A 144179-nucleotide genomic window follows, 5' to 3' on the forward strand; every position below is an offset into this window, starting at 1 on the left:
CCAGAGAGGTGAGAACAAAGGAACAGGAGGAGGCCATTTAGCCTCTCAATCTGTTCAGCCATTCAGTGAGATCACGTGAGGGGCGGGTGGGGTGAGATGCAGTCAGACCTGCCAACCCCAGTAAGCCAAGGGTGGGGGAGTGTGGTGGGGCTGGGACAGCAGGGAGGCAAGCTGGTTAAAAGACTTTGGCCCAGTTGTTATAGAAACTGTTAGGCGCACTAACCCTCAGCACTCACACTCCCTCACCCCACCAGCATACGCCACATGGTGCCTCATACCCTCCATGCCAAGCCAATGTCAACTAATGCACTCCACCCATCTTCCATGATCTCACATACCCTTCATGCCATCTCCATAGCCACTCACCCAGTATCCACCATTGGCAGACCTCAGGAGCCATGTGGAGATTAGACAGGCTTCTAAAAATCTAGTGTAGCTCTCATTATATACATTTGATGCTGACTCATTAACATTCATTCCCTCCACCACTGATGCACAGTGGCAGCAGCGTGTGCCATCTGTAAGGTGTACTGCAGGAACTCACCAAGGCTAATGAGACAACACCTTCTAAACCTGAAGCCTCTACCACTTACAAGGACAAGGGCAGCAGACACATGGGGACATCACCACCTGTAAACTCCCCTCCAAGCCACTCACCATCCTGGCTTCGAACTATATCACCATTCCTTCACTGTCGCTGGGTCAAAATCCTGCAATTCCTTCCCTAACAGCACTGTGGATGTACCTACACCACAGGGACTGCAGCGGTTCAAGAAGGCAGTTCACCACCACCTTCTCAAGGGTAACTAGGGATGGATGACAAATGCTGGCCCAGCTAGCGCCACCCACATCCCATGAAAGAATAAAAGAAATCACCCCTTATAATTTTAAATTCAATGAAGTAGATACCTAGGATGTTTAATCTCTCCTCATAGTTTAACCTTCAGAGTTCATGTATTATTTTAGTAGACCTACTCTGGACTGGTCAATATAGGTGTGGAGCCCACATCTGCTCACAGTAACTCTGGATGTGGGCCGACCAGGACTATTACAACTGAAGCATGACTTCTACCTTCTTTTAATTTAATTCTCTAGATATAAATCATTCCATTATTCTTTTTGATTGTTTCCTGTACATGGTCTTGTTGTCCGCTATTTCGGCGAGCTTTTTGAAAGTACTCTGTTCTATCCATTTTGATCCAAAGTGTATGACCTCATATTTGCCCATGTCACAATCCACTTGCCACAGTTTGGCTCATTCGCTTCATTTATCAATAGCTTTGTTATTTTAAGCTTCCAGCAGCACTGCTTACGATGCTGCCTATCTTTGGATATATGGCTCTCTCTATGCCTTCAGGTCATACAGTGAACAGTTGAGGCCCCAGGACAGATCTTTAAAGAAGATGACTAGACACAACCTGCCAGTTATAATAGCTGCCCATCACCCTGATTTGCTGTCTCCTTCACTCATCCAATTTCCTAACCAGGTTAATAATTTGACTTCAATTCCTTGAGATTCATGTTTTAGGAGGGACTTTATCAAATGCCGACTGGAAGTCCACATAAATACCATTCTTCAATCCACTGCTTTAGTCACCTCTTCAAAAAAATTCAATTAGGTTCATCAGGCAGGAAGTACTCCTTATAAATCCATGCTGACTCACTCTGATCATTGGTTACAATGATGTTTCAGTCACTCTATTCTTAATAATAGACTAGAAACTCACTGGGTGGAATTTTCTGTGCCCGCTGGCAGCGGGTGTGATAGGTGGCACGTGTGGACAATATGGTGCGATATGGTTCATGACGGCGGGAAGGCAGGTCGCGATCATCCGCTTGGCCTGCCGATAGCGGGCCGCGTTTCCCGCCAACGCTTGGTAGGGAGCTCATTATAATACATCGGCATCTCATTGAAGGGCCATCCCGCCAGGGTCTTAGACCCCACTGGATCGCCCGTCCACATCAGCGGGAAAGCACGCCGCCGTGTTTCACAACAGCACCCAGGCGATGTGCACTTGGCGGCCTTCACTTTGGGGGAACTGAGGGGAGTGAGCAGCAGCGTTCTCCACAGCTCACCAGGGTCACCTGTTACTCTGCAGGCCTCAGGGGAGCTGGGGGGCCCGGGGTGATGTGCCACCCAGGCCCACAGGCGACTGCTGCCCTGGCACTGCATTCCATACACAAGCAATCGAGGTGGGAGACAGGGTAGGCGAGGGAAGTGGCCATGCAGTACGGACACCTGTATAAACTGAGCACCCCTCTGCAACTGAGACAGTTCAGGCGCAGCCACAGTGATATGATTGGGGTCGGGCTCCTAGCCTGCCCACCCACGCGAGCAATGTGGAGGCAGTGTGAGACTGGACCATCACTGTGGTCTGAAGCTGCACAGAGCACAGGGAAGAGGCCCTGGACTGAGACACCTGCCTTTTATCTTGTGCAGAAAGGTTTCACATCTGAGTGACAAGGACACTGCTCATCGGAACAAGCAGCCACAGGCAGGGAGACATTCTTAGGAGTTTATTGACAATAGTGAACAGTATGTACAATGATCAACACATGCCCAAGCTGTGCAACTATTTTTCCTTAACTGCCCTAACCCTGTCTTGGGGCTCCCCGGACATCCACAGCAGAGGTGGAGGCGGCCTGCTGACTGTGAGTGTCCTCTGAAGGGCCAAGACTTGGAGGGCCCCAGCCTGCTTTCGGAGGTCCTGCTGTGAGGCAGTGGCACCCTCCCCGGCCTGTGAAGTTGGATCTGCAGAGGTCACATTTAGATGGGCCGGACACTCCCGGAATCACCTGGGTGGATGGCCCCGGAGCGTGCACCTGCTGATGCTGCTCCCTATGGGTGTCCGAGGGCCCCAGGCTGACTCCTTGAGGAGCAGGGACAGCTGGAGTGAGATCGAGCTGCCCGGCACCCCTCTCACATACACACTTTAGAGGCCAACTATGGCATCAGCGATGGAGTTCAGCCCGCGCAGAAGTGCAGGAGCGACGTCCTGGACCAAGGTCTCCATGGCGGCCGCCATCCTGCCAGTGTTGCCCTCGGTGCATTGCAATGCCAGCGCTATCATCTCAGCCTGAAGGCGGATGGACTCCTCCGTCGTGCCTTGCAACCTGAGGAGTGCAGCTGACATCCCTTCCTGATGTTCCCGAGTTTGCCTTTGAAGCTCCAGCAACTGTGACACAGCCGAGTCCAGAGGCTCATCATCTGACTCGAACTCAACAGGTTCCTGGCCTCCAGCAGCCCTCCGAATGCTGGGGACCTGGGAATTCCCCGCCGTGGCCTGCTGTGGATCAGACTGTGCACTGTGCTCACCAGTATGTGATCCCGCGCATATTCTAAAGCCAGGTCCCACTGAAGTGTGTGTCCACGCACTGGTGGAGAGTGTGGGTGAGCGCTGTGATGGAACTTGTAGGGGGACTTTGGATGTGCCTTCCGAACTGGCTCAGAGGCCCTGGTTCATGGGCTCCAGCAGCTCTTGGAGTGATGTGCCTGCGGATGCAAGGGGAGATAACTAGTGCATGGCAGTGGCCTGTGAAAGGGGACACATCACTGAAGGCATGTTTGTCTGATGGATGTGGCACTGCTGGATCCTCACTGACCTCGAAATGTAATAAATTCTCCAGATATAGGCAGTGCTGTCATTTATTACCCGTCCCTAGTTGCCCTGAGAAGATGGTAATGGGCTGTCTTCCTGAACTATTACAGAGGCTAGTTGGGAGTTAACCAGGTTGGAGTAGGTTGGAGTAACAGGACAGTAATGAACTAACTGGCTTTTATGTGACAACCCAATAGTCACATGGCCACTTTTACTGGTACCAGTCCTTTTATTTCCAGAGTTTTGTTCAACTGGACTCAAATAGACTAGAGTGTTGGCTTTGACTCTGTGATGCTCCATTGCTTTGCTAATCTGATTCCTATCATGCTTCAAAGATCAAAGTCCAGGCCTCCCTGTCGCTTGCCATTTTAACACACCACCCTGCTCTCATGCCTACATGTCTGTCCTTGGCCTGCTGCATTGTTCCAGTGAAGCCCAGCGCAAATGGGAGGAACAGCAACTCATCTTCCGACTAGGCACTTTACAGCCTTCCGGACTGAATATTGAGTTCAACGCCTTCAGACCATGAACTCTCTCCTCCATCCCCACCCCTTTTTAAATCCCTTTCTTCAAAATTTATTTTTATTTTTTATCCACTCATTTCTATTTTTATTTATTTTTACTTTTATTGAATAATTCATCGTTTTATCCTCTTTTTTAATCCCCCCTTTTTCTATCCTTTTCTCCCCACCACTAACCCCTCCTCTACCCCACCCCCACTAGGGCCATCTGTCACTTGTTACATGTTGTTCTTTCCAGAGTGCTTACCCTTGTCCTGCTATTATCACATTCTGCTTTCTTACCTTAATGCCACCATCAGCACTTCCTTTAGCCAGTATCACTACCATTAACATTCCCTTTATCCTTTTGTTCATGATATCTCTGGCAATCTCTCCTTTGCCCCCACCTATCACTGGCCTTCTATCCAGCTTCACCTGCTCCACTCCCTTAAACAGTATAAATTTCATTACATAGATAAAAACAAAAAACTGCGGATGCTGGAAATCCAAAACAAAAACAGATACATTTGAAGGGACATGAGGACTTGAAACGTCAACTGTACTCTTCTCCGCCGATGCTGCCAGACCTGCTGAGTTTTTCCAGGTATTTCTGTTTTTGTTTTAAATTCCATTACATTTCTACTGCTCTGTAGCTCTGAAGAAGGGTCGTACGGACTAGAAACGTTAAGTCTGTTTCTCTCTCCACAGTTGCAGTCAGACCTGCTGAGGGTTTCCAGCATTTTCTGTTGGTGTTTCAGATTTCCAGCATCTGCAGTATTTTGCTTTTATCTTGGAAATGGCTGGCACGGCTTCGCACCGGATTTCTGTTTTAAGGAGGTACACAAGACCAGTTCGGAGAAGTACCTGTCATTTCCAAGTTCGTCGGATTTTTCCTTCTGGGAACTGGCCCGAGCTGCCCCTCCCGAATTGCACTGTGCTGATGACATGCAAACCTGGTATTTGTTTTGCAGTTTGTACAGAATGACTAACAGGGCAATTTATAGTCGGTTAATGAAAACTCCTTTCACTTTCATTTTGAGTACATTTAATACTTCTTCCCACTCAGCCTATCGGGAACAGCAGACAGTTCCTCGGTGGTAGTCGGATTGAAAGCAACTTCTCTTTTCAGCTCCAGCAGGCAGGTAATGTGTGAATTTAATAAAAGGGGTGATCGAGAATGTTTCAGTTGTTGGTGCTGTTTACCTTCATGCACCAAGACTGGGCATGGGCTGAAACAATGAAAATTAGTTTTACTAACTGGATTATAAATTGCTCCCACTTTACAGAAAAATAATTAACTATTTCTATAGCTTTTTTTATACACAGTCAAAAGGGCTTTTACAGCCAGTGAAGTCATTTTAACATGTAGGCAGCTGGAGCAGTGGGGGGATGGTGGTGCAGTGTTAACACCATTGGCCTAGTAATCAAGCATCCTGGGTGAATACCCTGTAGGGCGTGGGCCCAAATCCCACCACAGCAACTAGTGGAATTTCAAATCTGGAATATAAAATTAGTCTCAGTAAAATGAAATCATTGTGGATTGTTGCAAAAGCTCATCTTGTTTACTAAGATAAAAGCAAAAAACTGCAGATGCTGGAAATCAAAAACAAAAACAAAAGTACCTGGAAAAACTCAGCAGGTCTGGCAGCATCTGTGAAAGGGAGCACAGTTAACGTTTCGAGTCATGAACTCTCTCCTCCATCCCCACGCCCTTTCCGTTTCTTCCCCCTCCTTTTTGTTTTTTTCCAATAATTTATATAGATTTTTCTTTTCCCACCTATTTCCATTATTTTTAAATGTATTTCCATCCATTGTTTTATGTCTACCTTTTAGCCTTTTTCGATTCCTTCACCCCACCCCACCCCCACTAGGGCTGTTCTGCCGAAGGGTCATGAAGACTCGAAAGGTTAACTGATTTCTTCTCCACCGATGCTGCCAGACCTGCTGAGTTTTTCCAGGTAATTCTGTTTTTGTTTTGGATTTCCAGCATCCGCAGTAGCTTTTAGCTTTTTGTTTCTATCTGTACCTTGCTTGTCCTGCTTTCTACCCTTAATTAGCACATTCCTTAGATAATATCACCACCTTCAACACCTCTTTGTCCTTTTGTCTGTGACATCTTTTGGTTATCTCCACCTATCGCTGGCCCTCTATCCAGCTCTACTTGTCCCAGCCCCCCCTTAAACCAGCTTATATTTCACCTCTCTTCTATTTTTACTTAGTTCTGTTGAAGGGTCATTCGGACTCGAAACGTTAACTGTGTTCCTCTCCGCAGATGCTGCCAGACTTGCTGAGTTTTTCCAGGTATTTTTGTTTTTGTCAAGAGTAAGGACCCTGGCTAATTTCATTACCTCTTCCTCCCAAAGTGTGCTGAAGGTTTGCCGTGGACAGAGGATCTGTAGGGAGCTAAGACTTTGTGTGTGGGAACAATGTAAGCTGCTTATCTTTAGATTAGGCACAGAATATATTGGGTAGAGTTTGAGAGATCAGCAAGCAGAGCACTGGAGCTAATGAAGCCTTAGGCTGTGTGAATTGGACATTGAATCTGTTTAAACACAGCCTGGAGAATAAGCCAAGCCCCCATCGCTGCTTTGGTTGAGACTAGCTGTCTCAGTACTGAGTGGGGATTGAAACTGGGATCTTCCTGTTCTGATTTGTGTCAGTGTGACACTGTCTTGGAGGTGAGAACAATTAGGGCAGCTTTTTAGAAACTTCTTTATCGGTCGATATGTTCGATGAAGAGCGCCAAGTAACTGCAGCATTTTTATTATTTCAGGTTGTTAAAATGAATTCTGACACCTACATGCAGTGTCTGATTGAAAACACCCAGAAGGGGAAACTGGTGATCAATGAGGAAGCCCTGCAACTTCTCTCCAATATTAATGAGACGGTGGTGGTTGTATCTGTCGTGGGATTTTACAGGACTGGGAAGTCCTACTTGATGAACAGATTGGCAGGAAAGACTGACGGTGAGATTCATGGCCTGTTACTCGATGAGCTTTTGGTGACAATCTGAGAGGCGACTGTTGTGAGGGAGAGGGTACAGTGAGTTAGTGAACTGCTCAATGGATACTAGATAAACATGGGATCTTCCACTTCAGTCTTGATGGGCAAAATTGATCCCCTAGGCATGTGGTGAGGCTGTTGACCAATCACGTATGGTTACAGCATCCAAAAATTCTTCAGTTCCCATTCTATCACCAGAATTGTAACAGTATGACATCTCTCGTTTGCTATGATCCCTGTGATTGTGATGGGGGGAGCCATTTGCAGTTTGACTGGGCAATCTGATCCTGCTGGCAGTGTTGATGGGGGAGGAGTGGGGGTTCTGGAGTTTCACCTTGCCACAGTGTAAAGGTCATGGCTGCTCCAGCCGAAGATGTGGTGAAGTGGTCTACATATTAGTAGACTAGTAATCCAGCAGCCCAGGCTAATGCTCTGGGGGTGTGGGTTTGAATGCCACCACAGCATCTGGTAGAATTTAAATTCAATTACTTAAATCTGGAATTGAAAACGAGCCTCAGTAATGGTGACCATGAAACTATTGTCGATTGTTGTAAAAACCCATCTGGTTCACTAATGTCCTTTAGGGAAGGAAATCTGCCGTCCTTACCTGGTCTGGCCTACATGTGACTCCATCCCCACAGCAATGTGGTTGATTCTGAAGTGGCTGAGCAAGTCACTCAGTTCAAGGGCAATTAGGGATGGGCAACAAATGCTGGCCTTGCCAGTGATGCCCACATCCCATGAAAGAATACATTTTTAAAAAAATCAACGAATGGATAGATTTTGTGGGATTCAAGGTGATGTTTCCCTGAATGTAATTGATTCCCACTTGGAAGCTGATATTTCAGCATTTGTGGGCCTCATTTCCACCAAATGTTGCCTGTATCTTAAATGTAGTTAGAATTCTGGATAATAGAGGTGGAACTGCTGGGATTTTTTGCACTGATCCCGGTGATTTACTTTTCATCCTGCAACGGTTTCCTGGTGTTCACTGCTCTTGGTCCTCAGGCCTTAGCTCTCTGTCAATATGCCAAATCCACTGGAGCACAATATTAACCTGAGGCACCTCCAGAGGACTCCTTGATCAAACCTCGGCCGTCTCTGCTCCTCCATTTCTACTTGACCCTCTGATTTCACTGGACAATCTCCGGCTGTCAGATTATCGTAAAATCCCAATTGGATCAGCAATGTCCTTCAGGAACTCTTCTGCCCTTACACTATCTGATGTCCACATGACTCCAGTACCTCGCCAATGTAGCTGCTTCTTAGCTACCCTCTGAAGTGGCCTAGCCAACCGCTGAGGCGCAATAAATGCCAGACTTGCCAGCGATTCTCACATCCCCATAATGAATTGTCTCTGTGGTTTCTTCCTCTGCTCCTCTTGCATCCTCTGCTTTTGAGGAGCTCAGCTTGTTACACCTCTCTAGCCTCTTCTTCAATGCCCTGGATCTCTACAAGAGTGCAGGTGGTGGCATAGTGGTACTCCAGAGACCCAGGGTAATGCTCTGGGAATCCGGTTTCGAATCTACTCAGTAGTTAAGAAACAGCTACATTGACGAGGTACTGGAGTTCGATGGAGGAATTTGAATTCAATGAAAATCTGCAATTCAAAGTCTGATGATGACTACGAAACCATTGCTGATTGTTGTATAATCCCATCTGGTTCACTAAATCTGCTGTCCTTACCTGGTCTGATCTGACCCACAGCAGTGTGGTTGACTCTTAAAATGCCCCTGAACAAGGGTAATTAGGGACGGGCAATTAATGCTGGTCTAGCCAGTGATGCCCATATCCCATGAACGAATAAAAAAAAGTACCAAGATTCCTACTGAGATCATCATCACTGCTTTCCCCCCTCAGCCTCTGCACTGAGTGACTTCTCACCCTCGATGGTTTTAACCTCCATGTCAACTCACCTTTCCTCCTGTCCTGTGAGTTCAATACGAAATAGGAGCAGAAGTAGACCATTCGGCCCCTCAAGCCTGCTCCACCATTCAATAAGATCATGACTGAAGTTCCACATTCCCATCTACCTCTGATAACTTTTGATTCCCTTGCCTAACAAGAATCTGTCTGCCTCTGCCTTAAAAATATTCAATGACCCCGCCTCCACTGCCTTCTGAGGCAGAGAGTTCCAAAGTCGCACAACCCTCTGAGAGAAAAAAAATTCTCCTCATCTCTGTCCTAAAAGGGCAATCCCTAAATTTAAAACAATGCCTCCTAGTCCTGGACTTATCCACAATATGATACATCCTTTCCACGTTCACCTTGTCAAGGCTTTTCAGGATCTTGTATGCTTCAATCAAATCACTCCTCCCTCTTCTAAACATGGTTTTTTATTCATTCATGGGATGTGGGCGTTGCCGGCTGGGCCAACATTTATTGCTCATCCCTAGTTGCCCTTGAGAAGATGGTGGTGAGCTGCCTTCTTGAAATGGTGAGTGACTTGGAGGTGTTCCCATCTATCTGCTGCCCTTGACTGTCTAGGTGGTAGTGGTCGTGGGTTTGGAAGGTGCAGTCGAAGGAGGCTTGGTGAATTCCTGCAGTACATCTTGTAGATGGTGCACACTGCTGCTACTGTGCGTTGGTGGTGGAGGGAGTGAATGTTTGTGGAAGTGGTGCCAATCAAGTGGGCTGCTTTGTCCTGGATGGTGTCAAGCTCCCTGAGTGCTGTGGGAGCTGCACTCATCCAGGCAAGTGGGGAGTATTCCATCACACTCCTGGCTTGTGCCTTGTAGATGGTGGACAGGCTTTGGGGAGTCAGGAGGTGAGTTACTCGTTGCATGATTCCTAGCCTCTGACCTGCTCTTGTAGCCACAGTATTTATATGGCTAGTCCAGTTCAGTTTCTGGCCAATGGTAACCCCCAGGATGTTGATAGTGGGGGATTCAGTGATGGTAATGCCATTAAACATCAAGGGGCGATGGTTGGATTCTTTCTTGTTGGAGATGGTCATTGCCTGACACTTGAGCGGCGCAAATGTTACTTGCCACGTTTCAGCCCAAACTTGGATATTGTCCATGTCTTGCTTCATTTGGAAATGGACTGCTTTAGTATCTGGGGAGTCGCGAATGGTGTTGAACATTGTGCAATCATCAGCGAACATCCCCACTTCTGACCTTATGATGGAAGGAAGGTCATCAACGAAGCAGCTGAAGATGGTTGGGCCGAGGACACCATCCTGAGGAACTCCTGCAGTGATGTCCTGGAGCTGAGATGACTGACCTCCAAAACCACAACCATCTTCCTTTGTGCTCGGTATGAATCCAACCAGCGGAGAGTTTTTCCCTGATTCCCATTGAGTCCAGTTTTGCTAGGGCTCCTTGATGCCACACTCAGTCAAATGCTGCCTTGATGTCAAGGACAGTCACCCTCACCTCACCTCGGGAGTTCAGCTCTTTTGTTCATGTTTGAACCAAGGCTGTAATGAGGTCAGGAGCTGAGTGGCCCTGGTGGAACCCAGTGAACAGATTATTGCTAAGCAAGTGTCGCTTGATAGCTCTGTTGATGACCCCTTCCATTACTTTACTAATGATCAAGCCTAAACGGATGGGGCAGTAACTGGCCGCAGCAAAAGCTGGCCATGAAGTTCCCATAATGCATAGAGGAGTTTAACCCAAATACATTAACGAATCCAACACTAATGATGCATCCATGAAAAAGTTGCTAGCCAATATAGGAGAGAATCTCTCTCTTATCATTGTCACATCACAGTAGGACTAATGAAACCATTCACCTCACCACACGGTGTGTTTGCAAATCTGGTTCAATAACAACTCTTTTTCATGAACACCACGGTCCCTTTAACACTTTCTCCTTCCCATGCCCCTGCCATTACGCCCCCCTCTACCCACCCCCCAGCCCCCACCCCCAACCCCCCCACCCCCACCCCAACCCACCCTGCTTCTGTGGTGTGCTGTGATGATAAATAAATTTAGGAGTAAAGAAGCTGCAGTTGTATAGAGCCTTGGTGAGACCTCACCTGGAGTGTTGTGTACAGTTTTGGTCCCTTTATCTAAGGAGGGATATACTTGCCATAGAGGGAGTGCAAGGGGTTTCACCAGATTAATCCCTGGGATGGCAGGATTATTTTATGAGGAGAGATTGGGGTCTGTATTCCCTAGAGTTTCCAAGAATGAGAGGTGACCTCATTGAAATGTACAAAATTCTTACAGGACGTGACAGGGTGGATGTAAATAAGAAGTTTCCCCTGGCTGGTGAGTCTAAAACCAGGGGACATCATCTCAGAATAAGGGGCAGGCCATTTAGGACTGAGATGAGGAGGAATTTCTTCACTCAGAGGATGGTGAATCTTTGGAATTCTTTATCCCAGAGGATTGTGGAAGCTCAGTCATTGAGTATGTTCAAGACAGAAACCCATAGATTTCTGGATACTAATGACATCGAGGGATATGGAGATAGTGAGGGGAAGTGATGTTGAGGTAGATGATCAGCCATGATCTGTTAAAATAGCAGAGCAGGCTCGATGGGCTGAATGGCCTTCTCCTGTTCCTATGATGTGTGAGGTGGCTGAGTCTGGTTTAACATGACATTCATTTTCCGATGTGGAGAAAAATAAATGTTGGCAGCAAGTGAGACAGGTAGTTTGTAGTTAGTGACACTGTACAGGACCATTCATTCTAAATGGTTGAGAATCTCCCAACCTGTCAATTAATCTTTGTGATTGTAATTGTGGTACCAGGTTTCTCTCTCGGATCTACTGTCCAATCCCACACCAAAGGGATCTGGATGTGGTGTATGCCTCATCCTAAGAAGCACAATCACTGCTTGGTGCTCCTGGATACAGAAGATCTGGGTGATATTGAGAAAGTAAGGAGATTTCATCATTTCCATTCAAAAGCTTTTAACTGGTGAACTAAGTGAGGTGATGAGGTAACTATATCTACACATCCACCTGACACAGGTGTCAGTCTTGGCTCAGTGAGTAACACTCTTTTTGTTGTGATATGTGCCTGCATGCATTGTAATGTAAAGGTGCTCAAGGATATAATTGTGGTAATCTGATGTGTATTATACCTTTAAGAAGAATGTTATAATAGAAGATCGCATGATCTTATTATCCAATGACAGAGTAGCGTGGGCTACCTCAGTGGTCTGTAGCCTGGAGTTAGTAGTCTAGAGTAAGATTCTGTAATGTAGAGACAGGGTTTGAGTTGAAAGCACACAAGTGTAGCTGCTGAGTTCCTTTGTAAAGAAATAGAATGTGTGCTACATAAGAATTGTCTACTGATCTGCTCTGTCTATGGTACCAACTTGCTCATCCCGAAACAAGCGTGTAACCTGGATCCATCAGTCTAACTGAACTCGTGACAAGGGTCCAACAAACTGGCGACAAGGTGAGAAAGCAAGAAAAAAACAAGGAAAGATGAGAAAAAAAAGCAAGAAAAAGTGAGGAAGGAAATCGAGTGAACCGAAATCGGGCCGTACCTCACACGATAATTGTAAATAGATTTTCTGTCCTAATCGTCGACACAGTCCCCTCAAAGTATGCCGCAGTTTGGAAGAGTTGATCCTTTTGACCCAATGGTGGACAATTGGTTTCATTACGTTGAACGCCTCACGTTCTTTTTCCAAGTTAATGACATTGTAGGGGAGGAGGAGAGGCTCGCGATTCTCTTATCTGCGTGTGGGAGTAAGGTTTATGGATTGATCCAAAGTTTAATGGCACCCCGTGCCCCGGATTGGAAAAGTTTTGATGATTTAGTGAACCTTGTGAAGAATCATTACCAGCCCAAACCCTCGGTACTGATGCAACTGTTCAATTTTAATTCAAGAACGAGAGCCCCATGGGAGACAGATGCTTATTATGTGGCAAGTCTGAAACAGTTAACAGGGTATTGTGAGTCTGGTACATCTATAAATGAAATGCTTAGAGAGCGTTTGGTGTGCGGTGTAAATAAAGATTCGATTCAGAAGAGATTACTCTCTGAAACAAGTTTGGATTTCGGAAGGCACCTGGAAATATTACTGGCCATGGAAAGCACAGTGAGGAACTCTAAAGCCATACAGGAAGCGCAAAATGGCGCCGTAAGACCATAAGACATAGGAGCAGAAATTAGGCCATTCGGCCCATCGAGTCTGCTCTGCCATTCAATCATGGCTGATAAGTTTCTCAACCCCATTCTCCCGCCTTCTCCCTGTAACCTTTGATCCCCTTACCAATCAAGAACCTATCTATCTCGGTCCTCCACGTTGGGTGGGGAACCCCTGCTAAAAAGGGCGTGAAATTGCACAGCTCTGACGAGAAGCAGGAAACAGCCACAGCTTTCAGACAAATAAAAAGAAATGACTGAGCAGCAAAAACATGGAATAATGTTAACAGGTGGAAGCAGATAACCTTGTACTGAATGGAAGGTTAAAAAAAATTGAATGTGTTTACTGTAATCGAAACGGACACCTCTTGAGACATTGTGAGGATAGAATCAGGCAGACTTTCAATCAAAAGAAAAAACCCCATGAGATTCATAACATAGGAGAGCCTAAAGTAACGGATTCAGATATTTATTCATTGCATAATTTAAAGGTAGGAAGAACAGAACCAATCTATGTAACAGTGAGGGTGAATGATAGAGCTATCAGAATGGAGGTGGATACAGCAGCTTCCACTATGGTGATAGATGAGTATACCTTCAAATAGCTGAATCATGGGGAATGTAAATTAAATTTGAAAGAAATAGATGTCAAATTGAAAACTTACGCAGGAGAAGACACCAAGATTAAAGGCAAAAACAGGGTTACTGTGCAGTACGGAAGTCAATCAGTAAAATTACCCTTGATGGTGGTAGCAGGAGAGGGGCCAAACCTCCTTGGATGAAACTGGCTGAAAGAAATTAAATTGGATTGGGCTAAGACCTTCCAACTGGGAGCCAGTGGCTACCTGAGCTCTTATAAAAATACACCTCAGTTTTCCAAGATGAACTCAGGAAGATCCATGGGCTACAAGCAAACATTCATGTTGTTCCATACTCTACCCCCTCCGATTTATGAAGGCAAGACCAATGTCTTATGCTATGTGGGAAAAGGTAGATGCCGAATTGGATAGATTTGGGAAACTTGGAATATTACAACGTGTGCAGTTCTCGGAATGGGCAGCACCAGTAGTCCCCATACTTAAGTCTGACAAAAGTGTTAGAATTTGTGGAGACTACAAATTGACTGTCAATAAAGTGACGAAGTTGGACAGACATCCTATACCAAAAATTGAAGAACCTGTTTGCTAAGCTGGCAGGTGGAACCGCCTACACGATGCTTGATATGAGCCATGCTTATCAACAATTGGAATTAGAGAAGGCCTCCCAGAAGTTTGTCACAATCAGTACACACACAGGGTTGTACCAATACACCCATTTGCCTTTTGGTGTAATGTCTGCATGTGCCATATTCCAGAGAACAATGGAAAGTTTACTGCAGGGACTGTCTCATGTTGTAGATTATTTAGATGACGTTCTAGTGACAGGACTCACCGAAAAGGAGCATTTGGCAAACTCGGACAGTTTTGAAGCGTTTTTCACAGGTGGGAGTGTGCTTAAAGAAACAAAAATGCACCTTCCAAGCGAAAGAGGTAACCTATTTAGGTCACAGGGTAGATTCACAGGGCCTAGCCTGGCTGAAGAAAAAGTGAGAGCCGTTAGAGAGACCCCAGCGCCAAGGAACACCCCTTTGAGCTCATACCTGGGGATGATCAATTACTATGGACGCTTTTTGCCTAATTTGTCGACAGAACTGGCATCGCTGTATTACCTACTCAAGAAAAACCATTGTTAGTCTTGGCAAACACCACAGAAAGACGCTTTCACAAAGGTGAGACAACTGTTACACTCATCCACCCTATGAGTACATTTTGACCAAAGAAACGAGTTAGTTTTGACATGTGAGACATCTCCTTATGGAGTGGGAGCAGTACTCTCCCATCGAATGGATGATGGCTCAGAAAGGCCTATTGGATAAGTATCAAGAACACTCAACACAATGGAAAAGGGAGACTCATAGATAGAAAAAGAAGGCTTGAGAATCATCTTTGGTGTCAAGAAATGTCACCAGTGTGTACGCGGTCGTCATTTTACTATTGTTTTGGACCACAAAGCCTTTGCTAGGATTGTTCAGCAAGGACAAGGCTATACCACCCATAGACTCAGCAAGAATACAGAGATGGGCATTGATCCTGGCAGTGTATGAGTACACTTTCATCCACAGGCTCAGGATTGCAAACACTGGTGCACTTAGTCATTTGCCTTTAAAGAAAATGATGAGGATGTTCCAGCTGCTCAAGAACTTGTTTTATTATTGATTTTCTTGGATTCATCACCGGTATGTGACAGATTAGAGACCGGACAAGTCGAGACCCAACCTTATCCAAAGTTTGAGAACAAGGTCTTCACGGTTGGTCACAAGAACAGGAATCTGACAAAATGAAACGGTATTTTCACAGAAGATATGAGATAACCAGCCAGGATGATATCTTATTGTGGGGGGCTCGAGTGATTGTTTCTCCAAAAGGGCAAAAGCCTTTGTTAACTGAATTGCAGAGTGCACATCCAGGTATTTCCCGAATGAAGACCATAGCACACAGCTATCTATGGTGGCTTGGGATGGATGGAGAAATCGGGAGTTTAATGAAAAGTTGCATGCAGTGTCAGCAAGTGCAAAAGTTACCTCCAACAGCTCCGTTACACCTATGGTAGTGGCCAGGAAGGCCATGGGTGCAATTGCATATTGACTATATGGGACCTTATATGGGAACAATGTTTCTCCTTATTGTTGATGCTCACTCAAAATGGATGGACAGATATGAGGTAAAGTCACCAACATCTTTGGCTACAATAGCCAAGCCATGCCAAAGTTTCGCCATCAACGGACTACCAGAAGTGGTCGTACCAGATAACGGCACGGCATTTACGAGTTCTGAGTTTCAATGGTTTATCAGCCTCAACGGTATCACTCATGTAAAAACTTCACCATACCACCCTCCTTTGAATGGACTGGCTGAGCGAGCAGCTCAAATATTCAAAACTGATATGAAGAAATTAACTGGAGACTCCAGAGTGACCAAGTTAGCACATTTCCTTTTCCACTTTAGAACCACCCCTCATACGACAGCAGGTGCCACACTTGCAGAATTGTCAATGAATCGCCATCTCAGAATGAGATTGAGCTTAGTAACGCCAAATTTAGTTGGAAAGGAGCCAGGGAAGTCAGAAAATTGTACATGATTGGCATTGTCCTGACAGAAAGTTCACCGTAGGAGAGGTGTTATATGTGAAACATTTGGTGAAGGACCTACGTAGTTATCAGGTGAAATATGTGCAGAGACTGGACCTCTTTCTTACCATGTGAAAGTAGAAGACCGAGTCATATAAGGAGGAGAGAAACAAAGTATCAGGAAATGATTCCTCCAATGTTTATGACTGTGTCAACGTCTCCTATAAAAAGAACTCAACTAAGTACAGATGTGTTTGAAGGATCGGCTGTATCTGCAAGAATTGAGGAAACAGATTTGCAGGTGCCCACCAAAGAACCTGATGTTCGGACAACACCAAGAAAGGAAGTTCCTGACAGAACATCTGAAGCTGTAGAGCTGAGGAGTTCTATACGCATAAGAAAAGCCCCAGAAAGACTGAATTTGTAAATTACTTATCTGTGTAGATAATTTGATATTTTGAGAAGAATTGTAATTGTAATTGTAATTGTAAAATGTATTTCTGAGTAAAGGGGAAGGAATGTGGTAATCTAATGTGTAATATACCTTTAAGGAGAATGTTATAATAGAAGATCGCATGATCTTATTATCCAATGACAGAGTAGCGCGGGCTACCTCAGTAGTCTGTAGTCTGTAGTTAGTAGCCTAGAGTAAGAATCTGTAATGTGGAGACAGGCACACAAGTGTAGCTGCTGAGTTCCTTTGTAAGTAAATAGAATGTGTTCTACATAAGAACTGTCTACTGACCTGCTCTGTCTATGATACCAGCTCGAGCATCCCGAAGCAAGCATGCTACCCGGATCCATGAGTCCAACTAAACTAATGACAAGGAACCAACAGTAATCCAGGCTGACACTCCAGTGCCGTACTGAGGGAGTGCTGCACTGTCGCACATGCTATCTTTCGGATGCGATCTTAAACTGAGGCTGCACCTGCCCTCTCAGGTAGACTTAAAGGATCCTGTGGCCACTATTTCCCTGGTGACCTAGGCCAAAATTTCTCCCTTAACCAATATCAATAATGCAGATTATCTAGTCATCTCCAACATTGCTGCCTGTGAGATCTTGCTGTGCACAATTTAGCCACCATGTTTCCCACATTACAACAGTGACTACATTTAGCTGTAAGGTGCGTTTGGGACACCCTGAGGTTGTGAAAGGTGCTATAGAAATGCATGTTTTTCATTCCTGTTTGTACAGTTCTTCATGTTATTGACAGTGAGATGAATGGTGTGTTTCTCATTATGTTCGTGTCCAACAGGGTGATCAGAAGAACGACTGCTGGATCTTCTCTCTGGCCGTGCTCCTGAGCAGCACGTTTGTGTACAACAGCATGGGAACCATTGACCAGTATGCGGTGGAGAAACTCCAGTATCTTTTTATCTTGTTCTAACTTTCAGGAGAAACGTCATCATTCAGAAAGTGGCGAGAATGAGAAACTCACTAACATGTGGAGCGGTAGAGATAAAAAGTGTCAATGCATTTAAGGGAGAAACAAGATAAGAAGATGAGTGGGAAAGGCAAAGCTTAAAGCTCCACAGTGTGGGAGGCAATCTGAACTGTGGGTTACTCCTCAACTTTCGGACTGACCGACTCCCTGTGGATCAGGTCAGTAACATTCCTCCCCAGTGATGGAGTTAGGAGAGAGACTTAATAAATTTGGGCCAGCTAGTGGCTTGTGCCTATAACTGCATGACAACAATCGATGGCAAAAGTTAAAGGGAAATGTCAACCTCGTAATTTACAGTAAATGTCAAAGAGTGTCCTGACCTTGGGGCATTTGGAAGTTGGATTTGTGAATGAGAAGTATGCTACTTCACACAACTGCTACAGCACTGAAGGAGGCCATTCGTGGTTCTCCAAAGGAGCAAATCACCCAGTTCCACTCCCCACCTTCTCCACATAATCCTGCACATTCTTCCTTTTCAGATAACAGTATAATTGCCTTTTGAACCCTGGGCAATTGACCCTGCCTCCACCACACTCTCAGACAGTGCATTCCAGACCCTAACCACTCGATTGACCTTGTCTCCACCACACTCTCAGACAGTGCATTCCAGATCCTAACCACTCGATTGACCCTGTCTCCACCACACTCTCAGACAGTGCATTCCAGACCCGAACCACTCGATTGACCCTGTCTCCACCACACTCTCAGACAGTGCATTCCAGATCCTAACCACTCGATTGACCCAGTCTCCACCACACTCTCAGGCAGTGCATTCCAGATCCTAACCACTCTATTGACCCTGTCTCCCCCACACTCTCAGGCAGTGCATTCCAGATCCTAACCACTCGATTGACCCTGTCTCCACCACACTCTCAGACGTGCATTACAGATCCTAACCACTCGATTGGCCCTGTCTCCACCACACTCTCAGACAGTGCACTCCAGATCCTAACCACTCGATTGACCCTGTCTCCACCACACTCTCAGGCAGTGCATTCCAGACCCTAACTACTCGATTGACCCTGTCTCCACCACACTCTCAGACAGTGAGTTCCAGATCCTAACCACTCGATTGACCCTGTCTCCACCACACTCTCAGACAGTGAGTTCCAGATCCTAACCACTAGATTGGCCCTGTCTTCACCACACTCTCAGACAGTGCATTCCAGACCCTAACCACTCGATTGACCCTGTCTCCACCACACTCTCAGACAGTGCATTCCAGACCCTAACCACTCGATTGACCCTGTCTCCACCACACTCTCAGACAGTGCATTCCAGAACCTAACCACTCGATTGATCCTGTCTCCACCACACTCTCAGACAGTGAGTTCCAGATACTAACCACTCGATTGACCCTGTCTCCACCACACTCTCAGACGTGCATTACAGATCCTAACCACTCGATTGGCCCTGTCTCCACCACACTCTCAGACAGTGCATTCCAGATCCTAACCACTCGATTGACCCTGTCTCCACCACACTCTCAGGCAGTGCATTCCAGACCCTAACCACTCGATTGACCCTGTCTCCACCACACTCTCAGACAGTGCATTCCAGACCCGAACCACTCAATTGACCCTGTCTCCACCACACTCTCAGACAGTGCATTCCAGATCCTAACCACTCGATTGACCCTGCCTCCACCACACTCAGACAGTGCATTCCAGATCCTAACCACTCAATTGATCCTGTCTCCACCACACCCTCGGACAGTGCATTCCAGATCCTAACCTCTTGATTGACCCTGTCTCCACCACACTCTCAGGCAGTGCATTCCAGACCCTAACTACTCGATTGACCCTGTCTCCACCACACTCTCAGACAGTGCATTCCAGATCCTAACCTCTTGATTGACCCTGTCTCCACCACACTCTCAGGCAGTGCATTCCAGACCCTAACTACTCAATTGACCCTGTCTCCACCACACTCTTGGACAGTGAGTTCCAGATCCTAACCACTCGATTGACCTTGTCTCCACCACACTCTCAGACAGTGCATTCCAGATCCTAACCACTCGATTGACCCTGTCTCCACCACACTCTCAGACAGTGCATTCCAGACCCGAACCACTCGATTGACCCTGTCTCCACCACACTCTCAGGCAGTGCATTCCAGATCCTAACCACTCAATTGACCCTGTCTCGACCACACTCTCAGACGTGCATTACAGATCCTAACCACTCGATTGGCCCTGTCTCCACCACACTCTCAGACAGTGGACTCCAGATCCTAACCACTCGATTGACCCTGTCTCCACCACACTCTCAGACAGTGCATTCCAGACCCGAACCACTCGATTGACCCTGTCTCCACCACACTCTCAGACAGTGAGTTCCAGATCCTAACCACTCGATTGACCCTGTCTCCACCACACTCTCAGACGTGCATTACAGATCCTAACCACCCGATTGGCCCTGTCTCCACCACACTCTCAGACAGTGCATTCCAGATCCTATCCACTCGATTGACCCTGTCTCCACCACACTCTCAGACAGTGCATTCCAGACCCTAACCACTCGATTGACCCTGTCTCCACCACACTCTCAGACAGTGCATTCCAGACCCTAACCACTTGATTGACCCTGTCTCCACCACACTCTCAGACAGTGCATTCCAGACCCGAACCACTCGATTGACCCTGTCTCCACCACACTCTCAGACAGTGCATTCCAGATCCTAACCACTCGATTGACCCTGCCTCCACCACACTCAGACAGTGCATTCCAGATCCTAACCAATCGATTGATCCTGTCTCCACCACACCCTCGGACAGTGCATTCCAGATCCTAACCTCTTGATTGACCCTGTCTCCACCACACTCTCAGGCAGTGCATTCCAGACCCTAACTACTCGATTGACCCTGTCTCCACCACACTCTCAGACAGTGAGTTCCAGATCCTGACCACTCAATTGACCCTGTCTCCACCACACTCTTGGACAGTGAGTTCCAGATCCTAACCACTCGATTGACCCTGTCTCCACCACACTCTCAGGCAGTGCATTCCAGACCCTAACCACTCGATTGACCCTGTCTCCACCACACTCTCAGACAGTGAGTTCCAGATCCTAACCACTCGATTGGCCCTGTCTTCACCACACTCTCAGACAGTGCATTCCAGACCCTAATCACTCGATTGACCCTGTCTCCACCACACTCTCAGACAGTGCATTCTAGATCCTAACCACTCGATTGACCCTGTCTCCACCACACTCTCAGACAGTGCATTCCAGATCCTAACCACTCGACTGACCCTGTCTCCACCACACTCTCAGACAGTGCATTCCAGAACCTAACCACTCGATTGATCCTGTCTCCCCCACACTCCCAGACAGTGCATTCCAGATCCTAACTACTTGCTGCATGGAGAGGGTTTTTCTCATATCACTTTTTCTCCTTGCCCTAAAATTTTAATAATCCAATAGATGATGTAGTTTGTGGTTACAATCATGCAGTTCACCCCTTTTGATCATCTGGAATCTTTGTAGGTTCCTCCTTCGTGTTTGGTGTTTGTATATTTTGTTGCTCTAAGTTGACAGACATGGTGGTTCCTTTCTTTCCTCTTGATTTGTTTCTATGTTTCAGTATTTGGATCTCCCTTTAGCTCTACCTTGTGTCTGGTCAGTTTCTCCTGTTAGGCTGTAACTTCTGGGCTCCCCAGCATCAGATTGCGGGGGGTGTAGGAAAGATGCACTGGGGAATCCCTCTCGGAACTGCACTGGTAAGGGTTTGCACGGCAGTTGCCCAGAAGTGCAAACTTCCTCTGGGCAATTGCCCTACTCCTGGAACCATCCGAAAATGCGGTTTCAATCGCAAACCTTGGATGATTCCCAATAACCATAGTTACCCAAAAAAAAGTTAGAATTAAATCCTTTTCTAACATCAGGGTAGCTGTTGTAAAGACCCAGACTCCCCACCTGCTCCTTAATGTCCGACCCCCCTCAACCCCCTCTTGAATGTTGGACCCTGCCCCATTCCCTCCCGAATGTCCAGCCACCGCATCCCCTCCTGAATATCTGATCCCTCCCTAGCCCCCAGTCCTGCACAGGACTCGCCATAAGCCCCCAATCCCCCCAGGGGCTTCCCCCAACCCTGACTAACCACCCCCCATCATGGTATGCCCCCAGCCCCAAAACCCCCACGGGACTCCGCCCACAGAACCCCTCACCCAAGCCCCCAAGCTTCCCTGGGGGCCCGACTCTCACCCCCTACCCCTGAGGCACCGAGCTCCCCAACCCACAGGCCCAACCCGAAACCCCTACCCCCCACCCCTGAGGCACAACTAGACACTCACCCATTCCAAGTCCAACCCCACCCAAACCCCCATGCCTGACCCCCCCCCCTCAACCCCCAGAATGTCCGACCCTCCACCTCATCCTGATGTTTGACACCCCCAGCCTCCCCTGATGTCCGACCAGCTCAACCCCCTCCCGATGTCTGAAACCCCCCACCGAATTTCCCATGCCCCCAGCCCCCCCTCGAAGTTCGACATCTCCCAGCCCCCCCAACGCCCCGAACGTCCAACCCCCACCCCCTCCCAAGTGTCTGACTCCCCCACCCCCTCCTGATGTATGACACCCCCCCCAGAATGACCAACCATTCCCGATGTCCGAAAACGCACCCCACACAAATCCTATCCACTTACCTTGGCGGCTAGTGCTGTAAAAAAGAGGTCATGTCCTCCTTCAATTCAACGGTGCTGGGTTGCGATGCTGGACTTCAGAGACAGGCGCACTGCCTGGATCTTGCCCACCCAAAGTCGGAAGGTCAGGTGAGACAGGCGCCGAACCAATTTGGCGTAGGTAAGTGGGCACGGGGTGGCAATCTTTGTCTCTCAGCTGCTCTGTCGGCTCCACCTCCTCTTCAGTCAGTTCACCTGAATCTTCCCTTTCCCAACTGCAGACCTTTCACCCCCTGAAGCTCCACCAAGTTCCTCCCGATCAGATTTGTTCCACTTTCTGGAATTTGCTCCCTTGGAATAACAGGCGCCCGATCTCTGAGCCGACTTGTTATTTCAACAACAACTATTTGTCGGCAACCATCACCTACAGTGTTTTAAAGTAATTGTCTGGTGCAAAAGACTGTAGTCAGTCATTTCCTTAACAGAATGTAGTTTTATTTCCAATCTGACGGAGCTCATCAAGGTGAAGTCCAATGGAGGAGATGATGATGATGATGAAGAGCTAGACTTATTGAAGATCTCTCCGGCCTTTGTTTGGGCAGTGCGGGATTTCACCCTGGAACTGAAAATCGATGGTCAGGATGTCACGGCAGATGACTATTTAAACTATGGGCTTCAACTCAAAAAAGGTAATTGCACAACTACAAATATCCAATATCTTTCACCCATGTGAGACCATGTGTTAGACTTTATGCTATTGTGTTATCACCAGTACTTTCCACTCTGGGCCAAAACACTTCTAGAATGACACAGCTCAGGAAGAGACCAATCAGCCCATCATGCCTATGCTGCTTCTGTGACTGAGCTCTCCAACTAAGTTCCACTTCCTCTTTCCTATTTCCAGAGACCTGAAAATATCTCCACTTCAAATAGTTATCCAATTCCCTTTTGATCGAATCTGCATCCCTCAACCTTTTAGACACTGCATTCCAAAACATAAAAACTCATGGTGTAAAGAATATTCTCCTCATCTCCCCTCCAGTTCTGTTACTAATTACCCTAAGTCCGACCCATCTCCTGCACCTCTGCCCTCACACCTTTCTCTCCCTCCCAGAACCATGATAGGGTCCTCGTGGCCCTCACTTTTCACCCCACCAGCCTCCGACATTTCTGCCAACTCCAGCATGACGCCACCACCAAACACATCTTCCCTTCACCCCGCCTCCCCTCTGTCGGCATTCCGTAGGGACCGTTCCCTCCAGTACACCCATGTCCACTCCACCATCAGCTCAAATAACTCACCTCCCTCCCACGGCACCTTCCCATGCAATCGCAGAAGGTGCAACACCTGCCCCTTTACCACCTCCTTCCTCACCCTCCAAGGGCCCAAACACTCCTTTCAGGTGAAGCAGTGCTTCACTTGCACTTCCTTCAATTTAGTCTACTGCATTCGCTGCTCCCAATGCGGTTTCCTCTACATTGGAGAGACCAATCGCAGTCTGGGTGACCACTTTGCGGAACACCTTCCGTCTGTCCACAAGCATGACCCAGACCTCCCTGTCGCTTGCCATTTCAATACACCACCCTGCTCTCATGCCCACATGTCCGTCCTTGGCCTGCTGCAATGTCCCAGTGAAGCTCAACGCAAACTGGAGGAATCGCACCTCATCTTTTGCTTCGGCACTTTACAGCCTTCCGGACTTAACATTGAGTTCAACACCTTCAGACCATGAACTCTCTCCTCCATCCTCACCCCCTTTATATCCCCTTTTTTCAATATTCATTCTCAGTTCATAATTTTTAAATTTTTATTTTTATCCACATTTTTATTTCTATTTTTATTTAAATTCATTTTTATTCATTGTTTTATCCTATTTTCTATCATTTTCCCACCACCGTCCCCTCCCCCCACCCCACCCCCACTAGGGCCATCTGTCACTGGTTACATGTTGTTCTTTCCACAGTGCTTACCCTTGTCCTGCTATTATCACATTCTGCTTTCTTACCTTAATGCCACTATCAGCACCTCCTTTAGCCAGTATCGTTAATCATTAACACCCCTTTGCCCTTTTGTCCATGACATCTCTGGCAATTTCTCCTTTGCCCCCACCTATCACTGGCCTTCTGTCCAGCTTCACCTGCTCCTCCCACTTAAACAGTAAAAATGTCATTACATTTTACTTCTCTTTAGCTCTGAAGTGGAGTCATAAGGACTCGAAACGCTAACTCTGTTTTTTTTCTCCACAGATGCTGTTGGACCTGCTGAGTTTTTCTCGCATTTTCTGTTTTTGTTTCAGATTTCCAGCATCCGCAGCATTTTGCTTTTGCCTTATATTTGTGTTCTCTGGTCACTGAGCCTCTTGCCAGTGTCTCTTTACTCGATCAAAATCCCCTCATTGTTTTATTAAATTTCCCCATTGCTTTATGTGCTCTAAGGAGATCAATTCCAGCTTCTCCAGTCTCTCCAGGTAACTGAAGTCCCACATCTCTGGTACCATTCTAGTAAATCTACTCAGCATCCTCTCTAACTCTCGACTGCCTAACAGGACTCCTATTGGACTTGGAGCGGGTGCAGCTCAGATTCACCGGAATGATACCAGGGCTAAAAGGGCTGAATATTGAGGACAGGTCACATAAACTTGCCCCGTATTCCTGTGCATTTAGAAAGTTGAGTGGAGATCTAGCTGAGGTCTTCAAAGTGATAAAGGGATTCAGTCGGATATATAGAGAGAAACTATTTCCTCTGCTGGAGGAATCCAGAGCAGAGATTATCAACAATCTTAAAGTGAGAGTCAGTTATTCAGGAGTGAGCTCAGAAGGCAGTTTTTTATACAAAGGGTGGTGAAAATGACTAACTCTCCTCAAAAATTAAGGGTAAATTTAAATTTTCCAAGATTGAGACGGATGGAATGTTGTTGGTATCAAGGGATTTTTAAAAAAAAATTCATTCATGGAATGTGAGTGTCACTGGCTAGGCCAACATTTATTACCCATCCCTTGTTCATAAGGGCATTTCAGAGTCAACCACATTGCTGTGGGTCTGGAGCCACATGTAGGCCAGACCGGGTAATGACAGCAGATTTCCTTCCCTAAAGGACATTAGTGACCTTAGTGGGTTTTTAAAATAACAAAAAAGACAATGGTTTTACACTCATCATCAGACTTTTATCAAATTCACATTTCACCACCTGTCATGAGATTTGAACTCCTGTCTCTGAAGTATTACCCTGGGTCTCTGGAATATTACTGCAGTGACACCACTCTGCCACCCTCTCCCCTTAGATGTGGCTATGAAATAAAGAGGAGGAAATAGATTTAAAGTACTCCAGGGCTTTTAATTCATGTTATTCTGAACTCTCGTACTGGCAGCCAAAGTGGATTTGGTTTTGTTTTCTCTTTCTACCGAATTCAGGTATCTCGAGAAAAGTGATGGAATACAACCAGCCCCGTGAGTGCATCAGGAACTATTTCAGGTCTCGCAAATGTTTTGTTTTTGTTCAGCCAACGGCCAGTTCGAATCTAAACCAGATGGAAAAGCTCCCGGAAAGTCAGCTTAACCCCAAATTTGTTGACATGTGCCATGAGTTCTGCCAGTACATCCACCTTGAATCGCAGCCTAAGACAATCAAAGGTGGTCACAGGATCAATGGTAGAAGTAAGTGCATCACAATTGGACAAGTATGTGTGTCAGCTCATTGAAGTGTTGATGGCTGTTGTTATATACAACAAACTCTGTAATGGCTCTGACGCTGAAGTGCTGAATCTAACCAGGTCTCTCTTTTCTCCTGTCTATGTTTGCTGCTCATCGAGATGAGGGATGTTAGTAGTGAGAAAAGAGACACTTTCCAATTCAGGCACTCAGTTTCCCACCTGAGTGTTCACATCGAACACTTCCAGGTCACCAATAAATGAACTGAGGCTCCTTCATTGATGTGTTTCAGTCCAAACCTCATAATGTTGACTCTTATTACACACTGTGGCAATTTCCAGTTTTACATCCTGAGTCTAGCTTTAGTCTCTGAATAACATTAGCAATTTAATGGCAGTCAGTGCTGGATTGGAGTTGGTGTTCTTGAGAGTGCCAACCTCACTAAGAGGATTTGATCCTCCATATTTACAAATGTTCTGTAATGAACTGTTTGTCCTGTCCTTTGTTGCAGAGTTGGCAATCTTAGCTAAAACCTACGTTGAAACTATTGCCAGTGGGATGGTACCTTGCATAGAGGATGCTGTTAGCAGCATGGCTAAGATTGAAAATACAGCTGCCCTCAAAGATGGCCTCGCTCACTACAAACAACAGATGGACCTGATGGTGAAGATACCAACTGAAACTGAAGAGCTGGCAAAGATGCACACACAGTGTCAGAAAGAGGCCTTTGACCTCTTCATGAGGAGGTCCTTCAATGACCAAGATCAGGCTTATTACAAGCAGATGGTGGTGAGGGTCTAAACCACGTTTCAAAAATAAAATGAGGACATTAAAATAAGCATGGAATTGGAATGGCCATTTTAAAGACCTGGCCTCTTCCACAGACCTTGTGCAAACAACTTCAGCATGGACTCTTACGTTGACCTTTTCATCTCACGATCAAAACGCTCCCTGATTCCCTAAAGTTGATCAAATAGTCATTCATCCTTACATTTTGCACTGCTCAGGCCTGACTTGTTGTTTTTCTAGACAATCTTTACCCCGACTGACATTCCCCTCACACCACACCCCACCCCCACCACCCCCCTGCCGAAATGCCCTCCCCTCCCCATTGCCCCAACACCATCCCCACACACAAACAGCACACGATTGTCTATCCTTGGGGTTAGGGTGCAGTCACATAATGATTATGGCCGGGATGTTCCACCCTATCGAAAGTCAATGGGCTTTTGCCTGGCCTGCCACACCCCCCACGGAGATTCCTGCTCTGGCAGGGCCAGGAAATCCTGCCCCATGTTACTGGACTAGTAAATCATAAATCAAAGTATTGAGTATAGGAGTTGGGATGTTATGGTGAGGTTGCATAGGACATTGGTGAGGCCAACTTTGGAGTATTGTGTGTAGTTCTGGTCGTCTAACTACAGGAAGGATATCAGTAAGATTGAGAGAGTGCAGAGAAGATTTACTAGGATGTTGCCGGGTCTTAAGGAGTTGAGTTACAGGGAACGATTAAACAGGTTAAGACTACCTTGGAGCGTAGAAGAATGAGGGGAGATTTGATAGAAGTTTACAAAATTATGAGGGGTATAGACAGAGTAAATGCAAGTAGGCTCTTTCCACTTAGAATAGGAGAGATAAACACGAGAGGACATGGCTTTAGGGTGAAAGGGGAAAGGTTTAGGGGGAACATTAGGGGGAACTTCTTCACTCAGAGAGTGGTGAGAGTGTGGAACGAGCTACCATCTGACGTGGTAAATGCAGGCTCACTCTTAAGTTTTAAGAATAAATTGGATAGATACATGGATGGGAGAGGTCTGTAAGATTATGGACGAGCTGCAGGTCAATGAGACTAATGGAATAATATTTTGGCACAGACTAGAAGGGCCGAATTGCCTGTTTTCTGTGCTGTAGTGTTCTATGGTTCTATGGTTCTAGTAATCCAGAGGCCTGTGGTAATGATCTGGAGAGTTAAGTTCAAATCGCACCATGGCAGCGGGCGGGGGGGGGGGGATTTAAATTCAATTCACTGGAGAAATCTGACATTTTTCTCTTAAAAAATAACTAGTATCAGTAATGGTGACCATGTCGCAAGGGGGGTGCAAATGGCACAACTAAAGAAATAAAAGATGTGTCGGAGGAGGTGTTCATCTCGCGCCCCCGTCTCCCCAACACCATTTTCCCCTGGCTCTGCACTTAGTTAACCTGCCATTTGTCTAACTTCTTCCAGTTCTGATGAAAGTTCATTAACCTGACATATTTACATCATGTAACCAGCCATCCTATTCCTAACCCAAAATTAATCCACCTTGTCAGCTTCCACCAAATTTAATTCCAGACCTGCATTTACAATTGGTTTCTGCTTTGCAAATTTCCACCTGTTTTTCCACGGGTTTATCTATCACCAACGTAGTGATTTGTACATTATATTTTGTAAACTAGCACGGCCAACAGCTGAGATGATTCCATAGCTGGCCTAACTACCTCCTGCTTTCCTTTCAAACAGGTTACAGAGTATCACCTTCTCCATTTGTAATTGGTCTATTCGTTGATTGCACTTGCCTCTCTCCTCTCCTTCCCCCCCAACCCACCCATGACCAATATATGCTTATTTTGTTCATGTTGAATATGTTTAATGTCTGATTATGCTATATTGTTCTCGCTAGAGATGTTTACTGCCCTGCAATGTATTTCTCAGCATCCACTGTTTTTAACAATGTTCTGAGTATTTTCAGGCTAACTTGACACAGCCAATCAGATACTTGCTCCAATGTTGTCACCAGGCCTGGTTACACGATCTGGATTTTCTGTCATTGTCAGGCCGATGTGCAAACACATTATTTGGAGCTTTGTGGCAAGAATGAAGCTGCTTCCATGGAGGCGTGCACCAACCTGCTGGAGATCCTGTCCTCCAAGATAGAGGAGAAAATGCGAGAGGGACTTTATGCTCAGTCCGGTGGCTATCGACTGTATGAAGAGGATCGCCAGAAGATGATTCTGAAATTCCACTCCACCCCTGGAAAGGGGAATAAGGTAAATATTTCTCACCCATTTGGCCAAGCTTTCAGCAGGGAATCGATTGCAATTTTACGCGAAACGAAACCCTCCCCAAATTACCTTCATCGTGTCTCCATCGTGCCTCTCCTCAGCAATAAACCAGTGAGCACTCCTGCCCCAACATGTAGATCAGATTTAATTCTCAGTAATAAGTCAGTGAGCACTCCTGCGCCAACATGTCTTTTTGTCAGTGTTAAAGCAGTGTGAAGTCCTGCCTAAATGTATTTGCCTTCTCGCTATTTCTTTAATTGTATTTTAAATCCCCCACTCCCACAGGCCGAAGACGCCTTGAACAAGTTCATAAAACGCAAAACTCCGGAAGCTGACTCCGTGCTACAGGCTGACAAGAAGCTGACAGACAAGGATAGGGAACTGGCAGGTAAGCTAGTTCCAGTAACTTTGTTGGTGGAAGGAAGAAAAGGCTTAAGTGGAAAGGCTTAAGTGGAAAGGAATTTAATGCGCAGGAGCTGCAGCTGTACAAGAGAGAGTTGGAAAGGCAGTAGAGTTAATGACAATGTGAAGATTAGCAATGCTTGAAGTGCACAACAGCTTAACACAGAATGAGAAGGTAAAAAATGTAGGTACATAAGAAATAGGAGCAGGAGTAGGCCATTCAGCCCCTCGACTCTGCTCCACCATTCAATAGGATCACAGCTGATCTGATTGTGGCCTTAACACCACTTTCCTCCCTGTCCTCCAAAACCCTTGACTATCTTGTCAGTCAAAAATTTGTCTGACTCAGCCTTGAATATATTCAGTGATGCAGCCCCCACTGCTTTCTGGGGAAGAGAATTCCTAAGATTAATGAACATCAGAGTGAAGAAATTCCTTCTCTTCTCTACCTTAAATGGGATTAAAAACTGTGTCCCCTAGTTTTAGATTCCTGCATGAGGGGAAACATCTTCTCAGCATCTACCCTACCAATCTCCCCCCTCAGAAACATTTTATTTCAATAAGATCACTTCTCATGCTTCTTAACTGCAATGCGTATAGACCCAACCTGGTCTACCTTTCCTCATAAGACAACTCCTTTGTCCCAGGAATCAGTCTAGTGGACCTTCTCTGAACTGCTTCCATTGCAAGTATATCTCTTTTTAAGTAAGGAGAACAAAACTGTACACAGTACTCTAGATGCAGTTGCACCAATACCCTGTACAGTTATAGCAAAACTTCCCTACATTTGCCTTCCTAATTACTTGCTGGACCTGCATGTTAAATTTTTGTGATTCATACACAAGGACACCCAGATCCCTCTGTACTGCAGCATTCTGCAGTCTCTCTCCATTCAAATAATATTCTGTTTTCCTATTCTTCCTGCCAAAGCAGATAGTCTCACATTTTCCACATTATACTCCATCGGCCAAGTTTTTGCCCATTGACTGAACTTACCTATATCCCAGACTCTTTGTGTCCTCCTCACAACTTGCTTTTGAATCTACAAAACAGTTAGTCCCTTTATCCAAGTTATTAATGTAGATTGTACATAGTAACTGGGTTAATATTTCAGTTATGAACCCTTCATCAGAATCATCTTAACCGTAGAGAGTATCAGAGCTGAACCCAGTCATGTTCACCTTCATCATTTACACACATGCACTTTACAGGAGGGAGCATTAGACAGTGATGTGGAAGTTATCTCCTTCTTTGGTTCATTGTCCAGGTTATTTATTCTTTAAACAGCCTGGGACATTGTTAAAGACACTACATAAATGTGTGCAGTACTCGTAATAATACGAGTAGCATTGCATTAGTTACATCTAGTACCAGCAGCATCAGTAGTAGCAGCCATAGCAGCAATGCAGTAGTAGTTGTAGCATTCACAATAATCAGTAGCTTTAGCAGTAGCAATACCAGCAGTAACAGTAATGGCGGGGTCTATCCCAATGGTAGGAGCAACAGCAGGAGCAGCAGTAATAGCAGTAGGATCATAGGATCATAGAGCCCAGGGATGAGAGGATTGTCCAATGATGAGAGGTTGAATAGAGTGAGCCTATATTCTGGAGTTTAGAAGAATGAGAGGCAATCTCATTGAAACACGTAAGATTCTGAAGAAGGGTAGATTCTGAGAGGCTGTTTCACCTGGTGGGAGAATCTCAAATGAGGGAGCAACTAAAGGATTGATAATTTAAGACTGAAATGAGGAGAAAGTTCTTTATTCGGAGCATTATGAATCTCTGAGGCTATGGATGCTCAGTCATTGAGTATCTTCAAGGCTGAGATGGACTCTAGGGATATCAAGGAATATGGGGCTTGGGCAGGAAAGTATAACTGAGATCACCAATCAGCCATTGCAGGCTCAGGGGGCCTAATGGGGGCTACCCCAGCTCCTATTGCTTATGTGTTTGTTTCTCCGTGTGTACATGTATCTGTGTGTGTGTTTGTATTGTGTGTGTCTGTGTGTGTGTCTGTGCATGTGCATTTTTCAAAATTCATTCATGGGATGTGGGCTTCGCTACCTGGGCCAGCATTTATTGCCCATCCCTTACTGCCCTTGAGAAGGTGGTGGTGAGCTGCCTTCTTGAACCGCTGTAGTCCATGCAGTGCAGGTACACCCACAGTGCTGTTAGTAAGGGAGTTCCAGGATTTTGACCCAATGACAGTGAAGGAATGGCGATATATTTCCAAGTCAGGTTGGTGAGTAGCTTAGAGGGGAATTTCCAGGTGGTGGAGTTCCCATCTATCTGTTGCCTTTGTCCTTATAGATGGTAGTGGTTGTAGGTTCAGAAGGTGCTGTCTAAGAAGCCTTGGTGAACTCCTGCAGTGTATCTTGTGGATAGTACACACTGATGCTACTGTGCGTTGGTGGTGGAGGGAGTGAATGTGGATGTGGTGTCAGTCAAGCGAGCTTCTTTGTCCTGGATGATGTTGAGCTTCTTGAGTGTTGTGGGAGCTGCACTCATCCAGGCAAGTGGGGAGTATTCCATCATATTCCTGACTTGTACCTTGTAGATGTCTGTATATTACCAAAAAATGTCAATCTGGCTTCACAATTCCTTGGTGGGGTCTTGTTTGCTTTGGCATTGTTTATGGTGGTATAGTGGTATTGTCACTGGACTGGTAAGGTAATCCGGAGAACCAGGGTAATGCTCTGGGGACCTGGATTTGAATCCCACCACAGCAGAAGGTGCAGTTTGAATTCATCTGGAATTAAAAGTCTAATGATGACTGTGAAACCTTTGTCGATGGTCACAAAAACCCATCTGGTTCACTAATGTCCTTTAGGGAAGGAGATCTGCCATCCCCACCCGGTCTGGTCTACATGTGACTCCAGACCCACAGCAATGTGGTTGACTCTTAAAAATGCCCTCTGTATAAGGGCAATAAACGCTGGCCTAGCCAACAAAGTTCACACCCCACAAATGAATTTTTAAAAAACCTTGGAAGGTGTCCTTGCACTTTAAAACAGTTTTCTCTATCTCATTTCCAATTTCAGACATCAGATGACCTATGGTGGCCATCATTATTGTCTTTTAAAAAGGATCCCCTTTAAACAGTCCAGTATGTTTTTGGTTAGCTGGTGATATTACCGGCTGATATCACTCAAGTGATATCGAGTGACTTTACATTAGTCACAATTTTCCAACATTGTGGCACCGTGTAAGTGTGCGTGTGTGTATGTTTGTGTGCCCTGTGTATGTATGAATGTATGTATTTGTATGTGTGTGTGTACGTGCATCTGTGCGTGTGTGTATACCTGTGTGTGTGTACCTATGTGTATATATGTGTGTGTGTATATTTGTGTATGTGTGTGTGTACATATGTGTTTGTGTCTGCGTATGTGTGTGTCTGTATCTGTGTGTGTGCGTATCTATGTGTTTGTGTGTGTGTGTGTGTGTTTATGTGTGTGTGTTTGTGTGTGTGTGTGTCTATGTGTGTGTGTGTGTGTGTGTGTGTGTTTATGTGTGTGTGTTTGTGTGTGTGTGTGTCTGTGTGTGTCTATGTGTGTGTGTGTATCTGTGTGTGTGTATATGTGTGTGCGTATCTGTGTATGTGTGTATCTGTGTGTGTGTGTATCTGTGTGTTTGTGTGCGTGTGTGCAAAAGCAGGACAATGGCACGAGATGATAATGCTCAGTTGGAGAGCCGGTGCAGACACGATGGACTGAATGGCCTCATTCTGTGCCATTAAGATTCAGTGATTCTGCAGGTTCTGGTGGGAAAAGGAACTTTTTATTAGCCGGCTGCAATGGCAGCTTCTCATGCCATATCATCCCAATCCTGCCTAATTATTCATGCATTCCCGGGAAACATGCCGTTTCGATGCTGAGCAGGCTCCGATTTGCTGCCATGCCACCACCTCGCCACTTCGTCACGCCGGACGCCACATTTAAAGTTCAGTCGCGCGCACACCTCTCAGTGCTTCCAGCCCAGGACTGCTGCACAGAAGACATGGCCCCGAAAGGCAAGAATACTGCTGTCCCCAGGTTTAGTGACGCGCCCCTCGAGCACCTTTTGTACACTATGGAGGCTCACTGTGATGTCCTCTAACCCCACTCTGGCCACAGGAGGGGCAGCAACATTACCACTCAGGCTTGGGAGGCGATAGCAGTGATGGTCAGTGCCAATGATGCACAGAAGAGGTTGGCTATCCAATGCAGATAGAGGGTGAATGGTCTCATCCTTGCCGCCAGGATATGGCAACCATCTCATCACTCTAAACTCACAAACTCAAGCCCTTCACATTCACTGGCATCTCACTCACTGCCAGCTCAAGGGACATCACTGCTCAGTCTCTCACAAACACCCTCACATGTCCATTTGGCCTCCTCTGCTCTGGAGACTGCCTCCTCAGCCCTCATCATCTTGAGGCCACTTTCAATCAACAAGATCAAGTTGTGCCCCCCACACACCCTGGGATACTCCCTTCCCCAGTGCCCTCGCCCTGCAGCCTCTTCCCTTGCCTGAGCCCACTTCTCCCCCTTCCCCAAACAAGCCCTAGCCCTGCAGCCATTGAAAAGTCATCCACATATGGCTGATGTGGTTAGTCGAGACCTGCCTGTGAGCCCCCTAAAAGTGATGTGGCTCTGTCTGTGAAGCCTGGCACTGATGACTGCCCGTGCTGCCCGAAACAAGATAGGCAAACAAAGCTTGAAGTCGCGAGTGAAGTGCAGCCCCCAGGTGCCCGTCGCTTATGTACAGTTGTGAAACACATCGGCGTGATGTGCTTGGCTGATCCAGCGTGGTGTGGGGTTGGGGGTGATTCCGGCGAGCTGGGCTTATAACAATATACAGATATCTTACAATGCAGTTCCCGACATCCGACAGCGGGAAACATGGCCCACCATTGACGGGTGGAGCGGTGGGTTGCAAACTGGTTTCACAATGGCGGGAAACTGATTTTTGACCTTCTCGCCGTCTTGTCCACTCACGCTGCCAAACCCGCCCGTTGCCAATGGGCACAGAAAATTCCGCCCATCATCTTTACATCTACCCTCCCCTTTCATAACATTAAAGGCCTTGATCAGGTCTCCCTCTCTGTCATCTCTTTCCCAGAGAAATGAGCCCCAGCCTTGTTACTCTCCAGTGAGGACACAACTGAGCTCAGCTCTGCTGTTCCCGAGTCGCCAGTTGCTGCCTTCAGAAGAAGAGATGAGGAAATTGAGGCTGAGGGACGTCTGAAAGAAAGTCACATTATGAGTGTGTTTGACTGTGTTGCTGCTCTGCTTACTGTGCCAGAGTGTACACTGCATCAACACACGGGAATCTCCCAGTCTGAGCTGTGCTGCCTTAGGAGCTGGAGTGAAATCTCCTTTACAATTCTTAATGCATTGAGAACTGTTGTACTTTCCAGATTATTTATTCATGAGGAAACTCTGGCACCAGAGTGTGGAATATTTAATTTCCTTTTTTTCCTCCATCCCCTCCCGTGTCACACATCAGTTCCTAGTCGATGGGACTCATTGGGGAATTGTTCCTACCAGGCAAAGAAAGTGAAAATTCTGGCAATGTCTGGAAGTCCATTCAGTATGTGTGATGGGGAAAGACAAGTGAATGATGTTTTAAATGTGTATCCGTTGATCAGAACCCACGAGGGGGTTTCTGGACCTGAAACACCTTTTCCATTTCAGATTTATTTCATTGTTGGTTTTATTTTTATAATCTCATTCTCGTCAGGTCTCTGCTGAGACACCAATGAATTCTGAAATGCAGCCTAGAAATGCAAGGAATGAAGCTCAGAACTGAGATGAAGCTGTCGTGTTCAAATAAGCGACCAGCAGCAAACTATCTCCTAAACTCCTCACTACTCACATTGACAATGTTGCTGACCCTTTTTACCCCACCCTTGGAAGGGGTTTTGCAAATTGTGGGCTGCCCGCCTGCCTGTTTTGCCAGTGCGACGAGGACGAAATCGCACGGGCGGCAAATGTAAAATCGGGTTCCATTGGGTTTTGAATGGCCTTAAGTGGCCTTTTAATTGATGGCGGGCGCAGCTCCGACAGCTGCGCGTGCCCGCCGACCTGGAGATTGCGCGTGTGCAGGATGACATCGGGACGCGTGGCGTAAAATTCTGCCCCTGATAAACAACGTGGTGGGTGTTTGAATCCCAGATATTGTAAAACCCTTTTGTGATGCATTAAACTGGGAACAGGATTTATTTTTACATTGAGGCTCCAGTTCCAGCTTTTGCTCATTTTCTTATTTCTATCCCCACACAATCCCACAGAGCTGAGGAGGGTGGGTGTAATGTTTGATATTTCCAGAAGCTGTGACCTCCCTCTGTGGAAGTCCCAGTGTTTTCTGCTGTTGTCAGATTCTCATTTCCTCCCCTCAGGGCGGCCCTTTTTCATGTTGGAAAACAAATCAAAAACGGTCAAATTGAGGAGAGAATTTTCACCGATCCCCAGTGAGTCTATCCCCTGATCCCCAGTGAGTCTCTCCCCCCCGATCCCCTGTGAGTCTCTCCCCCGACCCCCAGCGAGTCTCTCCCCCGATCCCCAGCGAGTCTCTCCCCCGATCCCCAGCGAGTCTCTCCCCCGATCCCCAGCGAGTCTCTCCCCCGATCCCCAGCGAGTCTCTCCCCCGATCCCCAGCGAGTCTCTCCCCCGATCCCCAGCGAGTCTCTCCCCCGATCCCCAGCGAGTCTCTCCCCCGATCCCCAGCGAGTCTCTCCCCCGATCCCCAGCGAGTCTCTCCCCCGATCCCCAGCGAGTCTCTCCCCCGATCCCCAGCGAGTCTCTCCCCCGATCCCCAGCGAGTCTCTCCCCCGATACCCAGCGAGTCACTCCCCCGATCCCCAGCGAGTCTCTCCCCCGATCCCCAGCGAGTCTCTCCCCCGCTCCCCAGCGAGTCTCTCCCCCGATCCCCAGCGAGTCTCTCCCCCGATCCCCAGCGAGTCTCTCCCCTGCTCCCCAGCGAGTCTCTCCCCCGATCCCCAGCGAGTCTCTCCCCCGATCCCGTCAGTTGCTCCCCCGATCCCCAGTGAGTCTCCTCCCTGATCCCCAGTGAGTCTCATCCCCAAAAATGCGGGCGGAGTGAGAGGGGCAGAGTGGGAAAGGGGAGGAGAGAGAGAGAGAGAGTGGGAAAGGGGAGTGTGGGAGAGAGAGAGTGGGAAAGGGCGACAGAGTGTGGGAGCCAGAGTGGGAAAGGGGGGAGATTGAAAGAGAGTGGGAAAGCGGGGAGAGTGAGAGAGACAGGGTGGGAAAGGGGGAGAGGGAGAGCGACAGAGTGGGAAAGGAGATAGTGAGAGAAACAGAATGGGAATTTTTCTAATTATTTTCACAAATGATTTTGTTACTCAAGGTTTATTTCTGTCAGAATATTTATTCAATTTTTGGGGGTTTTAACAGAGAAGGTTGATGAGGGTGATGATGTTGATGTGGTGTACATGGACTTCTAAAAGGCATTGGGACAGTGTCTGCAACAGACCTGTGAACAGGGTTATAGCTCATGGAATAAAAAGGAGAATAGCGATATGGACATGGGATTGGCCGAGAGACAGGAAATAGAGAGCAGTGGTTAATGGATGTTTTTTCGTTTGGAGGAAGGTTTCGTGGAGTTCCCCAGGGGTCAGTGTTGGGACCTTTGCTTTTCCTGCTTCATATTAATGACCTAGACTCTGGTGTACGGGACACAATTTGAATATTTATGGATGATACAAAACTTGGAATCATAGTGAACTGTGAGGAGGATAGTGGAGAACTTCAAAAGGACATAGGCGAGTTTGTGGAGCAGGTGGATAAATGGTGGATGATGTTCAATGTGGAGAAATATGAAGTGGTTCATTTTGGTAGGAAGAACATAAAGAGACAATATAAAATAAAGAATTCATCTCCAAATGGTGTTTAGGAGCAGAGGGAAAGAGGTGTATGTGCGCAATCACTGAAGGTGGCAGGACAGATTGAGAGAGCAGTTTATAAAGCATACAGTATCCTGGGCTTTATTAATAAGGACATAGAGTACAAGAGCAAGGGGGGTTTTGTGGAATTTGTATAAGTCACTCGTTCGGTCTCAGCTGGAGTATTGCGTCCAGTTCTGGGTGCCGCACTTTAGGAAGGATATGAAGGCATTGGAAAGAGTGCAGAAAAGATTGATGAGAATGGTTCCAGGGATGAGGAACTTCAGTTAAGAAGATAGATTGGAGAAGTTTGGACTGTTTTCCTCAGAGAAAAGAAGGCTGAGAGGAGATTTGATAGAGTTATTCAAAATCATGAGAGATCTGGACAGAGTAGATAGGGAGCAACGGTTCCCACTCATGAAAGGATCGAGAATGAGGCAGCACAGATTTAAAGTACTTGGCAAAAGATGCAAAAGTGACATGAGAAAAAAGCTTTGTCACACAGAGAGTGATTAGGGTCTGGAATACACTGCCTGAGAGTGTGGTGGAGACATGTTCAATTGAGGTATTCAAAAAGGAATTTGACTGTGATTTGGAGAGAACGAATGTGCAGGGTTACGGGATGAAGGCTGGAGAATAGCACGAAGTGAATTCAGGGACCGGTGCAGACATGATGGGCTGAATGGGCTCCTCCTGTGCCTTAACAATTCTGTGATTCTGTGAAATTTTATTTATCTGCAATCTATTTATATGCTTCATTTCCCCTTTTCTGGGTGTAGTTTATGTTGCTGCTGGAATCAGGAAATGAAACTGAAAGTATTTCACTTCATACTGATCACCATTTTACATAGAGCACAGAGCAAGGTTATCAGTCCTTCGAGATGGAAGCTGATCTTTCCTGTGCTATTTGCCATGGTCTGTATAAAGATCCTGTCTTAATCGACTGTGATCACAGCTTCTGTCGATCCTGTATAACCCGTTACTGGGAGAAAGCTGGCACTACCTCCTGTCCTGTTTGTCGAAAGGAGACTTCATCCATGGACCTCAGACCCAACCGCACCCTCTCCAATGTCGTGGAGACATTTGTAAGTAGTGATAAAGGTGGTGAAATTCAGCAGGAATGCAGCCGTCACAAGGAGAAGCTGAACGTTTTCTGTAAAACTGACAATCAGCCCATTTGTGTCATTTGTCAAATTTCAAAAAGTCATCAAAACCACGAGGTGCTGCCAGTGGAAGAAGCTACTGAAGAGTTAAAGGTGAGGAGATACTGTGTAAAATAAGATACAGGAACAGATAACAGAATCCCACACAGGGAACATTAATAGATTCTGTTTGAGCATTTCTCAATATTTATTATTTAATTACTCAGTCTTTAGATGAACTGCCATTTGTATCTCTGCTGCAGAAACCAGGGTGAATGTAATTTTTTGTGGGTGTTTAACTTCCAAATCCGTGAGTCTGCCCTCACTCAACATTAATTTGTCCTTTTGAGACTTTAACCATTCAGGCAATAGGAGACAATCTGGTGATGTAACTCAGGAAATGTTTATTAAGTAACAAAAGTAATACTTAACAAGTTAGGCAATGACTTCACTGGCTCAGCATGGTTCTTGCTTCCTGATTCAGCTCAGGGCACAAGGTGACATGTGATCTTCTCTCTCTCTGTCAGTTGGTTCTGTGGTCTTCTCCCTCTCTCCCTCCCTGTTGGTTCTGTGGTCTTCTCCCTCTCTCCCTCCCGGTCGGTTCTGTGGTCTTCTCCCTCTCTCCCTCCCGGTTGGTTCTGTGGTCTTCTCCCTCTCTCCCTCCCGGTCGGTTCTGTGGTCTTCTCCCTCTCTCCCTCCCGGTTGGTTCTGTGGTCTTCTCCCTCTCTCCCTCCCGGTTGGTTCTGTGGTCTTCTCCCTCTCTCCCTCCCGGTCGGTTCTGTGGTCTTCTCCTTCTCTCCCTCTCCCGGTTGGTTCTGTGGTCTTCTCCCTCTCTCCCTCTCCCGGTTGGTTCTGTGGTCTTCTCCCTCTCCCGGTCGGTTCTGTGGTCTTCTCCCTCTCTCCCTCCCGGTCGGTTCTGTGGTCTTCTCCCTCTCTCCCTCCCGGTCGGTTCTGTGGTCTTCTCCCTCTCTCCCTCCCGGTTGGTTCTGTGGTCTTCTCCCTCTCTCCCTCCCGGTCGGTTCTGTGGTCTTCTCCCTCTCTCCCTCCCGGTCGGTTCTGTGGTCTTCTCCATCTCCCGGTTGGTTCTGTGGTCTTCTCCCTCTCCCGGTTGGTTCTGTGGTCTTCTCCCTCTTTCCCTCCCGGTCGGTTCTGTGGTCTTCTCCCTCTCCCGGTTGGTTCTGTGGTCTTCTCCCTCTTTCCCTCCCGGTCGGTTCTGTGGTCTTCTCCCTCTCTCCTTCCTTCCCGGTCGGTTGTGTGGTCTTCTCCCTCCCAGTTGGTTCTGTGGTCTTCTCCCTCTCTCCCTCCCGGTCGGTTCTGTGGTCTTCTCCCTCTCTCCCTCCCGGTTGGTTCTGTGGTCTTCTCCCTCTCTCCCTCCCAGTTGGTTCTGTGGTCTTCTCCCTCTCTCCCTCCCGGTCGGTTCTGTGGTCTTCTCCCTCTCTCCCTCCCGGTCGGTTCTGTGGTCTTCTCCCTCTCTCCCTCCTTCGCGGTCGGTTCGTGGTCTTCTCCCTCTCTCCCTTCCGGTCGGTCAGTTCTGTGGTCTGCTCCCGGCTGGAAAGCAGTCTCTTGTCTTCAGTTTCTAATTCAATGCATGTCTGGTAGCTCAAAGCTGGTGCTTTTAAACTCTTTCCAAATCACAGCCCACATTCATGATCAATCATGCTTTTGAATTTTTATTGGCTCGGGCAGCAAATGATCACTCCCGATTGGTTTAAGTGGTGCATGATCAGTTTTTGATTTGTTTCTCACGTGTAACGGTCATCAATTGATGTCATTTCCTGTTGACTCCTGATTGGCCCTCCTATGTCTCAATTACTCATGGGACAGTCCCTCTCATTGTAGCTTTTTCTCTTCTTTCATTAAATGTTATGACTTTCAACAGAGATAACAGGGGTCTTAAGTTAATTTTGGTGTCCGCTTGTTTGAGATAGTAGAGGGTATGATGTCAGTAACACTCAGTGATTGGGCTCAGTGTGTCAGGTGCCTATTGATATGTAGGTGTCAATATCGTACGTCCCCTAGAACTCAGATTAAGACAGGTACTTATCAGTGTGTTTTGGTTGAGAGCAGAGCTTCGATGTTTTTGTTGTATCTACCAGTGCTTGGGACAAATTAATTAAAAATAGTAAACGAGGACAGAGCAGTGCATAGCCTTTCAGAAATTACAAAGTTACAGAAATTACATAAAGCCCATAGAAAATACAAACAAAATTAGTGCAAAAAACTGATTGGTGTGCTCAAGTTGAGGTATCAGGATACACATACAAGATGCAGCACAATACATTATATCTTCATAAGGAATTAAAGGCAAGAGAACAACATAGCGATAAAAACTGATTGCAGAACTTAACTCTAAGCTTAACAGAACCAAAGATGGTTTCGTGTTGTGAAGGAAAGTGACTGCTTTTACCCTTCTTACAATACTACAAATTAAAAGGACTAGACTAATTATCAGGAATGAGGACTAACTGCTTAAAACCTTCACATGATAGGCTTTGGAATTTTAGGGAATATAAACTGGTAAGTTTTAATTGCTAGGGAGGATGATGGTTCCAGACCAGGACTGCTGAACCGTGATGTCTTTGAAGCATTGTCTTGTGGCCATGTGGTGTTGCCCACTTGTCGAGTGTGGATGTGACTGCTAAGACCTAGTCACATGATGTACTAGTGTCCTGCATTGACTACAATTCATCAGCATATCATATTGGATTAATTGATTAATAAACTTGAATTACTTGATCATTAACTAAGCTAAACTACAAACTAATTGTAAATAATTATTAAACCTAAACTCTTCTACAACAGAGGATGAAAGATTCACTTTAGTATAAAAGGAGTCTCACTTTACATCAACAACAAAAACCTATATTTATCTAGCACCTTTAATGTCATAAAACATCCTCAGGTCCTTCACAGGAGTGTTGTAAAGTAAAATTAGACACTGAGCCACATCGGGAGATATTAGGACGGATGGTGCAAAGCTCAGGCAAAGAGACAGGTTTTAAGGAGTGTTTACAAGGATTAAAAGTCGAGAGGTGAAGGGGGTTAGGGAGAAAATCCCAGAGCTCAGGACCTCTGCAGTTAAAGGTGCAGCCACCAATGGTGGAGTAATTAAAATCAGGGATGGTCAAGAGGCCAGAATTAAATGAGAGCAGATATCTCACAACATTGTGGGGCCGAAGGAGATTACAGACCTAGCGGGGAGCAAGGCCATGGAGTGATTTTAAAGGATTTGTAAGATTTAAAGTTCTGGAGGCTCAGATTACCCAAAATAGGGAGTCGAGAACTCATCCGTGAATTTAAGGTAGTTTAAATTTATTAAGAAGGAACGGTTTAGATATGATGTGTAATCTAAATAGGCAGAAAATGCATAAGTAACAAGTGAGAACAGTTTATTGGTCCTGGATTGGACAAACAGCGGGGAACAGCAGGGGGATGCTGATCCCCATGGCTGATGGTGACAGTCTCCTCAGAATGGTTTACAGTCCCGGATTGGGCAAATGGAGGAATGAAGCTGATCTTCATAACTGAAAGGGGCAGTTTCTTCTGTTTTCTTCAGTCTTCTTTAGCTAGTCAAAATGTTAGGCCGAAGCCAGCATAGATCATTTTGAAAAGCTCTCCTTTGTCCAAAGTCTTCTTGGACTAACCAGGGTGCTAGGCTGGAGCCAGCACTGGTCCACCTCGAGAGGCTCCCTTCTGTCCAAAGTGTTGTTTTTCCCGTTCAAGAATCCATTTATTTACCTCATTTCTGGCAAGTTTTTATGCCATTAATTTATTCATTTGTCCATTGGCAAGGGACAGGTATTCAAAGTAATCCCTCTTATTTCCATGAGAAACCCAGGACCATCAAACTATTCTGAGGAGGCTGCCACTATCAGCCATGGGGATTAGAATCACCCTGCTTCTCCCAGCTGTTTGTCCAATCCAGGACTAATAAACTCATTTCTTGCCAGGACATCCTGTTTAATCTTCAGACAGTTGGTTTATGTTTGAGTCATAAGATCACCTCCCATCCCTGCTATCAGGATTAATAATGGCTTGTTTCAGTGCTTGTGATAGAGACGTGCCCTTGGCAGAGGTAACGGGCGTCGCTGTTTTAGGATTTTATAAAGTTATTACACAATGTTTTATTACAGATGCAAACTTTAAAATCGAGGTGTTTTTTGCGGGAGCCAATGTAGGTCAGCGAGCACCAGGATGATAGGTGAATGGGGCGTGGTGTAAGAAGATGGGCAGCAGGGTTTTGGATGGCCTCAAGTTTATGGAGGGTAGAATGTGGGAGAGCAGCCAGGAATGCGTTGGAACATTCTGGAGGTAACAAAGGCATGAATGTGCTTTTGTTCAAAATTCAAACCAGGTCAACTGTGATTGGTCAAGGCTTTGCCCTGGGGAGTGAACCAGGGAATGGCTGTTCCCCAAGCTTTTGTTTAGTTGTAAAAGGTGCAGCATGTGGGGCAGGCTCCATCTGCCTGCTAAGCACAGGGCCCTGTGTGTGAATATTTGTGGCTTCTAGCATGCATAAGTGAGCCACACTGAAAGACCGACTGATAATCTTAAATTGATTTTCAGTGTAATTCTTAGCACAATCAGGATTGGACAACACTTGCTAAATGTTGTGTTCTCAATACCCATTTGCTGGGACTAAAGAATACGGGTTGCACGCATGATTCAGAATGGCCGAGTTGGTACAGAAGAAAGAACAGATCAGCAGACCAATATTAGATGATGCACATACTGTTTATTTACACAAGAGACACAGCTGTTACACTTGTGTGCTTCTAACACAAAACCTAACTCAAGACGACTAACTACAGAGGTAGCCCGAGCTACACAGCTATTGGATGACAAGATCATGTGATCATCCTGTATACCATTCTTCTTAAAGGTATATTACACATCAAATTACCACACTAAACAATCAGAAATTCGCATCTGGGCAGTTAACTGTTCCATGCTGCATTCTGCATGGCAACGCCTCCACCAATCAGAGTCCACTTGCCAACCAATCAGCACTCTTCCCAGCAGTATAAATTGTTGTCCCCTTAATGTTGGCAATTTCTTGTGAATTGTCCTGATGAGGGCAAGATGAAAACCTTTGATAGCATTTTTCAACCAAACTGCTGAATGTGAAGCAATAGGTACCCCACAATAAGAGCCTTCAGATTTTTAATTTTAACTGTATGATGTTTAATTTTGGGTGTTTATTTTTGAAAAATGTACAATTTAATTGTTATTCTTTCATCAGGAGGAACTGCAAAATTTACTGAAGCCGATCCTGGACAAGAAGAAGGAACGTGATGCTGTAAAAAGTGATTATGAGAAAACATTAACCCACATTCAGGTACTTCTGATCTTATTTTGTTTGACATTCTGTACAGAATTATAGACATCCAGAATTGTACTGTGCAGAATTCTGTCTCCGTATTATAAAAAGGATAAAGAGGTAGTGGAGAAGGCGCAAAAGTATAATTACAAAGATGATACCAGAACTGAGAGGTTTTACCTTTAGGGAAAGATTCAACCAGCTGGAAAAGAGAATCTGTGAGGTGACCTTAGAGAGTCCTTTAAAATTATGAAAGTTTTTGATAGTGTAGATGTTAAGAAGATGTTTCTGTTTGACAGGGAGTCCAAAACTTGGGGTTTTCAATACAAGATAGTCACCAATAAACCAAATAGAGAAATTAGCAACTTGATCCTCAGTTAGAGCTCCCTCTTCTGAATAAATTATCGTCTGATCATCTATCATCTATTATATCTAATGTATAATGAAGTAACTAGATTTCAGAACATTAGAGAATAACTTTCTCTGTATAAAATAAATCATACAGACATCTCAATAAATTATCTGGATGTGGATTAACAAGATTGGGAATATTTTTTCTGTATAATATTCTGATATGAACAGAACTGCTCAGGCTGAATAACCTTTTTAAAATCCTCATTTGATTTTTCAACCTCACTGATAATTTCCAAAGGACCAAAGTGTAAATACAGAGAAACAGATTACAGCCGAATTTGAAAAACTTCACCAGTTTCTCCGTGAGGAAGAGAGAATCGTGTTGGAAGATCTGAACCTGGAGAAAGAGAAAAAGAGTCAGGAGATGAAGGAGAGGATTGAGAAGATAACGGAGGAAATCTCATCGCTTTCAGTCACTGTTCGGGATATTGAACAAGAGCTGAGTGAACAGGACAACATCAAGTTTTTAACGGTGCCTGTTATTTATTTCTCTCTCCTTCACCTCTTTTCTTTGAGACTGTCGTGAAGAATGAACAGGTTGTGTCATCAATATCTAGAATATAAAATTCACTGACCAGAATAATACCAATCACCTGTGACATTTTGTTTCCTCTGTCTCACACCCAAGGTCACTAACGGCTGCCTTTAACTTGGAAATTGCTACATCTGGAACTTGTTTATATTCTGTATGGTTCAGGTTTTCAGGTTACACAGAGTGGTCTGAGACGCTATCTGTAGTATAACTGCAGACAAAGATTCAAAGACAAGTTTGATTAGCCCCAAGGCTGAACGTAAAACTAACATTGCAGATTTCCCCGTCTTTCTAGGATAGTCCGTGATTTCTATTGGACAACACTGGTACAGAGTCACAGAAACATTTGTCTCCAGGACACATACAAATTATTAAATGAAATCATTAAAGTAATTCTCTTTAAACAATTAATTAATTATTGCTGAAAAGAGAAAATAATCTTTTCATCTGAAATTTTTTCACAAGTAACGTCTCTTTTCATCAATATTCAAGTTCTGTTCTACCAAGCAACTGTTTTGTTTATTCCTTCATGGGAAGTGGGCATTGCTGGCTAGGCCAGCATTTGTTGCCCATTCCTAATTGCCCTTGAAAAGGTGGTGGTGAGCTGCCTTCTTGAACAGCTGCAGTCCCTGTGGTGTATGTATACCCACAGCGCTGTTAAATTAATTCCAATAATTGGACATCCATCAGGATTTTACAATTGGATTGTACCTCTGAGTTGTGTTGTGCAGTAAGATCGAGTCATTTGTAATATTGTGGAGTAACTCACAGTCCAGTGAGGACAGGAAGAAGCAGTCCAATAACTTGCGAAATTTATAATGTACTTTTCTTTGGAATCCAGTTTGTTTCTTTACTTTTTGTGATAAAATGTTCTCCAAACACAAACATTAATTATTGTTCTTGTTCCACAGAAAATTCAAGATCTACAGAAAAGGTAAAATTTACACCCTTGATTTGATTTTTATTTCTAACATGTTTCTCCCTCACCCTGGAATGATCCAACACTGACCTTTATCTCCTGTTTCAGAGTGAAGCGAACTCTCCCAGAGCCACAGAAGGTTTACCCTTTAATAAATGTGGGGAAGTACATTGGGTCACTGCAGTACAGAGTGTGGAAAAAGATGCTGACGGTGATTAATACAGGTGGGTGTGAGCTTCCTGACACCAGCTATTAAACAGCTTTCTCTGTTATTAGTTGAAGGGATCTGTCTCTTTATAATAAATATCTAATTGTATTGTAACTGACTAGATTTTACTTCAGTCAGTTTTCTGTTAAAATATATAATTGTCTGATCTGTTTCCATTTGATATTTTTTTGCTGAACAATTAGCCTGGCCCAGAATTCCCAATGGATGTATTTTCAGGACAGATCTGGGATCTGCTGAAATTCCATCTGTTCCGTTCCTGACGCTGTACCAAATCCTGGAGTCTTGGGGATTTCCATATTGTCCGTCGGTGCCAATTCTATTTCCCACTCGATCAGTAGACTGGTCAGAAATGTAAGGGACAGGCGGGAGCTACATTTGAAAACTGAAAAATGCTGCTGCTTTTACTGGAGGCTGGTTTTCTGAAAGCCCACGATCAATCAGTGATCGATTACATTTGGGAATCAAACCTTTCAAATGTTCAATATTCCTCATGTCTTCAGTAACACTGAACATAAAATAAACATACTAAATGATAGGGGGAGTGAGTGGGCCAGTGGAATTTGTTTGTCTGGATTGTCCTATGATTTCCCTCTCACTGTGGGTGCTAAATGGAGTTAAATAGGCAGGAATTGTGACTGCCTTAACTCTGCCGGTTTATAATTCACCTCAACAAAGTGTCTTTTCCCTAATGTCCACACAGAGTCCACTCCACCACAGTGTGGGTGGTCAGCCCGCCCACACAATTTTTTTAATTATTATTCGTTCATGGGACATGGGCATTGCTGGCTAGGCCAGCGTTTGTTGCCCTTGTTCAGAGAGTATTTTAAGAGTCAACCACATTGCTGTGAGTCTGGAGTCACATATAGGCCAGACCAGCTAAAATGTCCTTCCCTGTAGGACATTAGTGAACCAGATGGGCTTTCACAACAATCAACAACATCATTAGACTTTTTTTAATTCTACATTTTTTTATTGAACTCAAATTCCACCATCTGTTGTGGTGGGTTTGGAACCCAGGTCACCAGAACATTACACTGGGGCTCTGGATTTCCAGCCCGGTGAAAATACCACTATTCGACCCCCAATTTAATCCTCAACCTCAACCCTAGTTAATCCCGGCAGTATATGGGGGAATCCCCACTCACCAGGATTGATGATCAAGAAGATGACACTTAGATTTCTCAGTGTCTCACCTCCGAGGAAGGTGCAGCCTCTCCTCCAGTGGAGTTTAGGGAGATTTGTCCACTGATAGCTGGACTTTCACCTGGACAATATCGGCTGAACTTTACGGACCATTCGTGGATGGACAAACAGGCAGGTGGACCTGTAAATTAGGGTGCTATGTCCTTGGTGACATACCCGCCACTGGTTCACCCATTCCCACAGAAACATAGAAACATAGAAGTAGGCCATTTGGCCCTTTGAATCTGCTTCACCATTCATTATGATCATGGCTGATCATCCAATTCAATAGCCTCCTCCTGCTTTCTCCCTATACCCTTTGATTCCTTTCGTCCCTAGTGCTACATCTAACTCCTTCTTGAAAGCATATAATGTTTTGGTCTCAACTACTTTCTGTGGTAACGAATTCGACAGGCTCACCACTCTCTGGGTGAAGAAATTTCTCCTCATTTCAGTCTTAAATGGTCTACCCCGTATCCTCAGACTGTGACCCCTGACTCTGGACTCCCCCACCATCGGGAACATCCTTACTGCATCTACCCTGTCTAGTCCTGTTAGAATTTTATAGGTTTCTATGAGATCTCCCCTCATTCTACTGAACTCCAGCGAATATGATCCTAATCAACTCAATCTCTCCTCATATGTCAGTCCTGCCATCCCAGGAATCAGTCAGGTAAACCTTCACTGCACTCCATCTATAGCAAGTATATCTTTCCTCAGATAAGGAGACCAAAACTGCACGCAATATTCCAGGTGTGGTCTCACCAAGGCCCTGTACAATTACAGCAAGGCATCCCTGTTCCTGTACTCAAATCCTCTGGCAATGAAGGCCAACATACCATCTGCCTCCTTTACCGCCTGCTGCACCTGCATGCTTAGCTTCAGTGACTGGTGTACAAGGACACCCAGGTCTCGTTGCACATTCCGCTCTCTCAATTTATAGCCATTCATATAATCATCTGCCTTCCTGTTTTTGCTACCAAAATGGATAACCTCACATTTATCCACATTATACTGCATCTACCATGCATTTGCCCACTCACTCAGCTTGTCCAAATCACACTGAAGCATCTCTGCGTCCTCCTCACAGCTCACCCTCCCACCCAGCTTTGTGTCATCCGCAAAGTTGGAGATATTACATTTAATTCCCTCCTCTAAATCATTAATACATATTGTGAATAACTGGAGTCCCAGCACTGATCCCTGCGGTACCCCACTAGTCACTGCCTGCCATTCCGAAAAAGACCCGTTTATTCCTACTCTTTGTTTCCTTTCTGCCAACTAGTTTTCTATCCATCTCAATACACTACCCCCAATCCCATGCACTTTAATTTTACACACCAATCACTTATGTGGAACTTTGTGGAAATCCTTCTGAAAATCCAAATAAACCACATCCACTGGCTACCCCTCATCAACTCTACTAGTTACATCCTCGAAAAACTCCAGTACATTTGTCAAGCATGAGTTCCCTTTCATAAATCCAAGCTGACTCTGTCCGATTCTGCCACTGTTTTCCACATTCCAGCTATTAATTCTTTTATAATGGACTCTAGAATTTTCGCCGCTACCGACATCAGGCTGATTGGTCTATAATTCCCTGTTTTCTCTCTGCTTCCCTTTTTAAATAGTGGGGTTACATTAGCTACCCTCCAATCTGTAGGAACTGTTCCAGAGTCTTTGAATCTCGGAAGATGACCACTATTTCTAGGGCCACTTCCTTAAGTACTCTGGGATGTTGATTATCAGGCCCTGGTGATTTATCGGCCTTCAATCCCATCAATTTCCCCAACACCATTTCCCTACTAATACTGATTTCTTTCAGTTCCGCCCTCTCACTAAACCCTGTGTTCCCCAACATTTCTGGTATGTTATTTGTGTCCTTCTTTGTGAAGACAGAACCAAAGTATGTATTTAGTTGGTCAGCCATTTCTTTGTTCCCATTGTAAATTCCCCTGTTTCTGACTGCAAGGGACCTACATTTGTCTTCACCAATCCTTTTCTCTTCACATACCTATGGAAACATTTACAGTCAGTTTTTATGTTCCCTGCAAGCTTACTCTTGTACTCTATTTTCCCCTTCTTAATCAATCCCTTGGTCCTCCTTTGCTGAAATCTAAAGTGCTCCCAATCCTCAGGTCTGTTGTTTTTTCTGGTCAATTTGTATGCCTCTTCCTTGCATCTAATATTGTCTCTAATTTCCCTTGTAAGCCATAGTTTGGCCACCTTTCCTGTTTTACTTATGCGCCAGACAGGAAGAAACAATTGTTGCAGTTCACCCATGCGCTCTTTGAATGTTTGCCATTGCCTATCAACCGTCATCTCTTTAAGTAACGTTTCCCAATCCATCATGGCCAACTCGCGCCTCATACCATCGTAGTTTCCTTTATTAAGATTCAGGACCCAAGTCTCAGAATCAACTACGTCACTCTCCATCTTGATGAAGAATTCTGTCATATTATGGTCGCTCAACCCCAAGGGGCCTCGCACAACTAGATTGCCAATTATTCCTTTCTCATTACACAATACCCAGTCTCACCCCACCTCATAATTTTAAGGCTAGCAGGGGAGGTGTCAGGTGGTCACCTGACTTTGGCCGAATTGAGGCTAGTTGACTCAGCAGCAGTGTGATTGCCCCTGAAATTTACATGAGGGTGTGTGGATCCCACCCTCAGCATAAAATCCAGCCCTATTACTGTTCGTGGCAGTCACGTTACTGCTGTCCTGAATTTCTCTGCACCTGGATCCTTCCAGGCAACAGGGAGGCATTGGCATTGTCATTGGACTAGTATTCCAGAGGCCCAGGGTAATGCTCCAGGGGCCTGGGTCCGAATCCCACCACAGCAGATGGTGAAATTTGAATTCAATTAAAATCTGGAATTATAAGTCTAATGTTGACCATGAAACTATTGTCGATTGTTGTAAAAACCCATCTGGTTTATGAATGTCCATTGCGGAAAGAAATCTGTCGTCCTCACCTGGCCTGCCCTACATGTGACTCCAGACCCACAGCAATCTGGATGCCTCTTACAATGTCCTCTGAAATAGTCTAGCAAGCTTCTCGGTTGTATCAAACCGTTAAAAACAAGTCAATAAGGAATGAAACTGGATGGACTACCTGGCAATGACCTAGGCACCGGAAACAACAAAGGCAAACTCAGCCCTGTCAACCCTGCAAAGTCCTCCTTTCTAAAAATTGCCAACATTGGGAGAGCTGTCTCTCAGACTAGTCAAGCAACAGCCTGACATACTCATACTCACAGAATCATAGCCTACAGGCAATGTCCCAGACAGCACCATCACCATCCCTGGATATGTCCCCTCCCACCAGCAGCAGGGGTGGCGTCACAGTGGTATACAGTCAGGAGGGAGTTGCCCTGGGAGTCCTCAACATTGACGATGGATCCCATGAAATCTCATGGAACGATGTCAAATATGGGCAAGGAAACCTCCTGCTGATGCCACTTAGCGAGCCCCTGTCAGCTGATGAATCAGTACTGCTCTATGTTGAACATCACTTGGAGGATGCTCTGAGCGTGACAAAGGCTCAGAATGCACTCGGGGTGCGGACTTCAATGTCCATCACCAAGAGTGGCTCGGGAGCACCACTACTGACCAAGCTGGCCGAGTCCTAAAGGACATAGCTGATAGACTGGGTCTGCGGCAGGTGGTGAGGGAACCAACAAGAGGGAAAAACATGCTTGACTTTATCCTCACCAACATGCCAGCTGCAGATGCATCTGTCCATGACAGTAATGGTAGCAGTGACCACTACACAGTCATTGTGGAGGCAAAGGCCCGCCTTCACTTTGAGGATACCCTCCATCATGTTGTGGTGTTTCAAACAGATCTAGCAACTCAAGACTGGGAAACCTTGAGGTGCATGATCAGCAGCAGAATTGTACTCAACCACAGTCTGTAGCCTCATGGCCCAGCGTATCCCCCCCTCTCCAATTACCACCAAGTCATGGGATCAACCCTGGTTCAATGAAGAGTGCAGGAGGGCATGCCAGGAGCAGCACCAGGCATACCTAAAAATGAGGTGCCAACCTGCTGAAGCTACAACACAGGACTACTTGCATGCCAAACAGCATAAGCAGCAAGTGATAGACAGAGCTAAGCGATTCCACAACCAATGGATCAGATCTAAGCTCTGCAGTCCTGCAACATCCAGTTGTGAATGATGGTGGACAATTAAACAACCCACTGGAGGAGGAGGCTCCACAAAATTTGCATCCTCAATGATGGGGGACCCCAGCACATCAGTGAAAAAGATAAGACTGTAGCATTTGCAACAATCTTCAGTGCGGAGTGGATGATCCATCTCAGCCTTCTCCGGAGGAACCCAGCATCAGAGATGCCAGTCTTCAGCCAATTTGGTTCACTCCACGTGATATCAAGAAATGGCTGAAGACACTGGACAGTGCAAAGACTATGGACCCTGACAATATTCCGGCAATAATACTGACTGATGCTTCAGAACTTGCTGCCCGCCTAGCCAAGCTGTTGAAGTACAGCTAAGACACTGGCATCTGCCCGGCAATATGGAAAATTGCCCAGGTACGTCCTTTACATAAAAAGCAGGACAAATCCAATCCACCCAATTACCACCCCATTAGTCTACTCTTGATCATCAGTAAAGTAATGGAAGGGATTGTCAACATTGCTATCGCACAGGACTTGCTTAGCAATAACCTGCTCACTGATGCTCAGCTTGGGTTTCGCCATGTTCACTCAGCTCTTGACCTCATTTCAGCCTTGGTTCAAACATGGACAAAAGAGCTGAACTCGCAAGGTGAGGTGAGAGTGACTGCCCTTGACACCAAGGCAGCATTTCACTGAGTGTGGCATCAAGGAGCCCTGGTAAAACTGGAGTGAATGGGAATCAGGGGGAAAGCTCTCCTATGGTTTGAGTCATACCTAGCACAAAGGAAGATGGTCATGTTGTTGGAGGTCAGTCATTTCAGCTCCAGGACATCACTGCAGGAGTTCCTCAGAGCAGTGTCCTAGGTCCAACCATCTTCCACTGCTTCATTAATGACCTTCCGTCTGTCATAACATCAGAAGTGGGGATGTTCACTGATCATTGCACAATGTTCATCTTCTTAGGCAGTCCCTGGGGTCGAGGATGAATTGTTTCCTCACCAAAAATGAGTTCTCAGGTGACTGAACAGTCCAATGTGTGACCTACAGGCTCTGTCACAGGTAGGGCAGAGGGTGGCAGGGTGTAGGGTGGGTGGAGTGGTAGGGGTACAGTGGGTGGGGTGCCCGGGTTGCCATGCGCTCCTTTCGCTGTCAACGTTTGGCTTCAGATAGCCCTTGGCGATGAGGTTCAACGTGTTCAGCACCTTCCCGGATGCTTTCCCTCCACCTCATGCAGTCTTGATCTGGGGACTCACAGATGTTGGTGGGGTGTTGCACTTTTTCAAAGAGCCTTTGTTGGTTTCCTTGAAGTGTTTCCTCTGCCCTCCTGGGGCTCACTCGCCCTATTGAGCACTTGTTTCAGGAGTCTCGTGTCAGGCATGCGGACGATGTGGCCCGTATAGCGGAGCTTTGACAAGGATAGTTCCTCTTGAGGATGAGTCCAGAACTAGGGGGCACTGTTTTAAAATTAGGTGTTGCTCTTTTAGGACAGAGATGAGGAGAATTTGTTTCTCTCTGAAGGTTGTAGGAATTTGGAACTCTGCCTCAGAAGGTGGTGGAGGCGGGGTCACTGAATATTTTGAAGGCAGAGGTAGAGAGATTCTTGTTAGGCAAGGGGACCAGAGGTTCTCGGGGGTAGACGGGAATGTGGAATTTGAAGCACAAGCAGATCAGCCATGATCGTATTGAATGGCGGAGTAGCCTCGAGGGGCTGAATGGTCTACTCCCGTTCCCATTTCATATGCTGTTATGTCCGTCATGCTCCCTCTCCCTATGTTGTGCCCCTTCTTCCGCTCTGCTTGTCGTGGCTACCTGTCACCCTCTCTAACTCCCTCTCTCTCTGCTCGTCACTCTCTGTCTCTCTCTGTCTCTCACTGACAGTCACTTGCTCTCTCTGCCTGGCACATACTCTCTCTCCCTCTTTCTCTCTGTTTTTGTCACCCTCTCCCTCTCACTGCCGATTATGCCCCCTCTTTCTCTCTCTCCCCCTCTCTGTGCACGTCACACACACTCTCTCTCTGTCACTCATGATCTCACCTCTCTCTCCGCCTGTCAATTTTCCTCTCTCTCTCACTCGCTGAAAGTTATGCTCACTGCTCTTTGTTTGAATGTCACCTTCCCCTCTTTCAAAGAAGTATAACTATTTACAATACACGCTCATGTTTAGTCCCCATTACACAAGTGCATTGAACTGATGAATCTGTGAGTCTCTAAAGCGTAAAGATAATCAGCTGGTACTCCCAGATCTTGCAATGGTAACCTCGTCTGGAGGTTTCTTTAATTGCTCACAGTGATCTGTGGGATTGTCATTCTTGGATGTTGTTCCTGGTTGTATTTGGGATCTTGTCCTGGATGCAATAGGACTGTACGGTGGTCGAGGAGCTGGAATGGATCTGATTTGTCTCCGGTTATGCTTCACTGTTGCACCTTTGTGTGTAATGACTTCATAAGACCTTGATTCTGAACAAATCCTTGTCACCTCAGCTGGTTGCTTGTGGGATCCTGGATGCAAACTCATTGACCCAACTGTAAATTTCACAATTCTGTACCTGAATTTTTATTGTGCATATTAGTCACCTTATCTTGTAGTTTTAAAATTTGCTCTCTAGTTTCTGAGGAATTCAAGTGGGTAAGAGTTGGTAAGTTGGTATGTACTGGCCTGCCAAGCATGTGCCCTGCCGGTGATGGAATAGTTGCATTTAAGGTGTTGTCTGAGATGTAACATTGCAATGTGTAGATCTTGCTTGGTCTGTCTACATTTGAGAATTAGGGATTTCACTGCATGAATGATTCGTTCAGCTAGGCTGTTCGATCTAGAGTAATGAGGAGAAGAAGTAGTGTGACTGATATTCCATTTCTCATACATATCCCAAAATGGCTTACCAATAAATTGCGGACTGTTATCCATAATGATCTGTCTAGGCATGCCAAATAAACTGAAAATAGCCCTTAAGAGTGCACGTGGCAGTTATGCTTAACATATTGTGCAATTGTTGAATAATTAGGTATTTGTAAAGTAGTCGACCATGATGATGAAGAACGTGCCATGGACATGAAAGAGGTAGAATCTGACTTTGGGCCAAAGATGCGTAAGAACTTTATGTGGAATCAATGGTGCTTTGTGTTGATTGACATGTGCTCTTGACATGCCTTGTACTCCTTGATGATGACTTCAATGTCATTGTTCATACCCGGCCAATAGACTGACCCTCTTACGAGTCTTCTCGTCTGATCTATGCCCATGTGTGAGTGCTGAAGTTGTTGAAGAGTATCAATATCATCAGAGAGCCGCTGCTCAGGAATCTGTACCTCCACCATTTTCGGTGGCTGGCGGAGAGGAGGGCTGTGGCTGCTGGGGTGACCAGGACAGGGGATGTGTTGGATGGCGGAGGAGTGGGCTGGATGCTTCTGCAGGATTTGGCACATAGTGCATCAGTATGTATCTGGCTCACAGCCAATGTCATTCAAGACCTTAGGACAGTCATGCCCAGCCCTGATGTCATTCTGGGTCTCGAGATGGTGCAGGTGTGCGGTGGCCTTCCTTCAGAGCGTACCCCTGTTTGGACAGAATTCCACATTCGCCCCAAATCCCAAACCCTCCCTCTGGAGCTGGAGCCCTGCAAACTGAGTCACCTCACGGAAATGCCCTCTGTGTCCTTTAGCATGGTGCGAAGGGGGTTCCTGTATGGGCTGCCGCTGCACACCCTTCACTCCCTTGCCCTCAGCCACTGCCCAGACACGCCCTGGCATACCTTGTTGCCCTTCAGTGGCAGAGGTCCCCAGTGGGGGGGCTCTCTACATGGAAGTCCTCCTCCTTTCCATCAGGGACCTGGGGTGGAGGGTGTTGCAGGCAGCAGTCACATACAACCGTAGCATGTGTCAGTTCACGGAGTCCCAAGATGTCTGCGTCTTTTCCGGCCTTGTGGAGTGCGAGGACCACACTTATATAGGTTGTTATAAGCTGCACCCCCTTTTTAGTTACTTGAAGAACCTTTTGCCTCTGTTTTGTTTGAACTTCAGTCCCACGCTCCTGATCTGCGGGCACCCAATGAGGAGGGAGACGGGGAGGGAGGAGCATCTCCTCGTGAACCTGCTCCTGGGCCCGGCCAAGTTGGCCATTTTCAGGCCCAGGCAGTGGATGATCGAGGGGGTCATCAGGCCCGACTGTCTCCCCGTCTTCTGTGCCTATGTTTGCAGCCGGGAGTCCCTGGAGATGGAGCACGCAGTCCCCGCTGGCACCGCCGAGGCCTTCCGTTCTCGGTGGGCACCGTGGGCACTGGGGTGTTTTATTGATCACTTTGATCACATTTTGGATTAATGTTTGTAAGTTTGCTTCAAATTTTGTCTTTTGTTTCTGCAGTTTCCCTTTAAGGGGCTGCCTTTTCATTTGTCCCTTGGTTAATTTAGTTTATCTGGTTTTGACTCAAAAGAGTTACAAAATGTAATTAAATCCCATACACAGACAGACCTAACTATTTACCCCCATAAACCTACTTTACAATAAAACAGAAAAATATTGTGAAAATTATGACACCTCATGACATCCACTATGGCCCTGGTGCTGCTGTGACTCTCATTGTATCTCCTTTCTGTGTCAGTTCTGGGCACCCTCACAGGCATCATTAGAGATCTTTTCAGTGAATAGCTCTTAATGTCTAGAATCCATCCCTCTAACGCATCCGGGCTGGTGAAGAGGTCTGGAATCTGAGAGTTCCTGAGGGTGTATGAGTTGTGTCTGCTGCCTGGGTACCTGGCACACACCTGCATGACCTACCGAATATGGTCACACACCAGCTGGACATTGATCGAGTGGAAGCCCTTTCTGTTTCTGAAGGTGCATGGCTGTCCAGCAGGAGACTTAGTGGCTACGTGCGTGCAGTCAGTGGCTCCCTGCACCCGGGGGAAAACTGCAATCGCTGCAAATCCTCAGCCTTATCCATTTGGCCCTGGACATCCTGCGTGAAGGGGATGTAATTCTCAGCCCTTTGGAATATTGTATCTGTGAACACCTTGATGCAGTGGTGTGCAGCAGGCTGTGTTATCCCACTGAGATCTCCACAGGCTGCCTGGAATGTGTCTGTTGTGAAGAAGTAAAGCTCCACTGTTACCTTCAATGTGACAGGCACCAGGTGATTGTGTGAGATCTCCCCTGTCAGCATCTCACATAGTGATGTCACAGTGACTCCTGAAAGTCACTGAGTCTCACTCAGTTGCAGGTAGCTGAATCTCTGCCTGTATATTCTTGGGACAGAATAAGTTCATTTGTGCCTCCGCTGAGGGTTTCTGGGTTCCTCCTGCCCATTGGGGTCTGGCATTACTCTGCCTCCTTCCTGAGGAACCACAGCATCCTGAGCGCCCCTGTGCTCCCTTCTTCCTCTCACCTTTCTCATCCTGCTTCTCCTGTTAATCGTTCTCTCCTCCTCACTGGAGGATGTCTCTCCAACTGAGACCACAATGCCATCTGTCTCCGAGACTTTTCACCCCTGGGTAACAAACAGGAAAATAATCAATCGAAAGAACCCTCTGAACCAAAGGAGAGTCCTCCTGATGAAACAGTATCCAAAAGATTCCTCTGCTCAGTCACACGAGCAGTCTCTGCTGTCAATGAAGTGTTAATTGCAAAGCTGAGACTCTGGTGTGAGCTGCAGTTTTAAAACCCGCCCTAACAAGCTCGCTTATGAAAAAAACAAAATCCCCACCAGTCGTGATTCTCACCCTGAAGGGGTATTATTATCTTTTTACCGTATTATTGCAGTGAGATGGGTAGTTAAATAGCTCTATTGCCTTTTAAATTGATATTTAAATATCGCGGGCAGGTTCCTGACTTTTTGACCCGCCCGCGTACTGTATTATCAGCAACCGGCGTGATGATGTCATAAACGCGCCCGACATCATCATGTCCCATAATACTCTCCGTGAAGCTGGGTACGCTTCTGATCTCAGAGCTGATTATTCAGCTTTTCATACCTGTTTGCTTTCATAGTCCTGCTCTTTCAATCCACGAGCAATACCTTGCAACGTGAACTAATTAAATTAGACAATTCAATATAATCCAAATGGACAGGCCGGATTTTCAAATTGGAAGCAGGAACCTGACATTCGGATGAAATGGATCTACTTATCCACTCTATCTAGACCTCTCCTAATTTTATACACTTCAAATAGGTCTCCCCTCAGCCTCTTCTGTTCCAAAGAAAAGAACCCCAGCTTATCCAATCTTTCCTCATAACTAAAATTTCCTCTGTATCCTCCATAGTGCAATCACATCTTTCCGAGAGTGCAGTGAGCAGAACTGCAGGCAGTACTCCAGATGTGACCTAACTAGTGTTTTATACAGTTCCAGTATAACCTCACGGTGAAAGTCATAAGATGATTGGCTGGTGAGTATTGCTGCTTAGGGACTGAGTTTAAAAAATGTTAAAAATATTACCTATTAATAACAAATTAGTAGCTGGCGAGTTTTGTCTTCCATTTTTAAGTAAGGTTTATTCCCACTAGTAAGGCATATTAAGTATTAGTAGGATTTATCAATATTAGTAAAGCTTATTAATACTAGTAAGGTTTATTAGTATCGGTAAATCTTTATTAGCAAATTCCGAGTGTGAGATTTTCCACGTGCACAGAATCGAATTGAGATGAGCACATGGGCAGAATGAACCTGAGAGGCTCGACTGGGGATGCAGCCAGAAGTGTGGCCTGGTGAAATATGTTGCTTTGTTGAGTCTGGAGCCTGAAGCAGTGGATTATCTGTGAATGTTCATGTCTGGGTTTGGAGTGTAGTGTGGTCCCATATGTGACAGGGATATAAGATGGTCAAGAGGGTATACGGGATCCTTGCTTTCATTGGCTGGGGTATAGAATATAAATGCTGTGAGGTTTTAGTGGAGCTGTAAAAAAAACTTTTCACAGTTTGCTTTCATTTTGAAGCCCTGTAACCATTTTCTGTCCTAAATCACTATTTTGTGGGTGAAGCATAAAGTTAAACCAGGAGAGAAGAAACAAAGCTGAACAGCAATGCCATTGCAGTCAAGCAGCAACCAATGATCATCTAAGGCAGTTTCCACTTAAAGTGCTGCAACCTAGAGATAAACTAAGTTCAAAAGCTGTAAAAGAAAATCTGAATAGCTGTTACAACTTTCAGATAGCATTAAAAATCCTGAAAAAAGCAAAAAGATGACCACAAAATTTCTAACACTCAACTGGAACGCAACTGATCTCCTATCTGAGTTGACTTTGTTCTGATAACGCGTCAAGCTGTGTTTTCTGGACCTCAATATTTCTGAACGTGATAAACAACATTGAAATGAAAATTGCTGTCGGGAATGAAGGCCTCCACAGACTGAACATGTCAAGTCCATCAGATGGCCACCTTAAAAATCTGAATAAAATATGGTCTAACACTCGAAGATCAATTACGACTGAAGCTCAACTTCAGAATACACCTTCTGGAATTCATGTCCTTTAGTGAACAACCGACAGAGACCATTGATCAGTAGCTGCCGATACAAGGGGTGTGATTGTGAATTCACGGCAGCAGAGCTAGCCGACAGAATAATCGAGCTTGTTATAGCATCTACTCCAATAGAAGTGTTCCAAAAAGACCTCTTGGACCAGCCCAAAGTCTACACTATAGAAGTGACTACAAAGCAGATACAAGTATGAAACCAGACTATTGGGTAGAAAAAGTCTACAGGCTATGCCGAATTTATCCACCATTGGCACCATTGCCAATACAGGTTAGACTAGTAAGCAATGCAGGAGATACAATCTCATACATACATCCAGAAATTGCCCAGCTTTTAATGCTGTATTCAATGTATGTGGCATCAGAGGACATTGGAAGTGTGAGTGCTGAAAGCAAAGGCCAAAAGAAGTGGTTCAATGTCATGAGAAACCACAACCAGAGGCCGGACAGATGCAGCATTCCAACAAACCAAGGGTGTGCACCAAACATCATCAAGAGAAGATCCACGACATGTCTGGCCAAGCTACACGGTCAGGTGAGAATGACCAGACCACCAACAGTGAAAGTGAACAATCAGCCTGGTGAACATCAAAGAATATATTGGCACAGTGATACCAACAGAAGCCTTTGCCAACATCCAGATAAATATGCCCATAGCTGAAGGGGCAGCATAACCCACGTGCAAAACTGGATACCAGTACTAGTGTAAACATCATTCCATTTCACACACTGAAATGTATGTACCCACAGAAATGGCAAGTGATGATTCAACCAACCAACGCCAAACTCACTGCATACAATGACCGGGAGATTCCATCCCTGGGATCTATTACATTCAAATGTCACTTCAACAACTCACTCTGATTACCCCAGATATTTTACATTGTGGACACCACGGGTCCAGTGATTGCAGGCCGACCGGCGGGCAAGGACCTGTCCTTGGTCACCATCCATAGTAACATCAAGACAAAGATGAGGAAGACAGAGCCCAAGGAGAACCATTGGAAACCCGGTGCTTACATTGGGAGAATATCACCAAACTCTGCAATGCACATCATCGGCCAGCAGGCTGAGCGGCACAATTTGAGCTGAATTTAATTTTTTATTATTCATTCATGGGATGTGGGAGTCACTGGCTAGGTCAGCATTTATTGTCCATCCCCAGTTGCGCTTGAGAAGGTGGTGGTGATCTGCCTCTTTGAACCGCTGCAGTCCATGTAGTGTAGGTACACCCACAGTGCTGTTCAGGAGGGAGTCCTAAGATTTTTGGAAAATTATGAACATATTTGCACTTCATTACCTATCACTGGTTCCTCCTGTTTTATCTGTACACAAACCACTGGATTTTCCTGTGCCTGAAACTCAGAACCCACTGTCCTCTTAATTCCAGAACTTTTCTGCACCCTATAATTCCAACAGGTTTCCCCTGCAATTTCCAGCGGACTGAGTTCATGTGTCTAACTTTATTACAATGAAATCATCTCAATTTTCGAATGTGACTTCTACCCTCAGCACCTTCCTTTGTATTCTTAGGAAAAACATCCTGACAATTTCCACCTACTCTTTCTCACCCCTAACTACAAACCTTCCTTTCACCTTCCCACTTTCTATCCTTTTCCAATTTGAAAGGGTGACGAAAAAAAGGTTTAGCTTTCTGAACTAACTCACAATCATCAGCTATCTCTGCTGCTTGCCTGACAGATTCAACCCTCTGTTCCACCACATGAGTTCTCACTACCGAAGGAATTGAATCTTTAAATTCTTCCAAAATAATTACCTCTCTAAGAGCTGCATATGTTGTCTCTATCTTTAATGCCCGTATCTACCGGTCAAAATTACTTTGTTTTACTTTTTCAAGCTCAATATAAGTTTGCCCCGGCTGTTTTCTCATATTCCTAAATTTCTGCCTGTCTGCCTCAGGAACCAACTCATCTGCACTCAAAATAGCCTTTTTTCACCACATCATAGTTCATTGACATTTCTTCTGACAGCAAAGCATAAACCTCATGTTCTCTACCCACCTACCTGGATTGTAACAACAATGTCCAGTTTTCCTGTGGCCATTTCATCTCTTTAGTTATCTTCTCAAATGAAATAAAGAATGCTTCAACATCTCTTTCCTCAAACTTTGGAAGAACTTGTACAAATTTAAACGTCTCCTCACTGGGTTTTAAATTAAAGGTTTTTACATCATCAGAACTTTCCTCAGAATATGAGGTCTTTTTTTTAACTTCCAGCCTTTGAAGTTGGTATGCCCTTTCTCTTTCCTTCTCACTTTCCCTTGCCTCTCTTTCTTTATCCTTCTCTCTTGCCTGGAATTCCAGTTCTAGCTTCCTTTCTTTCTCTTGTCTTTCTGCTTTCTCACTTTGAAATGCCCTTTCCTTTTCTGCTGCCTCTCGCTCAATTTTTCTCGTTCCTTTCTTTATTCAAGTTTAAACTTCTTCATTTCTAACTGAAGTCTCGCTACCTCCAGCTGTGACTCACTAGTGCCAGGTATCACTTCCAACTTCAAATGTTGTGTTATACCTTCAATTATATCTGCTTTATTAACCCCTGCAGGTAACCCCAATTGTAATGTATCCACCAATTCCAGTAACTTAACTTTAGATATCTTTTGTAAACAGGCCAAACTATAATTTCAACTCCCAAACAAGTCTGAGCAACTGCCAAAGCCATATTGCAGCCTCACCACTACAAAAGGCCTCAGCCAAACTTCTCAATTCAAAGTGCTTCTCCTACTCGTAGCCTTAAGATTCACCAACTCCAAACAAATCAAGGAATTTCAAATATATCCCACAAGAATGTTATGACACAGCCGACGGTAAATGCTGAGCTGTTCAAATCCCAGAGGGAAACTTGAAACAACTGTCACAATTCATTTTCAATTTGTATAAATGTTGAGATGCCTGCCTTGAATTCAGTAGTAATAAGACCACCAAATCTAATAGGTTTTTTTACAAAACTAGAGTGAACATTTACTAATAGAGAAATGATTTTTAATCCATACACAGATCTACAAATTACTACTATGATAACTTCAAATTCCCTACTCAATCTAACTCCAAGTTACACTTTTGTCAAGGCAACAGAAAGACACATAGATTTTAAAAGACCCAGGGAAAGAATCATGATACCCTGAACAAGTCGCATTCGGAGCGCATTTTCTTCACTTTAGTCCCTGGAGACAGCAGCTTGAGGCATAGATGCTGAAGGCTTTTTCACATACTTATAAAATTTTAAAAATGCCATCCCTTACAAAACAGTCTTTATACATATCTTCCTCTTTGAATGCAAATACCCATTGTTTCACTCTGTCTTTGGACTTTATCTCCCTAATAATAAAACCCTCTTATAGCACTAAGTTTTTCCAGTAATCTTCAGGAAAAATAAACACACTGTTTCTAAACTTCACCTGACGAGGTGACACATTTCACCCCTCCTTTGAAAACAATCTAGTCTGGTTTATTTCAAAATGCAAAGGTTCCCCTGACACCTATCTTTCTAAACTTCCCCATGGTTATCTATCTAACATTTCAAAGCTGACCTCCCTTCTTAGACCAAAGCACCCAGACTAATTCATTTAAGTCTCATACACACACTGACACGTATAGACACACAGACACATCCCACTATTAGTCTATTTTACAATAAATTCCAATAACATTATAAGGATTATTACATCTTCTTAACAGTTATTCGCTACAGGATTCCTAGCCTCTGACCTGCTCTTGTAGCCACTGTATTTATATGGCAAGTCCAGTTCAGTTTCTGGTCAATAGTAACCCCCAGGATGTTAGAAGTGGGGGATTCAGTGATGGTAATGCCATTGAATGTCAAGGGGTGATGTTTTGATTCTCTCCTGTTGGAGATGATCATTGCTTGACACTTGTGTGGCGTGAATGTTACTTGCCACTTGTCAGCCCAAGCCTGGATGTTGTCCAGGTCTTACTGCATTTGAACATGAACTGCTTCGGTATCTAAGGAGTCGTGAATGGTGCTGAACATTGTGAAATCATGTATACCTATTCCAACCATGTACACTTCATCATACTGCAGAACCAATACAGAATTACTATTCAGTGAACAAGCGCAGACAAATCTCCCAAGTCATCACCTGTCAGTACTCCCAAGAGATGTGACGTATTACACGAAAAACAAGGGAATGGGCACTACACAAAGGAAAACCAATCTTGGTGGATTTCTGCAATGTTCATGCACAGAGGCTTTTAAATATGTTGATAGTATCTTATTGAAACTTATATAATCCTGAGGATCTTATTGAAACATATAAGTTTCTTAGGGTACTTGATAGGGTGGATACCAGGAGGGTATTTCCTCTTGTGGGGGAGACTAGAATTAGGGGACAAGGTTTAAAAATAAGAGGTCTCCCATTGAAAACTGAGACAAGGGGATTTGATTTCTCTCTTAGATGGTCATTAGCCTGTATTCTTTTCACTAGAGAGCAGTGGAGGGTGGGTCACTGAACTTATTCAATGCTGAGTTTGATAGAATTTTGACACACAAGTGAGTCTAGGGTTATGGGGCTGCAGACAGGAAAGTAGAGTTGAGGCCACAATCGGTTCAGCTATGATGTTATCAAATGGGAGAGCAGGCTCGGGGATCTGCCTGGCCTACTCCTGCTCCTTGATCCTGTGTTCCTATGTCAACTCAATCCAAATTATGGCCCTTCGTACCCTTATACCTAGTGTACACTATGTACAGAATTAATGAGCCATATAGTAACAATGACCTGTGTGGAAGTGCTATAAAAACACCCATTCACAAATCGTCTTTTGAAAAAAACACTGTTGTTCCTACAACCCTGTAAAAGTGTCAGTCAGACAGACCATTAAAGTATCAAACACAGCAGCTTCAACACCTCTTAATGTTGTGAAAATAAACACTGAGACATCAACAAAGCTGATCACAGACAGAAAATGTATTATAACTACTGAAAGGTGTCAATCAAGCAAAGGCAAGCCTTCTCTCCATGTGTCAAAACAGAACCTCACTGAGATAATCCTTTAATGAGTCTGGACTCTCAGCCCCTTCGGCTGTAAAAACAGTAATACGTTTTCAAAAGACAATTTGTGAATAGCTTTTTATTTCTGAGCAGTTCCCCGAGTGCCATTGTTACTTACTGGCTCATTGGTTCTATACATTGTGTACAGTGGGTTAATGGGCATGGAAGGGCCATGAGTTCACATGGAGGCTATAAGGGATGATGGGATGGATGGAGGGAATGGGTTGGCACTGGGTTGGAATGGAGGGGGGAATGGTAGGTGCATGAAAAGGACATGGGGGGCATAAGTAAGACCTTTTGACCTTAGCTTTCAAAAGGCTCCTAAATCCGGACTATGTGTCACAACTCCTCTGTGAGGCCATGAACCATGAGTCATGGAGAAGCTGGCCCGACTCGACAAAAATTCGGGAGGGCTATGATTCACCTGACCCCACAATGGAGCTGGCAAGGTCGAGAGTGCAGAGTGTGGGCTTGCTCCTCACAACCTTATCCTGTGTCAGCAAAAATTGGGGTGTGGGGGGGTGCGGTGGCGGGTTGGTGGGGGTGGGTGGCGTGCGGTGGGGGTGGGGGTTGGGGGTGGGTGGGGAACGGGGAGGGGTGCGGTGGGGGGCTGGTGGGGGTGGGGTAGCTCCTTCATTTATCCTTTCTCTCCCTTAAACCAATTTTCAATTTCTGATGTTTGCCACTTAGCCTCATTTGGAAAAATAGTCAGTAAGACATTACTTTAATTGGATGTCTACCAAAAGCAATAGTAGTTTCCTTTTAAAGAAAAGTTCCTCTAATAAAATTTCAGCAGTGTTTTTAAAAGTTCAAATTGAATTTCAGACTTCAAAGCTTCAAGGCTGAAACTTAACTCATAAACAAACTCGCTGGTCCCGTTGCCTTTCCATACAAATTTTTTTTTAATATTTATTTTTTAATTTTTATATATTTTTTTCTCACCTATATTTCTCATATTTCTCACCTACATTTCTCATATCCTGGCTCACTTCAAGGCCAAAAGGCAGGAATTTGTACTGTCCAAAACATGTGCTGAATGTTGTCACAGTGAAGATTCTTTGTCAAGCTTTAAGTCCAGTAGCCATTTCTGGCATCAAACATGGTGAAAACCTTTGCCCCTGTTGGTGCTGGTGTGATCTCTTCCAGTGTTGGAATGGGGCAGTGATCTCTCTTAATTGCTTGATTACGATCTTTGGGATCCAGGCAAACTCGTAGACATCCATTTGGCTTCTCTCTCATAATGATGAAACTTACCCAATCTGTAGGCTCTGGGACTCTGACAATCACTTTCTTTTCTTCCGTCTCCTGGAGTTCGTTTTCTAGGTTTCCTTTTAATTCTATTGGTATTTATGTGATTGGTGAATCATCAGCTTCTTCTCTGGGTCAATGGTGATGTGATAAATCATTGACTCTATACTTAAGATCTTTGGATTTTTGGTTTCTCAGTGAATTAAGGGAAATGGGGAACGGGCAAGAAAATGGAGTTGAAGACCCAAGATCAGCCATGATCATATTAATGGTGGAGCAGGCTCGACAGGCCTACTCCTGCTCCTATTTCTTGTATTTTTGTACTCAAAACTCTCAAAGCATCCAACCGTCTCAACAAAACACTCTGGGTACATTAGGACCAGATCTTTCTTGCATCTGATTGGAGGACATTTTCCAGTGGATGTACTACCTACAACCCTCAGTGACGCCTCCATCATCTCATGGTTTACTGAGTAAGCTACAACTCTTCACATCTGCTCAACCCAGGAAAGCAGGACCACCTGTTTCAGCAACGCAGAACACGCAGTTAACGGCTTTCCCTTTGTGTGTCCCTCTGATTTGGGACATTCCAAGCTGTCGAATCTCAGTTCCACCAGATGCTGTCAGTTTGACATTGCTGAATTTCAGAGCATCTTTCTTTAGGTAACCATTTTCTTTCAAATTTTCAGGAAAGATCTTCTGATATAGTCTGAGCAGGATGATGTTACTCTGTGCTTCAGTATCAAGCTTCAGCTACAGATTTATGTTTACTTCATGTCAATTTACACTCTTGTTTAAACTTATCAAATGCCTCCATAACATCATTGGCCTCTCATTTCATCCTGAGTTAGAGCTGTGTATTCATGGTTGTGGCAGCAATCATTTCGTTTTCATGCAGTTCACTCAGTTTTTTTTCATTCTATACTAATTTGAGTTGATTTTTCTCAAACTAATTCAGCATTTATTTCATTTATATGGTTTGGGGTTTACTCACAAACACTTGCTGCCACCATGTTACATCTTATGGTTCCCAGAAGTCCAAAATAATTAGAATTTTAGATACAAATATCGGAGCTGAGATGCAGTGCATTTCTCCAGAACTCTCCATGTGCTGTGGAATGATACATTATTACTTTGGTAAACTAACCATCATGCGATAGTCAGTGATGTGGCATTCTGGATATATGTGTATACCTACATGTCAAAATATAGTTCCTAAATCATTTTGGAATATATATAACGACCTTGTGGTCTATAACATGGAATAAGGGGGAAGAATTTCCAATATCTCCTTTATTTATCCTTTCTCTCCCTTAAACCAATGTTCAATTTCTTAGCCTCATTTGGAAAAATAGTCAGTAAGACATGTCTTTAATTGGATGTCTACCAAAAGCAATAGTAGTTTCCTTTTAAAGAAAAGTTCCTCTAATAAAATTTCAGCAGTGTTTTCTGGTCCCGTTGCCTTTCCATTCAAAACAGAAAATGTTTCCTATTCATTTGTCTGAGCAGTTTTAACCTCTGTTGTGGGACTTTTAAACCTATTTTTTCTCAGGTGGGGGTTTCAGGTGGGGTTCAGTTATTGCCGGGCAGACCCCTTTCTGACCCTCTATCTGACTCTCCTTCACTCGGATGTGTGACCAAGAGTCACAGTGACTAGCTCCACCTGCTGGGCACTCATAGTATCGGGCAGGGATATTGCTCATTCAACCTCCCTTTGTGGATCATTAATCCAGCATTCTGTTTTTCTTTTCATTTTTTTCCCCCTTTTTTCATGTCAAAGACTACAAGGTCATTGTTATATATATATTATTCCAAAATTATTGAGGGGTTATATTTGACATGTAGGTATGCACTTATATCCAGAATGCCACATCACTGACGATTGCATGGCAGTTAATGTACCAAAATAATAATGTGTCATTCAACAAACAGAAACTAGAGCCATCAACATAAATATCTCATCCCTCAGGGTGGATTCCTGCCTTGAATCCTCCCTCAGTTTCCCAAACCCCCTGTAAGGTACAAGTAAGGGGTTCTCCCAGATAGTTGAGATTAGCTATGAGTTTAGGGTCATCCATTCTGTTTACCTTAATGTTTTTCCCACTTCGCAAGAAAGTCCATCTGGTTATTCTGGCACTAGATCCTGTTCCTTCTTTCATTTTTCTGTCCAACAACAGTCGGATTGGGTTGTGCTGGGTCAGTAATGGATGCCGGTGAAAATGGTAAAATGTTTCACTGCCCAACAGGTCACTAGCAGATGTCCCTCACAGAGGGAAAACCCCTCTGCTAGGACTTTGGACACATCGGCTACTGGTCACAAGTGACCGTTTGTTTCCTGCAGAAGGACTTCACTGAAACTGACGTCAGTGGCTGCAGCTTCCAGATAAAAGTCCTTGTCGGGGTCCACAGGTCCCAGAGCTGGGCCAGTCTGCAAGCCCATTTTCAGTTTAATGAAAGCCTTTTCACATTTGTCATCCCAGTCCCAATGCTCCCTGTTCCACTAGGGAGGCTACAGCCTTTTCCAGGTCTTTCCCCACTTCCTTAGGGAAAGTGTATTGTTTCTATGGTTGGGACATGGGGTCTCCCTCTATCCTGACTTCTCCCCCAGTCACTCATCCACAATCATGTTTGTGAACAGTGGAGACTTCCCTATTTTCTTCTACTACAGTCCTATACATTTCCCGTGTCCGAGTTCTCAGAGTTTTTAAATAATAGGATCCTATTGATGTCATTTCCCATGTCTCACCGTGACGTGGAGGAATAACCAACACCTCGTCCGCTATCCATTCCACCCCACAAACAGTTATTTACCACGAGAGGCAACTTCCAATCTGAACCTAAAACTCCCATCCCAGGCTGGTCCCATCTCACTAAAACACACGTCCACTTTGTTGGGGTCCCACCCTTAACATTTAAGGGTTTGGATATCGCTCCAGCCACTGTGTCACCTGTAAATCTTCCCAATACAATGGATTCTCCTGTAGATCATAGGAGAGGGTGAATCTACCACCGTGCTGGATACTCCAGTGTCTACTACCTTTCTTTCCCTCCACTATAATATCTACACATTGTCTATCATACTCATCATACCTGAGTGGACAAGGATAATCAGGCTGGGTGCAGCCCCTTCCTGCTGAATTTCCCGGGACACCCTCTCCCTGGGCGACATGGACCTGACCCTGGGGAGTGTTTTCGTGCTGACACCATTTCATTGATGGTTGGAATTTCTGTAAACTAGGGGTGTGTGGGTCGAGTCTCTCTTGACTCCGAGTCTGACTCTGGCGCGTGCCCAACGGATGAAAAATTCAGGCCCATGGTCCAAGTGTCCATCTCGTGTGGCTGCTTGTTCCTGTACCACCCTGATGTCACGCTCTCGCTGCCCCTTCTCACTCGACCTCATTCTGTCAGTTGAGCTCCCTCTCTCTCTCTCTCTCTCTCTGCTTATCGCGGATTTGTTTTGCAAGTTGCATTCACTCTCTCATTCTCTCTGTTCTTCCCCTTCTCTCTCTCAAGAAATAAGGAGGGAGAAGATTAAATATGAGGGTAAACTAGCCAGTAATATAAAAGAAGATTGCAATAGTTTTTTTAGATATGTAAAGGGTAAGATGGAGGCAAAAGGGGACATTGGGCCACTGGAAAATGACACTGGAGAAGTAGTAGTGGGGAACAAAGAAATGGCGGAGGAACTGAATAGGTACTTTGCGTCAGTCTTCACAGTGGAAGACACGAATGACATCCCCAATGTTTAAGAGAGTCGGGGGGCAGAGGTGAGTATGGTGGCCATTACCAAGGAGAAGGTGCTAGGAAAACTGAAAGGTCTGAAGGTGGATAAATCACCTGGACCAGATGGATTACACCCCAGAGTTCTGAAGGAGATAGCTGAAGAGATAGTGGAGGCATTAGTGGTGATCTTTCAGGAATCACTGGAGTCAGGGAGGGTCCCAGAGGACTGGAAAATCACTAATGTAACCCCCCTGTTTAAGAAGGGAGTGAGGCAAAAGATGGGAAATTACAGGCCGATTCGCCTGACCTCGGTCGTTGGTAAGATTTTAGAGTCCATTATTAAGGATGAGATTTCAGAATACTTGGAAGTGCATGGTAAAATCGGGCAAAGTCAGCATGGTTTCATCAAGGGGAGGTCATGCCTGACAAATCTGTTAGAATTCTTTGAGGAGATAACGAGTAGGTTAGACAAAGGAGAGCCAATGGATGTTATCTACTTGGACTTCCAGAAGGCCTTTGACAAGGTGCTGCACAGGAGGCTGCTCAGTAAGATAAGAGCCCATGGTGTTAGAGGCAAGGTACTAACATGGATAGAAGATCGGCTGTCTGGCAGGAGGCAGAGAGTGGGGATAAGGGGGTCCTTCTCAGGATGGCGGCTGGTGACTAGTGGAGTTCCGCAGGGGTCAGTGTTGGGACCACAACTTTTCACTTTATACATTAATGATCTAGATGAAAGGAACTGAGGGCATCCTGGCTATGTTTGCAGATGATACAAAGATAGGTGGAGGGACAGGTAGTATTGAGGAGGCGGGGAGGCTGCAGAAGGATTTGGACAGGTTAGGAGAATGGGCAAAGAAGTGGCAGATGGAATACAACGTGGGGAAGTGTGAGGTCATGCACTTTGGTAGGAAGAATAGAGGCATAGACAATTTTCTAAATGGGGAGAGAATTCAGAAATCTGGAGTGCAAAGGGACTTGGGAGTCCTAGTCCAGGATTCTCTTAAGGTTAACTTGCAGGTTGAGTCGGTAGTTAGGAAGGCAAATGCAATGTTGGCATTTATTTCGAGAGGACTTGAATATAAAAGCAGGGATGTGCTGCTGAGGCTTTATAAGGCACTGGTCAGACCACATTTAGAATATTGTGAGCAATTTTGGGCCCCGTATCTCAGGAAGGATGTGCTGGCCCTGGAGAGGGTCCAGAGGAGGTTCATGAGAACGATCCCAGGAATGAAAGGCTTAACATATGAGGAACGTTTGAGGACTCTGGGTCTATACTCGATGGAGTTTAGAAAGTTGAGGGGGGATCTGATTGAAACTTACAGAATACTGAAAGGCCTGGATAGAGTGGACGTGGGGAAGATGTTTCCATTAGTAGGAGAGACTAGGACCCGAGGACACAGCCTCAGAGTAAAGGGAAGACCTTTTAGAACAGAGATGAGGAGAAACTTCTTTAGCCAGAGAGTGGTGAATCTATGGAATTCATTGCCACAGAAGGCTGTGGAGGCCAGGTCATTGAGTGTATTTAAGACCGAGGTTCTTGATTGGTAAGGGGATCAAAGGTTACGGGGAGAAGGCGGGAGAATGGGGTTGAGAAACTTATCAGCCATGATTGAATGGCGGAGCAGCCTCGATGGGCCGAATGGCCTAATTTCTGCTCCTATGTCTTATGGTCTTACGGTCTCTCTGCCTGTTGTGATTTTGTTCTGTCAGTCGTACGTTCGCTTTCTCTGCCTATCGTACGCTCTCCCGCTGCCTGTTGCACACACTCGTGCTCTCTCTCTCTCAGCCTTGGAGATGGTTCAAATGAGATTTACTAGGTTTTTAGCTGGAATGAGCGGGTTGTCTTAGGGGGAAAGTTTGGACAGGCTGGGCTTGTTTCCACTGGAGTTTAGAAGGGCGAAGGGTGATCTGATTGAAGTATACAAGTTCCTGACCAGTCTTGGCAAGGTGGTCGTGAAAAGGATATTTCCCTTGTGGGTGAGTCCAAAACTAGGGATCACTGTTTTAAAATTGGCGATCGCCATTTTAGGACAGAGATGAGGAGAATTTTTTCCTGTCAGAGGATTGTGCGACTTTGTAACTCTCTGCCTCAGAAGGCAGTGGATGCAGGGTCATTGAATATTTATAAGGCGGAGGTAGATGGATCCTTGTTAGGCAAGGGAATCAGAGGTTACCAGGGGTAGATGGGAATGTGGAATTCGAAACACAAGCAGATCAGCCATGATCTTATTGAATGGCGGAGCAGGCTGGAGGGGCCGAATGGTCTACTCCTGTTCCTATTTCTTATGTTCTTATGTCTGTCATGCTCTCACTCTCTCAGTTGTGCCCCTTCTCTCGCTCTGCCTGTCGCGACCTCGTTCCGCCTGTCATTCTCTCTATCTCCCTCTCTCTTTGTTTGTCTCTCTCTCTCACTGTCAGTCATACCCTCTCTCTGTCTGGCACATTTCTCTCCTTCTTTATTTTTCTCACCCTCTCCCTCTCACTGCCTATTACGCTCTCTCTCTCTCTTTCTCTCTCTGCCTTCATGAACTAATTCTGCCCTTCCCACCCTTAATCTCTCTGCCAGTCACTCTATAACCCTCTCCCTCTCCCTCTCTGTGCATGTCATACACACTCTATCTCTTGTCAGTCATGATCTCACCTCTCTCTCTCTCTCTCTGCCCACCACATGCTCTCTCAATCTCTGCCTGTAACACTCTCCCTCTCTCTACCTGTCACGTTGTCTCTCCCTCTCTCTGCCTGTCACATTATCTCTCTCACTCACTTTAAGTCACAGTCTCTGCTCTCTGTTTGTATGTCACCTTCCCTTAATCTTGCTGCCACCTGTCTTACCACTGCTGATCACCATGTCGTGTTATTAGAATGATATAATACCTTGGGCTTATTTACTCTACAAGAGACAAGGCACCAATTTCTTATCGGTGATTGGGTAAACACGTTGTGGGTCAATCATTAAGACTAGGCACATGGTTCTACATAGGTATAAAGCTTGAAGGCATCAGAGCTGTGTGTGTGTGCTCTGCTCAAAGCAAAATGAACCAAGACTGGATCACGTGGCATACTTACCTTCTAGTGATATCACTTAAAGGCATATTATAATCAGTGCTCTCTCTGTGTCATTCATGCTCTCTCATCTCCCTCTCACATGCTCTCTCTCCATCCTCACCTGTCCCTCTCACTCTATCACAATCTCGTTCTGCCTATCACACTCTCCCCCTCTGTTAACCTCTCACTTTCATTTTATTTATTCTTTCATGGGATGTGGGCATCACTGGTAAGGCCAGCATCTATTACCCATCCCTAATTTCTCTTTATTTGAGTGACTTGCTCAGCCATTTCAGAGGGCAGTTAAGAGTCAACCACATTGCTGTGGGTCTGGAGTCACAGGTAGGCCAGACCAGGTAAGGATGGCAGATTTCTTTCCCCTAAACAACATTAGTGAACCAGGTGGGTTTTTACAACAATGGTTTCAAAGTCATTATTACTGAGAACAGCTTTTAGTTTTAGATTTTATTAATTGAATTTAAACTCTACCAGCTGCTATGGTGAGATTTGAACCCATGTCCCCAGAGCATGAGCCTGGGCCACTAGATTACTGCTCCAGTGACATTACCACTACGCCACCATCTCGGTCATGCCCCTTGCCCTCTCTGCCTGTTATGACCTAATTCTGCCTGTTGTACACTCTCTTGCTTTCTGCCTGTCACTCCCCCTTCCTTTCTCTCTCTCTCTGCTGCGTTCCCTCTTGTTCTCTGCCTGTCGTGGCCTTGTTCCGTCTGTTGCACTGTCTCTGCCAGTCATGCCCCTTCTCTCTCTTTCTCTGACTGGCATATCCTTGTTCCATCTGTTGCTCTCTCTCTCTCTCTCTCACACACACCATCAGTCATGCCCTCTTGCTCTCTCTCTCTCAGATGCGCCCTCCCTCTCTGCCTGTCCCTGTCTCTTTCCGGTCCTATCTCTTTCTGTCTCACTTCCCTTCTCCCACACTTCTCTCCCTCTTTCTCTACCCCTCTCTCTCCCTCCTTTGCCTCGCTCTCTCTTGCTTCTCCCTTTCCCCTTCTCTCTTCCTCTCTCCTTCTATCTGCCTGTGTCTCTCTCTTTCTCTCCCCCTCTGCCTGTCCCTCTCTTCCCTCCTTTCTCCCAGTCTCACTCTCCCTGCTTGTCTCCCTCTCTCTTTCACACTTTCTCCCCCTCTCTCCACCTGTCTCTCCCCATCTCTTTCTGCCTCTCTCTTCCTCCCTCTGCCTGTCTCTCTCTCTCTCCCACTCTCTTCCCCTCTCACCCTCTCTCCGTCTCTCTCTCTGCTCTTTGTTCCTCTCATTCTCTCTCTCTTCCTATCTTTTTCTCTCTTTCTGCCTGCCTTTCTCTCACTCTGCCTCTCTCAATCTGTCTCCCCATTTCTTCCTCTGTCCCCTTCTGTCTTTCTGCTTCCTTGTCTTTCTCTCTGTCTCTCTTCCCCTCTCTCTCTCCCTGCCTGCCTGTCTTTCTCTCTCTCTCTCTGCCTGTCTCTCTTCCCCTCTCTCTCTCCCTGCCTGCCTGTCTTTCTCTCTCTCTGCCTGTCTCTCTTCCCCTCTCTCTCTCCCTGCCTGGCTGTCTTTCTCTCTCCCCGTCTCGCTCTGTCTCTCTGCCTCTTTCTCTCTGCCTGTCTCTCCCCACTTTCTCTGCCCGTCTTTCCCTTTCTCTCTCTGCCTGTCTCTCTCTCTCCCTCTTTTCCATGTGTTCTTGTTGTCTTTTGGTTTCCAGATGTTGTTAATAATCACACTTTATATTCGTAAAGATAAAAAACTGTGTTTAATTTTGCCACCCTGTCTGATTCAAAAGAAGAAGCAGATTGAACTGGTTACATACACATCACTTCAGTCTCTGGTGCAGCTGTGAAATGTGGCCTCCTGGAACACTTGCACATAACACATTAGTTTGAGATAAGTAGTTCCCTGAAGCTATTTACAGGTATTTACAGATAAAACAACATATAACTGTCTGTCTCTCTATCTGCCTCTTCCCCCTTTCTCTCTCTCCCCTCCTCTCTCTGCCTTTCTCTCTCTGTCACATCCTTTCCCTCCCTACCTGGCATGACCTCACTCCATCTGTCATGCACGCTCTCACTCTCTGCCTGTCATACCCCCTCACTCTCTCAGCCTGTGCCCTCTATCTCTGTTGCATCTTCTCTCAGCCCATCGCACCCCCTCGCTCTCTGCCTGTTGCGCTCAATCTCTCTCTTCCTGTCATCCTCACTATCTCACTGCCTATCAAGCCCTCTCTTTCCTTTTCTCATTGCCTGTCCCACCCCTCTCTCTCTCCCCCCTGCCTGTCACACCCTCTCTCTCTCTCTGTCTCTGCCTGTCACACCATCTTTCTCTTTGCCTGTCACACTCTCTTTCTCATTGTCTGTCACCCCTCTCAGACTGCCTATCAGGTTATCTCTTCCTCTCTGCCTGTCATGACCTCATTCTGAATGTTGCACTCTCCCTCTGTGCCTGTTGCTCTCTCCCTCTCTATCACGCCCTCTCTTGCTCACTGCCTGTTGTGAGATCATTCTGCCTGTCGCACTCTCGTCCTCTCTGCCTGTCACTGTCTCTCACTCTTTCTCTGTCTGATGCACTCTCACTCTGCCTGTCGTGGCCTTGTTATACCCTCTCCCACACTCTCTTTCTCTCCCTGCCTGTCACATTCTCTCACTGTCAGATACTATCTCTTCCTCTCTCTCTGCTTGTCTCTCTCTCTTGTCTGCCTCCGTAATCTCTCTGCCTCTTTCTCTCTACCACACCCCCTCTCTACCATTCTCTCTCTCGCTCACCCTCTCTTTCTCGCGCACCCACTCTCTCATTCACCTTCTCTCTCACCTCTCTCACACTCCCTCTCTCGCTCACCCTCTCGCTCGTTCTCCCTCTCTTGCTCTCCCACTCTTGCCCTCCCTCTCTCTTCCCCTCCCTCCCTCTTTATCTCACTCTCCCTCTCACACCTTTTATCACACTCCCTCCCTCTCACTCACCCTCCCTCTCGCTCACCCTCTCTCTCGCTGACCCTCCCTTTTGCTCAACCTCTCTACATCTCCCTCACCCTCCCTCTCTCACTTGCCCTCCCCCTCTCTCTCACCCCCCCTCTCTCTCTCTTGCTCTCCATCTCTCTCACTCATCCTCTCTCTCTCTCACGCTCACCTTCTCTCTCGCTCTCCCTCTCTCTCTCACTCAACTTCTCTCGTTCACCCTCTCTCTCGCTCACTTTCTCTCTCACTCACCCTTTCTCTCTCGCACTCCCTCTTGCTCACCCTCTCCCTCTCTCTCTGCCCCTTTCCCTCCCTCTTTCTCTGTGCCTTTCTTTATCTCTGCCTGTCTCATCTTGTCCCTCCTTGTCTCTCGCTCTCCCTCACTCTTCTCTTTTTCTCTGCCTGTCTCTCCCTCTGCCTGTCTGTCTCTCTCTTTGCCAGCCCCCTTCTCTCTGCCTTTCTCTCTCTCTCTCTCTCTCTACCTATCTCTCTCTCTGCCTGCCACTCTCTCTCTCTCTCTCCTCCAGTCTCTCTGTCTCTCTCTATTCCAGAAACTGTAGATCCCTGATTCAGTGCAGTCCTGAGGCCTTGTCACCCTCCCTAGCCCCTCCCCCATCTGTAACGGGGTTTCCTCAGCCTCACTGCAGGGTGTGGGCACCAGGTAAAACCTTCCCCCCGGGCAGTGTCTTCCCGTTTCCCCTGTGCTCTGTTTAAACTCTTCCCCGGGTGGGGGGTTGAATTTCTCATTCTGGTTCATTGCTGATTTTCCCAATCACTAACCGGCTGTGAAAGTTACAGTGAGTGTGACTAACATTTTATTTGTGTCCATCTGTTCCCAGCTCCAGTGACCTTCGACCCTAATACAGCCCATCCTAACCTTCTCCTGTCTGAGGACCCGAGGAACGTGAGAAACACCGGGAAACGGCAGCAGCTTCCCGACAATCCGGAGAGATTTGATTCCTGTCCCTGTGTCCTGGGATCAGAGGGATTCACATCAGGGAAACATTCCTGGGAGGTGGAGGTGAGGAACAAGACTGAGTGGGATGTGGGTGTGGCCAAGGAATCCAGCAATAGGAAGGGGCAAATCTACCTGAGTCCAGGTAACGGATACTGGACAATGTTCCTGAGCGAGGGGAATAAATACTGGGCGTGTGAGAAATCACCGAAACTCTTAGAGCTGAGTGTGAAACCGAGAAAGATTCGAGTCTGTCTGGATTATGAGGGAGGGAAGGTGTCCTTTTATAACTCAGATAACAAGTCCCATATCTACACTTTCACTGCGACATTCACTGAGAAACTCTATCCTTACTTCTATCCAGGTACCACTGATGGTAAAAACACAGAACCACTGAAAATCTGTCCCCGGACAGTAACAATCCAGGAGGATGAGGGTTTTATCCCTTCATCCAAATAAAGATTGTTTCTTGTATGTGGGTGGGGGAGGGGGGTTTGTTCCTCTGTCGATGAGGGGCTGGTGTCCTTCACGGATCCTGCCCCCCCCCTCCCATTATCACGCACTGTCAGCGGGGGTCGTCCATTCTTCAGGAACCACGGGCTGATATCCCCAGGACCTGCTCGACCTGGTCGAGGATTCAATTAAAAAGGCCCCACACACGGGGTCACTGGGCGGTGGTGGGGGAGAAGAAGGCCTCACACACTGGGTCACTGGGCATTGGGGGGAGGAGAGGAGGAGAAGGCCCCACACACTGGGTCACTGGGCAGTGGTGGGGGAGGGGAAGGCCTCACACACTGGGTCACTGTTCGGTGGTAGGGGAGGGGAAGGCCCCACACACTGGGTCACTGTGTGGGGGAGGGGAAGGCCCCTCACACTGGGTCACTGTGTGGGGGAGGGGAAGGCCCCTCACACTGGGTCACTGTGTGGGGGAGGGGAAGGCCCCTCACACTGGGTCACTGTGTGGGGGAGGGGATGGCCCCACACACTGGGTCACTGTTCGGTGGTAAGGGAGGGGAAGGCCCCACACACTGGGTCACTGTGTGGGGGAGGGGATGGCCCCACACACTGGGTCACTGTGTGGGGGAGGGGATGGCCCCACATGCTGGGTCACTGTGTGAGGGAGGGGATGGCCCCACACACTGGGTCACTGTGTGGGGGAGGGGATGGCCCCACTCACTGGGTCACTGTGTGAGGGAGGGGAGGGGAAGGCCCCACACACTGAGGCACTGTGTGGGGGAGGGGATGGCCCCACACGCTGGGTCACTGGGCGGTGGTGGGGGAGGGGAAGGCCCCACACACTGGGTCACTGTGTGGGGGAGGGGAGGGGAAGGCCCCACTCACTGGGTCACAGTGTGGAGCAGGGGAGGGAAAGCCCCACACACTGAGGCGCTGGGCGGTGGTAGGGGAGGGGAAGGCCCCACACACTGGGTCACTGTGTGGGTTGGGGGATGGCCCCACACACTGGGTCACTGGGTGGTGGTGGGGGGAGGGGAAGGTCCCACACACTGGGTCACTGGGTGGTGGTGGGGGGAGGGGAAGGTCCCACACACTGGGTCACTCTGTGGGGGAGGGGATGGCCCCACACATTGGGTCACTGGGCGGTGGCGGGGGAGGGGAAGGTCCCACACACTGGGTCACTGTGTGGGGGAGGGGAAGGCCCCACACAGGCACTGGGCGATGGTGGGGGAGGGGAAGGACCCACACACTGGGTCACTGGGCGGTGGTGAGGGAGGGGAAGTTCCCCATTCTCCGTCTCTGATTTTGGCTTCGGGGTCACTGGTTCTGGGATGGAGCTTTTCCCTGAATCGTCGTGTGACCCAGTGCCTGAGGCAGAGCGGGGCCCTGAACCACTGTCTCCCTCCGACCCAGAACCTCCAGAGCAGCCCAGGGAGGAGCCCTTTGTCGTCGATCCTGGGGGTGGGATGGTGACAGAGGAAGGGCCGACTAGTGTGGCTGGGCCACCTGCTGCCCTCTGTGTGGTGGGGGGAGGGGGTTCGATCACTGACAGTGACAACCCGGAGGAGGAGGGCAGGGGAATGGGGGGGAAGAGGAGGAGGGCGGGGGGATGGGGGGGAGGAGGATGGCAGGGGGATGGTGGGGAGGAGGAGGGCAGGGGGATGGGGGGGAGGAGGAGGGCAGGGGGATTGGAGGGGAGGAGGAGGGCAGGGGGATTGGGGGGAAGGAGGAGGGCAGGGGGATGGGTGGAGGAGGAGGGTGGGGGGATGAGGGAGCTGCTGGTGGACAGTGGGCGTGATTTAGTCCATCACGAGTGAGTTGGTGGACACCCTCATGTCACCACCACGTCTCCCCTCATCCCCCTCGGGGAACTCTGGGAATTCCTAGCCGACAGCTTGGGTCAACGTGACAAAGTCCAGCTGGCCCTCGACCGCTGGTCGGAGCTGACACTGCTCAACAGGTCCGCCTCACAGAGGGCTCATGTCTTCTGTCAGGAGCACAGAGGAGGTGGAAGGCCAGCTCGAGGGGTTGGAACAGGAGGTGCTCGACCTGGAGTCCCATCTCGGTCAGGCCGATGAGGACCCGGCCCTGTGGAAGGTGTATGAGGTGAAGAAGGATGCGCTGAGGGACCTGCAGCTTATCCGGTCCTGAAGTGTGTTCGCAGGGTCACAGATCCGGCTCCTTCAGGACCTGGACTGTGGCTCCCCCTTCTTCTACTCACTGGAAAACAGGCAGGGGGTCCATAAGCAGCTCCTGGGGCTGCTGGCCGATGACAGATCCCTGGTCTCAGATCCACAGGGTCTCAGTGTCCTCCTCCTTCCCACCCCCAGGGTCCGTGTCTGCCCCCAAGTCCCCAACAACCACCCCGCCATCCCTTCTCTGTTACCAATGCACCCCCACCCTCCCACCCTACCAGCTCCCTCTACCCCCCCTCTCACACACACCATTCCCTCCTATCATGCCCACACTCAGTTCACTCCCCAGGAAGCAGTCACTGACTCCATGGAACCTTCCCTTGCACATTCACCTGGGCATCCTCACCCCCTTATTCCCTCCTCCGTGCTTTCTCCCTCCTCCCCGCTGGACACCTTTCCTCCTGCAAACTCCCTCCTCCCTCAGACAACTTCCCCTCTCCAAACTCCCTCCCTTACACCGTACCCCCAATACCTTCCTTCCCACTTGCAGCATTCTGCCCCGTTACACCCTCCCCCCCCACCAATACTCCCTCTTCCCTCTCCCAACCTCACTCCCCCGACATCTTCGTCCTCCACCTCCCAACTCACCACCGCCCTCCCACCCCCTCTCCCACTCACACCTAGACCTTCCTCTCTCCTCCCCACCCCACCCCACCCCCTTCGCTGATTATCTTTAGCAGCCCAAGGTCAAGAACAAGGTGATGTTCTGAAGCAGACCTGAAGCATCAACTGAGACCTCCCACCTTCCAAGAGCTGCTTCGTGCTAGAGCCATGTCTATGTGGATCCACCCAGCATGTGATGCATGTGTTCCTCCAGGGTCCAGTGGCTGGAGGGCTCCAGCATCTTCTCCTCCTCGGATATCCGTGATCTTAGCAAGGCTCTAACACTAAGCCCTGACTCCTGCACGTCACAATCATCCAGATGTGCTCTGGGCCGGTGTGTTTTCCCGCTGGTGTAACGGTAAATCGGGCCCCACTCTGACATGGCAGTCTCTGCTGCATTTCCTGCAGATGCACCATTCTCTTAGATCACGGACATCCGAGGAGAAGGTGCTGGAGCCCTCCAGCCACCGGACCCTGGAGGAACACATGCATCACATGACCACCACGGCACAGACCATTGTCTCACATGATGCCAGAAGATCGATGCAGAGAACAGTGGGTGGTGCTGACAGTAACAGACACTTTGTAAAAGCAGACTATCAAGCAAAGTATGAAATCACTTATTAAACATTATTAAACACGCTTTCACAAGTACTTTATACAAATTGTTGTCTGCACTGACTGTGGTTTCAAAGCCTATGTTTTATTCAGACAGTCGCGAACCGAAACGGAAACCAAGGGTGGAATTTGAGTACCTGCTCTTTGGCGAGTTTGGTGGCACGGGCATTTAATTGGATGGGAGGGTAACAGGTGGGGATGCCATCATCTTCCTGCCTCTGCCTTGATTTTGTCCGGGACAGAAAGAACCCGGAATGGCTTTCCTGCCCAATGCCAATTGAGGCCCTGAAGTGGGCAATAAATGCCCAGTTCAGGGCCTCAGCCTGCCGTTGTTGAGGTTGCTCGCAGGCACCCAGGAAGTTTCCCTCCTTCAAAGCTACTTGGTGCCCAATTGAGGGACTCAGTATCAGTGGGAGGGAGGTACAGAGAGTCTCACTCTGACCCCCACAGTGCAAACATCTCCCACCCCACTTCCGCTGCCATCAGTCACCTGTGCCCAGGTCCTTCAGCAATCCTGAGCCCAAGTGGTTGTAGTACCAGTAACAGCCACTGTCTCCTGGTGGCATTGCTGAGCAAATAAGAGCTGCCAGCCTCTAATGATAAACCGACATTGTATACAACCCCATATCCCCAGATTTCTGGGAGGGGTAGGTATAAGTTAGAATTCCTGACTGTAACATCAGACTTCTGAGAACCCAGCCTGTGGCTTAGATTGCCAGTGAAATGGAAACGGATTCGAAAGCAAAGAAAACAAACCGGAGAGTTCGAATTTCAGCCAGTGGTCAGAGTAGACACAAGGGCCAGAATTTTCCGACTTCAGCGCGAGGCATCGTGATATTTCAGTCGGCGGGTGCGCTCAGCAGCGGGGCGTTCGGCTGCCATTAAGTGAAGGCCTCGTTAAAGAGCTTAACTTGCCAATTGTGCTGGATTTTGAGGGGCCCGTGCGAACTTCAGGTCGGCGCACGGGCCCAATGGGCAGGCGGGTAGGACATTTTATAATAAAACTCATGCATGTCGGGATATGTGGACTCAGAGGGGTTGTTCATGTGTTACATGAAGTTTTAATTGCTGATAGTGTTTAAAAGTTGCCTGTGTGCTTGTTAGCAGTTCTCATCGATTTCCAAGAGCTTTTTGTGTACTTTGAAACCAGTCCTCAGACAGTAATCTTCCTCGGGCCTGCAGCTTTCTGGAAGCCTCCATTTAACCTGGGGGTATGGGTTCTGACCTCTCCACTGAGGCAGCTCCCCTGAGGAGGAAGGGAGGGATAGAATAAGGAGGAGGCCAGGACTGGACAATCAGCCTCCAGGGGAGCCACCTTTGGGAGTACAGGCGCAGGCACAAGGGACACAGGGACAAAAGCTTGTCCAAGGTGGAAGGGGCATGAGAAGACGCCACTATCCTGCTGCCAGGGTATACAGGCGGTGAAGCAGCTACCTCAATATGAGGTGCAGTGCCGAAGGAGGCTCCAAATCTCAAGGGAGGCAGTCAACTATATCTGTCAGATGATTGGCCCTGAGATCTCCCCTAACTGTGTGGGTGGACATCTCATGCCAGCGGCTCTGAAGGTCACAGTTGCCCTCCACTTCTATGCCACTGGTTCCTTCCAGGGCTCAGTGGGTGATCTTTGCGGTGCCTCCCAATCAGCTGTCCCCACTTGTATCAGCAGGTTACAGACGCTCTGTTCAGACGGGTATCCACCTTCATCCACTTCCACTGCGACCAGGCAAGTCAGGCACAGTGAGCCAGAGGCTTCGCGGCCATTGCTGGCTTCCCCCGCATCCAGGGTGCTATAGACTGTACACATGTGGCCATCAAGGTGCCAGCAGGTGAACCCGGTGCTTTCATCAATAGAAAGGGCTTCCACTCCATGAACGTGCAGATAGTGTGTGACCACAGGATACTGATTCTACAAGTCTGTGCAAGGTACCCAGGCAGCTTCCACGATGCCTACATCCTCAGACACTCCCAGGTGCCGCGGCTCTTCAGTGCTCCGGCTCGGCTGGATGGTTGGCTGCTGGGTGACAAGGGCTGTCCCCTCAGAAGGTGGCTCATGACGCCTCTTCGCCATCCAAGAACAGAAGCTGAGCAGCGGTACAATAGGAGCCAGCGCACCACAAGGGCTGTGGTGGAGAGAACCATCGGTCTTCTCAAGATGCGCTTCCGTTGCCTGGACCGCTCAGGGGTTGCACTCCAGTACCCCCCAGAACCCGTCTCTCTGATAGTGGTAGCATGCTGCGCTCTGCACAATCTTGCGCTGCAAAGGGGGGATGCAGTTGGCGATGAAGACCTTGACGCAGTGGATGAGGCTGCAAATGATGAATCCAGCAGTGCCTCAGAGGATGAGGAAGCACAGGGCGATGATGAGGGCCACAACGACGACCTGCGTTTACACCAAGGAGGCAGGGACACCCGGGACACTTTAATCCAAAGAACCTTCAGCTAGCTCCACACACATGGATCAGCAGGAACAGCATTGCCTGGCGCTTCCACACGTGGCACTTAGGTGCCACAGCTTCCACCTGTTCAGCTGCAACTAAGGGCTTAGGACAGAAACATCAATGTCCACTCAAACACTCATGATAAGTATGTGAAAAAGAAAAATGCACCACAGACAAAACACCCTCAGCCATGGTAACAAAAGTGGACTTTATTCTGTCCAAAAGAAAACCAAACAATTCTCCACTGCAATGAGAAAAATTTGGGTCCCTATTCTCAGGCCAAAACAAAATCACCAGTGACATATCCGTGGAGTGCCTAAGGTGCCTTATGCTTACGTTTTCGGGTGCTACATCTAGGTGCCGCCCCATCGCTCGGAGTGGCTTGAGAGACTGCCTGCTGACTCTGCTGTCCTGTTGGCCTCGATGACCTTGGCGGGTGTCCTCTGGCCCGTGAAGCCTGTGATGGCTCCGCCTGGGAGGAAGTGGCCAGTTCCAGAACTGGCACCTCCCCAGTTGTTGCAGCCTCAACGGAAGAAACGTTGACTGGCAGAGAGGCGGAGGAGCTGCTGCCCTCATCCTGAGCGCCCTGAGAGGAGCTCGCAGCGACGTCAGGCAGCTGCTGCGCCAACATGAGGTCCAAATCTACCTCCCTGCTCACCGCAGATGCATGGGCACCGAGTGCCAACGCTTGGTGTCCACAACATTTCCCACATTGGGAATGACCACCCGTGGCCAGTATCGCTGTGAGGGCTTGCAGGTCAGAGGGTATCCCAATCATAAAATGTTCCATTCGATCGAACCCGCTCTCTATGAGAGTCGCCGATCTCTCATTGGAGGAAGCCTGAAGCTCTGCCCTGATGGTCAAACCTTCACGTGCACTCTGCCTGGACTCCTCCGTCGCAGAGACCAACTGAAGCATTCCCTCATGCAACCCTGCCAGATGCAAACGCACTTCCTGCCGCCTGTCCTGCAACTGCTGCATTGGGGACAACTCCAGAGGCATGTCATCAGTGCCAGACTCAGCATGTGCCTCATTCCCTGCAGCTCTCCAGCTGCTGGCGCCATCGGCACTCTCTGCCCCTACCATCTCCTCCAGCGATTGTGGTGTGCCCTCTCCACTGGAACACTTGCCAACGGTAAAGACCCCACCAAGGTGTATGTGTCTGCGCTGGTGCCTGGCTGGCTGAAAAGATGTGCTGCAAGTTGCACATGTTGGCCCTCAGGTGTGGAGGGGGGGCTGCGGGGTCGGGGTGTGGGTCGCTGTGGTGGTGATGCTGAAATTAACAACAAGGACAGTTCCTCAGTTAGCGGACAGTCAGTTCAACGTTTCATCCCTTTCCCCCCCAGCCTCATATGTCGCTCACCCCTCAAGACCCTCAGGAGACGAACATTGGTGAGGTGGAAAAGAGTCAAGAAGAGCCCCAACCATTAAACGCACATGCAGACAGGCTGGTCAGATGGCCTCAGGAATGCCTCATGGCATGTTATGTACCATTGGAGTGGGGAAAGTGCAGAGGTACCTGACCTGGATGCATTCTGGCCTTGAGAGTTGCAGGGCTGAGGAAACATCGCAAACACTTGCGGCATTTGCTGAATAACATGGTGGCATTTATTTAGGTTGAGTGCCATGAGGTTCACAGCTGAGGTGCTGAGGACCTTTTGGACAGAGTAATGTGGGGCGCACTGGCTGAAAGGGTGGTGGAGGTCCCAAACCCCCTAAGATGCAATAACTCTTTGGCTGTGCAGCAGCGATCCAATGGCATGTTAGACCATGGTGATAATGGTCACAAACGGGATAGGGTGACTTTGGAAGGTGGTGGAGACACGAATCTTCAAGGGGATGAGCATCCCTTCTGTATGACCCACACATCAGAGTGTCTCACTCTATGAATGAGCATTGTTTCAGCATTAACGATTGAAGCAACCATCAGTGGTTTGGATGGTGGGCAGACAGAGTGGATGGAACTGTGGACCTCAAATACCTGGTAGCTGGACCCCAGCCTCACCGCCCCCAGCCGCCCTGGCCTCCTGCCCAGCTCCATGGCCTGCTCTTCAAAGGTTGTGAGGTGCTGGAGGAGGGCGTGCCCACCTCCAGTCCTCTGGCGCTCCCGGGCATAGTGGCAAAACAGAGAAGAGGATTTATTGGGGCTGATAACTCATGTACTCTGCACGCGCACGCCGCACCCCAACCACAGTGGCCCATCTGAGGCCTCCAGCGGCTCCTGTCCACACTACTTGTGATCAGTCCCCAGAAGATAGTACGGCTGGTCCCAACCCCCACCCCCAACGGCCACCTTGGACACATTCGGCGTCCATCACTTTGATAACACATGGGCCTTAGCGCCCATGGCAAGGAGGCGTAACTAAGTGTGGCGCCGATGCCAGCAGATGTCACTTGGTCAAAACACCTTGAGGCTCCCCTTCCACCATCTCTTCCACCATCAATATGACATGTGTTGGAGTTCTGAGTATGTGTCTAGCTGCCTCCCCTGCAGGTTGCCCCCAGACTACTCAAATGCCACACACACCAACATATGCTGCAGTGAACACCCTCCTTCTCCTCAACCACTAAGGCTGGTGTAAGCATGGTTAGTACCCGTTTGGCCACCCAGCATGCACCAGATGCCCTGTGCAGTAACGACAGCAAGACATGGGGGGGGGCGGGTCAAAGGCTAAGGCCACCTTCTGGGTCAAATGGCCAAGACTGACATGGTACTCACCCGTCCAGAGCGCAGCAAATCATTGAATCTTTTTCTGCACTGGGTGCCAGTGCACTGCACATCATCATGGGCACTGACAGCGTCACCTACCTCCTCCCACGCCTGGCTGGTGACATGGGGGGTCCTCCTCCTCCCAACCCCAGATACAGCAGGTGCCGACGGATAGACACCTCTTGGAGGAGGACAGGAAGGCGTGCATCAGAAAATTGGGGGGCACAGTAGCCCCCCTCTGGCCTCTCCTGCAGCCTGCCCCCCTCCTTCTGCTCATGCTGCTGTGCAATTGGTCCTCCCTCCCTCTCTCCACGAGTGGCCATGGTGCACTGCCTCAAGTAGGCTGCCTGGCCACTCTTTATACAGGCTGCAGGTTCCCCAATGGATCCGGCAGTCTGAGGCAGCCCGCCCCCGCCACTATTTTCCCGTTCTCCACGGGAGTCGCTAACCCGCTTGCCGGGCCTTAATTGGCGGTGCCGCCCGTTTCACCAACGGCAATCGCCCACCGCCAAGTCCGACGGGCCCGCCCGCCCGACAAACGGAAAATTCTGCCCATGGGGTGGAATTTTACAGCTCCTCATGCCGGTGGGATTTTCCAGTCCCGCCGAAGTGAATGCGCTTTTGATCGCCCTGCTGCATTTTATGGCCCCATCCCCACCGCGATAGGTCATAAAATTCCACCTGTGGTTTTTGTAGCTCAGTTTTTCAGCAGGAGATGAACAGTTCAGTGACTATGGGTGTTACACAGCTAACATAGAAAGTCATGGCACAGATAGAAAAGAAGATCAAAAAGGCTGGTTCCGGGAACAGAGTTGAGAGGGTTCCAGAAAGATGTGCCTTTGGTGTTCTCTGTAGCTGTGGAAGTCGGGTGAAGTAAAGCTGCTGTCAGATGGGTCTAATTCCTGCATGAATAAAGAAGCTGAAACTCTACCTAGTAAGAACAATGTTTCGAGGGACTGCACATAGTGCCATATGTGCTGGGGAACTACCAGTGAATCTGTGAGATCTACCTTTCTTAAATCAGCTGCTAAAGTGCATGGTCGCTACTGAGTACAATGTGCCTGTTAATTTATGTTTAATTTAAATTGATTTTGGTTTGGTTGCTGCAGTGAAAGTTTTAAAAAGTGAAATCTTGCCCATTGGTTTCTTCTTGAGGTTATTTTGGGAGTCTGGTTTCTGTACATTATTGGTCTCCATGGTGACCATAACAAGGGGTAAAATAGCAAAGGTGTCTCAGTGTTTCGTTACACAAATTCTTAAAAACAATTGCAGATCAGCAAAAAAGTTAAAAAAGCTAACTTAGAACTTGGAATTATTTCTAGGGCTATAGAATTCAAAAGTAGTGAAGTTATGTTAAACTTGGACAGGACTTTATTCAGGTTGCACTTAGTGCTGTGCACAGTTCTGGTCTCCAGACAGAAAAAGGAACCATAGAATGACTAGGAAAAGTGTAAAAAAATTTCCAGAACTGGGATATTGCAGCTCTTGGGAAAGATCAAACAGCTCAGGTGTTTTTTCTTTAGGAAACAGGAGACTCAGAGGAGATCTGAGGGAGATGTATAAAACTGAACGGGTTGTAAAGGGTAGCTGTGGAGAGAATGTTTCCACTTGTGGGAGAATTCAATCATAGCGGCTGTAAATACAAGAAATGTTTCGAAGATACTAATAAATCCAACAGGGAAATGAGGAATTATTTAATTACTCAGAGTGGTTAGAATGTGCAACTCACTAAATAGTTTAACTGACTCCTGACGGATGAGCTCAGACAGAATATAACAAACTAGTGGCCCCATCACAACAGAAATGTCAGAAAGAGATAGTAAATTATTAATCAAATTTTTTCCATGCCTGAGCTCAGACAGTAGATTTTTAAAAATGTATTCATGGGATGTGGGTTTCGCTGGCCAGGCCAGCATTTTTTGTCCATCCCTAGTTACCCTTGAGAAGGTGGTGGTAAGCTGCCTTCTTTAACCGCTGTAGTCCATGTGGTTTAGGTACACCCACAGTGCTGTTAGGAAGGTAGTTCTAGGATTTTGACCCAGTGACAGTGAAGAAACGGTGATATATTTCCAAGTCAGGGTGATGAGTGACTTGGAGGGAACTTCCAGGTGGTGGTGTTCCCATCTATCCGCTGGCTTTGTCCTTCTAGATGGTAGCGGGTTTGGAAGGTGCTGTCAAAGGTGCCGTCGTAAATTCATACAGTGCATCTTGTAGATGGTACACACTGCTGCTGCTGTGCATCGTTTGTGGATGTGGTGCCAATCAAGCAGGCTGCTTTGTCCTGGATGTTGTCAAGCTCCTTGAGTGTTGTGGGAGTTGCTCTCATCCAGGCAAGTGGGGAGTATTCCATCACATTCCTGACCTGTGCCTTGTAGATAGTGGGACAGGGTTTTGGGAGTCAGGAGGTGAGTTACTCGTTGCACGATTCCGAGCCTCTGACCTGCTCTTGTACTCATAGTATTTATTTGGCTAGTCCAGTTCAGTTTCAGGTCAATGGTAACCCCCAGGATATTGGTAGTGGGAGATTCAGTAACGGTAATGCCATTGAACATCAAGGGGCGATGGTTGGATTCTCTCTTGTTGGAGACAGTCATTGACTGACACTTGAGTGGTGTGAATGTTCCTTGCCACTTATCAGCCCAAGCTTGGATATTGTCCAGGTCTTGCTGCACTTGGACATGGACTGCTTCAGTATCTGGGGAGTCATGAATGGTGTTGAACATTGTGCAATCGTCAGTGAGCACCCCCACTTCTGACCTTATGATGGAGGGAAGGACATTGATGAAGCAGCTGAAGATGGTTGGGCTGGGGACACTACCCTGAGGAAATCCTGAAGTGATGTCCTGCAGCTGAGATGACTGACCTCCAACAACCATAATCATCTTCCTTTGTGCTCGGTATAACTCCAGCCAGCAGAGAGTTTTCCGCCTGATTCCCATTGACTCCAGTTTTGCTCAGGCTCCGTGATGCCACCCTTGACTTGGTGTGGGGTTAGGGGGTTGGTGAGGAATTGGAAACCAACCAGGACAAAATTCTGATCCTCTTGGGATCAATGTGCAGAGATGGGACTATCTGAAGCTCTTCCCCACCTACATTACCTGATCCTAATAATATCCAGGTCAAAGTATTTCAGCAAAGCCAAAGTAGTGAAAATGCTCCAAATGAAATAAAACACAGAAAATAAAGAAAACACTCAGCAGCATCTGTGGGGGGGGAAACAGAGTCAATGTTTCATGTCCATAGCCTTTCAGCAGAACTGGAAGAGCTTTGCGATGAACTTTTAAAATGAATGAATGTGACAAATAATGGTGGAGTTGGAGGAGGAAAGCACAGAGAGGAAAGTCTCTGATTGGCTGAAGGGCAGGAGGGAGGGATTCAATGATCAAAAGGAAGGTGGTACAAGGTGAATGGGGTTATTGAAGAAAGTAAAGATGGATCCAGAGGAAGTGTCCATGGCTGTAGAAAAATAACAAAAGGGAAAGGAAGCAAAGAAAACATGTCTGGGAGGAGAGGCTCCCATGTCACAGGAATAAAGGCGGGGGAGGCAGTGGTGCTGTGGTAATGTCGGTGGGCGAATAATTTAGAGGCACAGACTAATGCTCTGGGGGCAAGGGTTCAAATCCCACCAATGGCATCTGGTGGAATTTCAATTCAATTAATAAATCGGGATTTCAAAAACAATCATTAATGCCATTGAGGGAAATCTGCCATCCTGACCTGGTCTCACCTACAAGTGAACCCAGACAAACAGCAATGTGGTTGGCTCTGAAATGGCCTTGCAAGCCACTGAGTTGTATCAATTCACAACTGGACGGACCATCCGGCATCGGCCTAGGCACTGTAAATGGCCAGGGTTCACCTAGCCCTGTCCACCCTGTAAGGTTCTCCTTACTAATATCTGGGGGATTGTGTAAAAATTGGTATAACTGTCCCACAGACTAGTCAACCTACAACCCGACATAGTCATACTCACAGAATCATACCATAACAACTGTGGCTGTACGTACATGACATGGCCTGCAGTGGTTCAAGAAGGCCACTCAATGCTACCTTCTCAAAGGCAATTAGGAATGGGCATAAGTCCTGGCCAAACCAGCGATGCCCCACACCCTGTGAAAGAATAATAAAAAGTGATGTGCACCTGCCTGTTGACCAATAGTGAAGCCCCACCCAGAGCGCCAACACACATCTCCTCCACTTCCAGTGACTCTGAAATAACCACACTACATTTGCAGCATGTGTCATTGGAGAGGTGATTATGATCTGATGGTTTTAATCCCAGTACTCAGTCTGACAGACAATGGCACGTCTAATGGGAAAACAGGATGCTCTTCCTCAATCAGTTTCAAAGTAGAACACTCTAGCAGGCAGAGGATTGAGAAACTAGAGTCGATGTTTTATTTCCCACCCCAGAATGTGAGAGGAATTCCAATGGGAATGACACATGAATGGAACAAAACAGATCAATTCCCGATGGGGCCTGAGGAATATCCCAGCAGGACAGCATGAGGGTGGGCAGAATGGGGGGAGGGGGAACTAATCGGGCAACAACATTATGGTGTCAGGCAAGACGCCTTATTCTGAAACTATACCCCTAGTTTTAGATTCTCCCACAAGGGGAAACATCCTCTCAGCATCTACTCTGATAAGCCCTTCAGAATCTTCTCTGCTTCAATAAGGTCATCTCTCATTCCTCTAAACTCCAATGCGTATAACCTCAATGTGTTCAACCTTTCCACATAAATACAACTCCTTTATCCCAGGAATCATCCTACTGAACCTTTTCTGAACTGCCTCCATGCAATAAGCCCACTTAAATAAGATGACCAAAGTTGTATTAAACTCAAAACAGAAAATGCTGGAAAAACTCAGCAGGTCTGGCAGCATCTGTGGAGGGAGAAACAGAGTTAATGTTTCGAGTTGTGTGGCTCTTCTTCAGAGCTCTGAATACAGACTCGAAATGTTAACTCTGTTTCTCTCTCCACAGATGCTGCCAGACCTGCTGAGTCCTTCCAGGATTTTCTGTTTTAATTCAGAATTCCAGCATCTGCAGTATTTTGCTTTAATTTGAGACCAAAATTGTAGGCTGTACTCTCAGCATGGTCTCAGCAACTCCCTGTATAGTTGTATGAAAACACACCCACTGTTATACTCTTTGATACTTGTATCAAAGGACATTAAAACCATGTTGACTCTACTTGATTGTATGATTTTTAAAATGTCTTGCTACAACAAAAGCAGGAATAGGGGTTAAAGGTCTTCATTTAGAGAGAATCTAACCATCACCCCTTGACATTCAATGGTATTACCATCATTGAATCCCCCACTATCAACATCCTGGGGGTTACCATTGACCAGAAACTGAACTAGACTAGCCATATAAATATTGTGGCTACAAGGGCAGGTCAGAGGCCAGGAATTGTGCGAGCAACCCACCTTCTGACTCTCCAAAGTCTGTCTACCATCAACAAGGCACAAGCCAAGAATGTGATGGAGTACTCCCCACTTGCCTGGATGAGTGCAGCTTCCACAACACTTAAGATGGTTGATACCATCCAGGACAAAGAAGCCCACTTGATTGACACCACATCCACAAATGCTCACTCCCTCCACCACCAATGCACAGTGGCAGCAGTGTGCACCATCTACAAGATGCACTGCAGGAATTCACCAAGGCTCCTTCGACAGTACCTTCCAACCCCACGACCACTGCCATCTAGAAGGACAAGGGCAGCATATAGATGGGAACACCACCACCTGGAAGTTTTCCTCCAAGTCACTCATTAGCCTGACTTGGAAATATATCGCCGTTCCTTCACTGTTGCTGGGTCAAAATCCTGGAACTCCCTCTCTAACAGCACTGTGGGCGTAGCTTTACCTCAGGGAGTGCAGCAGTTCAAAAAGGCAACTCACCACCACCTTCTCAAGGGCAACTAGGGATGGGCAATAAATGCTGGCTTAATCAGTGAAGCCTAGATCCCGTGAATGAATAAAAAAAATTTAGACTGGTGGAAGGTGAGAAGTGATTTCCACAAGGACCAGGACTGGGACAACTGTTGTTAACCATTGGGCTAAATGATAAGGAGTCAGGAAGCAGAAGCAGAAATGCAGAATCTGTAGACAAAATAGTAATTGGAAATGCAGTTAATAGAGAGGAAAAGTGCTTAAAAAAAAAATCTTGCAGCTATTAATAAACTTGCAGATTGGGTGTTTTACCCAAAAAATTATTTCAATACAAATGTGAGGTGTTTGATAGGAAGAATGAAATTCCCAAAAATTCCCTGAAAAATCTGAATGGGAGAGATGGGCAAAGACTTTCACATGTGCAGAATCAGAATGAATCTAAAGTAACAGCACACGTTATCAAGGCCATAAACAATAAAACACTGGAGTTCATTCTAGAGCAAGGAAATGAAAAGCAAAAATGTGACATTGGAACTCAACTGGAACCTCGGTTATCAGACACTGGACACAGTGTGAACAGTTTTGGTTTCCACATTTCCATGTATCAAGACAGAGAGGTTATTTTTACAAAGACGACACCAGATTGAGAGATTATAACTCACAGGAATAACTGAACAAGGTGGGCTCTATTCTATAGGTATGAGGAAGCTGAGGGGTGAGCTGGTAAAGATCTCCAAAAAGATCCAGGTCTGTTGTGAGATTGAGATAAAGAAGGTATTTCCAGTTGAGTGGGTACAAATTGGACTGCAGCAGTTAAAGAAGGCAGCTCACCACCACCTTCTCAAGGCAATTAGGGATGGGCAATAACTGCTGGCCTAGCCAGTGATGCCCACATCCCATGAACAAATGAAAGAAACCTGGATGTTCATCAAGGTCACTAATAAATCCGATAATGGATGTTGGAGAGATTTTGTTTCTCAAAAACGTGTTAAATTGTGGAACTTGCCAAAACATGGAGTAGACGAAGCGATAAACAAAGCTGGATTTAAGAGAAAGAAGGATATGTACATGAAAGAGAAAGGTATGGAAGGTTATGCTGTTCAGATTAGATGGGCTTGAATGGAGAGAAGCTCACCTCAGAATTCCCAGCCTTTGACCTGCTCTTGTAGCCACGGTATTTATGGCTGGTCCAGTTTCTGGTCAATGGCAGGATCCAGCATGTGGATGGTGGGGATTCAGTGATGGCAATGCCTTTGAATGTCAAGGAGAGATGGTCATTGCCTCATACTTGTGTGGTGTGAATGTTGCTTTTCACTTATCAGCTGAAGCCTGAATGTTGTCCATGTTTTGCTGCATGTAGGCAGGGTCTATTTCATTATCTGAGGTGTTGCGAATGGTTCTGAACACTGCAGTTATCAGCAAACATCCCCACTTCTCCCCATTTATGAGGAGGGGAAGCTCACCTCAGAATTTCCAGCCTCTGACCTGCTCCAGTGGCCACAGTATTTATATGGCTGGTCCAGTTTCTGGTCAATGGTAACCTCCAGGATCTTCATGGTGGGGGATTCAGCGATGGTGAGAACTTGTGTGGTATACCTTCACTAAATTGATGACAGTGTTTGCATGGGGTAATATTACTGGATTTCTATGCTTAAAATCGAGAAGGGGGCTGTTGCCAAGTCATTTACTTATGTGTTCTGACCAAGTGGAGCTTTTTGGGGTGATGTTTTGTAAGATTGTTTTAACTGTGTGACTTTAATCTTGTGTGTTTAAGATTTTTTCCTTCTTGCTAATAAATCTTTTAATTTTAAAACCCTAAAAAGTGTTCCTGGGATTCTACGTTTTTGGGATCAGTAGTTCTTTCCTTCATTTTCAAAATATAAAATAAAGGTTATGATCAGTCAGGCAAGTTTCCCTCTGGGTTTTTGCTTGCTGAATAACATCAGCTGTGGTCATAACATTTGAAACTCTCCTCCTAAAAAGGCAGTGGAGGCAGAGTCTTAGAATATTTTTAAGGCAGAGCTGGATAGATTCTTGATTAACAAGGGGGTGAAAGGTTATCAAGGGTAGGTGGAAATGTGGAGTTGGGGTTACAATCAGATTATCCATGATCTTATTGAATGGCAGGGAAGGCTCGAGGGGCCGAGTGGCCTGTTCCTGCTCTTAACTCTTATGTTTATACGTCAGACAGTGAATCTTTGGGCATCGTATTTATTGAATTGATTATTACCAATCACATATCTGCATAACGATCATCATTAGACCAGAGTGTAACATTATCAGGCACAGGCAAAATCAGGAACCAGCTCAGATTTATAAAACTTCAATAGTTATCGTTACTTACCAGGAATACCAATAAAGGCAAGGACTGTGTAGTATATTCCTTCAACACCATCAATTGGTAGGTGCATTTTCTATGAGAAGAAATCTGTCCCTTTGTGCTACAGGTTATCCCTGTGATTTAAAATATGAGGCCATACATTCTCAGACCCTGTAATTTATATCCTGTGGGATCTCCACAGGGACACTGTGGTTGCAACATCTCCCAAAACAGTTGTTATTTAAATTTGAAAAAAACAGGTTATGACAGTTGTGCTAAATCCCAGTTGTGATAGTGCTGAGATTGAATTAGAAAACCTCAAAGATTGTACAATTCTGCTCAATTCATTAACTAAAGGAGATTGAACACTTTAGCCTTAAGGCGATGGTCCTTTCCTATGAACACTACCAGCATCATCTGTAAACCTCATATTGTTTCAGGGATGTCTTTCAGTCTGCTATTTCTTTAGGCATCAAATTTCAAATGGATGAGTTTTCTCTCATGCTGCTTCCTGAACCCAGGGATGTGTTTGCTCCCTTTTCCTGTAGCCATTCAGTAATTAATTTTTATTCATTTACAGGATGTGGGCTTCGCTGGCTAGGCCAGCATTTGTTACCCATCCCTAATTGCCCTTGAGAAGGTGCTGGTGAGCTGCCTTCTCGAGCTGCTGCAGTCCATCTGGTCGAGGTACACAGAGTGCTGTTAAGGAGGGAGTTCATGAATTTTGACTCAGCAACAGTGAAGGAACAGTGATATATTTCCAAGTCAGGATGGTGAGTGGCTTGCAGAGGTGGTGTTCCCATGTATCTCCTGCTCTTGTCCTTTTAGATGGTAGTGTTTGTAGGTTTGGAAGCTGCTTCCTAAGGAGCCTTGGTGAGTTTCTGCAGTGCATCTTGTAGATGGTAAACACTGCTGCTACTGTGTGTCCGTGGTGAAGGGAGTGAATTTTTGCAAGCTACAGCATGAACTTCATTACACCATCGCTGTGCTGTAGTCTGAGGCTGCCTCATGTGTGTCATCAGCCACAGCCTCTGTCGGTAGTCCTGTCTCCAAGGAACAATCCCTGCAACTTCTGTGGACCCTGGAAGACTGCAGGGGTCTGTGACTGACTGAGCATGTAGAAGTCATGCACACTCCCTGGAAAACGTGTTTCTGGTGGTCACACACCAGCGGCACATTCAGCGAATGGAACCCCTTGAAGTTAATATGGTTTACCGTGTGTTTCGATAGAGGCCTGAGCTCCACATGAGTGCAGTCGATTGCACCCTGAACCTGTTGGAAACCAGAGATCTGGGCGAATCCAATCACTCTTGCATCCTGGCTGTCCTGGTCCTAGGTGAAATGCACAAAGTTGTGTGTCCTCGCAAAGATGGCATCCGTGACCTCATGGATGCATTTGTGGGTGGAGGCTTGTGAGATCCCACAGACGTCACATGTGGAGCCCTGAAAGGAGACACTGGTGAAGAAAATGGGTGCCGCGGTCAATTTCACAGCCACTGGCACTGGATGCCCTCCATGCCCCCATGGTGCTAATTCCTGCAGTAGCTGGCAGATGTGACAGGCCAGTTCCCTAGACAATCATATTCTTCAGTGACACTGGTTGTTGGTCAGCTGCAGGAGTGACAGGCGGCGTCTATAGGCCCAAGGTGTCGTTAGGCGTTAACCAGTGACAGCTCGCTGTGGCTCTTCGACTGTGTGTGTGAGAGACCCAGCTGCTCCTTCTTCCTGAGATTGCTCCTCCTGCCTCTGAGCAGCCAGAAGCCTCAGTCACTCTCTCCTCCGACATCTTCACTCTCTGTAGGCCATCAGACATAGAGCTAGGTCACCAGGCTCCATGATCCTGGAAGAAATCCAATTGGAAATCTGAGAGAAACTTCTTCACTGTTATGATACCCAGCTGAGGTTACCCCAGGACAAGCCTGACCCCAGAGTGGAACCCAGCTTGATAGATCCTAACTTTTAATTTGTTTGTTTAGATACGTGGAGAATAGCTACTGAACAGAGTCACAGGAGTCAGCTGATGAAATTTTAACAAGAATAAAATATATATCCAATAAGAAAAGACGAAATATATTTGAAATGCTCCTTCACCAACAACTATACCATTACAGGTATATGCAGATTTGTAAGAATAACACAAGTTACAAACGCTATTTTATACTGTAATGTCCTCAGCAAGTACACTGTCCATTTACCAATAGGCACCCCGTGGTCAGACACACCAGCCTCTGAAACCAAATGGCAGATGCCACCTCAAACAGATGCTATAGATATATCCTCAACTACCCTGCGCCACCCCCACCCCCCACCCCCAGATATATGTCACACCATGAGCCAACCAGTCTCACTGCACTCTGTTTTTCACACGTGGGTTTCCAATCTCTACTCTCCAAGGACTCGCTTTGGAATCTTCTCCCAAACTGACACTTTCTCTCAGACGCCTTCTGCAAGGGTTCACCTACAGGGTTTTGAGCTATCCTTCTGATGTTCCTCTTCCATGGGTCACCATATGCATTCAAGCTGTCTTGCACACACCCATCTCACCGACTAAGCTGACAACAGCATGCCGCTGTTTTTCATACCCATAGCAAAGAGTTACAGACCTTTAATTGTCTCTTTGGACCTTCTTGCCACTTCTGAAGCCTTTATCTCTTGAAGCTTGAAACTTTCACCTTGAAGCTTGGAACATTTCTCTCTGCCCCCCCACTCTTCACTTAAGAAGAGCTTTTTCAGGTTCCAGTCCTTCCTTTGATGAGAAGGTCTGCTTGGGACTTTCCCCTGTTCCACTCCCCTGGATTTTTGGGGTTTTCCTTTAGCTTGGGACTTGCTATCTGTCCCCTTCTAGGCTGCTCCTGCCTGGCAGCAATCTTCAAAAGCAGCTGAACTCCAACAGCTTCCAAAACCAATTGCTGTTTCTAACTTTTCTGTGTGTGCCTGTGGGAGGGACCTGCCTCTCTGGGTCCCTGTCACCAGGCAACAGCTTAATTCTTCTGCCCTTGTGTTCGCTTTACTTCTTAAGTCATAAGCTCTCATTCAAAATGCAAGCACCTTTTTAAAGTGAAACTGAAACTACATTTGACCTTTCTTAATACACGGATACGGAAATACAAATCAAACTTAAACATTAAAGGTAACACTCATTCCTAACACCTCCAAATGCGATCTCTATTTCCTGAAAACCAACCCTTTGGAGGAAAGAGAGCTTCACAACAATGAACATTTCTTTACAATGGCCTTACATCTGCCTCACACAAACTTACCATAAACCCCTGGCAATAGCTTATTACATACTATATAAAATACGTATTACGTTTTGTTTCACAATTATATATGTTATCGTACAATTACAAATATTTAAGCAAAACAAAGTCAATGTAATATTAGTTGAGTTTGCACATCATAGATTTATCATAACTTAATTCTTATGTTTCTTTTTCCTCTTATTCCGAGTCATGAACTCAGCAAAAAATGTTTCATTTAAGCCTACAGCCCAATTGTCCTTTTTGTTCGCTCTAGGTGTAATTCCATCTTCAAGATTACTTTCCAAACTCAAATATGGTAAATTCTCATTTTGATTTAGCAAAGTCAAAATTGAATTCTTGTGCATTAACATTTCATTTCTTCTCTGACCAAAATCTCTTATTGCCGTTTCAAGGATGTTATTGAGATGCTTCTTTTGTTCACACAAAAGTGTTTCATAATCCTGCTTGGTTTGATCTTTAACCTTTGTGATATTGCTGTTTCTCCAAATCCCATTTCGAATTGAACTTTTCCACTTCTTTTTGAGCAAAGTCAATTATATTCTCCCTGTAGAGTTTCATAGTTTGTTCCAACACTTCAATTCTTTTGCATAATCCATGAACTATATCATCCCACTCTTTTCCAGGTTTAGAATGGTCTTTTGCAAACTGTCCATTTGCCTGGATTCTAACTGCTGTATTTTGCATATTAGCACTGGCAAGCACTTTCAAATCAGTGTCTCTGTTCATTGACTTTGCCAGGCCATTTTGCACTTTGTTCTTTTTGTTGTCAATTCTTGATTTCCAATTTTGCATACACTTCAGCTATCTTCACATTGTCCATGACTGAGTTTGATACATCAATAATTTTACGTGGATCCGTTCTCTGCTCAACTGGGCCTCAATTCAGAGTTTTTATTCACAGGAACAACTTTGGAACTGTGACACTCCATATCACATATCTTCTCCTTCATCTTTCCCAGATTGTTTTAATGTTGAAGAATCTCATTATTATTTTCACAACGAAATCCTGACAGTTCATTTAATTTGGTTTTTAATTCTGCATTCAACCAATTCTGATTGACCAACAATTTCTTTTCCTGTTCAAGGCATTTTCCCTGATATTTCATAGCAACTGCCGATGCTTGAAGTTCAAGTTTCAATTGAAGATTGACTTTTGTTAAGTTTGCTTCTACAAGTTTATCACTTAGACATTTCAAGTCCTCAGTCAAGTGTTCCACTTTCTGTGACTGATTCTCAATTGATCTAATCAATTCTCTTCATTAGCAAACTCCTCTTTCATACATGAATGTTGTTTTTCTACCTTAATTAGTTGTCCTTCTTCCAATTACTTGTTATCTGCGGTAAGTGTTTCATTTTTGGCCACAGTAGTTTTTTGAAGTTGGTTGAGCCCAGCATGATCAACTGCCTGCTGCAGTACAGTCATTGCCACATTACTGGCTCCACTAACCAAATCATTACTCAGAATAAAATCTACCCCTTCAACAGGTGATTTAGGAATAGTTCCCATCATAACAGTTCCATTCACAAAGTGACTTTGTAAGTTAACTTGGATAAAGAAACAGGTTCATAAATTATATTAATATCTCATCAATATTTTTTCTTTCATCAAACTGCCTGGAACACAAATTGGACCATCAGCCACCATTAATGATTGATCTGCTCCTGTATCTCTCAAAATTTTTATCTGTTTACTTATTTTGTTTGAGGAGTAAGGGAACATGTCTCCCTTTGACATAAAACATCCTGGTTAGCCTGGCTTCCTTCACCAGTAATCAAAGAAGAATTCTCTGGGCTCTTATGTACCATATCCCCCTTTCCTGTGTGTTTTCATGGAGCACGTTTCACCTTTACTACTGCTGCAGTTTTAACAACAATTTCCTTTTCTGATGCAACCTTTTCTGAGGAATCCTTTGGCATCCCTATTAATGCAATAGGGCTATAATTTTAACTCCAGCAATCTGCCCCAACATGCCCCACCTCATTACAATGAAAATGCTTAGGATTTTGAAGTCGCTTCCGCCCTTAGCACCTCCCTTTCCGGTCTGAGGAGAAATTTCCTGGGAATTCTCAACTGTCCCTTCTCTTCCCTGTCTACTTGACTTCCTTTCACCTTCCCATCTGCTCAGCTTTATAGGGATGACAGAAGAAGGGTCTAGATTTATGAACCAGTTCATAACCATCAGCCATTTCCGCAGCCTGTTTAGCTGTTTTAGCCTTCTGATCTTCAACATGGGCCCTAATTAGAACAGGAAGTGAATCTTTAAATTCTTCCATGAAAATTATTTCCCTAAGAGCTTCATACATCATCTCGACTTTTAATGCCCGTATCTCACAGTCAAAATTACTTTGCTTTACCCTTTCAAACTCAATATGGGTTTGCCCAGGTTGTTTTCTTCTCTTCTGACATTTCTGCCTGTATGCCTCAGAGACTAACTCATATGCACTCAGAGTAGCTTTTTTTACTGCATCATAATCCACCAATTCTTCTTCTGAAACTGAAGCATAAACCTCATGAACTCTACCTACTGACCTACTCTGCCACAGTAATGTCCAGATTTCTTTTGGCCACATCATTTGCCTAATTACCTTTTCAAACGAAATAAAGAATGCCTCTACATCCTTTTCCTCAAACTTTGGGAGAGTTGCACAAAATTAACCATCTCCCTACTAGGATTTAGATTGAAAGGTTTCTCATCATCAGAAGTTTCCTCAGAATCTGAGATCTCTTTTTTAAGGTCAAGCCTTTTAGGCAAATATTCCCTTCCTCATTCCTTCTCTCTTTCTTCCATTGCTAATTTCTCCCTCTGGAGGTCGAATTTTCGCATTTCCATTTCTCTTTGAAATGCTCTCTCTTTTTCCTTTTCTGACCTTTCTTTCCCCATTTCCTTCCCCTTTGCCTCTAATTCAAGTTTTTTCAGTTGTAACTGAAGTCTCACTACCTCCAGCTGTGACTCACCCACCTGGAGAATGTGGTCTTTCTGTTATCCCTTCCAGTTTTAAATGCTGTGCTATTACCTCAACTATGACTGTTTTCCTCATCCCTGCTGGTATTTATAACTCCAACATACCCCCAACTCCATTAGCTTACTCTTGGTTAATTTCTGTGAACCAGTCAGTTACATTTTCCATCTGCAGAAAAGTCTTAGCAACCTGCAAAGACATTTCAAATTCCAACCTGTACAACAGACCTCACAGCAACTCCAATTCATATGTCCAGTTCCTCTTTACCTTCACATATTCATTTTTTGAGATTCATAGATCCAACCAATGTTCAAGGTTTTCCAATTCCACCTTATCATAAATCCTGAACCAGTTATTATTCCATGTCCAACTTTAATTTGTTTTGGTTAGATAAGTGGAGAGTGGCAACTGAACAGAGTCATATGAGTCAGCTGATGAACTTTTAATAAAAGAATAAAACATTTATTCAACAAGATGAAGTATATTACAAGACTCCTTCACCCACCACTATACCTTTAAGATATATGCAGATTTGTAAGGATAACACAAGTTGCATAAGTTATCTTATACAGTAATGTTCAAAGAAAATACACAGTACATGTACTAATAGGCACCAACTGATACAGTGCATAAAATGAATGCAACATCCAATATTGATGGAACATCTCAGAATATATTTTCTTCTCAGTCCTCTGACCAAAAGCAGTTCAAACCCACAGCACCATGATCTCCAGCACAGGTAAGACAAGGAGGCAGCTCCCAGATCCACCCCAGCTGGAACACGGATCAAACCCCATGCTGTCGGCACCAATCGGATCCTCACCAGCCAATTGGCCCCACAAAGTCTCTGAGTTGCTGAGGCAACACACACTTTAACACATGGGCAACCATACCCACATCCCATGAATGAATAAAAAAATGTTGTGAGCTGGAGCTATGAATATTGCTGGTAAGTGCTCCAGATTTCTTTCCATCACATGACTGACCAGGAATCGTTCCCATTCTCATCGCTGCCATAAGCACATGTTGGAAGCTTTTTCAGGTTTCTGCTCAACCTGTTTAGCTGCCTTCAAAACAGGGGCCTTGCATTGTCCATCAAGCCCTATGATGGGTCTTGAACTGTCAGCTCCTAATTTAGAGGCAGGGATGGTACCGCTGTGCCACAAAACTTCCTCTTAAGTTAATGCAGCACTTCAAACTACACCATGGCTAGTTAGTACAGCACAGTAAAATAATACAGTACGTCAAACTGAATCCCAAGAGAAACTAATACTGACTCCTCTGCCAAGCTCCCCTCTTATCAAACCCCACCCAGTAAAATTAACTCACTGCCTGTGAATCTCTTCACCTGTGTGTAAATCTACTTTCTCTGGGAAACATCTCATGCCTTGAGGCTCTCCCCCTCTGTGAAACTCCCAATCAGAAAAAAAAACCCTTAAAATCCTGAACACTGTGAATTCCCAGGCCCTGTGGAAAGCTCCCTTTGAAACAGGGAAAACAGTGAAACTCCATCAACTGTGAAATTCCTCCCACTGTTTGTGGAACTCCAAAACTCATAGTGTGTGAATTTCCACCCTGGGAAACTCCTCCCAGTGCCACCCACCCCCCACCCTGCTGTGAAACTCCTCCCAGTCACACACACCCCCCACCGCCCTGTGAAACTCCTCCCAGGCACACCGACCCCCCACCGCCCAGTGAAACTCCTCCCAGTCACACCCACCCCCCACCGCCCTGTGAAACTCCTTCCAGTCACACCCACCCCCCCACCGCCCTGTGAAACTCCTCCCAGTCACACCCACCCACCGCCGCCCTGTGAAACTCCTTGCCAGTCACACCCACCCCCCACCGCCCTGTGAAACTCCTCCCAGTCACACCCACCCCCCACCGCCCTGTGAAACTCCTCCCAGTCACACCCACCACCCTGCGAAACTCCTCCCAGTCACACCCACCCCCCACCGCCCTGTGAAACTCCTCCCAGTCACACCCACCACCCTGCGAAACTCCTCCCAGTCACACCCACCCCCCACCGCCCTGTCAAACTCCTCCCAGTCACACCTACCCCCCAACCAACCTGTGAAACTCCTCCCAGTCACACCAACCCCCCACCGCCCTGTGAAACTCCTCCCAGTCACACCCACCCCCCCACCATCCTGTGAAACTCCTCCCAGTCACACCCACCCCCCACCGCCCTGTGAAACTCCTCCCAGTCACACCCACCCCCCATCGCCCTGTGAAACTCCTCCCAGTCACACGCACTCCCCACCGCCCTGTGAAACTCCGCCCAGTCACACCCACCCCCCACCGCCCTGTGAAACTCCTCCCAGTCACACCCACCCCCCACCGCCCTGTGAAACTCCTCCCAGTCACACCCACCCCCCACCGCCCTGTGAAACTCCTCCCAGTCACACCCAAACCCCACCGCCCCGTGAAACTCCTCCCACTCACACCCACCCCCCACCGCCCTGTGAAACTCCTCCCGGTCACACCCAAACCACACTACCCTGTGAAACTCCTCCCTGTCACACCCACCCCTCACCATCTTGTGAAACTCCTCCCAGTCACACCCGCCCCCCACCGCCCTGTGAAATTTCCCCTGTGAAACGAATCTCTATGAAACTCCTGCCCTGAGTAAAAATTCTCTCAAAAATACTCCCATCTATCCCCTCCAGTGTGCTAGGTTGGCCACTGATGGAACTCAGGAATCCCAGACACTCTCCCTCACCATCCCCCGTGCATGCAAATTCACAAAAATAATTAGGAGCTTATGGCCAGGCCAATATAATTGATTAAAACAAGCACTGAGATTGTATTGATACACTGAATTACTTTATTGATCAAGTTTAAAGAATAATTGTTTATAACCACTGAACTAATAACTGATATCAATACTGTATACATTGAATATAGTAATCGTGGGGATGTGCACAAGGCACATCCTTTCTCCTTGCCTCCCGGTCCTGCGCTTTCCTCTTCAGTTTCTTTCCTATTCTGTCATGAGGAATGAGTGTCACAGCGTTAATTGAGTGGCAAGGCTCTGGAATGCACTGTCTGAGAGTGTGGTGGAGACAGGGTCAATCGAGTGGTTAGGGTCTGGAATGCACTGCCTGAGAGTGTGGTGGAGACAGGGTCAATCGAGTGGTTAGGGTCTGGAATGCACTGCCTGAGAGTGTGGTGGAGGCAGGGTCAATCGAGTGGTTAGGGTCTGGAATGCACTACCTGAGAGTGTGTTGGAGGCAGGGTCAATCGAGTGGTTAGGGTCTGGAATACACAGCCTGAGAGTGTGGTGTAGGCAGGGTCAATCGAGTGGTTAGGGTCTGGAATACACAGCCTGAGAGTGTGGCGGAGGCAGGTTTAATTGACTCATTCAAAAGAGAATTAGATTGTTATTTGTAAAGGGATAATTCGCAGGGTTACTAGGAGAAGGCAGGAGAATTGCACTAATTTATTGGTCATTTGGAGTGCCAGTGCTGACATGATGGACTGAGTGGCCTCCTTCCACACCTTCTGCTTCCTATTACCTCCCACATGTGTGGTTAAATGAAGCACAAGTCTTTTTCCCAAAGGATCCTCCGCCCATGACCAGCTGTTGTCCCTGACGGTTTGAGCTCTTCCACCATCACCACCCAAAATTTGCTGGTTCCACCGTGGGCCTTTTCTCCGAACCCTGAGCGAGGAACAATTAGCTGAGCCTGGGTGAACTCACAAAAGGGCGGAGACAAGCACCCCCTGAGGTCTCACATAACCCTGCTGCCCTAAACAACTGATACATGTGGTGTAAGAATTGGAAATAAAACCAATAACTTAAAGCCAAAGTACCCCCTGGAAATGAGCAGTGTTTATCTGTTCCCCAGTGGCTGCTATTGGCACAAGCTGCAGAATGCAGGATGGTCTTTCTCTTGGGGATGGTGAATTGGTGAATGGTGTCAGAGACAGGGACACACTGTTCATCGTGGTGTGGAATGTGAGGGTGGTGATGTCAAGACAGACACAGCAACCAGGCAGACCCAATCGGATCATTATTTATGAACACGCGCTCATAATTGGAAATGATCTTACGTGATATTGGTATCAGCTAATGAGAATTCGAGGCTGGGAGAGGAAGCAATTGGCACCACCCAATGTCTAATCTTTATTGGTTAATATGGGTTACTTGCGTGTCAAACAGCATAAACAGCAAGTGATAGACACTAACCGATCCCACAACCAACAGGTCAGATCTAAACTCTGCAGTCCTGCCACATCCAGTCATGAATGGTGGTGAACAATTAGACAATTCACTGGAGGAGGAGGCTCCACAAATATCCCCATCCTCAATGCTGTGGGAGCCCAGCACATCAGCGCAAATGTTAAGGCTGAAACAGCCAGAAGTGCCAAGTTGATGATCCATCTCGGCCTCCTCTGGAGGTCCCTAGCATCATAGAAGCCACTCTTCAGCCAATTCAATTCACTCCACGTGATATCAAGAAAGGGCTGAAGGCACTGGATACTGAAAAGTCTATGGGCTCTGACGATATTCCGGCAATAGTACTGAAGACTTGTGTTCCCGAACTTGCTGCGCCCCGAGCCAAGCTGCTCCAGTACAGCTCCAACACTGGCATCTACCCAGCTATGTGGAAAATTGCCTGGCCAATTACCATCAGTCTACTCTTGATCATCAGCAAAGTAACGGAAGGGGTCATCGATAATGCTATCAAGCAACACTTGCTTAGCAATAATCTGCTCACTGATGCCCAGTTTGGGTTCCGCCAGGGTCACTCAGTTCCTGACTTCATTGCGGTCTTGGTTCAAACATGGACAAAAGAGCTGAACTCCTGGGGTGAGGTGAGAATGGCTGCCCTTGACATCAAGGCCACATTTGACTCCGTGTGGCATTAAGGAGCCTTAGCAAAACTAGAGTCAATGGGTATCAGGGGGAAAACCCTCCACTGGATGGAGTCATACCTATCACAAAGGAAGATGGTTGTGGTTGTTGGAGGTCAGTCTTCTAAGTTCCAGGACATCACTGCAGGAGTTCCTCAGGCTAGCATCCTCGGTCCAACCAACTTCAGCTGCTTCAACAATGGCCTTCCTTCCATCATAAGGTCAGAAATGTTCAATGACGATTGCACAATGTTCAGCACCATTCACAACAGATACTGAAGCAGTCCATGTCCAGAAGCAGCAAGACTTGGACAATATCCAGGATTTGACTAACAAGTGACAAGTAACAATCGCACCACACAAGTGTCAGGCAGTGACCATCTCCAACAAGGGAGAATCTAACCATCGCCCCTTGATGTTCAATGGTATTACCATCAATGGATCCCCCACTAACAACATCCAGGCGGTTACCATTGACCAGAAGCTGAACTGACCAGCCGTATAAATACTGTGGCTGCAAGAGCAGGTTAGAGCTCGGAATTGTGCGATGAGTAATTCACCTCCTGACTCCCCAAAATCTGTCCACTATCTACAACGCATAAGTCAGGAGTGTGATGGAATACTCCTCTTTTGCCTGGATGAATCCAGCTACCACAACACTCAAGAAGCTTGACACCGTCCAGGACAAAGCAGCATCTTGATTGGCACCACATCCACAAACATTCACACAGTAGCAGCAGTGTGCACGATCTACAAGATGCATTGCAGGAACTCAGCAAGCCTGCTTAGACAGTACCTTCCAAACTCACGACCGCTAATATCTAGAAGGACAAAAGCAGCAGATAGATGGGAACACCACCACCTGGAAGTTTCCCTCCAAGCCACACACCAGCCTGACTTGAAAATATATCACTGTTCATTCACTGTCACTGGGTCAGAATCCTGGAACTCCCTCCCTAACAGCACTGTGGGGTGTACCTACACCAGATTGACTGCAGCAGTTCAAGAAGGCTGTTCCCCACCACCTTCTCAAGGGCAATTAGGGATGGACAATAAATGCTGGCCCAGCCAGCGAAACTCACATCCCATGAATGAATAAAAAACATTGCATGGAATCGTTTCCATTATTTTAAACTGAAAATAATTGCCTGAGAATAAAGAGACTATTGGACGAGCCAGGCTGGCCATTTCCAAATTCCAAATACTGGACATGAGGACACCCGATAATGGAATGGAGATGGACCCACTGACAGTCAGATTGTCTGCTACAAAACCTGACAAATGACCACATTACCTCTGAGACACCCCACTGAGGAACTCCTCACTGTCAGAATCCTCATCTTGTGAGGCTCCACTTCCTGTGACACCCATCCTCATTTTAGTCTCCTCCCCCTGTGAAACTCCTCCCCCTGTTAAACTCCTCCCTGTGAGACTCCTCCCTGTGAGATTCCTCCCTGTGAGACTCCTCCCTGTGAGATTCCTCCCTGTGAAATTCCTCCCTGTGAAACAGCTCCCGGTGAAACTCCTCCCCTGTGAGACTCCTCCCTGTGAGATTCCTCCCTGTGAAACTCCTCCCGGTGAAACTCCTCCCATGAAACTCCTCCCCCTGTGAGGCTCCTCCCTGTGAGAATCCTCCCCTGTGAGACTCCTCCCCTGTGAAACTGCTCCCTGTGAAACTCCTCCCCTGTGAGACTCCTCCCCTGTGAGACTCCTCCCTATGAGACTCCTCCCCTGTGAGGCTCCTCCCTGTGAGACTCCTCCCCTGTGAGACCACTACCCTCTGAGACTCCTCCCTGTGAAATTCTCCCTGTGAAATTCTCCCTGTGAAACTCCTCCCCTGTGAAACTCCTCCTCTGTGAGACTCCTCCCTGTGAAACTCCTCCCCTGTGAAACTCCTCCTCTGTGAGACTCCTCCCTGTGGAACTCCTCCTGGTGAGACCCCTCACTGTGAGGCTCCTCCCTGTGAGACCACTCCCCCTGTGAGTGCGCACTCCATGTGATTCCCCTCCCCTCTCAAAAACTATGAGCTGTGGCTCTCCAATCTGCCTTCACTTTCATCACTTGCTGTAATATTTTTAACGTTCCCCAGCGAACTCACATTCTCTGTTCAATCTTTCTCTGAGGTTTGACACATAATCCAGGAGAGTAGGTTCCAAATTTTGAGCCATCAATTTCCCATCATATAACTTCAGTGGTCCCCTTACCTCATGATCACAGGCTAATTCAAAAGGACTAAAATCAGTCAATGCATTAGGAGCATCCCCAATAGCAAATAACAAAAATGGAAATCCCCTATCCCAATCCTGTGGATCGTCCTGACTCTCAGCCCTCATCATGGCTTTTAAAGTTTGATGCCATCTATCCAAAGCCCCTCATGACTCAGCTTGATCAGCTGTTGATTTATACTGTTTTATACCCAAACTCTTTGTTATTTCCTTAAACAGTTGTGACGTGAAATTTGAACCCTGATCCAATTGTATTTCTTTTGGTTATCCATATCTTATAAAAGATTGAATCAACTCTTCCACAATTCTCTTTGCTGAAATATATCTCAAAGGTATCACTTCAGGAAACCTTGTAGAAATATCCATTATTGTCTAGTTTCCACCTTTAGTATTAGAAAGGGATCCTGCAAAACCAATCATGACCCTAAGCAAATGTTCCTCAAATGATTGACTTGGAATTAAAGGTGCTGTGCTGGCTTAAACACTGCTTGTGGTTTACATATCACCTGATATATGTGATATGTTCTACAGAAATTGATTACATCTCTATGCAATCCAGGTCAGTAAAAATGTTTTTGCATTTTCACATGTGTCTTTAAAATTCCTAAATGCCCCCCTATTGGAATTTCATGAGCTATTCTCAGTATTTCATTTCTATACTGAGATGGTATAACACCTGATGCACTTCCATCCATTTTTCATCTGCTGGAACTTGATATTATCTCTGCTTTCTCATTAACGCATTACCCTTAAGGAAATAGCATTCTGGACTACACTCTGCCTCTGTTTCTGAGTAAGCTGAGTAAACTGTTTTATACATGGATCCTTTTGCTGTAACTCAAAACACTTCAGCTGCATTCTTTTCCAATCTCTCCTCCTGAACAATCTTATCAAAGACAGTATCAGCTATTTGAACTTCAATGCCTTTTCCCTGCCTTTTAACTTTCTCTTCTTTCTGTTTCAACCCGTGAGCGTGTGATATCATTACCATACAGTCTGGAAACAATCCAGGATGCTCTTTCTGCAACACTCCTGTTGAAAGCACCTCTACAAGCAGCTCAACTACCATAGGCAGCACCCACATCTGTGACCGAGCTATATCAGTATCTAAAATAAATTGAACCCTTGCAATGGGCAATTTTTAAATTCTCCAACAATTACGTCACCTGTTTTCCACTTACTCTTTAAATTTACCTTCCAAAATGGGAAAGGCTTAGCATCTCCATGAATCTTACTTATTATCTCCTGCTCCTGCAATACTCCCTTTAAACAACAAATATCGTTATCCCACAATTAAGGATTGACAAGCCCCTGTGTCTCTTAAAATTTTAAAATCTTTACCTGCTCCACCCTGCACACTTGGAAAGACTTTCCCTTCACATAAAAAATCTTTAAACATTTCTGCAACCTGATCTTCAGAAATCCTTTGGGTAAATTGTGAATTCATTCCCACTTCTTTACCTGTCACTGATTCGTCTTATATAATACCCCCTATTGGAATTTAATGAGCTATTCTCAGTATTTCATTTCTATACTGAGTTGGTATAACACCTGATGCACTTCCATCCATTTTTCATCCCCTGGAGCTTGATATTATCTCTGCTTTCTCTTTAACACATTACCCTTAAGGAATTTTTCTAGGTTCTTCTTGGTTTACCTGTACATAAACCACTGGTTTTTCCTGTGCCTGAACCTCAGAACAGACAGTCATTTTACTTCCAGAATTTTTCTGCATTCCAATTTTTGCAACAGATTTTCCCTGTAATTTCCAACACATTGGCTTCTTGTGCCCAACTTTATCACAATGAAAACGCCTCAATTTTCGAGTGTCACATCTACCCTCAACAACTTTCTTTTTAGTCTGTGAAAAAAACTACCTGGGAATTTCCACCTACTCCTTCTCTTCCCTGGCTACCTACCTTCCTCTCACCTTCTCTGTTAAAAGGATGATGAAAGAAGGTTTAGATCCAAGAACTAACTCATAATCATCAGCTATTTCTGTTGCTTGGCTTACTATTTTAACTCACTATTCCTCCACCTGAGTTCTCACTACCAATGGAATCGAACCTTTAAATTCTTCCAAAAGAATCACTTCTCTAAGAGCTGCATATGTTGTCTCAACTTTAATAACTGCATCTACCGGTCAAAACTCATTTGTTTTGCTCTCTCAAACTCAGTATAAGTTAGCCCAGGCTGTTTCCTTATATTCCTAAATTTCTGCTGTTATGCCTCAGTAACCAACTCATATGCACTCAAAATTGACTTTTTTTTACCACATCATAATCCACAAACACTTCTCCTGACAGTGAAGTGGAAACATCATGAGCTCTACACACTAACCTGGGCTGTAAAAGCAATTTCCAGTTTTCTTGTGGCCATTTCATCTGTTTAGCTATCTTCTCAAATGAAATAAAGAATGCCTCAACATCTGCAGTCATTTCCAGCAGCCTTCGTGACACAAATGGAACCTTCAGCAGTGTCATAGAAAATGGGGGAACTCAATGGTCGCAGCCTTTTGAGTTAGTTCAGATCCAGGGTGTGGTCAACAATACAATAGAAAAATCACAGTCAAAAGAAATTGGACATTTCTGCTAGATCTAACAATCAATAGGAACGGAGCAATAATAACAGAAGAATGAGCCTCAGGAATGTCCGGGGAATTGGTAACCAGTGTTTCAGATGTAATTCAAAATATCATAATGCAGTAAATTGTACAAAACAGAAAAAACAAAGTTTTTGGGGCAACCCTCGACATAGAAAGTTCCAAATTGGAGGATGATATTGATCAAGCTGAGGGAATTGTACCTGGTCATAAGAAGATTCAGTCCAATAATTAGTGCACTACTCATTGATTCATTTAATTGTGCCGTGTTGGATAGTGGTTGCGTATCGAAAGTATGTGGAATGAATTGGTTGAAAGATTATTTAGATTCACTCGGTAGTAATGACTGAAGTAAGACCAGGGAATATGAAAGTTCTACTTGTTTCAGGTTCGGGGATAACAGTATATTGGGGTCACTGAAAAGATTGGTGATTTCATGCAGAATAGCTGGAGTAAGCCATTTTGTTAGTACAGGTGCAGTCTCCAGTGAGATACCTTACTGCTGTGCAAGCCTTCCATGAGAAAAAGCACAAATGAAAGTGGACATGGGACACAATAAGCTAATTGTCTTGGAAAGTAAGTAGATTTGCAGCTTACCCAATCAGGACATTGTTGCATTCATTTAACAAAACCCAGCCTCTCTAATCCAAATGTTAAACATGTATTAATGACATCAGGTGGTAGGTGTTTGAGAAAAAAGACACATTTTCTTAAAGTTACATCGACAATTTACTCATCCCTCCCTCTTCTCACAGATTAATAATCCTGCTAACGGACACAGGAATGGCTGCTGAGTGCACAAAGCTTAATGAAGAGGTTAGTGTAAATGTGATATATGCAAAAGTATTGGAAGATGCCATCACAGTCTATTTAATGTCTCACATTAGTATGAGGCTTTAATGAAGGTACAGCTATGGATTTAAAGGTGTGGAACAAGGTTAGAAACATTTCATTTTTAATTTTATAGATATGGCAACAAGATGCAGTCTGTCTACAGTAATGTATGTTAAAACAAGGAATAATTGTAGATAAAATCATACAGACGACAGTAGGGGCACCAGCAAAATTCCTAACTAACAATGAAGGGAGTTTGCGAATGAGTATTTTTGAGACTTGTGCGAAAATATGCACATTGTAGTGATGAACACTGCAGCTAAAAGTCTCTTTTGTAATGGGCTTTGTGAAAGAACTCCTGTGGTGGTCGATGGGATACTCCATAAGATCTTAGCTGACCAACAAACTTATCAGCTAATAAGCTAAAACCTGTCTTGCCATGGGCAGTCCATGCAAATCATTTGTTTCAAATGATTGGGGCCTATGGTCTGTATCAGTTGGTTGATGGGAGGACTCCCAAAATATCTTCGATGCTGTTTGATAATGTACGAGCCCAGAAGGGATTACAATTAGTTGCACCTTCTCTCTGCACTTTAATGCTCTACATGCAGTGGTCAGGGCATTCCTTAAAGCAGAAGTCTCAGGGAAAATTTAGCAAGCTTTACGGCATTGCATAAGATCATCAGAGATAAAGTTTAATCCTGGGGATTTAGTATGCTATGAAAGAGAGAGCGAGAAAGAGTGGAAAGGTCCAGATAAAGTGACAGGGTGTGAACGGAAGACAGTAATTCTCCAACATGGTAGTCAAACTATTAGGGTACATACATCTAAGTTAATTGGGACTGATAATAAACTTTCACAATGTGAGCAATTAATAGAAGATGAACAGGTATCCTGTACCTCACATACTCAAATGTTTGACAGTTAAGAGGAACAGAATACAATGGACAAAGGGCCAGATGAATGTAGACAAAGTGATGCCAATGCACAGGATAGGGCTAAAATATCCAAAATACAACTGCCTAAGGTACTTGGGTAATGTGCATACCAGGAGGATCCGGTGAAAGGAGAGATGTAACCATTATAGGGAGAGCAGGGGAAGCCTCTGGCAATATTTAAACTGGGCGAAATGTCCAACATAGTGGGCAAGAGATATGATCTATGGTTGGCAAAATGAGGTGGAAAGCAAGGAAATGCAGCGTGAGTCCCCATAATGGATCTAGAAGTGACTCAAGCACCAGGAAACAATCACGTTACTGGAAACAGATCTTCTGGTTACGGGAGGGAGGTAGGAGGGCAAGTAGAGGTTGTAGTTTGACTTGGCTATGCGATAGAACAAAGGCAACAGAACAACCCAGAAACAACGCTTGAAGTGGAAGCCCTAATGATCTGGAAGTTTTGTGGATGAAACAAATTGGAAGATAAATTAATAAGAGAGGAAAAACAAAAAGAATATTTGGAAGGAATTTGGTGTCCACCCTAAAGTGCCAGATAGAGTACAGCCAGTCTCATCCCATAGATGGAAAAAGTAATCCCAGATGGGACACGTAAGGCTAAAGTGAGACTGATGGTTTTTGAAGAGAGACTTGTTGTCCAAGATGTTACAGAAGACTCCCCCATGGAAGGAAGAGTGATTGTGAAAGTTCTCTTAGCTCTGTTAGCCACATTCGTGGCAATGTAGGGCGATTGATATGAAAGCTGCATTTTGCAGGATGAAAAATTTCAAAGAAAAGTGTTTTTGAAACTGGCTGAAGAAGTGAGTGATATAGAAGGGAGGCTGTGGAAATTTTTTAAAAATGCATTTCTGAATTGAATGATGCATTAAGGGTCTTGTATTTCTTGGTTAAGCCTAACTTGCTGAAAGTAGGCTGTATTCAGCTGAAAACATGTTCTACTGGTATCACAAAGAGAGACTCACAGGCATCATTATGATGCTTGGTGATTATTTTCTATGGGGAGGCTCTGTGGAATTTGAACAATTGATTCTAGGTAAGATCAAAAGGGAAGTTAAGATTGGAAGTCAGGCCTAAGGCAGCCTTTAAATATACAGGTTTAGACATTAATCTGATTAGGTCAGTAATAACCTGGAATTAACAATCGTATCGAGAAGGCATTAACCATATCATGATAAATTGGGCCAAAATTGTCACAGAAAACTGATCTTCCATCCAAAGAAGGGACTGAACATCTAAGAAGCTTGATTGGACCGAATGACAGTTTTAGGTGTATTGGAACTGATTACTGTGACAAAACACTCTCCATTTAGAGAGATTTTGAGGGCAAATAAAAGATTAAAGAAATTATGTTCGGAAATATGTTTATTCATGTTTCCAGCCCTTGGTGACCCGAAAGATATGAAAATAATTTTTTCCAGCGACGCTTCCCATGTCACTCTACTAGGTGGGTATCCAAGCACAGATGGGTTTATAATATTCTTTCCACATCAAATTGGAAAATGTTGACCCTTGGCCAGGGAAGCCAAGAAAATAGAAAGGTTGGTGAAAAGTACCCTAGCTGCAGAAATGTGGGCTCGAGCAGAAGGGATAGATATGGTCCTTCACTTTTCAAACATTTTGAAGCAAATTCCAGACAAAGGGAAAGAGAAAGGTTTACCCATTGAATGGCATGTGGGTAACCGTTCCTTGTGAGATAATGTACATCTGACCAAGAGCTTGACTGAGAAAAATTTAAGGCTTGACTTTACAAGTATAAACTAAACGTTAGAAAGAAAATAGACCTGTTAAGATACATGAGTCAATCCAAGTCAGCGTTTATTGAATGCTTTACAAAAAGGAATATTAGCTCGAAGAAATTGTTAGAGATCCTAAAAGAGAGATATATTTTTTCATGATGGGTTATATGTAGAGATGGAAAATCAGTTTTTTCCCTGATTGGTTTTGTAATTGCTTGAGTGTGTTTTAAAGTTTTTGTTTAAGAAAGGAAGGGGAATCTGTAAATGGTCTGTTAATTAGATTAAGATACAAAGCTGAAGGGCTATGTTTAATTACTTAGACTACTCATGAAGGGACACTGGTCACTTTAACCCCATCCCCGGAGTTTGTCACAAAAACCCAAAAGATGCTCATCGACTTCTTCTGGGACAAAAAGCTGCACTGGGTCGCTACTGAGGTTCGGAGTCTCCTGCTTAGGGAGGGCGGTCAGGCGTTGGTGTGCATTCGTACCCAGGTGGTGACCTTCCACCTTCAGACCCTACAACAATACCTTCACGTAAAGCCCTCTCCTAGATGGTGTGCCCTGGCGATGTATTTTTTCACCAGCTGCACGGCCTGAATTACGACGTGCCGCTCCCGTTCATCAACCTGATTCGTGGCTCCTTGCAGGTGTTGCCCATATTTTGCCAGGACCTGATCAAAGCCTGGATCATGGTCACCTGGTGCCGCAGCTCTCACCCATCAGGGAACCACTGCTCAGGAATCCGCAGCTCCACCAATAGCACTTCAGGTGGCTGGCGGAGGGGAGGGCTGTGGTTGCCGGGGTGACCAGAATCAGGAACGTGCTGGGGTGTGGAGGTCTGGGCTTGATGACCCCAATTAAACTGGCTCTTTGTGCGTCAGTGAGTGTCCAGCTCACGTCCAATGTCGTCCAACACCTTAAAACGGTGGTGCCCGGCCACGACGGCACACGTGGTTTAGAGGCGGTTCTGGTGTGCGGTGGGCACCGATCTGACTGTATCCCTGCTCGGACGGAATTCCATGTTGGACCCAAGCCATGGAACCTTCCTTGGGAGCTGGAGCCCAACCACTTGACCTGAGCTGTGGAAATTCTTTCCGTGCCCTTTCGGTGCAGAGGGGTTTTCTGTTTGGGCTGCTCCTGCACACCCTTCACCTCCTTACCCTCACCCGCTGTCCAGACCCGCCTTGACATGCCCTTTTCCCATCTGGCAATGGAGATACCCAGTGGGGAGGTCTATACGCATGAGTCCTCCCCCTTACCATCAGGGACCTGGGCTGGAGGGTGCTGCATGTAGCAGTCAGAAAGAACCGTAGGTTGCGTTGGTTCATGGACTCCCAAGATTCCTGTGTTTTTGCTGCCTTTTGGAGTCCGTGGACCACGTGTATATTAAGTGCATTAAAATACACCCCTTTTTTAGCTTTCTTAAGGACATTTACTTAATTTCTGGTTGCACTTCAGCCCCACGCCCGTGATCTTTGGGCACCCGTTGCAGAGCGGGCGGTGAGGGAGGAGGACCTCCTTGTGGGCCTGTTCCTGAGCCTGGCCAAATTGGCCTTTACCAGGTCCAGGCAGCAGGCAGCTGAGGGGGTCCCCTGGCCCAGCTGTCTGCCCCTTTCCCACGGCTGTGTTCACACTTAGAGAGGGAGCATGTGGTGTCTGCCAGCACGATTGAGGCCTTCTGTAACTGGTGGGCACTGTGGGGGCTGGGGTGCATTGCTGACCCCCAAAACAACATTTTGATTTAAAGTTTAGTAAGTTCCCTTTTCCGATTTTGTTTTTGTTTGTTGGTCCTTTAAGGGACTGCCCCCATTAACTTGTTAATTTGATAGTTTGTCCTTTTGTTATTTTGTTGATTCAATGCCATTTGTTTTTCGAAAAAGAGTATAAAGGGAGACTGGGTGGGACACTGGGTTAATACATAGGAGACAGACATATGTAATGCCACATTCTGTAAATGAACAGGCTATCAAGAATTTGCATCTAGTTTCATATTTCAGCTCTGGCTTAGCATCCATTTATCACTACGGGGAGAAGGCTGGGCAGTGACTAGGTAAATTGCTCCTATGAAGAGGCAATGCAGACACGATGGGCCAAATGGCCTTTCTGTGCTATTAACAATTCTGTGGTACTGAAATTTGTGCTTTAAATTTAAAACCACGACCTGACTCAGGGCCACATCAGACATCCAGTACCTGAGAAATGATTGTCACGGTGATAGAAATGAGTTTGTACATCACCGCCCATCATTTCTAGCTCACTACACATTGTTTCCATCAGCAGGAGGCCTGAACATTAACACCAAAGAGATTCAATATGTGGACTGAAGTTCCAGATAACGTAATAGAGACAAAAGCCTTGCAAACATTTCAGAAACAATTTGCTGTTGCATTGGGAGGATATTAAATTGTGCTGGAATGGATCAAATTGTCAGAATGACCTCCCTTATCTGTAATTATCTTGATATTGAATTTTTTTATATTGTACATTCATGAGATGTGGGCATCACTGGCGAGACTAACATTTATTGCCCATCCCTAATTGCCCTTGAGAAGGTGGTGGTGAGCTGCCTTCTTGAACCGCTGCAGTCTATACAGCTTAGGTACGCCCATAGTGCTGTTAGAAAGGGATTTCCAGTGTTTGGTCTCAGCGACAGTGAAGAAACAGCGATGTATTTCCAAGTCAGGATGTTGAAAGACTTGGAGGGGAATTTCCAGGTGGTGGTGTTCCCATCACCCGCTGCCCTTGTCCTTCTAGATGGTAGTGGTCATGGGTTTGGAAGGTGTTGTCGAAGGAGCCTTGGTGAATTACTGCAGTGCATCTTGTAGAAGCTATTTAAAGACACATCCGAACAATAGTTTTTCACCAACCAATGAATCACGCTTTTCTTGTGATGTTGCTCTTCATTTTTTTCTTCAATCCTATCAGCCTAGAACTGAAGCTGAAACAGCCTCTCTCCCGGGTAAATGTAGGTGTCGCCTGTACCTTCTCCAACCAGGGTCGCTCTCTGCCTCTCTCCTGGGTAAATGTAGGCCCCGAGCTGCGCTCTCTTTACATCCTCACTGTCTCCTGTATGTTCTCCAACCAGATTCGCTCTCTGCCTCTCTCCTGGGTAAATGTAGGCCCCGAGCTGCTCTCTCTTTATATCCTCACTGTCTCCTGTACGTTCTCCAACCAGTTTCTCTCTCTGCCTCTCTCCCGAGTAAAATGAGATCCTTTAAAGTGGGGGATTTTTTTGGTGAATGTTTTTCAGATTGACAGCGGGATCTCGGTTATCTATGAGAAAATGAGTTGGAGTCAGACTGGGTTTGAATAAAATGAGTATATGCAACAGAGCGTGTTTTTAAACTGATTTTTCACAGACTCCGGGTTACTGCCCCAGCAGGATAAGACGTTGTTATCTGGGTGGACATGGAAATCCATTTGTCATTTAAAATGGAAACATGGTTTTGTGGGCACACACTGGACACGTGGTCATGTCAACAAAATAAAACAAAAAGCTAAACAACTGTGTGTGAGACTAATTACGGGAAACTCGATTATTGACCCATTTCCATATCTATTGGGGTTCCCAGTCTCACAGCAGATGATTGAGGTTCTAGTATTGTTTATTTCGAGAGAGAGGGAGATGGAGAGGAGATTATTAGGGTCTCTCTCTCTCCCTCTCTCTCTGCACTGATTAGATCAATTCCTATTGCTTGATTACAGTTTATGTTTTAGAGCTCCTCATGTGTGGCTCTGATTGCTCAGTGGTTAAATGCACCGACTGGTGTGATACTGAGACACACAGAGCAAGGAGGGCTCCTGTACTGAGTTCACTGGTCTCAAACAGAACAGTGCTGGGGATATGACAGTTGTCACAGAGTAGCCTGGGTGATAGATTTCTATTACACATTATTACACGCTACTTACAGCTCAGAAACTGCTCATTCAATCCAGCCCATCTATGTTGATGTTTAATTTCTACAGAAGCCTCCTCTAACCTCTGCTCATCTCACCCCATCAACATATCCCTCACATGTTTATCTAGTTTCTCCTGAAATGTTTCTGTACTAGTACTCAAGTACTCCATGTGGCAACGAGTTCCACAATCTAACCACTTTCTGGGTAAATGTTAGGAAATAGAAATAATTTCATTTAGTCATTTGGTACTTGTGGGTGTTAGGAATGAGTTTTAGCTTTAAAGTTTAAGTTCAATTTATATTTCTGTATCTGTGTGTTAAGAAAAGTCAAATTGAGTTTCAATTTCACTTTAAAAGGTGCCTGCATTTCTAATCAGGTTTTTACGACTGTTGCAACTTGGTTAAACAAACAGGAGTGGAAAAAAAAACAGGGCTGTTGCCTAGCAACAAGGGTCCAGAGAGGCAGGTCCCTCCCACAGACACACACACAGAAAAGCTAGAAACTGCAGTTTGACTTATAAGCTGTTTTGAGTTTAGTTTTGAAGACAGCTGCCAGGCAGAAGCAGCCGTGGAGGCTCAAATAGCCAGTTCCAAGCTGAAGTTGGTTGAAAGTAGGTGCCAGGAGAGACTGGAGCAAAGGGGACAGATAGACAGTCCCAAGCTAAAGAAAAGACCACAACATCCAGGGGATTGGAGCAGGAGAAAGCCCCAAGAAGACCTTCTAGCCAAAGGGAGGACAGGAACCTGGAAAAGGTCTGGTTAAGAGAAGTTAAGAGTGAGGGGCAGATAGAACGGCTCCAAGCCTCAGATTTAGAGACAAAAGCTGCCAAAAGCGAATTCTGGCAATGTCTGGAAGTCCATTCAGTATCTGTGATAGGGAAAGACAAGTGAATGATGTTTTAAATGTTTATCTGTTGATCAGAACCCACGAGGGGGTTTCTGTACCTGAAACACCTTTTCCATTTCAGATTTATTTCATTGGTCGGTTTTATTTTTATAATCTCATTCTCGTCAGGTCTCTGCTGAGACACCAATGAATCCTGAAATGAAGCTTTGAAATGCAAGGAATGAAGCTCGGAACTGAGATGAAGCTGTCGTGTTCAAACAAGCGACCAGCAGCAAACTATCTCCTAAACTCCTCACTACTCACATTGACAATGTTGCTGGCCCTTTTTACCCCACCCTTGGATGGGGTTTTGCCAATTGTGGGCTGCCCGCCTGCCTGTTTTGACTGTGCGACGAGGATGAAATCACACAGGCGGCAAATGTAAAATCAGGTTCCATTGTTCCAGAGTCTGTGGAGAGGAAGGACTAGGTCAGTCTGAGCCCAGAGACTGGATTCTGGACCATTGGACGGTTTGGGGATCAGCTTTTTATCTTGTGTCTCTCCTTCCTTCATTTACTCCCTGCTTCAGTCAGTCAAACCACCCAGTCCCATCCTTCATCTCTTCACCTGTTTCCCAGTCTGTAGCTGGGATTTCTTCTGTGTTTCCATTTCTCACTCTGCACTCAGAACATGAAAACCTGAGAGTGAAATCCAGATATTGAAGGGTGACAATACTGCATTTCCACGGCGATTGGGAATTTACATTTTTCTCTCTTCAACCCCCTCACTTGGAGCTGACCCTTCCCCCAGAGTTCATGCTGAGACTCTCTTTCCACATTCCCTCTCAGTTTAATATTGACACACTCCTTCCTCACACCCTAAAGAACCAATCCGAGGATCTGCCCCTTTCCCTCTCTGCTCCTCTGTCACCCATTTCCCCACTTTCCCTTCATTTCACTTATGACTCTCTGGAACATCACCCATCTCCACCCCCACCTAGCTCACACCCAGTGCCTTATCCCTGCCACTATCATCCCCACACTTGATAACTCCAACACTTTCCTCGTTGAGGTTCCATGTTCCACCTTCAAACTGAGAGGATCACACTGGCAGAGCAGAGCAGAGGTGCTCAAAGCTGTTCCCTAATCATTATCTCTGCTCAATGTTCCTGAAATGTAATAGGATAAAAATATTGTTGGATAGTTTTCTAATATTCTTCAGGAAAATGTGTGCATCCGGCAACAGCTCCATCAGCCCTTTCTCATCACTCCCACTGTCACGTATATTAAAAATCAGGTTAATATTGTATTCTGAAAATGGGAAGATTCCTCGGGTATTCAGCACCTCAAATACACAAATTAGCTTCTTCAAGGATACGGGGAGTTTGGAAATCTTGGTTTTAAAGAGCAGAAATCACACGTGTAAAACACGCGCTGATCCGCTAACGCCAGTTTTGTGACCGCTGATCAAAGTGAAAATTCCTCCCAGTGTTTAACTTTCCCTTGCAGTTCATTGTAGTGCCAATTGCAGCCAGCAGATGGTGCTGTTGAGCTGTACAAAGATCAGTCAAGTTTTACAGCGCAGTACCGCCACCTGCTGCTGGATACCTGGGACTGGCGGCAACACCAAAAACAGAAAATACTGCAACACTCGGCTGATCAGACAATTCAGGCAGGGACCTTTCTTCACAACTGAAAGAGAATTGGATCAGAAAAATAGGAGGGAAAATAAACATGAGCCTGTACTTCCCACTTCCATGTTCCTGTCACACACCGAGTCCCTATCGGGAAATTCCACACTGCCGGTCTGTATAATGTTCAAAAAGTCCAGGTTGGGAGTGTGAAATTTCCCAGTTTGGGATCTTGATGTGTGTCAGGAGAGACAGATTCAAAAAGCTGCGCCTGTATTCTGAGTACAGAGAGGAGATTCACATTTCCAGCATCCGCAGTATTTTGCTTTTAACAGAGAGGATAAGAACTCCCTCATAGTTAAATAACTGGGGACATTGATGGATAGTTAGAATGTGAGAATGAAAGGAAAATTAGACTGTGCAACACCACCACCGCCTGGCCCAGACGGGTATTGCAGGAATAAAATCAGATTGCAAAAAACCGTGCAGCGCCTCCACCTAGTGGCTTCTGGTGATACTGCAACATCAAGTTTCCTGTTCTATTCACCAGCAAATTAAAATAATAAAAACAGTCAGCGCTGGAAAAGTGCCCACCAGATGCAGTCTGTGGGGAGAGAAACAGAGTTGACGTCTCTTCTTAAGATGATTTCCAGCATCCGCAGTATTTTGTTTTAATTACAACAGACCAAATTGTTAAATTGTATAAATATAGTTTATTGGTGCAACAACACTACTTGTCAGCAAAACAGTAAACCTAAAACCACAAACTGTCTACGATTTTTTTCCTAACCGAGTAATTTCTCAGAATCTTTGTTATTTAGTGAGAAGAGTTGGTGGCCATTCAGGCCCTCGAATTTATTTCCATGCTCAATGAGATCACTCAGCTTCATTTACTGCCTGAAAGACGATATCAGAACTTCAGTCACTACTGTCTGATGTTAGCTCTCCAGGGCTCCTGTGTATCGATGTTGATGAAGATAGTTGGACAAAAACACTTTTTTGACATCAAAATCCTATTTTGCATGGAGCAACACCGCCACCTGCGGGCTGTGATCGGGACTCCACGGATTTATTTTCTCCTGCATTACCGAATGTAGTCAGCTGGTGGGGGTAGAGCACCGTCATTCCTTTCTCTTTGGAGCCGATTCTGTTGACTGGATTATCAGCTTTAAATGACTTTAAATAATGACTTTTTGTGCCAGTGAATGGCTCCATTAGTCTGTGTAGATATTAGGGATGGGCAACAAATACTGGCTTTTCCACTGACTCCTACCTGTTCTGAACTGCCACCATCTTCTGAGATTGGGTTTATCTGTCTTGGACACCAGGCGTGGGACTTGGTTCTTTGACAGGCTGTAGACATACTTTAGTATCTGTTTAACAATTGTTTATTAGTACTACTTCTAAACAGATTACAGAGTAGGCAGGTAGCTCTTAGTCATGATTCCAATCTCTCATGTGAGAGTCTAATTCATGACTGACTCATCATCCATGTCATATATTAACATATCCCGTCTGTTAATCCTATATACTACAAGTTAACCTCTCCCCAGGTATGCTGTCCTACTTTTAACAACAGCATGAAACTATGTCTTTAACTATTCACATTGCATTTCTGTGACTTGTTTTTTACAATTTCTCCAAATCCCATTTTGAATTGATCTTTTCCACTCCTTTTTGAACAAAGTCAATTATATTCTCCCTGTGGAGTTTCATAGTTTGTTCCAACACTTCAATTCTTTTGCATAATCCATGAACTATATCATTCCACTCTTTTCCAGGTATAGAATGGTCTTTTGCAAACTGTCCACTTGCCTGGATTCTAACTGCTATATTTTGCATATTAGCACTGGCAAGCACTTTCAAATCAGTGTCTCTGGTCATTGACTTTGCCAGGCCATTTTGCATTTTGTTCTTTTTGTTGGCAATTCTTGATTTCCAATTTTGCAAGCACTTTAGCTGTTTTCACATTGTCCATGACTGAGGTTGATATATCAGTAATTTTACTTGGATCAGCTCTCTGCTCAACTGGGCCACAGTTCAGAGTTTTTATTCACAGGAACAACTTTGGAACTCTGACACTCCATACCACATATCTTCTCCTTCATACTCATTTTATAAGGATTCATAGATCCAACCAATGTTCAAGGTTTTCCAATTCCACCTTATCATGATAAATCCTGAACCAGTTATTATTCCGCATCCAATCACCCGCAGTCCACGTTTCAAATCCGGCAATAGCCCCCAGTTTGTTTTGATCCCTGGACAAGCCTGATCCCAGGGTGGAAGCCAGCTTGATAGATCCGAACTTTTATTTGTTTGATAAGATACGTGGAGAGTGGCTACTGAACAGTCATATGAGTCAGCTGATGAACTTTTAATAAAAGAATAAAATATTTATTCAACAAGATGAAGTATATTACAATACTCCTTCACCCACCACTATACCTTTAAGATATATGCAGATTTGTAAGGATAACACAAGTTACAAAATTTATCTTATACAGTAATGTTCAAAGAAAATACACAGTACATGTACTAATGGGCACCAACTGATACAGTGCATAAAATGAATGCAACATCCAATATTGATGGAACATCTCAGAATAATTTTTCTTCTCAGTTCTCTGCCCAAAAGCAGTTCAAACCCACAGCACCATGATCTCCAGCGCAGGTAAGACAAGGAGGCAGCTCCCAGATCCACCCCAGCCGGAACACGGATCAAACCCCATGCTGTCGGCACCAATCGGATCCTCACCAGCCAATTGGCCCCACAAAGCCTCTGAGTTGCTGAGGAAACACACACTTTAACACATGGGCAACCATGCCCACATCCCATGAATGAATAAAAAAATGTTGTGATCTGGAGCTATGAATATTGCTGGTAAGTGCTCCAGATTTCTTTCCATCACATGACTGACCAGGAATCGTTCCCATTCTCATCGCTGCCATTAGCACATGTTGGAAGCTTTTTCAGGTTTCTGCTCAACCTGTTTAGCTGCCTTCAAAACAGGTGCCTTGCCATGTCCATCAAGCCCTATGATGGGTCTTGAACTGTCAGCTCCTAACTCAGCGGCAGGGATGGTACCACTGCGCCACAAAACCTCCTCTCAAGTTAATGCAGCACTTCAAACTACACCATGGCTAGTTAGTACAGCACGGTAAAATAATACAGTATGTCAAACTAAATCCCAACACAAACTAATGCTGACTGCACTGCCGAGCTCCCCTCTTATCAACCCCCCCGCTCCCCCCCAGTAAAATTAACTCACTGCCTGTGAATCTCTTCACCTGTGTGTAACTCTACTTTCACTGGGAAACATCTCATGCCTTGAAGCTCTCCCCGCCTGTGAAATTCCCAATCTGAAACACAGCCCCTTAAAATCCTGAACACTGAAATCCCAGGCTCTGTGGAAAGCTCCCTTTGAAACAGGGAAAACGGTGAAACTCCATCAACTGTGAAATTGCTCCCACTATATGTGGAACTCCAAAACTCAGCGTGTGCATTTCCACCCTGTGAAACTCCTCCCAGTGACACCCACCCCCCAGTGAAACTCCTCCCTGTCACACCCACCCCCCACCGCCCTGTGAAACTCCTCCCAGTCACACCCACCCCCCACCGCCCTGTGAAACTCCTCCCTGTCACACCCACCGCCCTGTGAAACTCCTCCCAGTCACACCCACCCCCCACCGTCCTGTGAAGCTCCTCCCAGTCACACCCACCGTCCTGTGAAACTCCTCCTGTGATACGAATCCCCGTGAAATTCCTGCCCTGCGTAAAAAATCCTCTCAATGTGGGACTCCAAAAATACCCCCATCTATCCCCTCCAGCGAGATAAGGTGGCCATTAATGGAACTCAGGAATCCCAGACAGTCTCCCTCACCATCCCCCCATGCATGCAAATTCACAAACATAATTAGGAGCTTATGGCCAGGCCAATATAATTAATTAAAACAAGAACTGAGATTGTATTGATACACTGAATTACTTTATTATTCAAGTTTAAATAATAATTGTTAATAATGACTGTACTAATAACTGATAAAAATACTGGATATATATAATGTAGTAATAGTGGGGATGTGCACAAGACCAGCTCCTCTGCTCCTTTCTCCTTGCCTCCTGGTCCTGTGCTTTCTTCTTCAGTTTCTTTCCTATTCTGTCAAGGGAAATGAGCGTCATTTGCTGCCCATCCCTAGTTGCCCTTGAGAAGGTGGTGGGGAGCTGCCTTCTTGAAGCGGTGCAATCCATGTGGGGTAGATACACACACAGTGCTGTTAGGGAGGGAGTTCCAGGATTTTGACCCAGCGACAGTGAAGGAACAGCAATATATATCCAAGTCAGGATGGTAAATGGCTTGGAGGGGAACTTGTAGGTGATGGTGTTCCCATGCGTCTGCTGCCCTTGTCCTTCTAGATGATAAATGTCCTGGGTTTGGAAGAAAAGAGAACCAGAGGGCACGGATTTAAAGTAATTTGCAAAAGAAGCAAAAGTGATATGAGAAAAAAACTTTCCCACTCAGCAAATGATTAGGCTCTGCAATGCACTGTCTGAGAGTGTGGGGGAGACAGGGCCAATGGAGTGGTTAGGATCTGGAATGCACTGTCTGAGAGTGTGGTGGAGACAGGTTCAATCGAGTGGTTAGGATCTGGAATGCACTGTCTGAGAGTGTGGTGGAGACAGGTTCAATCGAGTGGTTAGGGTCTGGAATGCACTGTCTGAGAGTGTGGTGGGGACAGGGTCAATCGAGTGGTTAGGATCTGGAATGCACTTCCTGAGAGTGTGGTGGAGACAGGGTCAATCGAGTGGTTAGGATCTGGAATGCACTGTCTGAGAGTGTGGTGGAGACAGGGTCAATCGAGTGGTTAGGATCTGGAATGCACTGCCTGAGAGTGTGGTGGAGACAGGGTCAATCGAGTGGTTAGGATCTGGAATGCACTGCCTGAGAGTGTGGTGGAGACAGGGTCAATCGAGTGGTTAGGATCTGGAATGCACTTCCTGAGAGTGTGGTGGGGACAGGGTCAATCGAGTGGTTAGGATCTGGAATGCACTTCCTGAGAGTGTGGTGGAGACAGGGTCAATCGAGTGGTTAGGATCTGGAATGCACTTCCTGAGAGTGTGGTGGGGACAGGGTCAATCGAGTGGTTAGGGTCTGGAATGTACTGTCTGAGAGTGTGGTGGAGACAGGGTCATCGAGTGGTTAGGATCTGGAATGCACTGTCTGAGAGTGTGGTGGAGACAGCGTCATTGAGTGGTTAGGATCTGGAATGCATTGTCTGAGAGTGTGGTGGAGACAGGGTCAATCGAGTGGTTAGGATCTGGAATGCACTACCTGAGAGTGTGGTGGAGACAGGGTCAGTCGAGTGGTTAGGATCTGGAATGCACTGTCTGAGAGTGTGGGGGAGACAGAGTCATTCGAGTGGTTAGGATCTGGAATGCACTGTCTGAGAGTGTGGTGGAGACAGGGTCAAACGAGTGGTTAGGGTCTGGAATGCACTGCCTGATAATGTGGTGGAGACTGGGTCACTCGAATGGTTAGGATCTGGAATGCACTTCCTGAGAGTGTGGTGGAGACAGTTTCAATCAAGTGGTTAGGATCTGGAATGCACTGTCTGAGAGTGTGGTGGAGACAGGGTCAGTCGAGTGGTTAGGGTCTGGAATACACAGCCTGAGAGTGTGGCGGAGGCAGGTTTAATTGACTCATTCAAAAGAGAATTAGATTGTTATTTGTAAAGGGATAATTCGCAGTGTTACCAGGAGAAGGTAGGAGAATTGCACTAATTTATTGGTCATTTGGAGTGTCGGTGCTGACATGATGGACTGAGTGGCCTCCTTCCGCACCTTCTGCTTCCCATTACCTCCCACATGTGTGGTTAAAGGAAGCACAAGTCTTTTTCCCAAAGGATCCTCTGCCCATGACCAGCTGTTGTCGCTGACGGTTTGAGCTCTTCCACCATCACCACCTAAAATTTGCTGGTTCCACCGTGGGCCTTTTCTCCGAACCCTGAGCGAGGAACAATTAGCTGAGCCTGGGCGAACTCACAAAAGGGCGGAGGCAAGCACCCCCTGAGTTCTCACACAACCCTGCTGCCCTAAACAACTGATACATGTGGTGTAAGAATTGGAAATAAAACCAACAACTTAAAACCAAAGTACCCCCCCCTGGAAATGAGCAGTGTTTATCTGTTCCTCAGTGGCTGCTATTGGCACAAGCTGCAGAATGCAGGATGGTCTTTCTCTTGGGGATGGTGAATTGGTGAATGGTGTCAGAGACAGGGACACACTGTTCATCGTGTTGTGGAATGTGAGGGTGGTGTTGTCAAGACAGACACAGCAACCATACAGATCCCATAGGATCATTAGTCACGGACACACACTGATAACTGGAAATGATTTGACATGATATTGGTGTCAACTAATGAGAATTCGAGGCTGGTAGAGGAAACAATTGGCACCACCCAATTTCTAATCTTCATTGGTTAACATAGACTACTTGCGTGTCAAACAGCATAAACAGCAAATGATAGACAGAGCTAACCGATCCCACAATCAACGGATCAGATCTAAGCTCTGCAGTCCTGCCACATCCAGTCGTGGGTTCTGGTGAACAATTATACAACTCACTGAGGAGGAGGCTCCACAAATAATCCCATTCTCAATGATGTGGGAGCCCAGCACATCAGTGCAAAAGATAAGGCTGAAGCATTTGCTGCAATCTTCAGCCAGAAGTGCCGAGTGGATGATCCATCTCAGCCTCCTCCGTAGGTCCCCAGCATCACAAATGCCAGTCTTCAGCCAATTCAATTCACTTCATGTGATATCAAGGAACGACTGAAGGCACTGGATACTGAAAGGCTATGGGACCTGACAATATTCCGGCAATAGTACTGAAGACTTGTGCTCCAGAAGTGGCCGCACTCCTAGCCAAGCTGTTCCAGTACAGCTACAACACTGGCATCAACCTGGCTATGAAGGAAATTGACTGGCCAATACTGCCCTATCAGTCTACTCTCGATCATCAGTAAAGCAATGGAAGGGGTCATCAACAGTGCTATCAAGTAACGCTTGCTTAGCAATAACCTGCTCACTGACGCCCAGTTTGGGTTCCACCAGGGCTACTCAGCTCCTGACCTCATTACAGCCTTGGTTCAAACATGGACAAAAGAGCTGAACTCTCGGAGTGAGGTGAGAGTAACTGCCCTTGACATCAAGGCCGCATTTGATTGAGTGTGTCATCAAGGAGCCTTTGCAAAACTGGAGTCAGTGGGAATCAGGGGGAAAACTCTCCACTGGTTGGAGTCATGCCTAGCACAAAGGAAGATGGTTTGGTTGTTGGAGATCAGTTTGCTCAGCTCCAGGACGTCACTGCAGGAGTTCCTCAGGGTAGTGTCGTCGGCCCAACCATCTTCAACCGCTTCATCAATGACCTTCCTTCCATCATGAGGTCAGAAGTGGGGATGTTCGCTGATGATTGCACAATGTTCAACACCATTTGCAACTCCTCAGATACTGAAGCAGCCCATGTCCAAATGCACCAAGACTTGGACACTATCCAGGCTTGGGCTGACAAGTGGCAAGTAACATTTGCACCACACAAGTGCCAGGCAATGACCATCTCCAACAATAGAGAATCAAAGAAAGCAGGCAGGTTGGCAGAGGGGTGGGGTTGCTTTGTTAGTAAGAAATGAAATTAAATCGATAGCAAGAAATGACATAGGGTCAGATGATGTAGAATCTGTGTGGGTAGAGTTGAGGAACTGCAAAGGTAAAAAAACCACAATGGGAGTTACGTACAGGCCTCCGAACAGTAGTCAGGATGTGGGACACAAGATACACCAGGAGATATAAAGGCGTGTAAGAAAGGCAAGGTTACAGTGATCATGGGGGATTTTAATATGCAGGTAGACTGGGAAAATCAGGTTGGTAGTGGATCCCAAGAAAAGGAATTTGTGGAATGTCTACAAGATGGCTTTTTGGAGCAGCTTGTGGTGGAGCCCACTAGGGAACAGGCAATTCTATGTTTAGTGATGTGTAACGAGGCAGATTTGATAAGGGAGCTTAAGGTGAAGGAACCCTTAGGAGGAAGTGACCATAATATGATAGAATTTGCCCTGCAATTTGAGAGGAAAAAGCTGGAAGCTGGTATTACAGTTGAATAAAGGCAATTACAGAGGCTTGAGGGAGGAGCTGGCCAGAATTGACTGGGAGATGAGCCTAGCAGGAAAGACAGTGGAACAGCAATGGCAGGAGTTTCTGGGAGTAATTTGGGAGACACAGCAAAAATTCATCCCTAGGAAGAAGAAGCATACTAAAGGGAGGACGAAGCAACCATGGCTGACAAGGGAAGTCAGGGACAGCATAAAAGCTAATGAGAAAGCATACAATGCGGCGAAGAGCAGTGAGAAACCAGGGGATTGGGAAGCCTACAAAGACCAACAGAGGACAACTAAAAAAGAAATAAGGAGGGAGAAGATTAAATATGAGGGTAAACTAGCCAGTAATATAAAAGAAGATTGCAAGAGTTTTTTTAGATAAATAAAGGGTAAGAGAGAGGCAAAAGTGGACATTGGGCTGCTGGAAAATGACGCTGGAGAAGTAGTAGTGGGGAACAAAGAAATGGCGGAGGAACTGAAAAGGTACTTTGCGTCAGTCTTCACAGTGGAAGACACGAGTGACATCCCCAATGTTTAAGAGAGTCGGGGGTCAGAGGTGAGTATGGTGGCCATTACCAAGGAGAAGGTGCTAGGAAAGCTGAAAGGTCTGAAGGTGGATAAATCACCTGGACCAGATGGATTACACCCCAGAGTTCTGAAGGAGATAGCTGAAGAGAGAGTGGAGGCGTTAGTGGTGATCTTTCAGAAATCACTGGAGTCAGGGAGGGTCCCAGAGGACTGGAAAATCGCTAATGTAACCCCCCTGTTTAAGAAGGGAGTGAGGCAAAAGACGGGAAATTACAGGCCGATTAGCCTGACCTCGGTCGTTGGTAAGATTTTAGAGTCCATTATTAAGGATGAGATTTCAGAATACTTGGAAGTGCACGGTAAAATCGGGCAAAGTCAGCATGGTTTCATCAAGCGGAGGTCATGCCTGACAAACCTGTTAGAATTCTTCGAGGAGGTAACAAGTAGGTTAGACAATGGAGAGCCAATGAATGTTATCTACTTGGACTTCCAGAAGGCCTTTGACAAAGTGCCGCACAGAAGGCTGCTCAGTAAGATAAGAGCCCATGATGTTTGAGGCAAGGTACTAGCATGGATAGAAGATTGGCTGTCCGGCAGAAGGCAGAGAGTGGGGATAAGGGGGTCCTTCTCAGGATGGCGGCCGGTGACTAGTGGAGTTCCGCAGGGGTCAGTGTTGGGACCACAACTTTTCACTTTATACATTAATGATCTCGATGAGGGAATTGAGGGCATCCTGGCTAAGTTGCAGATGATTCAAAGATAGGTGGAGGGACAGTATTGAGGAGGTGGGGAGGCTGCAGAAGGATTTGGACAGGTTAGGGGAATGGGCAAAAAAGTGGCAGATGGAATACAGCGTGGGAAAGTGTGAGATCATGCACTTTGGTAGGAAGAATAGAAGCATAGACTATTTTCTAAATTGGGAGAGAATTCAGAAATCTGGAGTGCAAAGGGACTTGGGAGTCCTAGTCCAGGATTCTCTTAAGGTTAACTTGCAGGTTGAGTCGGTAGTTAAGAAGGCAAATGCAATGTTGGCATTTATTTCAAGAAGACTCGAATATAAAAGCAGGGATGTGCTGCTGAGGCTTTATAAGGCTCTGATCAGACCACATTTAGAATATTGTGAGAAATTTTGGGCCCCGTATCTCAGGAAGGATGTTCTGGCGCTGGAGAGGGTTCAGAGGAGGTTCACGAGAACGATCCCAGGAATGAAAGGCTTAACATATGAGGAACGTTTGAGGACTCTGGGTCTATACTCGATGGAGTTTAGAAGGACGAGGGTGGATCTGATTGAAACTTACAGAATACTGAAAGGCCTGGGTAGAGTAGACGTGGGGAAGATGTTTCCATTAGTAGGAGAGACTAGGACCTGAGGGCACAGCCTCAGAATATTGGGAAGACCTTTTAGAACAGAGATGAGGAGAAACTTCTTTAGCCAGAGAGTGGTGAATCTATGGAATTCATTGCCACAGAAGGCTGTGGAGGCCAGGTCATTGAGTGTATTTAAGACCAAGATAGATAGGTTCTTGATTGGTAAGGGGATCAAAGGTTATGGGGAGAAGGTGGGAGAATGGGGTTGAGAAACTTATCAGCCATGATTGAATGGCGGAGCAGACTCGATGGGCCGAATGGCCTAATTTCTGCTCCTATGTCTGATGGTCTGATGGAATCTAACTATCGCCCCTTGATAGTCAATGGTATTACCATCAATGAATCCCCCACTATTAACATCCTGGGGGCTACCAATGACCAAAAACTGAACTGACTAGCCAAATAAATACTGTGGCTGCAAAAGCAGGTCAGAGGCTAGGAATTCTCAACGAGTAACTCACCTCCTGAGTCCTCAAAGCCTGTCCACCATCTGCAATGCAAAATTCAGGAGTGTGATGAAATATTCCCCACTTGCCTGGGTGAGTGCAGCTACCACAACACTCAAGAAGCTTGACACTGTCCAGGGCAAAGCAGCCTGCTTGATTGGCACCACATCCACAAACATTCACTCCCTCCATCATCGACACACAATAGCAGCAGTGTGTACCATCTACAAGATGCACTGCAGGAATTCACTAAGGCTGCTTATATAGCAGCTTCCAAACCCAGGACCGTTGCTATATAAAAGGACAAGAGCAGCAGATAGATGGGAACAGCCCCACCTGTAAGTTTCCCACCAAGCCACACACCATCCTGACTTGTAAATATATTGCTGTTCCTTCACTGTCGCCAGGTCAAAATTCTGGTACTCCCTCCCTAACAGCACTTTGGATGTATCTACACCACGTTGACTGCAGCGGTTCAAGAAGGCTGCCCACTACCACCTTCTCAAGGGCAATTAGGGATGGACAATAAATGCTGGCCCAACCAGTGAAGCCCACATCCCATGAATGAATAAAAAGCATCGTTTGGAGTCTTTTCCATTATTTGAAACTGACAATTATTGCCTGTGAATAAAGAGACTATTGGACCAGCCGCAGGATGGCCATTTCCAAATTCCAAATGCTGGACATGAGGACAGCCAATAATGGAATGGAGATGGACCCACTGACCGTCAGACTGTCTGCTACAAAACCTGACAAATGACCACATTACCTCTGAGGCACCCCACTGAGGAACTCCTCCTCACTGTCAGGATCCTCATCTTGTGAGGCTCCACTTCCTGTGAGACTCCTCCCCATTTTAGCCTCCTCCCCCTGTGAGACTCCTCCATCTGTGAGACTCCTCCCCATTAGACGCCCCACCCGTGAGACTCCTCCCCGTGAGGACCCTCCCCCCATGAGACTCCTACCTGTGAAACTCCTCCCTGTGAAACTTCTACCCGTGACACTCTTCCCCTGTGAGACTCCTCTCTGTGAAACTCCTCCTTGTGACACTCCTCCCTGAGACACTCCTCCCCCTTGAGACTCCTCCCCATGAGACCCCTCCCTGTAAAACTCCTCCCTGTGAGACTCCTCCCCGTGAGACTCCTCCCTGTGGGACTCCACTCCCTGTGAGATTCCTCCTTAAGAGACTCCTCCCCTGTGAAACTCCTCCCTGTGAAATTCCTCCCCTCTGAGATTCTTCCCTGTGAGATTCCTCCCTGCAAAACTTCTCCCTGTGAGAATCCTCTCCTGTGAGACTCCTCCCTGTGAGACTCCTCCCCCATGAGACTCCTCCCTGTGAGACTCCTCCCTGTGAGGCCCCTCCCTGTGAGGCCCCTCCCTGTGAGACTCCTCCCCCATGAGACTCCTCCCCTGTGAGACTCCTCCCCTGTGAGTCTACTCCCTGCGAGGCTCCTTCCCACCTCCCCGCTTTGAGTCTCCACCGCAAGTGAAACTTCGCCCCTTGTGAAACTCTTCTCCTTCTGAGGGTCCTCCCCCTATGAGACCCCTCCCCCTGTGAGAGCCCACTCCATGTGAGACTCCTCCTCTGTCAAAAACTACAAGGTGTGGCTCTCCGATCTGCCTTCACTTTCATCACTTGCTGTAATATTTTTAAATGTTCGCCAGCTAACTCGCATACGCTGTTCAACCTTTCTCTGAAGTTTTATGCATAACCCAGGAGAGTCATTTCCAACTTTTGACTCATCAATTTCTCATCAATTTACTTTAGTGGCCCCCTTACCTCATGACCATAGACTAATTCAGAAGGACTAAGATCAGTCAACATATTAGGAGCATCCCGAATAGGAAATAACAAAATTCCTAAATGTCTCCCGATTGCAATTTTATGAGCCATTCTCAGTATTTCATTTCTATACCCAGATGGTATAATATCTGATGCACTTCCATCCATTTATCTGCTGAATCTTGATATGATCGCCACTTTCTCATCAGCACATTACCCTTCAGGTAATAACATTCTGGAATACACTCCTCTGTTTCTGAGCAAGCTGAGTAAACTGCTTTATTCATGGATCCTTTTGCTGTAACTCTATCAACTGCCTTGAGCGAAGCTCTTCAGCTGCATTCTCTTCCATTCTCTCTCTCCTCCTCAACAATCTTATCAAAGGCAGCATCAGCTAATTGAATTTCAACACCTTTTCCCTGCCTTTTAATTCCCTCTTCTTCCTGTTTCAACCTGTGAGCTTGTGATCTTATTATCACACAGTCTGGAAACATTCCAGAATGCTCCTTCTACAGCACTTCTGTTGAAAACACCTCTACTGGTGCTGCTCAACTACCATAGGCAGCACCCACATCTATGGCCCAGCTATATCATTATCTAAAATAAATTGACCCCTTGCAATGGCAATTTTTCCACTCTCCAACAATCACATCATGTGTTTTCCACTTACTCTTTTAATTCACCTTCCACAATGGGATAGGTTTAGCATCTCCATGAACCCTGCTTATTATCACCTGATCCTGCAATACTCCCTTTGAACAACAAATGTCACTATCCCACAACAGTAAGGATTGACTAGCCCCTGTGTCTCTTAAAATTTTAAAATCTTTACCTGCTCCACTCTGTACACATGGAAAGACGTCCCCTTCACAGACAAAATCTTTAGACATTTCTGCAACCTGCTCCTCAGAAACCCTTTGGGTAAATTGTGAACTCATTCCCACTTCTTTACCTATCACTGATTTTTCTTCCTTTACCTGTATAAAAACCACTGGTTTTTCCTGTGCCTGAACCTCAGGACACAAAGTAATTTTCCTTCCACAACTTTTCTGCATTCCAATTATTGCAACAGATTTTTCCTGTAATTTCCAACACATTGACTTCATCTGCTCAACTTTATTACATTGAAAACACCTCAATTTTTGAGTGTCATATCTACCCTCAGCACCTTCCATTGAAGTCTGAGAAAATAAACTTCCTGGGAATTTTCACCTACTCCTTCTGGCTACCTGGCTAGCTACCTCCTCTTATCTTCCCTGATGTAAAAGGATGACGGAAAAAAGTTTAGATCTATGAACTAATTCATAATCATCAGCGATCTCTGCTGCTTGTCTCCCCATTTTAACTCTCCATTCCTCCACATGAGTTCTTCCTACCAAAGGAATTGAATCTTTAAATTCTTCCAAAACAATTACTTGGTTGAAAGTAGTTGCCAGTAGAGACTGGAGCAAAGGGGACAGATATCCTGTCCCAAGCTAAAGAAAAGACCCCAACATCCAGGGGATTGGAACAGGAGAAAGCCCCAAAAAGACCTTCTAGCCAAAGGGAGGGCAGGAACCTGGAAAAGGTCCTGCTAAGAGAAGTTACGAGTGAGGGACAGAGAGAAAGGCTCCAAGCTTCAGATTTAAAAAGACAAAAGCTGCCAAAAGCGAGAACAGTTTGTAAGAGGCAAGGAGGTCCAAATAGATGGCTGAAGGACTGTAACTCTTTGCTCTTGGAGATTGGAGATTGGAGATTGGAAATCCTCATGTGAAAGATGGAGTTCACTGAGACCAGTTGGCTCACAGTGTGACAAGCGTCTGGGGGGAGTTGATGAGAGATCCATAGCATCTGATTGAGGTGGCATCTGGCTCTTGGTTTCAGAGTGTGGTGTGTCTGACCACAGGGTGCCTATTGGTTTACGTGAACTGTGTACTTACTGTGAATACTGAAGTATAAAATAGCTTTTGTAACTAGTGTTATCTTTACACATCTGTATTTATCTGTAAAGGTACAGTTGTGGGTGAAGGAGTACTGTAATATAGTTAATCTTTTCTTGTGTAATAAATGTTTTATGCTTTTGTTAAGAGTTCATCAGCTGACTCCTGTGACTCTGTTCAGTGGCTACTCTCCACACATCTAAACAAACAAATTAAAAGTTAGGATCTATCAATCTGGGGTCAAGTTTGTCCAGGGGTAACCTCAGCTGGGGATCATAACAGTGAAGAGGTTTCTCCCAAATTTCCAATTGGATTTATTGGACCCTAGGTCAGGTCTAACGAGATGTTGAGGCATCAGGTGGAATTGTCCCAGATTTGTAATCCTTCACACAGCGAGTGGTTCGGGTCTGGAATACACTACTGTGAAGTATGACCCTGGCAGCATCAGTCGAGGCATTTAAGAGGGCATTAGATGATTATTTGAATAGAAACAAGGTGCAAGGGTATGGGGAACAAACAGGGCAATGGCACTAGGTCAGACATGATGGGCTGAATGGCCTCCCTCTGTGCCATTAAGATTCAGTGATTCTGCAGGTTCTGGTGGGTAAAGGAACTTTTTATTAGCCGGCTGCAATGGCAGCTTCTCATGCCATATCATCCCAATCCCGCCTAATTATTCATGCATTCCCGGGAAACATGCCGTTTCGATGCTGAGCAGGCTCCGATTTGCTGCCATGCCACCACCTCGCCACTTCGTCACGCCGGACGCCACATTTAAAGTTCAGTCGCGCGCACACCTCTCAGTGCTTCCAGCCCAGGACTGCTGCACAGAAGACATGGCCCCGAAAGGCAAGAATACTGCTGTCCCCAGGTTTAGTGACCCGCCCCTCGAGCACCTTTTGTACACTGTGGAGGCTCACTGTGATGTCCTCTAACCCCACTCTGGCCACAGGAGGGGCAGCAACATTACCACTCAGGCTTGGGAGGCGATTGCAATGATGGTCAGTGCCAATGATGCACAGAAGAGGTTGGCTATCCAATGCAGATAGAGGGTGAATGGTCTCATCCTTGCCGCCAGGGAATGGCAACCATCTCATCACTCTAAACTCACAAACTCAAGCCCATCACACATTCACTGGCATCTCACTCACTGCCAGCTCAAGGGACATCACTGCTCAGTCCCTCACACACACCCTCACATGTCCATCTGGCCTCCTCTGCTCTGGAGACTGCCTCCTCAGCCCTCATCATCTTGAGGCCACTTTCAATCAACAAGATCAACTTGTGCCCCACACACACCCTGGGATACTCCCTTCCCCAGTACAGCCCTCGCCCTGCAGCCTCTTCCCTTGCCTGAGGCCACTTCTCCCCCTTCCCCAAGCAAGCCCTAGCCCTGCAGCTGTTGAAAAGTCATCCACATATGGCTGATGTGGTTAGTAGAAACCTGCCTGTGTGCCCCATGAAAGTGATGTGGCTCTGTCTGTGAAGCCTGGCACTGATGACTGCCCGTGCTGCCCGAAGCAAGATAGGCAAACAAAGCTTGAATTCGCTTGTGAAGTGCAGCCGGCCAGGTGCCCGTCGCTTAACTGATACATTAAACTGGGAACAGGATTTATTTTTACATTGAGGCTCCAGTTCCAGCTTTTGCTCATTTTCTTATTTCTATCCCCACACAATCCCACAGAGCTGAGGAGGGTGGGTGTAATGTTTGATATTTCCAGAAGCTGTGACCTCCCTCTGTGGAAGTCCCAGTGTTTTCTGCTGTTGTCAGATTCTCATTTCCTCCCCTCAGGGCGGCTCTTTTTCATGTTGAGTGACAGGAAAACAAATCAACAACGGTCAGATCGTGGAGAGAATCTCCCCCGATCCCCAGCGAGTCTCTCCCCCGATCCCCAGTGACTCTAATTCTCTGCTTTTCCCTCCCAGTCTCTGTGACCCTGGATGTGGAAACAGCGAATCCCGGGCTCGAGGTGTCTGAGGATCTGAAGAGTTTGAGACTTTTGCAGGCAGAGCAAAGATGCTCAAAGCTGTTCCCGAATCATTATCTCTGCTCAATGTTCCTAAAATAGGATCAAAATATTGTTGGACAGTTTTCTAATATTCTTCAGGGAAATGTGTGCATCCGGCAACAGCTTCATCCAAGCCCTTTCTCATCGCTCCTACTGTCACTTGTATTTAAAATCAGGTTAATGTTGTGTTCTGAAAATGAGAACGTTCCTCAGATATTCAGCACCTTATATAAGTCACGACAAATAAAGATGTGATTGCACTAGAGAGAGTGCATAGGAGATTTACCAGGATGTTGCCTGGGCTGGAGAGTTTTAGTTATGAGGAGAGATTGGATAGATTGGGGTTATTTTCCTTGGAGCAGAGGAGATTGAGGGGGCACATGACTGAGGCGTATAAAATTATGAGGGGCATAGGGTAGACAGGAAGGAACTTTTCCCCTGGGTGGAGGGATCAACCAGGGGGCATAGATCTAAAGTAAGGGGCAGGAGGTTTAGAAGGGATGTGAGGAAATTTTTTTTTCACCCAGAGGGTGGTAGGAATCTGAAACTCACTGCCTGAAAGGGTGGTAGAGGCAGAAAACTTCATAACATTGAAGAAGTATTGGGATGTGCACTTGCGATGCCATGGCATACAAGGCTATGGGTTTAGTGCTGGAAAATGGGATTAGACTAGATTAGGTACTTGTTTGACCGGCACAGACTCGATGGGCCGAAGGGCCTTTTTCTGTACTGTAGACTTATATGACGCTATGACGAAATACACAAATTAGGTCAAAGCAAAATACTGTGGATTCTGGAAATCTGAAACAAATGTTATTGAATGGAGCAGGCTCGAGGGGTCAAATGGCCTCTTCCTGCTCCGATCTCTAATGATATTATGAAACATCATAAAGCAGATACATAAACAGGCAAACACAAATTCCTATTCCCAATTCCCTTAAGCATCAAATTAAAGAGCAGGCTGTCTTGATCAGGAGAAGAAGGGTCGTGCATGGTGGGGGAAGAAAGGCTACAAGATAGAATGGAAACCATATGACTGTTGTCTCCTATTCCTTTGTCAGATGACCAAGTCTCCTCTAACCCCATATTGGGCAATACTGCCCTACTTGACTCTTTCCCTTTAGAGTGGAACCTTCATTTAATGTGAAAACATTACAATTTAAGAATCCCCTGTTTGCCTGGAGGAGGCAATGGTCTGCGATCTGAATCCACTCCAGGTCCACAAAATAAGTTCAGATTGTCAGTTGATGCACCCCAGAGCTCCAGACTGGAGGGAATGTTATCTGAATGGAAATTGGCTGACAGCTCATCTCTGTTAAAATAGTGTTGCTTTGGATTTACACATCCATTTGACCGATGATTTTTCTTTCAATAAATCCAGAACAAATATATTTCATTTGCTACTTTCCAAGCTCAGCCTGTCTTTTAAATTGCACTTCTGATGAACGTCGGCAAATTCAACAATTGAATAACTACAGAACGCAATTGGCGACGAACGCATTGTGAATGTCATCCGTCCCCAAAACCACTCAATGAGAATCCCAGCTCAGTTGCATGTTGCCTGCATGTTGCATGACAATGAAGTTGAACAGCGAAAGTCTTGTTTGGGAATGTGAGAGGATTTGTAAGGAACTATTGAAGGAGTGCAATTTTTTCTCTCTATTGTTGGTTTGATGTAAAGTTGCTCAAATGCTCTCAGGTATGGCAGCGCTTAATGGTGGACTCGGAGCGACCGGCTTGACGAATGGATCGGGTGGCACCATGGACGCACTGACCCAGGCCTACTCAGGAATCCAGCAGTACGCAGCGGCTGCACTGCCCACATTGTACAGTCAGAGCCTGCTTCAGCAGCAGAGTGCTGCAGGCAGCCAGAAGGAGGGTGAGTGCTTGTCTCCCTCCCCCCACCCCCAGCCCTTCTGATTCTTTATCTACTTTGCTGGTTAGCACTCAGATTGCAGAGCTTTCACCTCACTGATACAAAACATCCAGTAAAACCAAGAGTTCATTCCTAGACATTGAAGAGTTTAAGAGACTAAATTAATTAGGTCAGTGCATGAAAGGGAATAATTTGCTCAAAAATTGGATAACTCTTTCAAAAACCCGGCACAGGCAAGATGGGCTGAATGGCCTCCTCCTGTGCTGTATCAGACCATGATTCTATAAAAAAAAATGCTGGGAAAACTCAGCATCTGTGGAGGGAGAAGCAGAGTTAACGTATCGAGTCCGTATGACCCTTCTTCAGAGCACAAATTAGCTTTACACAAATTAGCTTCTTCAAGGATATGGGGTGTTCGGAAATCTTGGTTTTAAAGAGCAAAAATCAGACGTTTGCTGCAATGCTGGTGTAAAACACGCGCTGATCCGCTAACGCCTGTTTTATGACCGCTGATCAAAGTGAAAATTCCTCCCAGTGTTTAACTTTCCCTTGCAGTTCATTGTAGTGCCGATTGCAGCCAGAGGATGGTGGTGTTGAGCTGTACAAAGATCAGTCAAGTTTTACAGCGCAGTATCGCCACCTGCTGCTGGATACCTGGGACTGGCGGCAATGCCAAAAACAGAAAATACTGCAACACTCGGCTGATCAGACAATTCAGGCAGGACCTTTCTTCACAACTGAAAGAGAATTGGATCAGAAAAATAGGAGGGAAAATAAACATGAGCCTAGACTTCCCACTTCTATGTTCCTGTTACACACCGAGTCCCTATCGGGAAATTCCACACTGCCGGTCTGTACAATGTTCAAAAAAGCTCAGGTTGGGAGTGTGAAATTTCCCAGTTTGGGATCTTGATGTGTGTCAGGAGAGACAGATTCAAAAAGCTGGGCCTGTATTCCGAGTACAGAGAGGAGATTCACATTTGCTTTTAACAGAGAGGATAAGAACTCCCTCATAGTTTAATAACTGGGGACATTGGTGGATAGTTAGAACGTGAGGATGAAAGTAAAATTAGACGGTGCAACACCACCACCGCCTGGCCCAGAAGGGTATTGCAGGAATAAAATCAGATTGCTAAAAAACCGTGCAGCGCCTCCACCCAGTGGCTACTGGTGATACTGCAACATCAACTTTCCCTGTTCTGTTCACCAACAAATTAAAATAATAATAAAACCAGCTAGTGCTGGAAATGTGCCCACCAGATCCAGTCTGTGGGGAGAGAAACAGAGTTGGCGTTTCTTCTTCATATGATTTCCAGCATCCGCAGTTCTCATTACAACAGGTCAAATTGTTAGATTATATAAATAGAGTTTAATGGTGCAACAACACTACTTGTCAGCAAAACAATAAACCTAAACCCGCAAATTATCTACGAATTTATTTCTAACCGAGTAATTTTTCAGAATATTTATGTTACGTAGTAAGAACAGGAGGTGGCCATTCAGGCCCTCGAATTTATTTCCATGCTCAATGAGATCACTAGGCTTCATTTACTGTCTGAAAGACGATATCAGGACTTCAGTCACTACTGTCTGATGATAGCTCTCCAGGATTCCTGTGTATCGATGTTTATGAAGGCAGCTGAATAAAAACACTTTTTTAACATCAAAATCCTATTTTGCATGGAGCAACACCGCCACCTGCGGGCTGTGATCGGGACTCCACAGATTTATTTTCCCCTGCATTACCAAATGTTGTCACCTGGTGGGGGTAGAGCACCGTCATTTTTTTGGTTTTGCGAGCCGATTCTGTTGACTGGTTTACGAGCTTTAAATAACTTTAAATAATTACTGCTTGTGCCAGTGAATGGCTCCATTAATCTGTGCAGATATTAGAGATGGGCAACAAATACTGGCTTTGCCACTGACACCCACCTGTTCTGAACTGCCACCATGTTCTGAGATTGGGTTTATCTGTCTTGGACACCAGGCGTGGGACTTGGTTCTTTGACAGGCTGTAGACATACTTTAGTTTCCGTTTAACAATTGTTTATTAGTACTACTTCTAAACAGATTACAGAGTAGGCATGTAGCTTTTAGTCATGACTCCAATCTCTATTTTGAGGGTAATTCATGACTGACTGATGTAAGTGGTGCGAACATACAAACATACAAAGGAACAAGGATCAGGAGTTGGCCATTCAGCCCCTCGAGCCTGCTTCACCATTTAATAAGATCATGGTTGATCTGATAGTAACCTAAAACCTGCATCCCAACTACCCCTGATAACTTATCACCCCTTGCCTATCAAGAATCTATCCACCTCTACCTTAAAAATATTCAAAGACTCTGCTTCCGTCGCCTTTCCAAAAGACTCATGACCCTCTGAGTGAAAAAAAATTGCCTCATCTCTGTTTTAAATGGGAGACCCCTTATTTTTAAACAGTAAGCCAACTTCTAGATTTTTCCACAAGAGGAAACATCCTCTCCACATCCATCCTGTCAAGACCCATCAGGAGCTTATACGTTTCAATCAAGTCACCTCTTACTCATCTAAACTCCTACAAGCCTAGCCTGTCTAACTTTTCCTCATAAGACAACCTGCCCATTCCAGGTATTAATCTAGTAAAACCTTCCCTGAACTGCTTCCAATGCATTTACATCCTTCCTTAAATAAGGTGCCAATACTGTACACAGTACTCCAGATGTGGTCTCCCTAGTGCCCTGTAAAACTGAAGCATTACCTCCCTACTTTTGTATTCAATTCCCCTCACAATAAGTGATAACATTCCATTAGCTTTCCTGATTACTTGCTGTACTTGCATACTAGCCTTCTGTGATTCAGGCACTAGGACACTCAGATCTCTTTGCAACTCAGAGCTCTGCAATCTCTCACCATTTAGATAATATAATTCCCTTTTATTCTTTATGCCAAAATGGACCAATTATACATTTTCCCACATTATACTCCATTTGCCAGATCTTTGCCCACTCACTTAATCTATCTATATCTTTTTGTAGCTTCCTTATGTCTTCTTCACAACTTACTTTCCTGCCTACTTTTGTGTCATCAGCAAATTTGGAAACCATCCCTTCATCCAAATCATTTATATAAATTAATCCCAGCACTGATCCCTGTGGCACACCACTCATTACATCTTGCCAACCTTAAAAAGACCTATTTATGCATATCTGCGTTTTCCAGTTAGTCAGCCAATCGTCTATCCATGTCAATATGTTGCTCCCTATACCATGAGCTTTCATTTACTGCAATAACCTTTGACGTGGTACTTTATCAAATGCCTTCTGGAAATCTAAGTACAGAATATCCACCGATTCCCCTTTATCCACAGCATGTGTGACTCCCCCAAAGAACTCCAATAAGCTGGTTAAACACGATTTCCCTTTCACAATACCATGTTGACTCTGCCTGATGACCTTGAGCTTATCCAAGTGCCCTGCTATGACGTTTTTAATAACAGCTTCTAGCATTTGCCATACGACAAATGTTAAGCTAACTAGCCTGTAGTTTCCCGCTGTCTCCCTCCTTTTTTGAATAATACATTTGCTATCTTCCAATCTAATGGGACCTTCCCCGAACCTAGGGAGTTTTGGAAAATTAAAACCAGTGTGTCAACTATCTCACCAGACACTTATTTTAAGACCCTAGGATGAAGTCCATCAGGACACAGGCTCTTGTCAGCCCACAGCCCCAACAATTTACTCAGTACCACTTCTCCGGTGAGTGTAATTTTCCTGAGTTCCTCCCCCACTTCCATTTCTGATTTATAGCTGCTTCTGGGATGTTACTTGTATCCTCTATAGTAAAAACTGATGCAAAATGCCTGTTCAATTCATCTGCCATCTCCTTGTTTTCCATTACCAATTCTCCAGACTCACTTTCTATCGGACCAACACTCACTTTGTTAACTCTTTTCTTTCTAAATATTTATAAAAACTTTTGCTATCTGTTTTTATATTTCTGGCTAGCTTTGTCTTATACTTTAATTTTTCCCTCCTTATTCGTTTATTAGTCATTCTTTGCTGTTCCTTATATTCTGTCCAATCTTCTGACCTGCCACTTGTCTTTGTGGAAATGTTTGCTTTTCCTTTAAGTTTGATACTATTTTTAAACTTTCTAGTTAACCACAGATGGTGTGTCCGTCCCTTGGCCTTTCCCATACTTGTTGGAATGTATCTATTCGGTGTATTCTGAAACATCCCCTTAAATATTAGCCACTGCACATCTGTTGACCTATCCCTTAACCTAATTTGCCAATTCGCTTTGGCCAGCTCAGAGTTCATGCCTTCATAATTGCCTTTATTTAAGTTTAAAAACTTCTTCTCAGACCTACTCCTCTCTCCCTCAAACTGAATTTAAAATTCAAATATATCATCATCACCTATGTCATATATTAGCATATCCCATCTGTTGACTCAGTAAACTACACATTAACCCTTTATGCTACACATCGCCCCAGGTATGCTATCCTACTTTTTAACAAAAATATAAAACTATTCTTAAACTATTTACATTTCATTTACGTAACTCCTTTTTTTACAATTACAGATTCTACTCCAACTCACAGTATGGAGTCCTCCCATGCCCACCAGCATTTAATGGCATGTGGGGGGTGGTAGAATTCGGCAGGAGGACCAAAAAATGGTTCCACACTGGTGTAAAATGACGTGGGATCTTACTCTCCAACCCGCCAAGGTGGATCGCAATTCTCTCCAGAGGCCAGTGTGAAACTGATTTGCGTCCAGTTAATGGGCGGCGGATAAAGGATCAACCAGAATAACCCCACCAAATTGTACAGGACGCCAGCGGGAAATCACACCAGCCCAGAACACATCTCGACCAACGTGGCATGCGAACGTTGCAACTTATGTTAAGACGACTTTGGACAACCGCGGAGATGAGGAGAAGATGGAGTCTGAGGGTTTCCTTCTCCACTATGGAGTACCATTTCTGATACTTGTTTAGTTTTTTGGAGAAGTACCTGATTGGTTTCTCTATCCCCGATTAGTCTTCCTGGAGGAGGACAGCCTCTATCCCGATGTCACTCACATCGATGGCTTCTTTAAATGCTGGGTTAAAGTTCACCGCTGCAAGCGCAGGCTCACCTATTAAAATGGCTTTCTGCTTTTCGAAAGCTGCCTGGCATTTCTCAGTCCATACTACCTTTGCTTTTTTCTGTGGTCGGCCTGTCAGCTGGGCGGCTACTGTGCTGAAGTTTGGGTCGAACTTGCGGTAGAACCTACACATCCCCCAGAACCTCATGATTTCCCGTTTTGTTGTGGGAATGGGGAACCAGGCTACTGCTTGTACCTTTGCAGCTCTGGGCAGTACTTGTCCTTGAAGATAGGTCACCTGAGCCTTAGTGAACTCACTTTGTGAGATTGACCACTTGGTCAGCTGCCTGTACTTTTTGGATGAGGACTTCCAGTTGCTCTAAATGAGTTTCCCAGGTGTCACTGTACACTAGGAGGTCATCTTGGTTACTATGCAATTGGATAAGCCGCCACTACCTGGTTCATCAGCCTTTGAAAGGTGACTGGGCAATTTCAGAGTCCAAATGGCCCCACACTGGTATAACCCATCCAGAGTTACAAAGACGGAGATTTCCTTCACGCGGGCAGCCAAGGGAACCTGCCAGTATCGCTTGAGTAAACGTATCTTTGTAATGTAGGCTGCTTTACCAACCCTATCTGTGCTGATTCCAGCCGGGGTATCAGGTGGGAGTCGGCTCTGGTCACTGCATTAACCCTTCGGTAGTCAATGCAGAACCTTGTGCAGCCGTCCGGCCTGGGCACCAGCACAACAGGGAGCTCCAGCTACTGCTGCTGGGCTCTATTAGTTAGTGCTCCAGCATATAGTTAACCTCCTCCTGAACTGGGCCAGCTTTCCTGGGCTGAGACGATAGGGATGTTACCTTATGGGAGGGACCTCTCTCACATCCACATTATGTCGAGCTAGTGTGGTGCAGCCTGGCTTGTCTCTGCATAAGCCTTTAAATGTAGTGAGCAGCCTCATCAAGTCTGCTCGCTCTTCTGTGCTTAGGTGGGTGAATAAGGAGTTTCGTTCACTGGTATCTCTGTGTTGGTTAGTCGGGCAGTAGGGGGTTCAATGTGGGTCTCACCCACGTCTCATACCCAGGTTCCCCATAACTTCCTGGAAGATTTGGATATGAAATTTGAGCCCTGATCTGACTGGATCTCGGTGGGCAGACCATACCCGGTAAAGAATTGGGTTAATTCCCCCAGCCACTGTTTTAGCAGATATGGTCCTCAGGGGAACAGCCTCTGGGAAGCGGGCAGCCACGCCCATGGTGGTATGGATACACTGGTAGCTCCCTTTTGTTTAGGGTAGAGGCCTCACATAGAACACTAACACCTTGCTGAATGGTTCCCCAAAAGCCGGAACGGGAATCCGAGGTACAGCTCTTATTGGAGTATGGGGTTTTCCCACAACCTGGCAGGTGTTGCAGGTTCTGCAAAACCGTACTACATCCCTGTGGAGAGCAAGCCAGTGGAAATGCTGGTAGCTGCGGGCTTGGGTTTTGCGTTTACCGACATGCCCAGCCATCGGAATTTCATGAGCTCACCCTAATATTACCCCACGGCACCTCAGCGGCACCACTACCTGGTGGATCACTGTCTGCTCCTCATTTGTAGCTCTGTGAGAAGGTCTCCATTTCCTCATCAGCACCTCATTTTTAAAATTCATTTCACATTCATGTGGGCATTGCTGGCTAGGCCAGCATTTATTGCCCATCCCTAATTGCCCTTGTTCAGAGGACATTTAAGAGTCAACCACATTGCTGTGGATCTGGAGTCATATGTAGGCCAGACCAGGTAAGGACAGCAGATTTCCTTCCCTAAAGAGCACTTGTGAACCAGATGAGTTTTTACAACAATTGACAATGGTTTCATGATCATCTTTAGGCTTTTAATTCCAGATTTTAAAAAATTGAATTCAAATTCCACCATCTTACATGGTGGGGTTTAAACCCGGGTCCCCAGACCATTACCCTGGGTCTCTGGATTATAAATTCAGCAACAATACCACAACGCCATTGCCTCCCCACTCAGGGACAGTTTCTGCCTCAGCTTCAGTGTGGGCAGTCTGAGCTCATGTTTTTAACAGTGTTTTGGTTTGCTGAGCTACAACTAAGGAAGACCTAGTTATTACCTCCTTAGGATCTTCCAGACTCCCAAAAAAGTCACAGATAACCAGACCGTCGGCTCTTCTGCCTGCAGTGCCACTTCAACCTCCACTGACAGAGCTTGTCTGGCCGTAGACCGCATTACCACACAGTCAGGCAAAATGACAGGCACTTTCTCCTGCACCTGTTCTGACTCCTTTACCTCAGTGGGCTTCTCTGAGACAACTGGAGATGCAATCACTT

The 144179-nt window shown here is 45.9% G+C and overlaps 2 protein-coding genes across 3 annotated transcripts; both read left to right on the plus strand.

Annotated features, from left to right (window-relative positions):
* Positions 1-5177: 5177 nt before the first annotated feature.
* On the plus strand, positions 5178-35695 carry LOC144695590 (guanylate-binding protein 1-like). Of its 2 annotated transcripts, XM_078566483.1 has the most exons (10): positions 5178-5241; positions 6873-7065; positions 11805-11932; positions 17580-17689; positions 22883-23079; positions 25803-26045; positions 26551-26828; positions 28857-29069; positions 29370-29472; positions 35207-35695. In XM_078566483.1, exons 2-10 carry the CDS (start codon positions 6882-6884, stop codon positions 35215-35217), a joined length of 1467 nt encoding a protein of 488 aa, XP_078422609.1. In that variant the 5' UTR covers positions 5178-5241; positions 6873-6881; the 3' UTR covers positions 35218-35695. The 2 variants fall into 2 exon arrangements, with proteins under 2 accessions (XP_078422609.1, XP_078422611.1); XM_078566485.1 differs by lacking the exons at positions 5178-5241; positions 6873-7065; positions 11805-11932; positions 35207-35695 and adding an exon at positions 17093-17263 and having other exon boundaries at positions 29370-29650.
* A 1173-nt stretch (positions 35696-36868) lies between these two features.
* Positions 36869-76107, plus strand: LOC144695599 (zinc-binding protein A33-like). Its single transcript, XM_078566498.1, has 6 exons — positions 36869-38623; positions 43752-43847; positions 44482-44715; positions 45687-45709; positions 45803-45918; positions 75533-76107. Exons 1-6 carry the CDS (start codon positions 38249-38251, stop codon positions 76105-76107), a joined length of 1419 nt encoding a protein of 472 aa, XP_078422624.1. The 5' UTR covers positions 36869-38248.
* The last annotated feature ends 68072 nt before the right edge of the window (positions 76108-144179 follow it).

This window comes from Cetorhinus maximus, chromosome 21, assembly GCF_964194155.1.
Source record: "Cetorhinus maximus chromosome 21, sCetMax3.hap1.1, whole genome shotgun sequence".
In the NCBI taxonomy this organism is placed as follows: domain Eukaryota; kingdom Metazoa; phylum Chordata; class Chondrichthyes; order Lamniformes; family Cetorhinidae; genus Cetorhinus; species Cetorhinus maximus.

What these genes read in the sequence shown, in the direction of transcription:
- LOC144695599 (XM_078566498.1), top strand. Translation starts at nt 38,249, where the DNA reads ATGGAAGCTGATCTTTCCTGTGCTATTTGCCATGGTCTGTATAAAGAT. An exon ending in AAACATTAACCCACATTCAG is followed by an intron (nt 43,848 to 44,481) that starts GTACTTCTGATC and finishes TAATTTCCAAAG; the next exon opens with GACCAAAGTGTAAATACAGA. An exon ending in ACAACATCAAGTTTTTAACG is followed by an intron (nt 44,716 to 45,686) that starts GTGCCTGTTATT and finishes CTTGTTCCACAG; the next exon opens with AAAATTCAAGATCTACAGAA.
- LOC144695590 (XM_078566483.1), top strand. Translation starts at nt 6,882, where the DNA reads ATGAATTCTGACACCTACATGCAGTGTCTGATTGAAAACACCCAGAAG. An exon ending in ATTGGCAGGAAAGACTGACG is followed by an intron (nt 7,066 to 11,804) that starts GTGAGATTCATG and finishes TTGTGGTACCAG; the next exon opens with GTTTCTCTCTCGGATCTACT. An exon ending in TATGCGGTGGAGAAACTCCA is followed by an intron (nt 17,690 to 22,882) that starts GTATCTTTTTAT and finishes AACAGAATGTAG; the next exon opens with TTTTATTTCCAATCTGACGG.